General features: G+C 41.5%; 2 protein-coding genes across 3 annotated transcripts; one reads left to right on the forward strand and one right to left on the reverse strand.

The window, feature by feature from the left end:
* Positions 1-1,218: 1,218 nt before the first annotated feature.
* Positions 1,219-8,330, reverse strand: cx23 (connexin 23). 2 transcript variants are annotated; one of them, XM_021312613.2, is made up of 4 exons: positions 8,216-8,330; positions 5,675-5,857; positions 4,657-4,854; positions 1,219-4,201 (listed from the first exon to the last, which is right to left on the reverse strand). In XM_021312613.2, exons 1-4 carry the CDS (start codon positions 8,243-8,245, stop codon positions 4,004-4,006), a joined length of 609 nt encoding a protein of 202 aa, XP_021168288.1. In that variant the 5' UTR covers positions 8,246-8,330; the 3' UTR covers positions 1,219-4,003. The 2 variants fall into 2 exon arrangements, with proteins under 2 accessions (XP_021168288.1, XP_012711526.1); XM_012856072.3 differs by lacking the exon at positions 8,216-8,330 and adding an exon at positions 7,556-7,735.
* A 3,878-nt stretch (positions 8,331-12,208) lies between these two features.
* nmbr (neuromedin B receptor) lies at positions 12,209-88,165 on the forward strand. The gene is made up of 5 exons (XM_012856073.3): positions 12,209-12,956; positions 53,896-54,037; positions 57,919-58,134; positions 78,844-79,082; positions 85,185-88,165. Exons 1-5 carry the CDS (start codon positions 12,529-12,531, stop codon positions 85,345-85,347), a joined length of 1,188 nt encoding a protein of 395 aa, XP_012711527.1. The 5' UTR covers positions 12,209-12,528; the 3' UTR covers positions 85,348-88,165.
* The last annotated feature ends 56,014 nt before the right edge of the window (positions 88,166-144,179 follow it).

Genomic DNA, 144,179 nt, shown 5'->3' on the forward strand with positions numbered 1-144,179 from the left:
TATTTGGGTGGTTTATAAAAAATCAGCTTTTTCAAATAAAGTCTCTTCAATTAGATTACCCGATAGAAATCAGAAGTTTTTAGCTTTTAAATATAAATACATCTACATAAAGCTTCTGGCCTGCATTAAATGTTGCATCAACACATTAATTGGCTGATTTTATGAGTTGAATACAGATAATTAAACTATCGTTCCATTTCATAAATAGCTAAATTACTTTTATGTTCCCACATTGACATCAGAGTAAATGTTTAAACTTCCCCTTCTCCTTTACAGCCTTATTTAAAGCCTCCATACCTATTGGACCCCCTGGAAAATGTGTGAGATTTGCCTGAAAATAAAGTTGTCCTTTGTTGCATACTGAAAATGTTGGAAAGTCTTAACTATGAAGGCATTCAGTCACTGATTAAACACAGGAAAAAGGAAAGGAAACAGGAAAGGAAAAGGAAATTATAATTTTCACACGAAGTTATGCAGTTCCCAGTTGTCAACACTCTGAACCAACACATTTTGCAAATGGGACGGCACTTATTCATCCAGGGTCCCAGGATTTAGGTCTAGGGACTGAGAAGGGCATGAAATAATGTGGATTTTTTATGTCTGAGAAAAATATTTCTGTGTTTTGGATCATTCTCCTGCTAAAAGACTGAAGGGCAACCCATTTTACTTTACAGGAAGAGGCAACCTGATCTATTTATTTACTTATTTTTGACCTTTAGATGAGAAACAACCCCCCCCCAGCATCTCAGATCCTCCTCCTTACTTAAAATTAAACAGGATTTGTTTTGCGTTGCACATTTATCCTGTTTATACGTTTCTTTTTAGACTTGTCTGACCAAAGAACCATGGTTCCAGTTTATATTTGTAGCCTTGGACATTTTTTAATCTCCCTCATTTTTACCGTCTTCCTCACTGTGCATGTTGGCAAGATAAAACTGGGTCCTCATCCGGCCACGTTTGTCCCTCTTCCAGTTGTTTTAAACATTCCAGGCTTGCCCTCATCTCACTATAGATGTCGGCACGTTTAGATCAGTATCTATTTTTTGTGTAAAAAATTTGATCGGATTTGAAAACCAACATCATCAGCACAATTTATCCTCTGAGAAAATGACCTAAAACATGTTATGAACAAAATTTAAACAGACCAGCAAATGTTGCTTTCGAAACTGCCAAACTAAATTATTTAAAATATCATTAAAAACTCAAAGCTAAGTGGAGAACATTTTTGCTTTAATCATCTCAAGACAAAAAAAGATATGAAAATTGCTGGTCATATGCAATGTAGGTCAGCAATCAGACAAACAGTTTGCACATGAAGTGTAACTTTCTGATGTAGCTAAAAGGGTGAAAACAGTTTTGAAGGATGCAGTGATCGCAATACAAATACATGAATGTGAGAACAAGATGTAACAAGAATTTATCACTCTTTTACAGGTAGCGGGTTACAAACAAAGGTATAAATAGGAATTGAAACAGTAGAAGACATGCAGCAGTAAAAATATAATTGTACACACTATCACATGCGTTTTGAATAAATTTAGTAGATGTTTTCAAACCTTTAACTTGTACTATTTAAGAAAAAGAAAACGCCCTGAATCTGGTAGTAGTTTTAAATGTGCCTCAAAACCCGTTGAGTTTCTGTGTTGACACCTTACAGCTGTTTTGTTTAGGACTGTCTACGGAAATAACATTTTAGTGATATGGAGCCTATTTTAGCAGTTAATCCAGCCTCATTGATGGACCTTTGCCACAGGTTTCTGCTTTTATTATAAGTCAGCAATATTAACTCATTAGCCTGCTGACGATGTTAGCCTGCTGACGATATTAGCCTGCTGACGATGTTAGCCTGCTGACGATGTTAGCCTGCTGAGCAGTAGTAGTTGCTACCAGATTAACACGCTTATCCATAGTGGCTCTCCCTGATAAACTATGCACATTTAGTATGCTAACTGGTAGTAGTTCCTACAACTTTCCTAAAGGTTTTCCCGATTAGTATGCTAATCCGTTGTGGTTGCTACTGGTTAGCATGGTTAATCTGTTGTGAACGTAGCTGATTAGCATGCTAGCAACCAACCACAGTTAAAATGCTAATCTGTTGAAAGGCTGGGCTCTCTCCCACTCCAAAGTTTCCTGAAAAATGTTGGGAGGGTGAAAGGAAAACGCACTATTCTCTCCTCAGCCTCTCAGTAGCTACATTTACATGGGCAAAAGTAATCGGAATAAAGGGCTGATCGGAATAAAAGGTTTAAGATTTAGATGTCTCCTGGGTAGCTTCCCCTGCAGGTTTCCAGGCTTGCTCTATGGCCAGGAGATCTCAGGATGGGACATTCTCAGCAAACTTTATATTCGTTCTGACACGAGATCATTTGGGATTCGCCATTTGGGAGAAGGATGTCTAAATTCCCCTCCTGGACCTGTTACACCTGCGTCCCAATCTCAGAGGTGCGAAAAGCAATTGATGCATGGACACTATTCCATTGAAGCTTTTAGCATGCTAGTTTGTAGCAGCGTCAATGGGTTAGCATGGTTATCTATTCTGTTAGCGGTTAGCATGCTGGCCATCAAACACAGTAAGAATAGTATTTGGTAGTTTTGTTAGGCTTAGATCTTTTAAATAGTAGCTTGAGATCAACTGATGAGATTTCAATGTGTGACGCTGACTTTAAAGGTTTAAAAAGGTTCTGAAAAGCGGGCATGATCCACCTTTGTTATACGATCTTGTACCTGAGATGATAAACAGATAGCGGAAAACTTCACAACAAAAGTTGGATGGATGTCTGAGTAAAAAAAGAACAAAACAGAACAGGAGAGGTAATAATTTTTCCAAGGACAGAAGCTAAGTGTAAAGGAAAAAAATGCATGAAATAAGTTAAACGAATTAGAATAATTGCTATTTGAATATGGAGGACACCTCATTCCTTTTGTCCAGAATCAGACATGGACAAAAGCTTTAGGGCATCTGCTCTAAGCAAGCATCGAGGCTCATCAGAGCATTAAGGACTTAAATCAAATTCATCATATTTTCAATCAGATTTTTTTTCCACACCCACTAAATCTATTAATAACTGCTTACTGTAGCAATGTTGTGATATGCAGGGAATAAATAAAACATTTTCAAATAGCATTAATTCTTTTTATAAATATCTCATTAAAAATTATATTTTTTATTTTAAATATCAACACTACCAGGTTTTCTAATGCTCCATTTTTCTTAATTTGTTACACTCAGGATAAACCTAGCTAATATTTTTGAGGAGATTCTTAGTGAAGATGTCGTCATCAAGACATACTGATTTCTTTCCGTTTCTGGGAGGCAAACTCAGGCAGTCGGCCTTTCTGGTGCACTGGATTGGTGGGAGAAGCTCGTTTCAGGACAACTAACTTTTTATTTTAGCTCGATAAAGAAATAACTGGCATACATGACAGCTTGGATTAGAATGCCAATTTTTTTTTACGTAGGAATGACAAAACTGAAATTGAAATGGAAACAAATGGAAAGTTGTACATTGTATCTATGTCTTTTAAGCTTTTATTCTAAATTACTAGATGTGAGGCTCATTTCCAATAGTTTTCAGGGGACGTTGCAATATTATAAATCCTCAAGTTTGTACCGAAATGGGTTTACTATCTCCACTGATCCTAATAATTGTAAGGGACCTTGGTAGGTCTAGGAACCTGACACTCTCTGGCCATCCAGTCCAATCATATGACTCCATTTGACCCAGCCAGTACAGAACCATCTCACTTCTAAAGCACAACAATGGATGGTCACTCTATACTTAAAGGCAACAAACTCCAAAAGAACAGTTAGTTCTGGCCAGCTCTGACGTGATTGCACCTTCTTTGATGTCTCGGTGCTGCTCACTGATGGACTACAGGTGAGGTCTGGCTCCAACACCGACTTTCTGCTCCACGGAGCTCCTGGTGACAAAGAGCCCGACATGAAGAGTCTGAAAATATGTCAGACATTTTCTCTTGCTGTACTTGAGCACGAAGCTGTCTGTCATTGATTGTTGAGATAACCAAGTCGTCGGCTGAGGATCTCAAATATCTCAGCAACGCAGAGGAGGATGGTGATGACAGTGAAGGTGTACATGGCGCTGAGGAAGATGGTTTTCTCAAAGTGCTCCGGTACCATGCACTTGGTCACATTGAAGGCCTTCTCCAAGGAGCTGGCATCACACACGTACACTGGGTGGACCTGAGGAAATCATAGAGAAGTATGAGGAAGAGCTTTTCGTTGGTTTGGTTTCTTCCACCCATGGTCCGGTTCATCACTACCAAACGCCTCCAATTTGGTTGCATCCTTTGACAGGACTTCTGACTCTTTGAGATGCTATTTTGTGAATCTAAACCATGTTGCCTTATTATTCTCAAAGAAAATGTCTTTCATCCTCAACTCTACCAAACAAGTCATACTTGCTGAGTCTTTTTCTAATTATCCTTTCCATTTAATAACCCGACTGAGGCCTGTGGAGTCTGAGACGGAGTGAATTCACTTGTTTCTCTGATCCTTAGTTCAGTGAGCTTGGATTTAAAATGTGAAGTTGCAATTGATTAAAGTAAAAGTGAAGCATCAAAGGGTACTTATAAGTGGACGATGAGAGGTTTGACGGAGCACTGAACAGAGTTAAAGGTTGTGAGTAAGCGACAGACCTGAAAACCAAAGATGTGACTTTGTAACCAGAAGGCGATGATTTCTAGAATGATGCGTAGAAGAACGGAGATGATGTAGAAGACGGTGTAGACGGGTCGTTCAAGAATTTCCTCTTGGTCTATATTCTTACAGGCGGCGTACAGGTGGAACCAAGCCCCAGGAACCAGTACAGTTACCAGTTGTAACGCCCAAAAGACCTGTAGAGGGCAGAAATACCAATGTAAACAGAATAATACAGAGAGGCTGGGTGTTAGGGAGAATGTTTCATTAGTCTGTTCCAACTGTGACAGTTCCTTGTAAAAATCTTGTTTTACAACCCTGGTATACCTATGTCCCCAATTACATCCAACTGGACCATTGCTTCTGGGTCATAACTTGATATTTTTGTGAGGGCATCAAAAGAATATTAGAAATGGGAACAATATTTCAGTGAACAGTACTGATCTTAAAGTACTGAGAAGAGTTTTCCCCAATCCCCCCAGCATCAAAACTATACATTTATTGTCAAACATTTACATACGCCCCATTGAGGTTTGGTAAATTCCATTTAGCAAATTGTAGCTTAATTTCATACTTTTTGTATTTACTTACAAGCTTCTGACATCATCCTGGTTGAATGTTATTCAAGGGACTGGTAGAGTGCCTTTAAACTGTTAGCTTTCCTGGTACAAGTCTAACTTTAAATCATGCTCCACAAATTTACAATCTGGTCGAGGAAGGCAATTTCAGAAGGTTAATGTTAGGAAACTCTGGTCATTTCAAAACCAGTTTGGATCTCCGTTTAGGATCATTTTCCAAGTTGTGATGATTGGTTGCACAATAAATCACAACTTCCTGTTTTTACAAATCTTGGCTGTTTTATAATCGTTCCCTCCTGGAAAAAAACAGTTCAGTGAATGCAACATTAACCCCATGATGGGAGAACTGAAACATCTGACCGGTACTGTAAGTCAGAGATGCATCTTGACATAACCAGAACTTTCTCTGGTTCTGGGTTCTAGTGTAGCTTGGTCCCACCTGAGGCGTTATGGGTCTGAACTGGTTGTAGCAGAACAGGTTGAGCTCTCGTCGATCCGGGTCGCAGCTGAAGTGCAGAGCTTCGTTGCCGTAGACCGCGAAGCCGAGAACACCCAGGAAGAACATCCGGACCGAGCCGAAGAACAGCGTGTGGAACTGGCCTATCACTGTAGGAGGCCTGAGCTGGAACACACCCACAAACAGACAGATAAACTCTGATCACTCACAGAGCCAAATAAAGCGTTACAGCTAGGCGGCACACGGCTTCACACGGCTCTGGTTGAGATACTGCGCAGATATTCTGCCATATGACTTATCATTTCAAGTCATTTCACTGAGATTACAGAAAAAGCACTGCACTGTAGAGTAGTTACCCTCCCCCACCAGTTGCTGAGTACTGCCAGCCAGCTGGCTGAAACTAGGCAAAAATTTTCCAGACGGACGGAAATAATAAATTCAGGTGTGTGGAACTAGTTCCTGTAGCAAAAGAAGACAGAAACTCATGGTGTGGAAACTAAAGGAGAATCACCTTTAAACCATGTTTTATTTAAACTAAAGTTGGTTTGTAAAGACCAAAATGGCAAACGTGTTAATTGTTCTGCAAGCATTGAACTAGTACTGCTTTTATTTGGTATTGATTCAATATTTGTGATTAATGCATGAAAATCCAAAACAAAAAACCAGTAAATAAATGTCATGACTAACATTATTATGCTAATTGTTTATTTTAGCAGAAATAGGAAAAACTCTTTCTTTTCTGTTCAAAAGAGAAAATTTGTTGCTGTACAAAACCGATGAATATTGATAGTCTTCCTTTCAGCTCTTGACTTTTTATGTTTTCCCAAAGCAGATCAGTAATGTTAAAGTACTTTTTGACATTAAAAAAAGCCTTTGTAGCCACACCTGTTTAAATCAGGAAGTAGGTATCATATACGGATCTTGATGTGCAGTTTCAGAGATCTGCGTCGGAAGCAGTTCTTGCCCAGGAGGAGGAGGAGAGTCAACAGCCAGACCATTGAGACGAGCACAGCTGTGAGCATGAGGCTTAACTGCTCATAGTTTTTGCTTGTAGAAAACTTGTGCTGATGTCCAGAGATTACTTTAAAGCAAAGGCTGCACTCTCCAAACACCAGACCTTTAATGTTGAGCTCTGATGATCAGAGGAAGCCGCATCGTTTCTTTCTCAGTGTCTGCTCCAAATAAAGGAGAGAACATGAATACAGCCGCCGTCAGAACATCAGTCCTTTAACTTCCTTCTATCCACCACATCTGTTACAGTCATTTTAGGGAGTTTTTAGGGCCAACTCCTCTCTTGGTAATTAAGGGTATAAATCATCACTTTTTGAATTGCTTCCCTCAGTAAACATTGTTACAGATTAATACCAGAGTTTATCATAACGTCATCCCTCTTTGGCAACTTTCAGTTGAGCTCTTGGCTACCTTCTACTCCTGTTTTTCCCCCCAGACTTTTATAGTACATATTTATCCATTTCAGTCATGGAAATAAAGATAACCGAACACAATTAACAAGTAAAAGTTGCATAAAACTCTTTAAATAGAACCTGTTTGATCACTGCGTGGCTATTTGAAGCCTCTGTGTTTTTACTCAACGTGATTTTTCCGCCAGCATCTCTTACAGGACCAGAACTCGGTCCACACACCGTTAGAAAGAAGGAGAAAGCGGCTTTTGTCTGTCAGATAATCACAGAGGCCCTGAGCTCTGAAGGCTGAAACAAAAAGCCATTCAGAGGAAACGTTTTCTCATCTCTTCATCGGCTCCGCTCTGATACAACCACCCAGTACCTGAAAACAGCTAAAAACGACACAAACGGCCTCTTCGCCCTCAGACCCGCCGCTCGGCTACACCTCTCATCTACTCACACATCCTTCGTAGAAGTTCTTGATGTAGTTTAAAGACATGACGGGCTCTCTGATGCCTGCTGCGTGATGCTCAGGTGGCTCCGGGCCCCCATGGCCAGGACTCCAGAACCCTGCAGCTGAACCCCTCCACCTCTCTCTCTCTCTCTCTCTCTCTCTCTCCCCTGTAGCCTTTTATCTCTCCCTGAATATCAACTGACCCACTCAGGGGAAAAAACACAACAGGGACCAGGGGGGTCAACAATAGGCTGGGGGCGGCCTGCATTATAATCCCAACAGAACCGTGTCAGCGAAAAAAAGCCCACCGTGGTACACAATGCAGAGAAAACACCTGGTTAGGTGAAACCACTTGTGTTTTATTCTTTAGTTCTGCAACATTTAGAGTTCTGTCCCCTGAGAAACTTTCATATTTTTAATAAATCATCTAAAAACCAGACAGGTTAGATTTCTGCCCCACAGCTTCCTTCTCTTAGTTTCATAGACTTGGCTGAAGTAGACACACGGTCACAAAAACACACACCCCTACTGCACAGACGTCTGAGGTCCCAAAGATACACAGCAAGACCAGAACCAGCGCAGAACCAGAGCAGAACCAGAGCAGAACCAGAGCAGAACCAGAGCAGAACCAGGCCAGAAGCAGAAAGAAGAAGTTAGTCCACACACCAACCGGAATCCTGGCGGCGTGCTGTTCATCCCCAGTTTTTTTTAATTATTATCCAAACACAGATCCCAGTCTCATCCCAGCGGTTGGACAAAACGGGTCAGAGGAGCGGTAGAGTTAGTAGATGGAGCTGAGGTGAGATGCTTCCTGCCTGGACTTTCAAAATAAAACTTGCAATAGCTGACCAGAAATCTGCTGCCCCTAAAACGAGGCGTTGCACGACCGCAAAGCTGCATGTTGCTGTATGTAAATGTTCATGTTCACACATATATATAACAGTCTTCTGGTTTCAGCTCTGCTTTGGGCCGGGTTCAGCAGGACCAAAACTGACCTTCAGGTTCTATATACGGCGGGACCATAGGAAATGAAACAAAGGTGATCTACTGGTGATCTGATCTGAGGGTCAAAGTTTCTTCTTTTTTTTTATTTTTACCAAAGTTGTCTCCAAACGATTTTTTTTGAGTGTCAGAAATCAAGTTTCCTGCAGAATCCAGATTGGATCTTTAATATGTAAGAACATTAAGTGCAGATCCAACTCTTCCCACCTCTGACTTCAACCATCTGTGACAGAATCCGACCCATGCGGCCGGTTAAAGTCCGACTTTAAAGACGGTTTGTCTCATTAGAGCAGCAAAACACGGCGCTCACAGATGGTGTTCTTTATCTCCAAGAAAACCTGGAAGATGGAATTAAAAACACCAAGTCTTCTGTGACAGATCAGCTAATGCTTTCCCACTTTCTCCTGCGCAGCATCCAGCCATAAAAAGCATTAAAAAACACAGTTTTCTGTGTGTTCTGTGGATTTTATGAGGCCAGAATGTCATTTCTGAACACCTAACAGATTCCTGGTCGTGCTGCAGACCTTCCCTTCTACATGCAGCGTTGGAAATCTGCACATTCACTCCTGCACAGTGAATTATTGCACAGAGAAAACCTGCTGGCTGTGGAAAACACACTAACAGACTCATCATACAGACTCCCGATGGTGTATTAAATCACATCTGTTGCCTCTTTGCACATTTTTATGTCACAATGTAACAGATTCATCAAAAACATCTCAACATCCACGTTAATGCGGGACTTTGGAGTCAGCAGCAGATCACAGAAAGAAAATGATATTCAGGGGAACAGATTCTTCCACTTTTACATCTGTTTATGTGATGCTTCAGCTTTTGCACGGCTGATTTATTTTTTTGTCGCATGTAAACATTTATCAGATAATTGAATGTGAGAGACGGGAATAGAAAAATTCAGGGCTGGGCTGTGGCAGGAGGACGTGAATAAAGGTTTTTGCCAGATGAAATGCTGAACATAGAAAAGCTCTGAGCCACAGCAGCACGGCGTAAAGACCCAGAGACACCCAAACAATTTTTTCAATTCAATTCAATTTTCATGATACACATCATCTGAAGGTTCTTTCCAAAGTCAGACTCCATCAGATCCTCCAGGTTGGTGAGAAAGTTTCCTCTCTAAGGAAACCCAGCAGGTTGCATCAAGTCTCTCCAAGCAGCATTCACTCCTCCTGAAAGAGCGTAGAGCCACAGTGGACAGTCGTCTGCATTGTTGATGGCTTTGCAGCAATCCCTCATACTGAGCATGCATGAAGCGACAGTGGAGAGGAAAACTCCCCTTTAACAGGGAGGATAACCTCCAGCAGAACCAGGCCAACTCGAAATCACAGAGAACACAAAGCAAAGATGATGGAGAAGGTGCTTTTCTGAGACCAAAATAACTTTTTTGGCAACAATACAAAACACTATAACCCATAATAACACATGGGGGTGGCACAATTATGCTGTTGGGAGCAAAAGGCTAGTCAGAGTTGATGGGAAGATGGATGCAGCACAAAATACAGGAAAACCAGTCAGAGGCTTCAAAAGACTTGATCCCGGGGTAAAAGATCATCTAAACAGAGCCTGAGCTGTGCTGGAGTCAGGGTATTTTGCAAAGAATGGGGACATTTGGTTAATCTAGAAAAATTCTGTTATTGAGGATTTATTAAAAATGACTTGTCTGAAATTATTCATATCTTTTTTAATAAACGATAAACAATAACTGGTATGGCAGCAATCCAAGAGTTCTTATTAGGGCTGGATGATAATTCAATAACAATATATATGGATAGACGTGTGGTTCAATAGAAAAAATGAGTCAATAAAAAGTTAGTTTTGTTAAAAAGTTGGTTGAAGTCAGTAATCTTTATTTAAGAATAAGTCACTAAACAACAGCCTAAAATGGCCAGGGAAACACTTAAATATATGTTTTGAATACTTTGTTAACTATTGATATCAATCACTATGATTTCTATTTTATCAATTTTTTGTCATCCAGCCTTAGTTCTAATAACTGCCGACAAACGTTTGGCATCTTCCCACCGATGACTTGGTCATTAGTTTTTAACTCTGAAGCTCCTCTATCCAATGTGAGAATTTAAACTGGAACCCCTCCATCTGTGATTTACATGCAATTATAAAAGAAATCGAGTAAAGTTGTTTCTACCACCGTCTTTAATTTATAAAAGTACATGCCACCCAATTTACATGATTTAAAAAACACACATGTGAATATTAAAAATAAGAATAAAAAAAAAAAAAGTGTAATACCCTTACCGGAAAATAATCAGGAACCTGTAAACTAACTCTCTTTGTGCTTTATTATTTATAGAAGATATTTTTTTTTCAGCCGGGTCCGCTTTGTTTCTGATGCATCACTGGGACCTTCTGAGGTGGAGAGGGCAGATGGAGCGCCTGAGGCTGCAGAAGTTGTGATATGTGCTGATGGCCCAACGTCTGCAGGAGCTGGACACAAACATCTCAAAAATGTGTCTGAAGAGAGAAGAGGAGGGTTGCTGCTATTATATTAAAATGATTATTCCTAAAAAATAAAAACGGCTAAATATTCATATTAATTAGGCAATGCTTTATATTTCCATTCATCCAGCCATCCATCCATCTTCTAACACGTTTATCCCTGCTGGGGTCGTGAGGGGTGCTGCCATAATCTCCAGCTGCCAATGGACGAGAGGCGGGCTTCACCCTGGACAGGTCTGCTTTACATTTCAATAACCTATGTGTTAACTTTTCCATTTTAAGAGTTAATAGCAATAGTTCTAATATAAGTATCTTAAAAGGAAGTTTGATTTCCCAGTTTTGTAGCAGATCTAATCCTAATCCCTGTCATAATGAGCCAGCCTGCTCTGATTAGAGGTCGTAAAAACTTCCTTGTCAACACCTTCACCTGTGGCTCTCTGGCTTGGCCACTCCAAGATGTTAAAAGCTTCCAGACAGAGAAAACTTGTTGGTAAAGCTTTATGTTTATGTTAAACCATAATCTCCTGGTGATATAAATAATTTGGTGCTAAACTGTTTGGTGACAGAATTATAAAGTTGTATGTCCTCATCATAGATGGCAAGAGTTGTCCCAACACCCACATTACAGCTTATAGATATTGAATAAGAGGCCCAAGATACAAACCCCCCATTTAATAACTTTAAGGGCAGGATGTCCACCTGCTGCAGGTAAGAGCCTGTCCATTAAGAGCTGACGTTTAAACAAGATAATCAAAGCGTTTTATTTCAGTTATGTCATGTGTTTATTAATTCGGGCTTTGCTTTTTTGCATCATTTTGTTTTATTTCTAATGAAAATTGACAATCATAATAACCTTCCATAAAGAAATGGCTTCCTCAGTTCTCTCCAGGATGCTGGTATCCCTGTTGTGCATCTTTTTTCTTTCTTCCACTCAACTTTCCATAAATAAGATGGAATACAGAAATGTTAACAGCAGCTTCTCTCTAGCAGACTTTTTTCCGGTTTACCCTCCATGTGGAGGGAGTCAGTTGTTAAGTCAGCACTGTTCCTCATGATTGTGTTGATCACGGACAAAACATATTTCTGTATTAAAATAATGTCTTATTTGTCTTGTTTAATATTATATAATAGTGTATAATGTGTGTAGAATCTACCATCTCTTACATAATTTTAATGAAATTGCAGAAATGTGAAAATCAATAGGTCTTAAATAATATTTGGCTTTCTTGAGACGTTTCCTCTTTCTGTGGGAACCAAGCGCGCACAGAGCAGAGAGGGAGGCTGCGCTCCAACAGGTGCATCCTCCTCCTGCTGCTCCTCCTCCCGCTGCTCCTCTTTACGCGCTCAGCTCCCCGTTTCTCTTCACTCTGCGCCTCAGACCTGCAACCCTCACACCAAGTGTCTCTCCAAACTTTTTCTCCGCGCTCTCAGACCGATCCGGCAGGAAACCCGCGCCGTTTTTACGCGCAGCAGCTCCTGCGGCTGGAGCTCCCCTTCTCCTCAGCATGGACGACGAGTTCCTCTCCAACCTCTACCCGTCTCCTCCCGGAGACCCCGAGGCTTTGACCCCCAACTCCACCCTGGAGCCCGGCTGGTGGGGGTCCTCCGACGGCGGGGAGACGGTTCACTTCGTGGTGCGCTGCGTCATGACCTCTGCCTACATCCTCATCATCACCGTGGGTCTGCTGGGGAACATCACGCTGGTGAAGATCTTCGTCACCAACAGCGCCATGCGCAGCGTGCCCAACATCTTCATCTCCAGCCTGGCTGCGGGCGACCTGCTGCTGCTGGTCACCTGCGTGCCCGTGGACGCCTTCCGCTACTTCTCCGCGGAGTGGGTGTTCGGCGAGGCGGCGTGCAAGCTCATCCCCGTCATCCAGCTCACCTCTGTCGGGGTGTCGGTGTTCACGCTCACGGCTCTCAGCGCGGACAGGTAGGATGGTTCTGGTCCGACTCCCAAACAAGTTTATGTCTGCTGGGGGGAAAACCGCCAGTGTTCTGATGTTTGACAGAGAAAATCCGCAGACATCACAAGTTTTCTCTTCCTTCTTGCATCCCATACACTCAAAAAGGGTCTAGATGCCGAAGATTTTCTGTTTCACACCAACATATGAAGTGATGCTGCAGTTAGTTAAACATCTCTTCCCTCTGAAATGACCAAAATCATGGAATGAGCCTTTAATTTCCGTTTCACACACCAGAGCCAGAAATGTAGCTCAAGTTTTGGTTTTGTGCTCTTAAAGATTTTCTTTCATTTTTAAAAACTATTTTTTTCATGCAAGTTTGAATTAATGTTGATTTTTTCCATGATCCACACAGGCTCAGAATCAGACATATAAGACTTTACAATGCTGCACTATAACTGCAATAACTAATGTGCAATTACTATTTAATACTCTGGGCTATAATCCTGTTAAATAAGAGACTTCAGCTGTTATAGTTATCTCACCTCACTGTTGTTCGTTACCTGGTACCACTTTAATGTACAACGTCAAATCCACATGTTTATAAGTCACCTTAAATGTACATAAGCCATCTTAAATCTCTGCTTTATACCCTTTTTTTCCCAATCCACTGTATATATGTGGACACACTGTAAATACCTCATGCACCTTTTCCTCCTTTTGGCACCTTCTTTTGATTATTGAGCCGATGTGACATGTGAATTTCTCCACTGTGAGATCAATAAAGTCTATCTTATCTTATCTTATCTTATCTTATCTTATCTTATCTTATCTTATCTTATCTTATCTTATCTTATCTTATCTTATCTTATCTTATTTTATAATCCATAATATAATCCCCCCATCCCCCTTTATGCACTTCAACATGTGAAGTAAATTGGTGCACTTTATATTAACATTTCATTTCCTATTAACATGTCTGTTTTTGGTTAAAAACAATGTAATCTATACTAGGAAAAATAATCTATTTATCTAAAAAGATAAAGAAACGTAAAAGGAAATAAAATGTTAACATAAACTGCCCTGGTTCCCCTTTCTAAGTATATTTTCTGCATTTATGTTGATTTAAGCAAACAGCAACTCAACAATACATTTCTAAGGCCAGCAACAAGCGTGTGGTATAATCCTGTCTGGATATTTGTTTGCTCTCACTGGCAGAATTGCCATAGAGCTTGTTAGGTTACCAGTTCAGTTAAGTGTTGATTTGAGGTGAAGTTGAGGAATAATAACGTATTCCTCTCTTATTCTATACCCCTGGATGTTAAACAGTCCCGCAGCATCATGCTTCCCTCGCTATGCTTGATAGTTGACGCAGTGGTCTTAGGGTTGAAGCTTCACCTTGACTCCTCCAAACATACTTTCTGTGATTGGAACCAAGCAGCTTGTTCCTTGACTCCTCTGGGTTTTAAACCTTTTTTCAAAAGACACTTGGATTGTCCATCTGTGGAGCTGCAGCTGCTGGTTTTGGGCCAGAGACTCCTTTCTTGGAACTCTCAGTTCGTGGCAGGCCTGAGCCTCAGTGGGTCCTGGTCTGATCCCTGAGGATCGTCAATTATGATGGTGGTAACATCGTGCTGTGGGTATTTTTTACTGCTAGTATAGCTACCAGCACATTGCACAAAGTGGTTAGACTGATAAAGCAGGAGGACTGCCTCCATATTCATCAACTTCCTCTCCAACCAGTGATTGGGTGGCTGAGGCTTGCACACTGCGGACAATGATCTCAAACAAAGATCTGCACTGGTTTGGCAATGGATGAAACAAGCTAACATCCATTTTCTGGAACCTTCCCAAAGTGCCGACTTTTTAAAATGTGTCGACGATGCTTAAATGTCAGGAAACCAACCAGTTTAACTAAACTCTACCAGTTCTGCCCAGATGGACGGTCAGATATCCCGTCAGATTCATGCTGAGGCTGAAAAAAGCACGTGGTTGAGGTGCAGCTCCGTGAGGAATATTCAACTTCTTCTTCAGGTACAATGAATTTTAAGTGTGGGAGAGGCTGGTTCTCAGTGCTGCTGTTCTTTTAGCTTGGCTTTATAAATGATGTGTTTTTATGTATGAACCGATGCCAGATGTCAAAGACGAAGCTCCATCTCAGGAAATGTGATGGACAGTCAGGTTTTCCTTATCTTATCCAACACTAGCGGGGTTGTATGCATCATATTTTTAAACGGATCAGTAATAACTGCAGGAAAGAGGCGACTTGCAGACTTTAATGAGCTGTCGCAGCTGCTGAAAGGCAGGAAACAGGGCCTCAGCTACACGGCTGTCAGCCCAATCCATGGAAATATTCTACCTCTAGGTCAAGAGTGGGAATATAGATGGGGTGTTGAGAAAGGTGCTTGTTGTTCCCAGCAGAAGGCTTCAGGTTGAAAGAGAGAATCCTGATAGACAAAGGAAGACTTGGTTTAAAATGCATCAGTCCCCCCAGCGAAGAGCTCTGCAACCATTCTTTAGGAAGTCATGTCCACTCAGTAACCTGGCCGGTAATCTCAGTAGAACTGGAAAAAGTGGCACATGAAAAGGCTCGGTCCTGCAGAACTGGATCTGAAAATTAGAACCTGATCGAAGGACATTGTCTCTAATTTGGATTATTTCGATTATTTTCTTCTCAGTTGGTGAATCGTCACAATTTATGTCATATCTGATTATTTTCCTGCAGACTGAAAAACCCATAACTGGTGGTTCCCCGGCATCATTTCATACATTTCTTTTCTGTGTTGTTTGAATGGCTGCAGCAGGACATTTAGTGCTAAACTGATTTAATGCCTTTATGAAACATCTTTAAAAAAAAAAAAACAGCACAGGAATCAACAAGTAGACGTAGAAATGCCAGTCATCCCGTTTTCTTTTTTCATTGCTGCTTGTTTTCATGTCAGGAGCCTTTTTCCACCAGACATCTGAAAGCATGTTTTTTTCTCATCAACTGCAGGACCGCTGCGTTAAAATATTATTTAGCTCAGAGAGTCTTTTTCTTATGGAGAGTCTTTATTGTGGTACATTTAATGTCCCTGTTCTTTCTGGGCTGCTTTTACTTCTCTGACTTTCAGAGAAAAAATGGGAACTCAAATGGTCTTTATTAATATTTTGCAAATATATTCAGTTTTTGTTTGAATCAAACAGATACAGTGTGGAATTAAATCTCCACTCTACAAACACAGGAAAAAAGTCTAAGCATGAATTTAAAATATTCAAACATGTTTTCCATCATTTTGATGGTGTTTGTGCTTCTCTGGAGCCAGTTGAGGTGGCTCAGGCATCTGGTCAGGATGCCTCCTGGACGCCTCCCTGGTGAGGTGTTCCGGGCACGTCCCACCGGGAGGAGACCCAGGGGGAGACCCAGGGGGAGACCCAGGACACGCTGGAGGGACTATGTCTCTCTGCTGGGAACGCCTTGGGATTCCTCCTGAGGAGCTGGCCCAAGTGGACGGGGAGAGGGACGTCTGGGCCTCCCTACTGAAGCTGCTGCCCCCGCAGAAGAAGATGGATAGATGGATGGATGGATGGATGGATGGATGGATGAAAATAGTGGAAACCTATAGCTACCTATCTTGTTGCTGTAGTTAATCAGATAAGAAAATAAAATGCAACATGACCAGAAAGACAAGGCTGCTGGTGAATATGACTTGCATGGACCAAATCCATGTTTGTTTTGAAACACAGTCTTTTTTAGAACCAATAACTCCAGAATTAATAATAAACCTTTAACAAATGTTGCAACTATATTGACTTTTGTTCCTGTGTGGAGTACAGATAATGTACAATTAATTCAGATGCACTTCAAACTGTAAGTTGTATCATGATTCCACCCTGGATAAAGAAAGTCAGAAATAAAATATTAAAAACTTAAAAATCAGTGGGGTCTTTGTGGCTGTGGTGTGTGGATGGAGCTTTATTCTGGGACTGTCTGTGTGTTCTGGTTCTGACTGATCAGATTCAGCGCTGATGGGAAAAAAAGACATGAAATTAGCCTCAAGAGGCACTTTTAAATACGATTCCACGTGCAGATCTGTTTCTTCTTCCTTACTATACATCTTTTATTTGATTACTGTATCATTTTTTGTTTCTCCCGGTAGATCAATCTTTAGTCCATCATCTGATGCCTTTCTTTCTTTTAAATGGCTTCAGCCTCTGTACCTTTACCTCTGTTGCTGTTTGAGTCTGCGTCGGCCAAAAACAGATTTAACAACTTGAGAATCTGGTCTTCTGATTAATTTAAGTTTTTTTATGAATGAAACAGTTGGAGAAAAGATGAGGAACAAGCAAACCAGCTGTCTCTTGTCTGAACTTCTGCAGATTTCAGCTCTTGATTGTTTCATTCATTCCAAACACCCTCCACAGCTTTGTTCAGCTGCTGGGATCCTTCAGCGGTTAGTGAACAGTGAAATGAAGGAATTTCAGCAGAATAATGAAGGCACCTGAAACTGATTCAGGATCAGCTCAGGCTGCGCCGCTGCTTTTCTCGACGTCATCGAGCTCCTGGTTGTTTCCTGCAACCTTCCTTCTGTTGCTCAGACTCCAAACCCTGATCCATCTGCAGCTGTGACATGTTTTCACCAGGAAACCATTTGTCTGCACGTCGCGATAATTCAGACATTTATAAGAGCCTTGTTTCATAAAGCATGCAGCTCAATCTGCATCTGGAAGAAACACGCTGGCTGATTTTCATGCAGCTGCTGCAGAAGTTACAGCCAGAGCGCCGGTTCAGTGCTGCATCACCAATATGCCTACTGACATATATGCAGCGGCTTTTATTTAACTCTATTAAAGTTTGTAATTTGAGATCCAGCCTTTCTCCTTTAATTCCCTCTCCGTCTGTTCCGATGTTAGGCCAGCCCATTATCTTAAATCTGCACCGGTTACTTTACCCGACTTAATGCAACTAGTGAATTTAATGAATGTCTCTGTTTGCTCTCTTGACATTTTGAATCAATATCTGTTTCAGTTTTCAGTCTATTGGTCACAGTGTGCTCAACAGTCAATGCTTCGCTGGGTCTGGTCAAGTTCCCTGTAACTAACTCGCTTTTAAAAAAAAAAAAGTCCAATCCTTACCCTTGTCTTTTAAGCATCTTTGGGCTTATTTCTAAATGAGTGTTTGTCTTCAGGATCTTGGAGAAAGTTGTTGCCCAACAGGTCGCAGCTGTCCTGGACAAACTCACATCGTCGGTAGTTATCAGCCGGGTTTCATCCTACTGACTTAAAATGATGCTGGAGAACGTTCTGTTCTGGTTTTACTGGGTCTGACAGCAGCTTTTAGTTCCACTGACCATCACATGTTACTTGATAGGCTGCGACACTGGTAGGCGTATCAGGATCTGTGCCGGAGGGATCTTCCTCGACTATCTCAGTGTTTGCTGTCTGCTTAGACCTTCCTCCACTTCTCTAGTCTATTGCATAAAAAGGGTTGCATGCTGTGGCCTCCACTGTTTCTGCTCCCTCTTCAACACATTTTGAGCTCTTTCAAAGACATATAGTACTACCATTATGCAGATGATATTCCGGTGTATTTGTCCTTTAAGCCCCAGAAGACGTTAAAGCTACAGTTGCTGCATGTATGTTCAGACTCTAGTAAAAACTAGAATCTTGATCTTAAAGTCATCGATTTTCTTGGTCAACTTGCTATAGCTTTTGTAATCTGAGGAATATTGCTAAGTTTAGCTCCACTGTGTCTCACTGTGAACTGGAAAAATTTATTCATACCTTCATTTTGTGTCGTCCGGACTGCTGCAGTTTGCTTTTGCCTTGTGTTACCAAAACCTTCTTGGATCGGTTATAGAGGGCTCAAAATGCTTGTGCCAGGCTTTTCAGCTACTTGTCCAGTCATTGATCTTTTGAATTTGTTACTCTGGAGTTTCTTTTTCTTGATTTTATAATATTTTTAGCCGCAAAACAGCACACTCACATTTCTTAACTTTTAAAAGTTAATTTGTTTTATTTCAAGATTTTTTTTATCATGCTTTTAACAGTTTATGTACACCTTTGCATTATGCATTTTATATTATAGTGTGAAGCACTCTGTAATATTATTAATTATACAACAACAACTTATCTACCTGCTTAATTTCTGAAAGACAGTATTTTGATAAAACCTGATGATGATGGATTAAAATCACAGTAATATCTGTTAGTAATAAAAATACAGTGTCAGCAATCAATAGGCATCCAGGGGGAACGTTCGAACTAAGAACTAGTTGGAGTTCTAGAACAGCTGGGTTTTAAACACCAGAACCTCTGCTGTGAGATATGATGAGTGAGGCCAAGAAAAGCAGAATCAGAATCAGAAAGAAAACAGAGAAGGAAATAATGAAACTGAGTGATTCAGCACTGAGAAGAAGGCCTCAGCATTCATTCATTGAGATCTGAAAGGGAACTGTGGCTGGTTTGACCCGCCTCTTTGGGTTTGCTGCAGCTGAACAAATGAAGAACCTTTCAGACCCGGTGCAGACAGAGCTCTGATGCTGCCGGCGATGAATCACTGGGTAGAGCTCTCCGCTTCGACGAAGAGGTGGTGCTGGTGTTTCTCAGCTGGAAGGTGATCAGTCAGAGGGGGAAATTAATCATCTGGGCCGAGCCGTCTCATTGCTTCTCCATTAATCAGATGGTATCCAAGGTGGGACTTCATGATTTTAATGTGTCTGGAGCAAATAAATGCTCCAAATGGAAACGATCTGACTTCATCAGTCTCTCACGTCACTGTAGAAGAAGTTTTGGTTCCACCTTCATTCCAGAGATGCTTCAGTTCTTTGAGGTTTGCAGAAATTTGCAGTCTCTCAATTTCCCATCACAATATTTCTCCTAGGTCGAGATCTGGACTTTGACTAGGCCAGAGGTCAGCAACCTTTACCACCTGCAGAGCGGACCTCGGTCCAGCTAAACAAATTTTGTTTAAAGCCACAAAAGCTACACATCTTTGAAACAAGACCTTGTTTTTATAGTATACAATAGGAAATTTGTTAATTTTTTTTAAATTAAAGATCAACAGTTTTTATTATTTAACCAACAGTATCTTTATGTTTAGGTCTAATATATTTTCTTCAGTTGGACATTGATTTTTTTAGCAAATGGCATCGAAATGATGAAAAAGCAAGTCATTTGCAACCAATTGACAAAAATATTTTTAATTTATCTATAATAAAATATTCCATTCACCATTAGTTTCTTACTTTATGGAAATGTTATGCATATATTGCAGAACTAAATGCACCCTAAAGCTAACAATTTTAAATTACCTTTACATTTAGAAACATTGACCAATTTTTTCTCCCACATTTTTGGTCTAAGTTTTTAAGAGCCAAAACTGAAGGTGTAAAGAACCACGTGTGGCTCTGGAGCCACAGGTTGTAGATCCCTGATCTAGGCCATCGCATCTTAGTGATTATTTTGCTTTGGAGCCAGACGCTCGTTTCAGTCCTGATAACCAAACATAAGCTCAGAGGGAACCGGGCCTTCTCTGGAGCCGGTCCTAAACTCTGGAAAGATTAAACAGGCATCCTTTCTGGACTTTTTTTTTTTTATCAGGAATCAAAAGGCAGACACATTCTATAAGAGAACTGGTGTTATCGTTTTTATTTTTGTGTCTACACTTGTTTCCTGTAATTTTGATGTTGGTGGCGTCCAAGCGCCCCCTGTTGACAAGCCGCCACCGCCCACCACCATGCTTGAGCCTGGTATGAGGTGTTGGGTTTTCTTTACACATGGTGCTGGGTGTTATTGCCAGTTATCTCTATTAGTACAAAAGGCCTTGTTCCCACAGTCTTGTTGTCCATTAAGACACAGTGCTGCAAACTGAAGTCATGCTGCAGCTTCCTTTTAGCGAGAAGAAGCTTTCCAAATTGTTAAAGATAGAGTCTATGATTTTACCTGCCCTTTGGCTCCTCAGTAGGTAAAAAAATCTTGCTAATGGTTTAAGGATGTTTTGGCTAGTCTGAGACCAGACTGTAGCTCCATAAGAGTAGTGTGAGAGGATCATGGAGTTTAAAACAGTCAGTAAAAGCTGCAGGTGTCCTCTCTTTTCTTCCAGTTTATTCGGCTCCTTTCTTTATCACATTTCCAAGGCTGACTGGTTCCTTTCCAAATGTTCCCTTTCGACAATCTAACGGCATCTTACTGCTGATCTCCGATGCGTAACTGTAACCTTTCTGGCTCGTTTTGCCGTTAAAAACCAATTCAAGTCTTGCTGCGTTCATGGACATCAGGGAAAAAGCATAGCACAGCCATTCGACAAGACATCTGAACCGTATAAATAAAGGGATAAAACATAAAGAGATCAGAAGAATATGTTTTAAAACCACAAAATTCATGCAATAAATCAGTAAACACACATCTAGTGACACACACACCTTTATCGTCTCATCACCTCTGCTGACCGAAGCGCTCCTCCCCGCATCAGTGTCGCAGCTCGCTAATGAATGACAGAGAAAATTTGGAATCGAATCATCAGAGGCGGCTAATGAATCATATTATCTGAGTTCACGGCGTGTAAATCACATTCACAGTGACGTGTAGGTCACCGTTGCCAGGCCCGATTATTGTAACAGACTCTGGGCCCGTTCATTTGGAATAATCACTCAGCGATATGTTTGGAGATGCTGTTTATTAAACACATTTTATAAAAGGTCTCGCACAGAACAGACTCTTTAAATGTGTGGGTTTTTGCTCATGAATAGTAAATATTATTAGCAAATTCACCTGGTTACTGGAGATGCTTATAAAAGCTTCATACTATAATCCCCAGATGGAAGATAATATTATAATCATGCACACAAGTAATCAGCCTCATAATCTTTTGTAAATGAATCAAAAATTAGTTGTGGAGGAGGAATCCTGGATCTCAGGAAATGATTCAATCACTCATTTTGAAAATGAGAGAGACTCCGTATTTTTCTCAAAAATATGATTTATTTTGTGAACCAAAACAGATGTGATGGAACCAATATTAGATATTAGTTACACTAAACTCCCTTTTCCCCTGATTTATGCAAGTAAAAAGAAGCTAAACTTAAATCAGCAATAAGTAAGATATTTGCTATAAAATTAACCAAAATCATTCTCGTCACCTGGGAGGGAAGTAACATTCCCTATAGACAATCTGTCCTCTGCATCAACAATATTTTATTCAAGTTTTTCTCCTTTCAAACCTAGAGGTACGGTCCAGAACTACCTCGGTTCAGAGTGTAGCCTGTATCTACTTCCTGGTTCCTCAGCCAATCATATGAGAGCTCCCAGGGTTCCCAGAACAGAGCGCAGCATTTGGTATTTTAATTTTGCAAAACAGCAGCAGCCTGCAGACATGGAAGCCAGTAAGAGACCAAAACTAGAACAGATACAACACCATAGACCCGTCCTGTGGAAGGAACACCTTAGGAAGGATTCACAGCAGAAACAGACTGTTTAGAAATGGCTGTTCTCCTTTAAGGTGTTGTGTATGCGTTGTTCCGACTTGCAACACTAGGTGTCAGTATTACATATTGCTTCTTTAAAGCTATAGTTGGTAATCCTGTTCAGAAACAGTTTTTGTTATATTGGGTAAAATCATCCTTCCATCCTGAAAGTAGTCAATACATTATGTACTTAGAAAGAAGGAGGTTAAAAAATGAGATCTCTGTGGGAGCTGCAGGCCTGTAAAAACTCTGACCAATCCCTGCCGTTTGGCCCGATGGGCAGTGATTGGTCAGAGTTTTGGTCCCGCTGTCACCCCCCTCTGTCCCTGAAGTTCTAGGGTATCTCCTCATCGATTATCCTACATGCCAATCATTCTGACGCGCTCACATAACGCCGGTGTTTGTGCTCGTTTCTAGTTAGTTTCTGCTTGCTGACTGCGTATGCGCACTTCTAGTGTTTACGTAGCCGGTTAGCTTAGCGGTTAGCTTCGATGTTAGCCGTTCATTGTCGCTCAGCTGCTCTCACCGTAAACTTTGAACATGGCTGAGAAGCGAACTGCGTACAAGTTTATGAGAAGAAGAGGAAGGCCTCAGTAAAAAGAAATAAGACCAGAGTGGATTTGGGAGATTTTTTTTAAACGATCCATCTGAGGAACAGAAGAGCAGGTAAGACGGTCTTGCGTGTGCACAGTTATACAAAAATACATTGAGGAAACTTTCTGAAAAATCAGCGACTCTACCTTTAAATAAAAAAGAAGAAGTAGGAAGAGGTTTCTGTCTAAGAAATGAAGGTTCTGGCTTTCCTATGTGACACAGCTCTGTTTTGGATCGCCTTGGAGCTCATCGAGATATGAATGGAACAACAAACGCTCTTTAGAAAGTCGCTGAGTGATGCTTAGTTAAGAGTTGGAGGAGTTCTGAAAAAAACATACCAAGACAAAATCAAAATCAAAAATAACTAAATAATTTATTGTCAGTAGGGGGCGCTGGGGCGTGGCTCCAAAAATTGCAGAAAAAAAGTAGACCGTAAACATAAATTACATGCTAAAAAGTAATTATCACATCGGTTCCACATTAAATGAGTATGGAAACATATCCATCCATCCATCCTTCTGTCTGTTGGTTAAATTATTCAAATAATTGCCTGCAAAGTTTTTGTTATATTTAAAGCTGCACAAATATCTGCATTAAAATACATGGTGAACCTTTGCATTTATATTTTTTAAATTGGTCCAAATTGGAATAGGAAGTTTGAAACTTTGCCTTAGAAAACAGTTGGCAGTCTTGTGAACTAAAGCATTTAAGTCTCAGATCGGGGAAATATAATTGCCAAAAATATTTTTCCATATTTACCAAGCGGTATTTTGTTTCACTGAACCAACACCAGCTGCACTGCTACCCTCCAGCAAACCAACCCTTCTCTTGCACACCCTCGCTTGGCCCACTTTGCCACCTCCTGGGGTGAATCGGTGTGGTTTCCCTCCGAAAACATCTCTCGCTTTTCTTCGCACTGCTGCTTCCCACAGAGAGTTGACCTTGGATTCGAAGCCAGCAGGAACCCTGACTTTGTGCGATTTCACAGCAGCCTGCTGGAACGAGACAAAGGGTATTCGGAGCTAAATATTTCATGGCAGATTAGGACGTTAATTGCTAATCAAGGCGGTGTTGGATGCGTCAGAGTCTGTCATTGGTTATTAATGATCAGGCAGCGCTCAGACAGACTAATCGCTGATCAACAGTAATGACATGACGGTCAGACAGGAGATAACGTCGTTCACGGCGGGCACGGAGCACGCTCAGTGTAAACCTCTGTGCGTCGTAAATGTCTGTCCGGTGAATTGTTGAATCTGCCTAACAGGCGGCTGAGGGCATCAATTAAAAACCCTGACAGCTGAGAGGGACGGAAGACAGACAGGAGAGGATTTACGACCGGCCGGAGGGTCGGGATGGATCAGATCCGACTGGATGATCTGGGCTCGGCAGCGAGCTCTGCTGAAAAAATCATCCAGCGTTGTGTGGAAATAGAATTCCCTCCCACGTTTAACTTTCTTTCCTTCACTTCATTAAGTCAGCTGGACACCTCTGCAGAGCCAGAGAGCAACAGCGGCTAAACTTCCTGCCTCTGGTGAGGCTTTATTCTCCCTCCTGAGAAACTCAGCAACATTTAAGTAAAACCACCCGATTAGGACTAATTTAATCATCCTCTGTCAGCTGCGGCTGTCAGATCAGTGGATCCCGCGGTGTCCTCTTCACACAGCAGCTCCGCTTATTTAATTTGTCCGTCCTCGTCTTCTCGGCCTGTGACCCAAACGCTCAATGTTCTTTCAGACGTCTGCAGACTGAGAGAGAGCTGCAGGAGCCACTAAAGAGGGCCCAGCAGCTTCTCCTTCACTGCGCAGCATCTGATCGATACTTTATGTCCGTATCTGATGCGCCGGGGATAAATCATCGTTTTTCATGGGAGGTTCTTATTGAAAAGGATTTATTCTGAGTAAAAAAAGTCTGTCTGAACAACAGTCTGGAAAAAGGTCACCTTGGGGCCATGAAGCATGCAGGATTACACCAGATTTTACATTTTCCCTCCTTTAACTGCCTTCTTAATGTCTTCACTGGAGCTTTTAGATCAAGCCCCCATTTTGAGCTTTTCTGCAACTCTGATGCACTTTGTACACTGCAACAAGGGAGCTAAAAATAAATTAAAGTTTCTTGAAATTCAATTCAGTTCAATTCAGTTTTATTTATATGGCACTAATTCACACCATATTATCTCAAGGCTCTCTCCAAAGTCAGACTCCATCAGATCCTCCAGGTTGGTGAGAAAGTTTCCTCTCTAAGGAAACCCAGCAGGTTGCATCAAGTCTCTCCAAGCAGCATTCACTCCTCCTGAAAGAGCGTAGAGCCACAGTGGACAGTCGTCTGCATTGTTGATGGCTTTGCAGCAATCCCTCATACTGAGCATGCATGAAGCGACAGTGGAGAGGAAAACTCCCCTTTAACAGGGAGGAGAACCTCCAGCAGAACCAGAACCAGGCTCAGTGTGAACGCTCATCTGCCTCCACCCACTGGGGCTTAGAGAAGACAGAGCAGAGACACAGAAAGCTCAGAAGCTCACATTGACCCAGGAGTACTTTCTATGTTATATAAAGTTTGTGTGTTCTTCCTGGATTTTTGCAGAGAAGTTTAAATCTAGGGTCGGCGATTTATCCAGACGTTTCCTCAAGTCCCTTTCTGAATACCTGTGCGCGTGCAAGACTTATCCCGCTATCATTCTCTTCCTTTTATCTCTTCTTTCTTTCACCTCTTCTCTTTCTTTTTTTTTCTCTTCTTGTTCTTCCTTTACTCTCCCACTTTCCCATTGTAGTGTCCATATAATTTGAAATTCTCCCTGCAGGAATCACAATAAAGCTATTTACATGCACAAATCAAGCGGAACATTATGGCGAAAGCTGTTTGCTCTACTTGTGAAAGTAAAATCTGTCGAGCTCTATTTGGCATTAAGACATCAATTCTTATTGCCACATTGCTAGACAGGACACTGGGAAAGAAGAAAAAAAAAAATACAAAAAAAAAGACTTCTCAAGGGGATCGCGTCCCAAAAATCTCCCGAATCCACTTTGGTCTTGTTTCTTTCTACTGAGGCCTTCCTCTTCTTCTCATAAATATGAACGCAATTTGCTTCTTGTGACTCTCAGCCATGTTCAAAGTCTACGGTGAGAGCAGCGGAGCTACAACGAACAGCTAACCGGATACATAAACACTAGAAGTGCGCATACACAGCCAGCAAGTGGAAACTAAAAAGGAATGAGCACACACACTGGAGTTACATGATCACGTCAGAATGATCGGCATATAGGACAACCGATAGATAAGGAGATACCCCCAGAGGAGGGTGAGAGCAGGAACAACACTCTGACAAATCCCTGTCCATCAGACCAAACAGCATGGATTGGTTAGACTTTTTACAGGCCTGCAACTCCCACCGAAAGCAAACTTTTAAACCTTCTTTTTTGTGATTACATAATTTATTAACTGCTGTCAAGGTGGGTAGGACCATTTTTACCCAGTATGACAAAAAGTGTTTCTGAACAGGATTACCAACTATAGCTGATCTGCCAATGGAATAACATTTTTTCAGGTGAAACAGGAACAACTCATCTCTATCATCTTATTTCAAGTGCAGTATATCTAAGTGGTAAAAATAGTCATTGGCAGAGCATTTAAACTTGCCTGATCAAATCAAGAACAAAAAACCTAATTTCAAGAAAATGTTACTTAGTCTTAGTTCCCTTTTTGCAGTGTAAGAAAAAAAAAAGGCTGACACCTGCATGTTAGTCATTAAACATCGGTCCGTCTTGTTATGGATGATCTAATCTCACTAACATCTGGAATCAGAAACTAATCATACCGTAATTTGCCCTAAACTCTAAGATCCGAATCAGAATCAGAAGGCACATATTGTCTTCACGCAAGTGCACGAAGAATTGGCTGCAGTCAGCTGGATGTCAGGAGAGTAAATAAGAGGAGAAATATGACGGTGTCAGTAGCAGAACTCTTGACCCGGACTGTAAATATGAAGCTGCAGCGACAGAAGCGCTGCTCACGGCGTGTTCCCTCCAGTTTGTCCCAGCAGACTCCGCTCAGCATCAGCTTTAATACGATGAGATGATTAATGCCGAGGGGGAGCGGTGACTCAGTGCCGCTCATATACAATATTTATGTGCATCTCATTGGAAAACATTGAATATGTCAAATCTCTTATGGCTCGTCTGAATTTTAATGCTGTCACAGGAAAAATAAAATAAAAACAGTGGCTCGGGTTTCCAGGTGTGTTAATTATTTAAAGCTCCACCATCAGTTATAAGAATGAAATACTAAGATTTTTAAACTCTGACATTTCCAACTAGGAAGGAATTCAAATGAAGTTATAAAGAATTGTTGGTGGCAAAATAAATCATGTAGAAATGAAGAGCTTTTAAAGTCAGCTGGAAATCCCCCATGTTATTAAAAATACTCAAAATAAATGCAACTAGTTGTCAATTTATGGACGTTTTATGAAAGCTTGATTAGATTTTAGTGAGATAAGTATATTTTCCTCAGCATGCTTTTATTTGATTGGTAATGAGATTTGCACCAAAATTCGATGTAACATTGGACAGAAATTATCATAAATGACTCAAAGTAAATCCAAATTTACCATATTTGTTCTGTTTATTTTCATTATTCTGGCTCACAGCCAATGAAGGCAGGACAGACGAACAAAAAAAGACGATTTAATGTTTGATTGTCTTCATATTTTTTGTAAAATAAGATGAAGATGATCAAAGTCATGTCGACTTGGACTAGTTTCTGTGTCGTTGCAGAATTGCAGGAGATAAGCAGCAGCTGCCGGCCGTTATTACCCATATTCACAGGAAACACAGAGAACAGGCTGTTAGGAGTGGCGTCACACCATGAATGTGGCAGATGTAGCTCATATCCTGGACAGGTCAGTGTGTGTGATCCTTAAAGCATTGACTGTTGTCCTGGTTTCACTTTTTCCTTCCACTTAACTTTCCATTATTATTCTTTGACAGCCAGCCTCTTTAGAAATGCTCCTTTTGTGGCTTAACCTCCTTTTTTTGGGTGTCAGTGACTCTCTGGTCAAATCTGCAGATTTCCCATGATTATGACGACAATAGCTCAACATTTCTGCATTCCTTTAAATATTCTTATGTATTGTTTAGATTTCTCGTTATAAACAACATTTGGGATTTCAATGGCTGTCAGCCAACATGGTTACTATTACTAGAAATGAACACTTGAAATATGTTGCTGTATGAATCTTTTTGACCTGCATTACTGAAATAAATAATCTAATGAAAATGTTATATAATGCTGCATTTTGTAAATAACTGAAATATAATTACATCCGTTGAAGTTGTTGTTTTTGTTTAGCTGCTCTATAACTCCACTTCTTTTTTGCCTTTAGGTTACCTGAATTCATCTCCTTTTAGGGTCCAGCAAGCTTCATAAGTTATTTACAACATGCTTCTACCAACTATAGGAACACATTAAATATTAAAATACAAAATATTCAGATGTAAATTGCCTCAAACAACAAAAAAGCAGAATATAAAGTCAAAGTCAGAAGCAATAATTCAACTAATGGACAAAATAAAGAATTGACACGTTCATTGAGAATTAACAGTTTAATTATACATAAAATAATTTTGTACTTATTTAACTTACTTTTATTTTAATACCAAAGTTTTAATAAAGTTAAATGTAATTTTAATCAACAAAAACTAAATGTTATGTATTCTGGCTTTTAGAAATTAAAATTATTTATTGAACTGATGGGAATTTTATTAACATGCTGCATTTTTAAACTACAAAGTGTGTTACAGTGATGACGTGAAAGCCAAAATATTAAAAAAATACATCTGCATGGAAAACAAGGAAATAGATGTAGAATTTGACTTATTTATTTGTTGCTTCCATGTCTTTCTCCTCCATTTCATTTAAGTTTGAAATAAAATGACAGAATAGGAACCGCTCTGCTGATCAAAGGTTGTTTTTTTTTTGTTTTACCTGAACTGACAGGACCTTTTTATACTTTTATCGTAGTTTTTTTTTTATATATATGGAACCGATGTTGTCGTGTTGTTTCATCAGAGTGAGGTACTTGTACTCTGAAGTGGGTTTGGACCACACGGGTCTCTTGGGACGGAGGAAATGCAGAATCTGGAGAGCATGTCTGCAGTAAAGGTCAGAGCATTATGTGTCAGACTGGAGAGCAGATGAACGCTTCAGACTCTTCATGTACATGCATTCTAGTTAAAATCCACCTCTTGACCTTTACCTGGAAAATCTCTCTGGAACATCTGCAGGTTTTAGTTTATGCAGGAGATGCCTGAAGCGTTCCATCTTTACCCGAACGTCACGTTATTTTTGATTAAGAAGGTCCAAATGGAAAAAAAATAAAAACTGGCCTTGATTCTGCATCTCAAAGAAAGTTGCATTAAAATTCCTGAGAAATGAGTTTTCTTTAATGAGTAATTCTTTAATTTAGCTGGTCAGCGAGATGCATCTTTCTGGATAGACGCGTTCTGAGTGGTTTTAAAAACTTTCTGTGTGGGTTTATTCCAGCAGAATCCATCTAAACTGGTTTATTTTTATTTCCCGGTACATTTAAGCACTCGTGTTTCAGACGTTTTCAGTCAACACAGGCTTGAACAAAGTAGCAACCCATCTGAACGACCACCTAAAACCTGCTCAGGAGATTCTAGATTCACTTAGATTGAATTAGGCTCATTTATAAAGTGGACCAGAATCACAGTGAATGCCATCTGAAGGAACTTTATTCTGTAAACAGGTCCGATTCCTATCCAGGCATAAACAAATCAACCCAATCCAACGTATAATAATAATTTATTTATGCATACATTCCAATATCACTCCAGTTATAACGCAAAACAGCCATATTTAGGTCACAATGCCAGTTGGTTAAAAAGATTATCTAAGAACACCCAGACACTTTTCCCTCAGTGGCAGAAAGGTCAGTAAGAAACTTAAAAGTTAAAAAGATGCTAAAACAAGACAGGATTCGGAGAAAGTACTGATATTTCTTCTCATCCATGAATTGAACTATTCAGGCCAGACTGGATATATATTACCTACTGTAATGATCAGAGGGAAAGGACCCAGAATTCAACCAGACCAGCAGAGGTTTCTTAAAAAAGCTCTTCAATAACCAACTCAAAAAAAACAGGGGAAAAAATCCAAACAGACTGTTGAACAAAAAGATGAGACAAAAAATAAACAAAACGAGCAGGGCAGACAAGGCAGGAACAGACCGGACAGACTGGCTCAGGTTTCTGGAGGGAAAGGGGTCAAAAAATCCAAAAAGCAAACCTAACACAGAATTTGCAGGAGGAGACTCACCCATACTCAACAGGACAACCTGGCACTGATGTCTGGTCTCAGCAGTTTATATGGAGGTGGAATCAGGTGGAACCGGTGAGAGGTGATTGCAGCAGGGGTGGAGTTAGGCAGGTGTGCAGAGTAAGTAATTAGACCAGACATCAGTGCTGAGGCTCAAAACAAGAACAAATAAAAACCCAAACTAAGAAACTTCTGAAGACATAATAGAATAAACTACAACAGTAAACACTAATCTAAACAAGAAACCAGACTAGACAGAACTCAAAACAGCCAGATAACAAAAGACAGGAAAGAGAAGGAAAACTAACACTAACAAACCATAACAGAACTCAGAATATTACAGAGCCCCCCCCTCAAGGGCGGATTCCAGAAGCCCACCATGTGTATGAAAGTCCAAAACAGAACAAAAATAAATAAATAAACCCAGGCGGGAGGAGGGGGTTCCAGGACGGAGGGTCAGGTTCTGAAACAAAAAACGGTTAATAAGGTCCAAAAAAGTCCAAACAGAAAACAACCCACATAGGGCGAATCCAAACTAACTGAAAAACTTCAAAAACAGTTTCCTGAACAGAGAGTCTGGTGGGCGTCCCGGCGGACGACCCAGGCAAATCAGGTTCTCCGGCGGGCGGCCCCGGCGTGACAGGTTCTCCGGCGGGCGGCCCCGGCGTGACAGGTTCTCCGGCGGGCGGCCCCGGCGTGACAGGTTCTCCGGCGGGCGGCCCCGGCGTGACAGGTTCTCCGGCGGGCGGCCCCGGCGTGACAGGTTCTCCGGCGGGCGGCCAGGAGGCCGTCGGCGGGTCAGGATCCTCAGAGGCCGTCGGCGGAGCAGGAACCTCGGAGGCCGGCGGCGCGGTAGGACCCTCAGAGACCATTGGCGGGGCCTGGAGAGGGAGAAAACAGAACCTGGCACCGGACTACAGGCTAAGGGAGGCGACGCCTGGTTACTGGCTACAGGTGCGGGAGCCTGGCTACAGGCGACTAAAGAAGGAGCCTGGCTACAGGCGGCTGAAGGGGAAGCCTGGCTACAGGCGACTACAGAAAGAGCCTGGCTACAGGCGACTACAGAAAGAGCCTGGCTACAGGCGACTACAGAAAGAGCCTGGCTACAGGCGACTACAGAAAGAGCCTGGCTACAGGCGACTACAGAAAGAGCCTGGCTACAGGCGACTACAGAAAGAGCCTGGCTACAGGCGACTACAGAAAGAGCCTGGCTACAGGCGACTACAGAAAGAGCCTGGCTACAGGCGACTACAGAAAGAGCCTGGCTACAGGCGACTACAGAAAGAGCCTGGCTACAGGCGACTACAGAAAGAGCCTGGCTACAGGCGACTACAGAAAGAGCCTGGCTACAGGCGACTACAGAAAGAGCCTGGCTACAGGCGACTACAGAAAGAGCCTGGCTACAGGCTGCTACGGTGGGAGCCTGGCTACAGGCTGCTACGGTGGGAGCCTGGCTACAGGCTGCTATGGTGGGAGCCTGGCTACAGGCTGCTATGGTGGGAGCCTGGCTACAGGCTGCTATGGTGGGAGCCTGGCTACAGGCTGCTATGGTGGGAGCCTGGCTACAGGCTGCTATGGTGGGAGCCTGGCTACAGGCTGCTATGGTGGGAGCCTGGCTACAGGCTGCTATGGTGGGAGCCTGGCTACAGGCTGCTATGGTGGGAGCCTGGCTACAGGCTGCTATGGTGGGAGCCTGGCTACAGGCTGCTATGTGGGAGCCTGGCTACAGGCTGCTATGGTGGGAGCCTGGCTACAGGCTGCTATGGTGGGAGCCTGGCTACAGGCTGCTATGGTGGGAGCCTGGCTACAGGCTGCTATGGTGGGAGCCTGGCTACAGGCTGCTATGGTGGGAGCCTGGCTGCAGGCTGCTGATGAGGCCTGGCTGCAGGCTGCTGATGAGGCCTGGCTGCAGGCTGCTGATGAGGCCTGGCTGCAGGCTGCTGATGAGGCCTGGCTGCAGGCTGCTGATGAGGCCTGGCTGCAGGCTGCTGATGAGGCCTGGCTGCAGGCTGCTGATGAGGCCTGGCTGCAGGCTGCTGTCAGTCCCTTGAACAAAAAGAGTCTTGTGATTAGTCTTTGGAGAGGGTCCGGGAGTGACAGCCAGTAACGCCGCTCGCAGAGCTGGCTGTCAACCAGAGCAACCAGGGACTGAGGCTTCAGAAAGGCGTTGAGAGGATCAAAATCTCTAGGGGGCCCCGGGTGTTGGGCCCTTTCTGAAGGCCCGGGGTACCCGAAGGAAGAAGCGTCCACCTGGGTTTCCTGGACCAGTGGTAACCCCCCCTGGGTTCCCACTTCACAGTTCGGCGACGGACCCCTCTGGGTTCCAACGTCGCAGGACGGCAATGGACCCACCTGGGTTCCAACGTCGCAGGACGGCGACGGACCCACCTGGGTTCCAACGTCGCAGGACGGCGACGGACCCACCTGGGTTCCAACGTCGCAGGACGGCGACGGACCCACCTGGGTTCCAACGTCGCAGGACGGCGACGGACCCACCTGGGTTCCAACGTCGCAGGACGGCGACGGACCCACCTGGGTTCCAACGTCGCAGGACGGCGACGGACCCACCTGGGTTCCAACGTCGCAGGACGGCGACGGACCCACCTGGGTTCCAACGTCGCAGGACGGCGACGGACCCACCTGGGTTCCAGCGTCGCAGGACGGCGACGGACCCTCCTGGGTCTCCGCGTCGCAAGTCTCCAGGACCCCTTCTTGGGGCTCGGACGGAGACGTTTCCTTCTGGGCCCCCCCTCGGGGCTTGAGCAGAGGCAGGTCCTCCTGGACCCCCTCGTTGGGCTTGAGCAGAGGCAGGTCCTCCTGGACCCCCTCGTTGGGCTTGAGCAGAGGCAGGTCCTCCTGGACCCCCTCGTTGGGCTTGAGCAGAGGCAGGTCCTCCTGGACCCCCTCGTTGGGCTTGAGCAGAGGCAGGTCCTCCTGGACCCCCTCGTTGGGCTTGAGCAGAGGCAGGTCCTCCTGGACCCCCTCGTTGGGCTTGAGCAGAGGCAGGTCCTCCTGGACCCCCTCGTTGGGCTTGAGCAGAGGCAGGTCCTCCTGGACCCCCTCGTTGGGCTTGAGCAGAGGCAGGTCCTCCTGGACCCCCTCGTTGGGCTTGAGCAGAGGCAGGTCCTCCTGGACCCCCTCGTTGGGCTTGAGCAGAGGCAGGTCCTCCTGGACCCCCTCGTTGGGCTTGAGCAGAGGCAGGTCCTCCTGGACCCCCTCGTTGGGCTTGTCAGGAGCCGAGGCGTCGACCGGACCCTCGGGGACAGATTCAAGGGCCGAGGCGTCGGCCGGACCCTCGGGGACAGATTCAGGGGCCGAGGCGTCGGCCGGACCCTCGGGGACAGATTCAGGGGCCGAGGCGTCGGCCGGACCCTCGGGGACAGATTCAGCGGCCGAGGCGTCGGCCGGACCCTCGGGGACAGATTCAGCGGCCGAGGCGTCGGCCGGACCCTCAGGGACAGATTCAGGGACCGAGGCGTCGGCCGGACCCACAGGAGCAGATTTCGGTCGGCTGTAGAATGCTTGGAGGGCTGACCTGTAATGCTCCTCCACCTCCTTTAATTTCTGCTCCAGATCCTCCGAATATTGGGCGAATAGGGCCTCCCTGAGACGCTTAATTATGGGGGCAAAAGTTCTTATTTTATTCTCCAGGGCCACATACTCCCCCTGGTCACCCGCTGACCGCGGACCCTCCTGGACCTCCACATCGCCCGCTGGCGGTAAAACCTCTGGGGTCTCCACGTCGCTTGCTGGCGGCGGACCCTCAGGGATAGAGGCTTCAACTGCTCGACGACGTCTGCGGCGGCGGGACGGCTGCGGCAATGCGCTCCACCATAGGAGGTGGCGTCCTGGACCGTACCCGGGGGGGCAGAGCACCAGCCTGGAACCCTCAAAGGATGCCCCCTGGTCTTCAACTCTGGCGGGGACAGAGCTCCGGGGTCGCAGCAGGCTCATGTTGAGAAAAAAAATAAAAAATAGAGGAGGGAAAAAGCAAAAAAATGAAACGTGCTGATCTGGCGATAGGTCCTAAAACGGGCCAGGTTGTTCTGTAATGATCAGAGGGAAAGGACCCAGAATTCAACCAGACCAGCAGAGGTTTCTTAAAAAAAGCTCTTTAATTACCAACTCAAAAAATGGGGAAAAATCCAAACAGATTGTAGAACAAAAAGATGACAAAAAATAAACAAACGAGCAGGGCAGACAAGGCAGGAACAGACCGGACAGACTGGCTCAGGTTTCTGGAGGGAAAGGGGTCAAAAAATCCAAAAAGCAAACCTAACACAGAATTTGCAGGAGGAGACTCACCCATACTCAACAGGACAACCTGGCACTGATGTCTGGTCTCAGCAGTTTATATGGAGGTGGAATCAGGTGGAACCGGTGAGAGGTGATTGCAGCAGGGGTGGAGTTAGGCAGGTGTGCAGAGTAAGTAATTAGACCAGACATCAGTGCTGAGGCTCAAAACAAGAACAAATAAAAACCCAAACTAAGAAACTTCTGAAGACATAATAGAATAAACTACAACAGTAAACACTAATCTAAACAAGAAACCAGACTAGACAGAACTCAAAACAGCCAGATAACAAAAGACAGGAAAGAGAAGGAAAACTAACACTAACAAACCATAACAGAACTCAGAATATTACACCTACAGGAAGTTCTGGGACTGGAATGTATTTTGTAAATCATACTATTTTTCCTTTTTTTATTTCAATCTTTGAAATTCCAGAATTTGCGCATAGCCTTAGCTTTTTGTCTGATTATCTAATTTTTAAGCATTAATTCTGAATCTATGGACAGTTAATAGACCTTTTTTTTAATTTCTCTTGAGTAATTTCTTGAATGACTACTGTTACTTTTACTTGACAGACTATCTTTGGGTATTGCTACTCTTACTTTGCTACTCTACCCACGTTTGGTCATAGCTGTATTTGAAACAAGGTCAAATAACCCCCCGCACCCCCCCCCCCCCCCCCCCCAGCACACAAACCAATCCTCCACTCTTCCTACGACATACACCAGCCTGTAGCATTGTATTGGACATAATGTTGACACATGTATTCTTACAGTAGTTTTATGGAAATATTTATTATTGCATGGCAGTATTTAACCCTTATCATCTACCGTTGCTGCTGTTACAGAGAAAAACACTCCTTTTGGGGTAAATAAAACTTATTTCAATCTGCTAATCCTAACATCTTGGTCTACTTCTTACCAGCTGGTAGGACCTTTTCTGACCTCAGTCTGTCCCCGCTGGATCACGTCTCTCCTCTGAATCCTCCTTCTTCAGTTGCTGCTATTTATCACCAGACATCCTGTTCTCTCAGTCAATCTGCTCCAGCTGCTGCAGTCGCACTTGTTGCACCAAACTTAAGCGTCTTTTTTACACATTTTGCTGCGTCCACCTGGACACTAGCAGCTCCTCTGCTCCCTCCTTGTGCTTTTGGTTTATTTCATTAATTTCCGTTTATTCATCTGGGAGCATTGAAGGAAAGCAAGACTTAAAGAAAAGATGGGGAAGATGTTTATTAACTTGTGTTCAGTTGTTTTCTGGCTTGAAACAACCTTTCTGTGTCATACTGAGACGTTCTAGAGACCAAACGTCCCACTGATGTACATTAAGCTGTGCAGCAGGTCCTACAAAAACAGGTTTGATAATTTCAACATCATTAAACAGTGAAGAGACCGAGGCTCATGGAGACTCCATTGTGTATATATCTTATAATACAACATCTCATTGATGAGCTTTCAGGATGATGTTCTCCTGACAGCTTCAGCATCTTCCCTTCTTTGAATTTTTTACATGGTTATGAATGCAGTGCTGAGATTTCAGACGAACGGATTCCCTAAGAGGAGGTGGAAATACCTATTTCATGCTCTAATTCTTCCTCCCATATTAATGATCAGTGATGTCGGAAAGACTAGTCTTAAAGATTAACTGTGGCTACCTAATTTGTTTAAAGTTTTAGGAAGGATGAAAGTCACTGAATACAGGGACAGGACATTTTTCTACCTCTGCCTCTTAAAAAAGTGAATCCAAAACTTTCACCCTGTCTGTGCGCGACGACCAATCTCACATCTAAAATGGCTTACGCCGCCTCTTCCCGCAGGAAGCCTTTATCAGATGGAATAAAAATAACTGTGAAATTTCCCTGTCAGTCGTTGGGTGTTAGAGCTGCAGGGCCTCCTGTCCCTCCTCCAAGCTGCTGTTGTCCAGCGCCGACACAGCCGTCATCCATCTGAAAGCCCATAACGTCAGCCTAACAGCAAACTCATCTGTGAGTGGTCACCCAGCTGTGCCCGCGACCCTGATGGTCTCCAACGAGATCCTAACGAGGCTAAAGGCCACTAACGAGCTCTTAGCGGCTCCTGATTCGCCTGAAGGTCCTTGATGAGGACAACAAGCTTAATGGATAATTAGCATGGTGATTGGACGGGCTATTTGAAGCTAGATCACTTCAGGGACAGAGATAGCCTGCTGCGTAAAGGTTTTCTCCAAACTCATTACTGCTGGAAGGCCAAAGCTTTTTCTCTGGATTTGCAGCCTTGGTAAAGTATTTATTGATTTGGTTTATTTTTTTCAATAAACGTATTTTTAACACATTGTTTATTAACTTCTTTGTTTTGATTTCTTGACATGTGGGGATGACGGGTTGTAACCAACATCTGGTGCAGAATTTGATGCCGCTGTAGAAAATATTGTGGAGATGTTCAGCCAGAGTCTGGAGCTGCTCCCATAGATCCCTCTTTCCTGATCCCGACCAATCACAGGCGTGGGCGGGGTTTGTATGTTGAGTGATGTGCAGCGCCCGAGAATCCCTCAGCTAAAACAAAACAAGATGGCTGCTGCTACGCCGCACGTTTGCCAGTGCGCTTTCTTCTGTTTTAAAAGAATGTTGAATTATATTGAGAAAAGTTGACCGGTGGAAGTCTGATTGTCCCTTTTTTACGTCACGTCTGCGGTTTCTCTGGTTTACTTTGCGCCTGTTAACCCGGCCCCAGAGAAAGACCAGTTCCAGACTAACTTCAGCTGTGTCGAAGGAAAAAGTTAGTCTGGCGACTTGTCAGCAGGGGGCGTCGGTCAAAATCCTGCAAGAAAAAAAAGTGTAGACACAGTTAACATAGATTATGAAATAAAAAATAATTATAACATCTCTTTGCTCATGAAATTTGTCTGATTTTTGTCTTTCAATTGAAGTCTTCCACGTGACTTCCTGCTGGTCTCTGATTGGTTACGTAAATGTTCTCCTTGGGGTGCAGCTCTCTGCAGCCAATCAGTGCTTTCTGGGTCATTCTTCATCCAAACGGATCGATTCATTTACTTGTCAGTCCAAGTCACAGTCCTGGCAGCTTCTCTGACGTGTTGCAAACAGAAGAGTCAGACAGCAGCAATGAAAAGACAGAAATGAACGGAGCAGCAAACAAAAACTCAGTCATTTATTTACTAAATAATAAATTTATGAGGCTTTAACTGGACCAAGCAGACTTAAAAACCCAGCAGCAGGGAATTGGCTGTGGGCTCCTGTTTTTGGCTCCCCATCCTGTTTGGGATGGATGTTAAAGTCTTTTATTTGTTTCTAGACCTCTTAACCCCCCCGCCTACCCTCCCGTATTTATCCAAGTTATTGAGCTTTTCTCTTTGCTCCAGGTCCTTAAAGGACAAACAGTCAACATTTACTCATGATTCCACAGACAACGTCCGAACGTTGGGGTGACTAAGCTTTTTTTGTGGCAGCACTTCAACTCTGCAATCAACTTAGATCTTCTATGTCAAACTGAACTTGGATTTTTCTTTTTTAAATCAAATAATTTTTTCTAATCAAATCTGTCGACGTTTTTATTCAGGCAGGCTTTTAACACTTCAAACTGTGGCGACACCTCTGGTTCTGTCTGCCTTGTTTTTTAAATTGTATCTTCCTGTTAAATATGGAAGACATTTGGTCACCATAATTGTGGATGTGGAAAGGCTTATACGAATAAATAAGTGATTGAATGCTACTGATTTTTTTTATTATTTAAGTAAAGTTTATTGTTGTATTGTAAACCCATACCTCTTTTGTGCCCCACCCAAAAATATATATATTTTTATCACCAGCCACCAATGATTACAGATCCTAAAATCCCATCATTAAACAAATCCTTATTTTATGAGACAGAAAACAGAGAAACGTCACTGAAAGTCAGAGGTCATACCGTCATGAAACAGATTTAAAAGTTTCAGCTGTCGCTGAACGAAGGAGAACCGACAGGAAAAGGGAATCTAAGACGAGGCCAGAGGAAATAAAAGCTTTTTCTTCCCTCCTTTCTACGTGAAATCCATTTTTCTTTTTTCTCTTGACTTTCTGCTAAAGCGTCAACACAAGGAGTTCTGATAAGAGAACAAAAAAATGCTGTGCTTTTTGGAGTGATGGGTTTTAATGGAAGGAGATGGCTCATTCTGAAGATAAAAGGAGGTCAGGAGGGAAGATGGCAAGGAGAGGATCTGAGGTGGAAAACAAAGCAGCAGAGAAATGGACAGGACAGTAAATAAGGGCTGGACGGGATGGATTTTCAGAGCAGGGAGGATCAGAGGTTGTGACAGTTTCCTCAAATAAACTGTTTCTGCAGAGCCCGTCTGTTTGGTGGAGTTTTATCTGAAGGTGCCATTTTGCTAAATAATAATCCAAGATTTAAAGGTTAGGTGTCTGAAGCCCTGAATGTTGATATACCTCATTCTATGGCTATTTCAGCTCGTCCAGCCACTCTGTTTTGTTTATATAAAATATTTATATAAAATGTCACTTTAGGGTTGATGTTCACCACAGAATGCTTAAAACTGCTACACTCACCGGCCTTTTTTTTAGGTACACCATACACAGGTCTCACATTTCTTTATTTGTTGCTTAAAGGAGCTATAAGTAAGATATTTACTGTAATATCAGGCTAAATAATTCTCATTTGTCACCTGGGATGGAAGTAACATTCCCTTTAAATAATTGGTTCTCTCCATCAACAATGTCTTAGTCATGTTTCTCTCCTTTCAAACCTAAAGGTACGGTCCAGAACTACTTTGGTTCAGAGTGTAGCCCGTGTTTACTTCCTGGTTCCTCAGCCAATCAGATGAGAGTTCTCAGGGTTCCCAAAACAACAGAGCAAAAGAGCAGCATCCTGCAAACATGGAAGCCAGAAAGGAAAGCGGACCAGAAATAGAACAAAATACAACTTTATAGACCCGTTCTGTGTTAGTAAAAATTATTAAAAATTTACAACAGCCACAAACCATTTAAAAATGGCATATTAGATTGTTGTGATTGGTAAGCTTGAGCCACAAGGTGTCAGTATCACCTATAGCTCGTTTAAGTATTTTCTTAAATTACAAAGTTAGTCATAAAATACTAAAATTATTTTAACTATATTACTCACTGAAAATTTTATACCTCCCCTGTTTTAAGTGATTATCCTTCCAGTCTGTATCACATCAGTCTTTTCTCATGAAATCTAAAAGATTATAACTCCTGAATAAGCTAGTACGTACCTCTGAATGACTTCATGGCAGTAGATATAATTTATTGTAGATTTACAATCACATTTCCTAGTAGTAGACTGTGGGGATTATGGAAATTCTCAGTTGTACAAAACGTCCCTTAGGCGGGTGAAAAGTAATGAGAGTCAAGACGACTCTGCTGGCGTTTGATAGACGGAAAATCAGGACGCCTCCAAATAATATCTGAGTTTCTTGCTTAACATGAAGATGCAAAACATGTTGAAGAAACAAGTTGGTTGTAGGTGAAGACCTAGTCAGATAACGTACCTGGTTTTTAAGCCTGATCCTCATTATTTTAATAAGAAATACCTCATGGATGTTTATTTATTTATTTATTTATTTTTTTTTTTTTTCCAGTGTCCTGTCTAGCAATATGGCAATAGGAATTGATATCTCAATGCCAGATAGAGCTCGACAGATTTTGCTTTTACAAGTGGAGCAAACAGCTTTCGCCATAGTGCTCCACTTGATTTATGCTTGTAAATAGCTTTATTATGATTCCTGCAAGGAGAATTTCAAATTATATGGACATGACAATGGGAGAGTAAAGGAAGAACAAAAAGTGAAAGAAAAGAAAAAAAAAAGAGTAGAGGTGAAAGAAAGAGGAGATAAAAGGGAGAGAATGATAAAACCTTCTTTGTCTGCTCCATCACCTGGAAAGAGACACAAAAAGAACAGCACAACCAACAGACATAAAGCAACAGATACACTCGAATAACACCTAGATGCCATTGCTAAATCATATATATTATTATGTAAGCTGACATGTGTAATGTGATATTTGAAAAAAGAAAGTGACACAACATAAATAAATAAATAAATAAATTATAAGATTACTGTATATAAGTGAACACTTAATACCTGGGACCCAGCACCAGTGGGAGATGTGAAAGTGCACTAATTTAGGTGAAGATTATCCAGAAATAGCTTGATAGTGATTGTGGAGAACTGAAGACCCACCTTCCCCGAGCACAGAGGCAGGCGTCAGGGGACCCGTAGCCCCGGACTCCCAAAGGGGTCCCTAAAGCAGGTCGCCCAGGAGGGGCCGACACAGGATATCTGCAACCCCCCCCCCCCCCCCCCCAAGGAAAGAGTAGAGACGACCCCGAGGAAATCCCCCAGCCACCGCAATGCCGACACCCTCAAGAGCCGCGGAGACGAGCCCGTGGGCTCCGCCGGCAGCCAGCCCCGCTGGAGTGGTCCCGGCCATGGGCCCTGAGGGCCAGAGGCCCCAGGGGCGCCCCGCCCCCGCGACGAGGGCCCCGGCCGCCCCCCGGATGGATGTTTAAAACTCCTCATTTATAGGACGTGGTTAGTTAATAATTGTCATGTCATACTTGTAGAAATACTTGTAGACCCTTAGAGCAGGGACTCTTTGGCGCTTTCACGAGGGCTCTTAATAAAATTGGCTAATATAGATAAACAATCAATTTTGTTGATGTTTATTTTAGTACATATAAAAGAGGAAATGCATTTCTAGCATTTCTTCACTTTTTTCATGGACTAATGGCATTGAAGACACTAAAAGCACCAGTAAGATTTATTTCAGTCTATTTTCCTGTCAGTAGGTTGGAAACGGCTTTTTTAAAAACATGATTTTCAACAAATATCACCAGAGATAGCAGAAAATATATCCATCCACTTTTTTTTTTTTTTTTTACAAAGTTTAGTATTTTTCCTTATTTTGAAACCTAAAAATAGAAAGTAAAATACAATAATGACTCTTTTTTTGTTTGTACCTGACGGCCGTTATTGTCGCCTTGTCCATGTTCTCTAACAGCTCTATAAAGTGTGTTCTCCTGATTTCAAGTTCCACGCTGCGGTTCACCTGAATAAGCAGCAAAGCGTCCTTTTCTCTCTCAAAGCCAACCTGTCAAACCTTGAAAATCTGCAGTATTTATTGCATAGAAACCCCTCAGAGAGCGTTTGGCATCTCTCATTGTCTGCGTCCAAGGCTGACGCATTCATCACCGGCCTCTGTGGCTCTGCAAGGTTAAAACCTGTTACACACATTCTCCACATGCCGGGACCGGGCGGCTTAATTCCCAGACGCACACCGGACAAATTGCTTCTTAAAAGGGATCCAAACTGGTATTTTTGGTGCACGGTTGAATTTCAGCTTACAGCTGGACGGCACGGCGTGCTAAGAGGGGCCGCAGGTGATGCTTACGCCCCCCCCCCCCCCCCCCCCGGTATCTTAAACGATTGTGCTTTCAGACTACGCGTCTCATCTGCTGGAGGAGCTCCAGGTTCAGGGACTCACTTCATCTTTCTCTGCGGAGCTTTTTAAAGAATTAAGCAACTGCATAGAAGAGAACATTAAAAAACCTCAGAGTGCTTCAGAAACCTTCAGGTACGCTGCTTCATGATGGGGACAATAAATCTTTAGAAGTGGAAGGAACACAGAGGCCAACGGCAGCCGTGGATGTAAAGTCTAACAAAAGTTTGTGCTTTTCTCAGCCGGTCTGATGCGTTTACACCAGAAAGGTCTGTGGTGTGCAGCGACCCGGGGATCCTAGATGGGAAAAACACAATAAATAAATAAATCTCTTCACAGAAAGTCTGAGATTTGGTATTTTCTTGCTTTACGACCCAACATGTCATGATTTCAGGAAGTAGCAGAAGCTGATCTCAGACCGAAGGGCGTATTAATGAAAATGATTTTCAAAAACAAGATATGGGTGTGCATGTTTGGGGATTTTCTGAACAAGGCCACAATTATTCATACAGGCTCAAATGTATACATACACCTCCCATATGATTTGGTAAAAAATGTCTCTTCTAAAGTTACAGGTCAGCCTCTGGCGTAGTCTGACTGACATTTGATTACCTTTCTTGGCATAATTGTTAAAATCCTCAGCTTTACTGTAAAAAGGGATCTAAAAGTAAGAAATAGGTATTTCCTTGATTTGAGCAGATAAATACCACTACCTGCCAATGGAATAGCATTTTTGCACTTAAAATAGGAACAATTGTTCTCCATCATCTTATTTCAAATTATCTTATTTTAGAGGTAAATTTCATTGACAAATAGTCATATTTATTTGCTGAAATTAAGGAAAATTAATCCATTTCAAGTAAATTTACTTACTTTTTGTTCCCTTTTTGCAGTGTTTTACTCATAGTTCAAAATATTTTCAACAGGGGAGATCGAAGCTGTGGGAATTCCATTCCAGAAACTTAATGTTAGTTTGTTTTACTCAGCCTAAAACCAGCTTCAGTGAAAGTTTGGAACCGTTTTCCTGCTGCAACACTTTGTCAAAGTTGCAATCGCCTCACGCTAAACATTCCCTCCTGCAGACAGAAATCTGCCTGCGGCAGCATCTTTCCTTGGGGCTGTTTTGCTGCCAGGTGTGTGGCTGCATTGCACAAAAGAATGTAATAAAGCAGGAGAACTTCCTTAAACTACCCTAAACAAAGGATGCAGAAGTCCATTCCTGTAGAGCTGCTATCCTGTAACCTCTGGATGCTTTCCTGCTCTAACACACCTGGATCAAATGGCTGATCTCCTTTATTAGCATGCAGGTTATGGTATGTCGCTACACATTGGAAGAATGGATGAAAAAACAATCATAACTCTATCCTGTATGTTAGTTATGGTTTCTACCAACTGGTTTCTGCACTAAAAGTCCCAACAGAGCTGCAGGTTTCAGTGAAACAAAGAGCTACAACTCTAACCCAGATTAATAATGGAGGAACAGGTTGAAAAATGATCTGGTTTCCAGGTTAGGAGGTCTGTCGGTGAGGGATGAATCTCCTGGGACTCTATCACATAGCTCTGGGGTACACCTATGAACCATAATGTTTTTTTTACTTTAAATTAGAGGTTTGGTTTCCCTGTAGGAGTTCAGTGTGGAGGACACCAGCTGTAATCTCATTCATATCGAACATTATGAGCATTTTAAGAATTATCTGCATGTTGCTGGTGAAGATTCTCAGTCATCCAGGTCATGATCATTCTAAAAAAAGGTAAAAAACAAAGCAACTGGACTTGTTTTCCGTAGTTGAAGACGTTTCGGTTCCTCTCCAGGAAGCTTTCCCAATTCAAAAAGTCTGGAGTAATGTGGAGTACCAAGCTTTATACTTTACTTTTACTTAAACTTATACTTTAAGTATAAGTAAAAGTACTTACACTTATACTTTACTTTTTACTTTATACTTTTATACTATACTTTGTTTGGGCAGTAGTATAAAGCTTGGTACTCCACATTACTCCAGACTTTTTGACTTTTTGAAAAAGTCCAGTTGCTTTGTTTTTTACTTTTTTTGGAATTATCTGCATGGAGGATTCCAGCAGCAACGGGTGTCTGCACTAAATACGACAAGAGAAGGGGACTGGGTCAGGGTCATGAGAGGTCAGGTTGGATCAGTGATATCCGGTTGGAAAAGTGTCCCCGGAAAGAATCAGAGTTACATGAACATCCTGAGAGTCCCATACGGTCAGGATGTTCCGTATTTCCCTAAACACAAACGTAGCTGAGCAACAGCAGGAGCCGTTTGGCTAAACTTCACCGTTTTCCACCTCGTTCTGGGTTATGTCTGAGTTTTACGCAGACTAAACACGCCGACGTGAACATTAAACCCGACCGGTGGAACATCCGCAGCTCTCAGCTTTCTCTCTGCGCTTGTTGTAGAAAGCTGAAGAAAAATAATCTGTCATTTTCAGATCAGAGGCCCGCTGAGGCTGAAAGGAGCGGATACATTTCTGCTTCATTTCTGCAGCAACCAGTTTGATCTGAGGGGCGCTGAGTTTGCTTTGTTACGTTACAATGAGTGATAAATTAATATGAACTATTAACTAATAATTATGCTTTACTTCATGTGAGATTCTCCATATTTTTTACTTGTTAATTACGTCATCAGTATTAATTGATCAGTAACAGATCAAATGAACTGAGATAAAATCAACCAAATAAGTGACTCCTTTGATAATTACTCATCGTTCTTATTACTGATTATTCAAAAATTCATTATTTGTTCATTTAATTTGCTCTTGTTTCATATTTAACAGCCTATTAATGAATTATTAGCTGCTGTGAGCGCCGGGTTTCAAAAGCATCTGGGCTAAAGTGGCTTAAATGTTCCCGCTACATTTTACCAGCATAATGACCAATAAGATGCTGAAATAATTATCTAATAACTAATAATAAAAAATATTAAATTAACTGTGTTCAGGATTAAATCAGCAGCTAATGTTAACTAGCAGGTGGATCCTGATTTATTTGGCATTTTGACATCCGTAAAGTTGAAATAAACTATTTTTTTTACTCTTTATATGAAATGATTGTGACAACAGTATTTGTTCTGACAAAGTCTGTGCATTTTTAGTATAGATATAATAAAAACAGGAATGTTTCTGAAAACACATTTCTGGGCAGTAATGTGTCAGCCAACCATTATTTTGTTAATAAAATGATTTAACGTAATGACAGAACAACGATGATGGGCAACTGGGCAGGTGGCCAGTGCAGCCGTTGCCCCAAAAAGCCAACGTTGCATTAACCTGGTTAAAAATCAGAAATATAAGCAATCAGACGCTGCAGAGACTGGGAAAATCCTGGTTGCCATAATTACACTTTTAAAGAGAGTGGAAAGAAGGGAAGGCCGCTGGGCGAGGCGTCGTCTAACAGGCGGACAGAAACAGACGGTAAGAACAGAGAGGAGCAGCTTGATGAGCAGAACCTGATGAAGACGTTGATCTGCTGGTAAAACTGCTTCCTCGGCGTTTTTTGGTGCTGCTGGAGTCTTCAGCTCCAGTTTCTCATAACGGAACATAAAGTTTCCCAGTTCATTTTTATAGGTGTTTATAGGTTTGCAGTGGGAAACGGATCAGTGCCTACTGCCTAGGTCATAGCGGTCCATTCCTGCTACACGGGGTTTTCTAACGCTGTGGGGGGGCGTAGTGAAAATAAAAAGTGTTTCTGTTCTGAGAAATGTAGAAAATTTTGTAATATTCTGAGTTTGGTTCTGGTTTATGTTGTTAGTTTTAGTTTTCCTCCTGTCTTTGATTATCTGGCTGTTTCCAGTTCTGTCTTGTCTGGATCCTCGTTTAGTTGGTGTACTCTTTTGGTTTACCTTGTTATTGTCATCACTTTTAGTCTCAGCCTGTTCTTCTGTCTTCAGGTTGTACTTCAGGGTTGTTTTGGTTTTTATCAGTTCTGGTGTTGCCTCTTTTCCTGTTAGCCTTTTAGTCTCATCCCTCCTTGATTATTCCCCCCTGGTTTTGTTTAATTAGTCCCTCCCTCTTCACCTGTCTGCACGCCTATTTACACCTCCCTCAGTTCTCTGCACCTGGCCAGAATGTCTCTACTCATTCCCTACACACATGCGATCGGTAAGAGCTCCTCCTCTGCTAATTTTTGATGCCCTGTCTGTTTTTTGCTGCCTTTCTGTTCTGAGCCTGCCTGATCCCGTTTGGTTGTGTTGGTTTCTGGAATCCAGCACCTGTTAACCCCGGATTGTGTTCCTGTTTTTCCCCCCAAGTCTGTTAATAAACCTTTTTGTTTGAGAGCAGCTCCGAGTCTGGTTGAATATCTAAACCAACCATAACAGATTTCTTTAGGTTTACCTTTTAATCCCAGACTTCACACGCCTGACTTATTTCCACTGTAAACTCTGTAAACCTTTCTGACGTTTTTCTGGCTATTTTCACCTTTTTTTGGGTTGCTAAAGGCTTCAAAGTTACACTTTCCTAGACGGGTTTAAATTCTTTGCTTTGATTTCCATCTCAGACGTTAAACATTTCTCTCTCTGCTCCTCAGCAGAGCTTCAGACGCACCGCAGGACTTCCATGAAACTGATTTTATGTGATGGAGCAGTTTAAGATTTTAAATCCCAATTATTGATTTGGTTTAAGACTTGGTTGGACTTCCGTTTAAAATGCGGCCTGACTTGTGGAGCCTCCCTGCTGCAGAGCGCTAACAGATGGCCGGCAGTCAGTGGTCTGAATTAATCCGGCTCCGCGCGGCCGTGCCGCTAAATCACGGCTGTGCTTCGTCTCTCAGGAATTTAAAAGGCACAAAGAATGATTAAGATGACAAATATGCAATAGCTTCCTCTCTTTGTCTTTTTTGCAGCCTCAGCCATATTGTCGTTTTTCATTACCTCCTGCGCCGCTGGGAGAAAAATTACACATTTGTGTGATGAGTTGTGTTTGCATCCAGAAAACAAGATGAGCTTCTTTGGTGATTGTTTTGAGCTTTCTGTCAGTCGGGACTGAGACAGTGGCAGGGTTTCGTTTCTCCACGCTGCAAAAACGGAACTAAAAATAAGTAAAATTTTCTTAAAACTAGTGTATCTGTCCTGTATCTGCCTATGGAATAAGATTTTTGCACTTAAAATAGGAACAACTCATCTCCATCATCTTATTTCAAGTGCAGGATGTCTAATTATTTTATTTTAAGGGTCAAAATACTCATTCCATTGGCAGATAATATAATTTACCTGCTAAAATCAAGGACAAAAACCCAAAAAATAAGAACATTTGACTTATTTTAAGGTCTGTTTTTGCAGTGCAGAAAAGAGCCCAAACTTCTGAGCACACTGCAGAATAACGGCTTTCACTGCAAAAACAAAACTAAACATAAGTCAAATATTGTTGAAATTAATGTATTTGTCCTTGATTTGAGCAGATAAATAAGATGGTTTGCCAATGGAATGAGATTTTTTGCACTTAAAATAGGAACAACTCATCTCTATCATGTTATTTCAGGTGCAGTATGTCTAATTATTTTAGTTTAGGGGTCAAAATACTCACTCCATTGGCAAATAATCTTATTTAGCTGCTCAAATCAAGGATAAATGCACTAATTCCAAAGCAATTTGACTTTTTTTTTAGCTCCGTTTTTGCAGTGATTGGAGACGGGCCGTCGTTAAGTCACTCTGCAGCACAGGCGGAAAACAACGAAGCAACAGAGAGCTGCTTGTTTTTCTCGTCACGGCTGCAGGTAGAAGCTGATCGGCGCTGCGGACTGCAGGAGCCGACCTGAAGCGTAGCCTGCAGACCTGCTGCCAGCTGCCTTCTTATCTAAATGTTTGCGTGGCGGAGTCGGAGTTTCATGGAGATATTCTAATATGGGAGAAGTCTTTAAGAAGTGCTGGCTAAGGAGAAGGCTTTTCACGCTCAGAGGAATCTAAGAGCCACAGAGTGAAGGAGAGGCAGATCTGAACGATGCTCTGCTCCCCTAAAAATGTCAGGCCTCAGGGGATTTATGCTACGCTTAATGTTTTCTGCTTCTTGCAACAGTGTAGGTTTTCCTTTTCCATGGGCTGGATCCCAGCCAGCCAGCCTCATCTCACTCCCACGCTTTGCAGTGGAAATAGGCATGATGAACTTTGCACTAAGTGATTTTCCACCCCGCGGTACGTATTTAGCAAAAGGAATGTATTATTTACAGAATTAGAACTTCACTGTTCAATCTATGTGTGCAAATATTCTCTGGCATCTCAAAAATTGGCCTCTGCCAAACCTGAATTCATGCAAACTCCACAGAGACTGTCCTCATATTGGGCTTCAGACTGTACGGTCCAGTTTCCATTAATCTGCTTCTTAACTGAGTAAAGGTCTTTTAAACTGCACGGCTTGGGTCGGATGTTTTGGGGTTCCTTCCAAGAGCGTGTCTTTTGACCCATTTCTTAATTTGCATACGGCAATCTGGCATTTTATGCTGATTTTGGAACAATGGCTTCTTCCTCTTGGCTTGGCCTTTAGCCTGCGATGGTGCACGGCTCATTTTACTGTGAATAATCCCACTTATAGCAGCTTCAGTTAAGATTCTTCTGTCTTTTTCTTTTATTCTGTATCTGATTGACACATTTCAGGCCAAAGCATGCTCCCCCTGCAGAGCACAGAGCCTGCCTCCTTCCTGAAGGTTAAGATGTCCGGACGTACCGTACCTTTGCTGCTCGTGCTTCCGATGTTTGAGCTTCTGGAGATTTTATCTAACTATGAACCTGACCTGTGGAGCTTTCTGACATCTGATTTATTCAATGTTACACAGGTTTGCCTCAATATTACTCCAAGATTGTGAATTCCCAAAAGTTTGCAAAGCCACAACTTCGCCTCAGGCTTTCCCAAATTATTTAAACGCATATTAATCCTAGTTCTTGTAAACTATTCATTCAACCTTCATAATTCAGGCATTTAGCAAAAATAAATCATTTTGGTGATCCATAGCTGACCCAAAGCAAGAAAAGTTGGGGCTCATTTAATGTCTGACTGTATTTAAAAAAGGTTTATTTTCTTTTCTGTGTATAAATATCTGGTGTCAACTAGTTTCTATTTGCATTATTAAACCATCATAGAATCAGAACAAGCTGTAGTGAACACGTACATATCTGACCTTTAACGGTTTTACCAAATCCTTTAAAAAGACTTCAGATCTGGACCTTTTATTCCCAGAATCTTCAAGATTTTCTGTGTCTTTTTTTTTTTTTTTTGGATGCGTGTAAGTAGATGTAAATGTGTCGTTTAAATATCAAAACTGCTATTTTCCAATATTACAAATTCAAGACGTTTCTGAAGGGGTTCATAAATAGTCCTACCTTGAAATAACTATCGGCTTGGACTCTTAGATGCACCGGCCTTTTTGATTTGATAGAATATGAAGTCTCCTGTCCCAGAAGCTTTGGCCGTCTGAGAGCTGCAGAGCTCTCAGACTCACGCTCAGACATTTAAACAAGACAGATGCAGAAAGCGCTGTCCAAACAGCCGCATCCAGGACGGATCCCACTGTGACCATTCTGTTCATAAAATGTCTCGGGTTGCATCATACCCTGCAACCCTGATCAAGCCTTGTGTGAATTCCTGCAAAACTGTTTTCCCTCCATTCAACTGGGAGGAGAAACTCGAGGCTCCTCAGTTCAGCTCTGACTGACTGGATCTGTCCGTCTCTCACGACGCCTGCTGCTGATGATGGCTGGATGGTAGGCGAGGTCAGTTCTGACCCTGGGAAGCATCCCAAAGATAAAAACAAGTGTGTTTCTTTGGAGAAAGACCAAAATACGGACAGGCAGGTAGAAGTGGCTTGTTGAGTTAGAGTTTTTTTTTATATATAAAAAGAAAACTTGTAGCTTGGCAAAGAATACGGCGGACGTGGAAGTGAACAGGGCTGGTATGTTAAACAGTTGTTGACCTTTGCAGACGTAGCATAGCAGCGATATAATCCAGCAAGGAGCAAATGAGAAATGGGAGTTTAGGTAGCAGGGGAGACAGGTGGGAAACATTCAATTAAATTCCCTTTTTATTTATATAGCTCCTAATTCACACCACATCATCTCAAGGCTCTTTCCACAGTCAGACTCCATCAGATCCTCCAGGTTGGTGAGAAAGTTTCCTCTTTAAGGAAACCCAGCAGGTTGCATCAAGTCTCTCCAAGCAGCATTCACTCCTCCTGAAAGAGCGTAGAGCCACAGTGGACAGTCGTCTGCATTGTTGATGGCTTTGCAGCAATCCCTCATACTGAGCATGCATGAAGCGACAGTGGAGAGGAAAACTCCCCTTTAACAGGGAGGAGAACCTCCAGCAGAACCAGAACCAGGCTCAGTGTGAACGCTCATCTGCCTCCACCCACTGGGGCTTAGAGAAGACAGAGCAGAGACACAGAAAGCTCAGAAGCTCACATTGACCCAGGAGTACTTTCTATGGTAGAGAAGACAGAGCAGAGACACAGAAAGCTCAGAAGCACACATTGACCCAGGAGTACTTTCTATGTTAGATGGTAATAGCGGATAAAAAAAACTCAGTTTCACTGAAGATTTGGTTGTATGTGTAGAAAAGGAACATAACCTCAAAGTCGTCCATCTTCATTATGCACCCTTTGGCACAATCTATTGCCTCATCATCATGTTTTTTTCAGATTCAAGCTTTTCAGAAACCTGTAGCAGGGTATCATAATTATTTGCCGCAGTTCTCACAATGCAAGATGGAAAATTCCACCTAGCAGGATTATTTCTGGGCAGTTTTAACATCCTACAGACTCAAGAAATGACCTTCTCTTTGTAGACTTTGAAAGAAAAGTGGCAAACCCAGTAAGAGTTGCAAATGAATACTCTTGACTGAAGCAAGCATTTATGATACAACACCAGGTTCAGCCCAGCTTCTTGGTCTTCAAGGTCTATATTGACTATTGCCAAAAATAAAAAGACAGCTGCCTTTAATCCTACTGGCCAGTTATTTTAATTTATGGTGAACAGAGTTTGAATGTTTAGGAGCTAACTTGTTGTTGCCTATAAATACTGGATCCTAGCAGTCCTTTGTGATGTGGTTATGCACACATAAAAAGATGTAACGTCTGTGTTTCCATGTATTATGCAGCCGATTTCAGAGTATTACGCTGTTTCTGGCTCTAACCCTTATAAGGCCAGACTCGGGAATAGTGAATAACGAGCGTCGTTAATTAAGATGGATTTTCTTTATTAATAAACGCAGTTAGATGAGCTCCAACATTTAAGGGTCAGCTGACGTGATTTCCATTAGTCTGCGTGTTCTAGGAAAGCACATCAGCCCCCATCATGACCACCATCAGTCAGTGGACTGGAAACGCTGGAAAGATTTATGGCCAAATTAGAACTCTGATGTTGACAAATGTGTTTGGGCTAAATAGGCCAAATTATTTTGCATACTCCTGCGTCGTGACCCCGTTAGACTGGTTCTCTGCACCGCGTGATGCACGTCCCTGTTTTCTGTAAATGAAAGCAGTGAGCATCGTTTTTTCCCCCCTAAACAACTTAATAATATCTCACGCTCAGATGTCCCCGGCAGTTTTGCCGCCCTGAAGGATCCTGAAGGATCTCCCCTGCTACCTTGGTTCTGGTAGAGAGGTCAGAGTAGATGTTCTCTGCAGGGTCTTATGGTTACAGACCCAGCCAATCACAGCCTGGACCGGGAAGCAGTCAGAGGCTCATTCATTTAATTTTTTTTCCCCTCAGTGTCCTGTCTAGCTCATTCATTTCCACGTCTAACCACACATCTCTGTTCTGAGGAGTTCTGCCGCTGCTGACAGATTTTCTTCTCCTACCCGTTTTATGGAAAACCGTGAAAGGGGCATTTGTAATGGTTTTCTTTCAGCAATCGCTTTCTTCTCACCACTTTCTCATTAAGAACACATTTATCCTGAACTCAACGACTGAGCGAGTGTCTATGACTTGGTAGCTTTGCATTTCCAACACTGATCAAATACTCGGACGTTTGTGGAACGTTTCATCTCCATCAATTCTTGTTCTCTCTAATTGTGACTCTACAGGTCATCATAAGCTCTGGTCTTTAATAAACTACTGTTTTTTTCCCCCAGTGGAGAATGACGGCTGTAATGCTCATAAGTAAGGAGGGTTTTAAGCAAGAAAAATTTATCATTTGAATTTGTTTTGTAAGAAGAGAAGCAAATGGCTTGGCAGCATGATTCAAAGTCTAAATTGTTTGCTGAGGCTTAGTTTACAAGGCAAGTTTCTTTATGAAGCACTTTTCAGTAATGATATTATTCAAAGTGCTGAACATGAACAGAGGAAAGAAAAGCATCACAGAGACAGAGGACATTCCAGAGGAGCAGTAGCAGGAGGTCTGATACAGAATAATACAATTTGGACTCAAACTTCAACATTAACATTTAAAGGAACTCTAAACAAACAGGTTTTAATCTTAAATTAAAGGAACTCAGGTTTTTAGTCTGTGATGTATTTAGGTGCTAATTCAGGGATTTATAGACTAACAGAAGGATTTTAAAGTCTATTCTCTGAGATCCAGGGAGCCAGTGGAAGGACTTCAGAACCAGGTTCATGTTCTCTACGTTCTTAGTCTTAGTGGGGACTTCAGAACCGGGTCCATGTTCTCTACGTTCTTAGTCTTAGTGGAAGGACTTCAGAACCGGGTCCATGTTCTCTATGTTCTTAGTCTTAGTGGAAGGACTTCAGACGCGGGTCCATGTTCTCTACGTTCTTAGTCTTAGTGAGGACTTCAGAACCGGGTCCATGTTCTCTACGTTCTTAGTCTTAGTGGAAGGACTTCAGAACCGGGTCCATGTTCTCTACGTTCTTAGTCTTAGTGAGGACTTCAGAACCGGGTCCATGTTCTCTACGTTCTTAGTCTTAGTGGAAGGACTTCAGAACCGGGTCCATGTTCTCTACGTTCTTAGTCTTAGTGAGGACTTCAGAACCGGGTTCATGTTCTCTACGTTCTTAGTCTTAGTGGAAGGACTTCAGAACCGGGTCCATGTTCTCTACGTTCTTAGTCTTAGTGAGGACTTCAGAACCGGGTCCATGTTCTCTACGTTCTTAGTCTTAGTGAGGACTTCAGAACCGGGTCCATGTTCTCTACGTTCTTAGTCTTAGTGAGGACTTCAGAACCGGGTCCATGTTCTCTACGTTCTTAGTCTTAGTGAGGACTTCAGAACCGGGTCCATGTTCTCTACGTTCTTAGTCTTAGTGAGGACTTCAGAACCGGGTTCATGTTCTCTACGTTCTTAGTCTTAGTGGAAGGACTTCAGAACCGGGTCCATGTTCTCTACGTTCTTAGTCTTAGTGAGGACTTCAGAACCGGGTCCATGTTCTCTACGTTCTTAGTCTTTATTACTTTGTAATTGTCTTCAGATGGAGGTTCAGGTCTGAGTCCATCACTACTCCCAGGTTTCAGGCCTGATCAGTGGTTCCTAGCTGAAGCAGCTGAAGCTGTGAGATAACTGTTGATCTCTCCTCTATTGGTCCAGAAATTATTATTTCAGTTTTGTTTTTATTCAATTGCAGAAAACTTGAATGGGTTTCTGTGCCTGTAAATTTGTTCATGCATCTCTGCAGGATGATAGACCATTGTCTATTTCTATTCAGTCTATGCTCAGAAAAAAATCAGGTTATTAAAGAACTTCAGCAATGATAAAAAGTTAGTTTATGTGTGCAGGACATCGATGACATCGTTTAGATTTGGTTAAAGTTGAGTCAGATTCACAGTTTCTGGTGCTTTTTCCTCCTCTTTCCTCTGTAATTCTGCAGAGACGTCGCTGACATGTTCCTCTTATCCGAGGCGAAGGAGTCTCTGGTCACAGTCTCTGTTCTTCCTCCTGTTCTCCCTAACATTCTCTCTCCGCCCCGCAGGTACAAGGCCATCGTGAACCCGATGGACATTCAGACGTCCAGCGCCGTCTTCTGGACGTGTCTGAAGGCCGTTTCCATCTGGCTGCTCTCTGTCCTGCTGGCCGTCCCTGAAGCCATTTTCTCCCAAGTTGTTTCCATGCAGGTAAATAAAAATGCATTTATCGTTCTGGGTTTCTTTTCTACAATATAGTTTAATGCTGCTCGTCTTACCACTATTTAGACAGTTTCTTCATGCTAGAAGACACATTCTCCAAATCTAGATTAATCTATATGAGTCTCAGCTTTAGAGGAGGAGTTTAGGTGTCTTGAAGACTTGTTTAAACGTAAAATAGTCTGGACTAGGAGCTGCAGTTGTCTGATCCAGACGGATATCATGAAAAAGAAAGGAAGATGAGCTCTAGATTTAACCAACCTTGTTGTCATAAGACAGGAAGGCTACCGGTATTCAAAATTCTCCAACGCATGTTTCTATGATTTTAATTCCTTAAATGAAACGACACAGAACATACCAGCGTTTTCTCCGACTGTTTGAAATATCGGGTAGTTCGGTGACGCCCCTCCCCCACCTGCTGCTGAGCACTGATTGCTAACCAGTAAGGCACTCTTGCAGTTTTTATTCTGGCAAATAACACTGAAAGATGCAACACGACCTAATCAAGTTTTTTTCAAAATACTGTGTAAATTCTACCATCTGTGGCGTTTTCCCTTAAAGGTATACTATGCTACCGGGGTTGCTCCAGCAAGGCTCCCCCCAGAGGGCAAAAGTAAAAGTGCACTGTTGTAAAGATGCTCAGCTGTTCTTGTTTCTCCATCAAGCCAGGCGCGGTTGTTATAATAATAATAATAATAATAATAAAAACTCAATATGCTTGCATGTTTATTTGACGTTAACACGCGGTTCTTTGTTGTTGCTTTCGCGCGTGCATATAGTGAATGGCAGGGCAAAAACACATGGAGTTCTCACCGTAAAGCAAGACCGACTCTCGCGATGCACCAGACTTCTGAGCCTGTGGGTGCGGGCCGAGGGCTCCTGCAATTGCAAGTGCGGTATTTCCCCCACAGACCACCAGGGCGGCCGAGAAAACCTTTGTTCGACCTGAAATGACTCATTTAATCATCCAAAACGGTATGGAACACATTAATTAACTGAAAAATGTTGCATAGTATGCCTTTAAGTTTCTGATGCTGATGCTGCCCCAGCCTCACTCTACAGGCGGGGCGGGTTCTGCCCCAGCTTAGGTCCACATGTAGGGGGACTCAGAGTGGAGCTGCTTGTCCTCCACATCCTGAGACGTCGCTTCAAGTGGTTCAGGCATCTGACCAGGAATGTCAGGAGGCCTCAGAGCATAACTGCACACACCTTCTGCTCTTGGAGCAACGTTAAGATCTCCTAGAAGAAATGGGAACGTGACGTCGGGGACTGGGTTTTCTGGGTTTGTTATCCGTGACCCAGCCTTGGATAATTGGAACAAAATGAACGGAGGAGGTAGAGGATCCACTGTTGACTTGCCCTGTTAAACGTTGGCGGCAGAAAAAACTTGAGATGTAGGAAACCATGTGTAGATGGGACACCGCATGCGTCGCCTCAATAAATCCCAATCTACACGTGTACCCAGATCCACCATGTCCCCGCCCTGATTACATATCAGTGAAAATACCCTGAAGTCACCCGCCACGCGTCCACATAAGCTCAGCCAGTCAGAGAGACACGTTAAGGAATATTTGTAGTGAATTAGTGACATGAACGACTCATTAAAGAAACCATAACCTTTGTCTGATCGTAGTCAATTTGTTTTAGAATGTTTATCAAATTCAAACGGCGCCGTAGCTGCTGATCTGAGCTGGATTACAGCCTCATCAATGCAATGTAGACCAAATCATCATGATTACATCATTATGCCTCCAACACTATGATGAGGAACGCCTGTCCACACACACACTATGTGGAGGGCTTTAAATCTCTAAGAAGAGCCAGGACGCTGTATTTATGAGCCAGGACATTACATAAAAAAAGTCAGCAATCGTTGTTCCTAAGAAAACTATTACAATAAGAAAAATAATAATTATTATTATGATAATTTCAGCAGTTCAGCAGGATTACAGCAGCATCAGTGCAGTCAGAGCTCTGATTACATTTACAAATTGGCTCCTAGCTGCAGATAAGTTTAGAGGACTTTAATGTATCTGAACAACATGGAGGTCCCAGGGGGCATGCTGGGAGACGTCAACAACCTCACCTGTCAGTCAGCTCCCTCTGAAAAGCTGCGGCTGCAAAGCCTGCAGCAGCTAGGAACCGTCTCCTGGTTTCCCAGTAACTCTGGTGAAAACATTAACTTTCCTGGTCCATCTGAACCGGCTGATAAGCCACTGACCATGACCAGCAGGTCAGCAGGATCTCTGATCTCTGATCTCTGTCTTCCAGCAGCGCCAACGCCGCCACCGTTCCACGATTACAGCAACTTTATGCAGATGTTCATGCACATGTGGGACTGTGTCCACCTTAGAAATCATTGCACCTGTTCTGCTAGGAAAGAATCTGCTGATCTGACCTCGTTTTATTTCTAAACGAGAATGAAAATGCTCGTTAGATGACTCACTGCACACAGAGCGATGCACATTTCCATCTACATGTGACAGGAACAGGGGAAACATGCAGTTTCCATCTGACTGAGGTGCTTTCCATCATTTGGAGGCGTGTTGTGTTATTTTATGAGGCTAAACATGATTCTATTTCTTTGTTATACTATAAAACTTCTAAGTTGTGAAGAAACTTCAACTTTGATGCTCCTTTGGTTAAACAAAACTGAACGGGGCTACATTTCAGTGAGCTTTAGTGCTTTGTGCTTTTTAGTCGTCGTTTAAAGAGGTTTATGATGCTGCCACATGTTTTTCACAGCTGGTTAAGAATTTGCGTGGATTAAAGCCCACTTTCTAGCAACGCTCATTTTTTAAAATGCCAAATAAGGACCCGTATTTTTAAATGCTTTGACCCAGACCGCTGTTGCCTAACATCCAGAAATACCTCTGAAAGTTCTGCATGGTTCACGTTTTTGTGTTGATTGATTGATTGAGTCAGTAACTGTCAGGATTCCCAGGGGTTGGGTGATTTATCGTTCCCTGGGGATCCAGCAAACTGTTTGGTTTTTGCACATTTACTAACGTTTCTCCATCGGTCATCAGTCTTTCTGGTGCGGTCCGTCTGTCGGGTTTTGTGTTCTAGTGGCTGGAACAGTTTGTAGACATGCGCTCAGAGGCAGCATGACGAGATGTTGCATGATTACATAAATAAAAAATCAGGGTAGCATGACAAAGAACCTTACATTTAGTGATGTGTTTTGCACGTTTTGCACAGTTTGCAGGATCCCCATGCGGCTACAAGCAACCAAACCCCTGGGAATCCTGTCAGTAACCAAATTTGGCCGGTTTAAACTTGAAGTAGGGAAAGTGGAGCTCCAGAGTCTTTGTGAATTTCAAATGCCCCATGTCGGGAATTATAATGTAAACTAAAATAGCACTACTCCCATCTCAGTTGCATGTATTGATGGTCTTTTTTTTTTGGCTAGGAATAATAGGAAGGAAGACATTGAACAGAGTCTGTTTGAATGAACACTTTAGCACCGGCGAACACTTTACCATTCCTGCTCTGTCTGATTTCCTTCATGTGGAGAAAACGTTAACCCCCTGACTACACCCATGATAACACGTTAAGGTGTAAGAACGAGACTTTAGTGTAAAAAACATCCAACCGTGAGCTGAAAACCTTTAGGAGGACGATGGAGTCATCAGGAGACATTTTCTCACAAGCCATTGCTTTGATTTGTCCATCATTTCAACACGTTTTGACTTTACTTTGTGACAAAACTCAGTATGTCTTTAAACTGCACATAATTTTCTCAAAGGGGTTTCCCATCAAACACCAACACACCCCTTTACAGCCCAATAATAAACGGCGGCTGTCTTGGTTTTATGATCGTCGTCTGATTGGCTCTCATCCTTTTCTCCTCTCCTCTCCCGTCTTCTCAGAGTCACAGGGACAACATGAACGTCACCTTCGTGAACTGCGTGCCCTACCCGCTGTCCAACCAGATGCATCCCAAGATCCACTCCGTGATGATCTTCCTGGTTTACTTCCTGATCCCTCTGACCATCATCTCCGTGTATTACTACCACATAGCCCGCACGCTGATCAAGAGCGCCCACGACATGCCGGGGGAAGTCAGCGAACACACCAAGAGACAGGTACGGTCCTCAGGGTTGGCTCTGTCCTGCACCCTCCTGCTGTACAACGCACATCTCATTCACCTGGGCGTCCGTTTTAAAGAGTTTTCATCAGCTGTAAGTCAGAGGCATCAGAATTAACAGGAATAAATGTCTCACAGTGTGCTGAATGGACCTGGGTGATACACGTTTCAGCCATCAGTCCTGGATCCAAACAACACCTCTGCTTTAAATGCTAGCCAGCATGAATTATTAGTGTCTGAGTGACTTTAAGGTGCTAAGAGATGTCACGAGTAAAGCTTCCACAGACAATTATCCTGCATCCAAATGGAAACTTTGCCTCTTGGGAGAGAGACGGTAAAAGTAAGTCAAATTTTCTTGAAATTAGTGTATTTGTCCTTGATTTGAACAGTTAAATAATCTTATCTGCCAATGTAATAAGATTGTTGCACTTAAAATAAGAACAACTCGACGGCATCATCTCATTTCAAGTGCAGGATGTCTAATTATCTTATTATAGGGGTCAAAATACTCCAAATTGGCAGATGATTTTATTTACCTGCTGAAATCAATCAATAACCTAATTTTAAGAAAATGTAACTTACTTTCAGTTCCCTTTTTGCGGTGTCTAAATGTTGCTGTCACTCAGAGCCTCAGAGTAACATTTTGTTAGTTTGGGTGCCGCAAAAAGCCTGAATGTAATCACAAGCATCTACGATATCAATAATTTATCCACATGGGCTAGATTTAATGCTTAAGTTATCTGTAAACACACTGGAATGACTTTTCTGTGCGAAGTTAAGACTAACGGGGGCTGACGCAGTCGTCAAGCTCTTTGCACCCACATGGGCTGCAGGGGAGGCTTTAGTGGGGGCACCGTGTCAGTCGCAGTGAGTAATCACTTTTCACCAGCCTGATCTTCACGGATGGAGGACGGCTTGGACAGAAGGAGGAGCTGAATTATTAACAGCCCCACGGCTGCAGAACACATCGGATCTCTCCAGTCAGAGGCGGATCTGAATCGTTGTTGATGGCAAATCTGACAAAACGTTGGACTTAATGGCAGGAATCCAAGCTGCTGATCAGAGAAAACAGTCACTGAGCTGTGGTGGTCTGGGCATCGGGCTGAGAAGCCTTAGCGATGCCTGCGGTGGTGGTGGTGGTGGTGGGGGGGGGGTTTTAGACATGTATGAGTGTGAAGAGGCTGCGGGTGAGTGTGAGCAGACCCAGGACAGAGTTTAAAGATTACATTTCACGGCTGGCAGGGAAATGTCTCCTGGTCCCAACAGGTGAGCTGAGAGAGGTAGTTTGTGAAAGGGTGGTCTGCTGTTTTTAACCACTACCTGGTTAATGATGGACAGATGTTAACATCAGCCAGAAGTTTCCTGATTCAGGATCAGGCATAGAAAGACAACAGAAGCACTTTTGTCTGAGTGTTAATAAAAGAGGCTCAGATTGGGTGGAAGTGATCAGGCTCAATCAGTGTTGAGGTTGAGCAACCCTTCAAATTTAAATTGCTTATCCGACTGGGTCTTGGATTAGTAAACTCTAACCTTTCAGAGGAGAGACACTCTCAGTTTTCAACTTTTCTCTTCCAGGTGTGTTCAGGATGATTACTTGTCCACTGTTTAAAATATAGGGTAGTTCGGTGATACCCCTCCCCCACCTGCTGCTGAGGCACTTTCTGTGTTTTTTTTATGCTGGCAGATAATGCAGTTATGTTCTGAAAGATATAACACAACCTTTTCAGTTGTGTCCTGGCAGATTGCTTGTAATGATCATATTCACAATATCCAGAAAAGAGAGAAAGACAAAAGAGAACAATGTGTGCTTCTGTGCTTTTTTGTCTCTCTTGTTGTGTCTCTGCTCTGTCTTCTGTAACCCCAGTCGGTCGAGGCAGATGACCGTTCATACTGAGCCCGGTTCTGCTGGAGGTTTTCCTTCCCGTTAATGGGGAGTTTTTCTTCCCACTGTCGCTTCATGCTTGCTCAGTATGAGGGATTGCAGCAAAGCCATGTATGACCAATCTGTATAATCTGACCCAATCTGTATAATATGATTGAACTTGATTTTGTAAAGTGCCTTGAGATGACATGTTTCATGATTTGGCGCTATATAAATAAAATTGAATTGAATTGAATTGAACAAAAGGCCACAGAATGCAGCTAAAAAAAGGATGATATTACACTGAATAGTGAACCTGGGTATTATTACAAAACACAATGTCCACCGAAGACCAAAGTAGATGCAAATTTGACTTATAAGTTGAGTCAGAAGAAATATCTGAAAGATCTGTTAAACTTTCTATGTAGAGCCCAGTCAGCTTGCAATCAAACCATCAATAGAAACATCAAATTCTTGCAGCATTAAGATGGATTTTATCCTTTCTGCTCCTTTTCTGACCAGCATCTTTACACTGACGCACACAGCCCTGCATTTGCTTGTTCTTTTAAATAACTGGCAGCATAATAGCCGGCCTAATATTAGCGAGCCATGCTGTGGTTGTCCAAATCTCACTTGTTGTAATATAAATAATCTTTTTTTTTTTAAACCTGTTATGGTTTAACTGCACTACAGTGATGCATCTTTCCAAACATAAATCTGTGGACACCATTTGTCATACTACATAAACTACACCTGTTAGTTTTCTCACCATAAAGAGAATGCTGCATATGTGGTTAGAAGAGGAGTTGTCATGCAGGACTATTCAGTTGGAGTTCACTCTCTCCTTCATTTGGCTCAGACACTGAGAAGAAAAAGTCCTCGATGGAGTTGATTATCATTCATTAGCATACAGGAAGAGCAATTGGAGAGAGCGGTTGTTGATTTAATGGAAAGCAGGTGTTCTGCAGCCTGATCCATTCAGCATCAGCAGCCGTGCTGATCTCTGTGGACGGGTCGCTGACTCTGAGGTTACAGCTGGGGCTAAACGTGTTTACCACAGAAAGACCTGGTCTATGTGGTGGAGAACCGCAGCGGTCCATCAGACGCTGCAGAACCTGGTGATGCATCATTATCCATATATGGCTCTCACTTCCTGTTGTTTTTTAGGATAGGAAGATGTTTTTTGATTGTTGCTTTAAAAAAGAACATTAAGACTGATTATATTGTATTCATGCTTTATATAGTATATATTCAATGGTTTTATGGCTTTTAAATATATTTGCAACCTAATTGACAGCAACAGAACAACATATTTATCCTTTTAATGTCTTCTGAATTTAATTTTCTATTTGTTCCAGAGTAAGTGTGACAACATTAAATAGCAGCATTTTAACTTTATTCTAATAATAAAAGAAAAAAATACCCTGATTGGGGACTCACTAGTTTTAGCTGCTCTTTTTCATGTTTTCAGTTTTTTGTCTCAGTACGAATGGAGAAGGGAAAGTAATTTCAGTGTCACAGAAGGTGAAGCTGCTGGCGCTCTGAGTGGCTCTGCCGGACGCGGCAGGACACTTTGGAGTGACGCTGACCTCGATAGACTTTGGGTTAATGGAGAGTCGCTGACTTACAAACAGTGAGTGGAGCGCTGACGGTGTGATCCCACAGAAGGAGCAGGATGGTGCAGGACTGTGATTTAAAGCTGTGTCCAGAGGTGTCTACAGAGACTGGACCTCATTTCCCAACAACTGGAGCACATCTGGACAGAGAGATGATTGTACGATACAATCACTGTATGAAATAACTTATGAAACTCTATATGCTGTCATTTCAATCATATCTGATTAATCTGGAGGCTGGAAAAAAGTCAGCTTTTAGACTAATTGCAGAGGCTCATTAAGAGCAGAAGCACATAATGTGAGAAACATTGTTCCTCACATAAATACAGCTTCTACAAGTAAACATACTGCCGTTGTTTTTGTCTAATTTTAAAAGTGCTGGATTAGCTCATTGCAGCCCCTAGATCCTTATTGCTACAGGGCATTGATTTAGAACCAACCCTCAACCCTGCTGAGAGTCTGGCTGATCTCTACCTGAACCCAGGCAGACCCATCTTCTGGATGGACGCTGCTCAGATCTCCCTCTGAAACATCCCAGTGTTACAGCTTTGTAAAATCACCTTTCCCTCCTTAAAGGTGTTTCAGAAAACCAGATCACCTTAAAATCCACTGATGCTTCTATTGTAATTGAATCTGTTGGATCCTCCACTCAGACCTCTCTACTCTCTGCAGGCTGGTTCTCAGGATCTTTTGGTGCTTAATGTCGTAACACAGTCAGTCATTTATTTTATACTCTGTCCAGGTTCATGCCTTAATATTATGAAGTATCTTCCTGAGAAATCCTGAGTTCATTCAGAGATGAAAAAAAAAAACATTCCTAATGACAAAGAAGCTATTTTCTTCTCATAATCCTCTGTCCTGTCAAAGAAGTTCTCAATTTTAATACTTTCTAATTTAGATAATTTAGGTTTGCATAGCTTATGGAAACAGATGCAATCAATCTGTGTAATATACAGATTAACCAATGAGGGAGCCCCCACCACTAAATCTAATTAAAACTGCAGAAATGTTCTCTCTTTTGTCCTGTACCAGTCAGAAATTGTTTTGCAGCATTTTCAAATAGCTGCAAAAAAAAAAAAAAAAAAAAAGTGGATGGAACTATTTAAGCCTGCATGGTATGAAAGGATGAGCTACTGTCTCAAGGTTTCTTATAGACAGAATGGTCTTTAATTTAAACACCTAAGTTCACATGAATGGGTGTCTGCTTCAACCTTCTGAAAGGTATATTAGAGAAGACAAAGTTCTGTTGATTAAAGAGGTGGAAGTGTTGCAGAAAGTATCAACAACGGTGGAGTTAAACTTTGACGATGAACGGCTGAGATTTGAGAGTCGGAATAATTTGCTTTTGACCTCTATTATGAATTATTATTTAAAAAGGCTATAATTACCGCTTCCATGCATAATTCAGTGTAATATTACTTTACATCAGGCATCATTTAGACTTTCATGAGGCGACCAAGCTGTCGGATGGATTTCCTCCAGCTCGTTGCTGCTGACGCTCAGGCTGCAGATTCAGTCGGTGATTTTTCTGCAGCAGGAGTTGGGAATAAATCAGCCTCCATCGGCAGCGATGATGATGATGATGAAATATTGCAGGTGAAGATGCAAAGTGATGAGGCTGTTCTACAAATCCGCAGGAGGGAGGAAAAACTGAGTATTGATTTTCAGCCTCATGCACAGCGAGCCGTGAAGCACGGTCAGAGAAGATGTTAGACTCTGAGAGCATCTAAAAACTCTGAAGCTAATAAAAAAATTGACTTTTGTGAACTGAATGTGTTTTTACACTGAAAAGCACCAGAATTAGTTTTTGTTCTTATCAAGAAGCTTCACAATTAACCCTAAAGATTTAATGTGTTTTTTGAGGTTCTCTGACGTTTTCCTTTCCAAATAACTAGTGAGTTTAATTTGATAAAAATTATTTTAGTAATTTTAACAGATGTCCTGATGAGCAGCACTTGTTTTCCTGATAATTTTATACCTACTTGTCTGACAACCCTTAAGGTTCTTTATTACCAGTAGAGAGGAGTCACTATCTTCTGGCCGCTCCTGCATTAAAGGCTCTTTAAAAACTTCCACCTGTTCAGTTTCTGCTCTCAGGTTGCAGACTTTGGTAACACTAACTGCAAGGCGAGACTCCACAGACGGCAAAGTGAGGTGGTACAGTTGGTCGCGCTTTTCTCCTGGTTCTCCTGGTGCATTTGTAGTTTCTCTCCTGGTACTCCAACTTCCTCCCAGAGGCAAAAAATATGCATGTTGGTTTAATGGGACTTTCCCCAGTTGAAGTCAAATTTGTCTGCAGACAAGAAGAGTGCAAACAGCTGCAATAATCATTTTGGTAGATGTCGACGTCCCAGGAGCTTCTTTTCAACCTGCTTTTATCAAGAAACCCAGCATAGAACAGCTGAAACGTTGGTTAAAATGTAGAGGGCTCAAAATGAGCAGAAAGAAAGCAGCATTAGTAGAAAGGTAGGAGAGGCTTTCCTCTCCAGAATCTCCAGAATCCACATAGAATTACAGCTGTTACTAAGAGAAATATATTTTTACAGGCCTGTGCTTTAAATTATCATAGGGCTTATATTATTGCAAAGAAATAGACTGAAAAAGTCCATTATCATCACATTGTAATCACACTCAGATCCCGTTTTACCTTCACACACAAACCAGATCACTGTGAGAGAAACAACCGACTTTCTCCATGAAAAAAGTCTGAAACCCTCCAGGAAAACCACCACAGTGTAATACAGACGCAGCTTTAGTCATCACAAATGCACGTATTTAGCAGGGAGATTCCTGCTTGAAAAAGGCGTTTTGTTGGAAAAAGCTAAGCCAAAAAAGCATCTTCACGTTTCAAGCCCAAAGTCGCTGATAATAAGCGACTAAATGCAACACTGAAGCTCACATGAACAGCCCTCATGGATTGGATGAAGTTTTAAAGCCGGTGAGAAAAAGCCAAATAAACGTGGCCTACCTGCCCAGGTGCTGCAGTCGCTGCTTTCAGGTCTGGACGTTCAGATGCTCCTCACCACCGAGGAAATGTAGAGACCACATTTAGTCTTTGGTCAGACTCCACAGTAAAGTCCTCTCTGTTTCAACCTCGCATTCAACGCTGACATTTCTCTGCAATCGTTTGGGGTTTTAGGAAAATCAGTGGGGGAAAAAACTCCGTATGATCACGATCATCATGTCGCCAGTCACTCCGTCAGATACCAACACAGCAGCCGTGTTTTATTGTTGCCATAATATGTCTGTTGATGTGATATTCAGGACAGATCTGTTCACTATTTGACTCAAACAAGTAAACTATTCAAGCGTTACCGCTCTGCTGGTACGACCACAAGATGGCCGCCATGCATGCTTGCTGCGCTGTTCTAAAGTTAATAAATTTACATAATTTAAGGAATGTCCTGTTGTTTGATGTAAAAGGTATGAATTAGTTTGTGTGTCTCTGTCACCCCCACCTCTGGCTCGTTAAGATTACCCGTTACCCTCCAAGGAGAGGCAGTCCTAGAAGATGGATGAATGGATGAATGATGGATGTCTGCAACCCATCATGCATGTCAGGAGCTTTTAATTGATGCCAAGGTTTAGACGATTGATGGCGGAGCAAAACGCCGCTGATTTCACACCAAAAAAGACGCATTTATTTCAGGTTTTAGGCCATTTTCAAATGTCTCAAACATCCTGATCTCTGAAGGATTCCCGCTCCTGTGTTTTCCTGCCAAACAGCTGGATCTGATCAGTATGCATGTTGTCTGATGGACTCATCATGCTCAGTGTAGGCCTTTAAACACAGGCTTCTTTCCATTTCACTCTCAATCTCTGGGTATTCCCTCGGCTTTGGTGGTTTGGGAGTAGAAACGTGCGTGTGTTGCTCAGACAGCCGGTGCGTCTGATTCCTTGCATTCCCCATCTCGGGGAAGATAATGAATGAGCTCTGCTCTCGGATAAAGAGGGAGCCTCGTTCAGCGGTGAAGCCGCCGTGCGCCGTGAACGCAGCAATTGTTTCGTGACCCTTGTTAGATGTGAAGATTTTGGGCGCCGTGTGACGAGGTTTTCCCGCTCAGGAAGGCAGTGATGGAATGGCTGCCCCCGTGAGAAGTCACAGACGGATTTAACTGTAATGAGATGAATTACACGACACACACAATGGGCCGCGACAGGCGGGGGGGCGTGGAGGAAATGGAAGAGAGGGTGATCTGATTTAACGCAGGAGATTGAATGTCTGACTCTTAGGCTGTATGAAAATCTGTCTGCTGTCACCTGGATTATTATCTTCAGAGTGAAATTCACTGCGGACGGCCTGAACGACACACTCCAAAAAAAGAAAAGCTGAGACTAAAATGATCTAAGTTATTGGATGACTATTGCAGTTTAAACATGTTGCATATCTAGAATCAGGTTAAATTAGTCTGTTTTATAGACGCTAGAGCTCAGACATTAGACCTGACTTTAGTGCTGAGTCAGCAGTATGGGGCTGGTCAGGGAACTCATGCAGCAGCAGCGGTTGTCATCTCCAGAGGCCCTCTGATGGCTCAGCCGTTGATCAGGAAGTCGGGCATCGTGGGTTTTGTAGGTTTGGGCTCAAACCCACTGAGCTATATTATACACTGGAGTGCTAATCGCCGCTGATAGAATGAGTCACTTTGAAGCCACCAGCCGCCATATTGGTACTCCCTATTTTCCCCCAGTAACTAGGGAATATGTGCGCTACAGCATCGAATAACGAGGATTTTCTCATGTTCAGGGGGGGCTTAAAACTTTTAAAATGTCAAATGCCATATACTTTTATGTTATGTTCTAAAAATATCAAGTACTGAGAAAGTCATGTGCTGAAATATTTAGCATTTTATTAATTTAAATATACATATATAACATTTATAAATATATAAATACCAATATACAAAAACATATATTTACACACATGTATAAATATATACATATATACATATACACACATTTATATATACATATATGTATATTTAATATGAATAACATGTAAAATATTTCAGCACCTAATTTTCTAGTAGTTGATAGTGTTAGTACATCCACTGACTGTAGAATTACCTGTGAAACGTTTTCACAGAGTCAGAAAACTGCTTGTTGTTGCAACCAAATCCTATGGGATTCTGTGAGAGTATTTATTTGTTAAGCACATTTCAGTGCAAGGAAAACCGCAGTTAGTCAACTGGAAATGAAAAAAAAAAACAAAAAAACGAGGATTCCTTCATCTCCTCGGAAAACCTCCTTGGGATTTTCTAGTTGCAGACTTCACTTATCTTAGAAATCAGCTGGCTTCACATGGCTGGATTTTAAAGCTGCACAGAGCTTTTCTCTTCAGAATGAGGCGAGTGGAAGGAGAACTCGCCAGCAAGTTTCTTAAAACCCAGTTAGGATCTGCTCTCGCCAGCGACATTACCAGAAAGAAGAGCCTGGTTTGAAATCCGCGCCTTGCCTTTATATTACGTGGCTTTCAAACCAGGACCGCGCATGTGCACAGGATAGAAAGGCAGGTGCAAAGCCTGCTGGGACATGTAGTCACAAATGTTTCGTTGTGCATATAGATTCAACATCTGTTATGTTTTTTAAACAATAATGTAATAGTGTTTCATGCAGAGCTGCTCAACAATTCAATTCAATTCAATTTATTTATATAGCGCCAAATCATGAAACATGTCATCTCAAGGCACTTTACTAAGTCAAGTTCAATCATATTATACAGATTGGGTCAGATTATACACATTGGTCAAAAATGTCCTATATAAGGAAACCAGTTGATTGCATCAAAGTCCCGACAAGCAGCATTCACTCCTGGAGAAGCGTAGAGCTACAGGGAGAGTCGTCTGCATTGTACATGGCTTTGCTGCAATCCCTCATACTGAGCAAGCATGAAGCAACAGTGGGAAGAAAAACTCCCCTTTAACGGGAAGGAAAAACCTCCGGCAGAACCGGGCTCAGTATGAACGGTCATCTGCCTCGACCGACTGGGGTTACAGAAGACAGAGCAGAGACACAACAAGAGAGACAAAAAAGCACAAAGCACACTCAACAAGGTAACAGACTTCCCGCTTACCAGTTTCACAAATTCTCCATTTTTATTTCTCAGCACAATTTGTAGTCCAAGCACATGAATGCCAAAGCTGCAAGGGAATAAGTCAAAATGTTCAGTGAAGTGTATCAACTCACACAATTAATTACACTCCCCCCAAGCAAGCTACAAAAATGGCTGAACAGTGCGGAGTGGGAGCTCTCTGCAGCCTGGAGGGGGCGGCATGTGAAGTGCATTAAAGAGATCAACCACAACGAGTTGCTGTGAGACACACCACACAAAGGGGGCAAAATAGGAGCAAAGCATTGCAGTAGCACTTTATATAGACTACAACTGAATGATTTAAATGTGAAAAGGAAATGTCTCCATCACATCTTGAGTTTTTTGAACTGTAACAAAACAGAATGTAGGAGCTGTGATCTGGTCTCTCTTCATAATTCTTCCCTTAAAATCTCCTTTTCAGGGATGTTCTGATATTGTTTTCTATGCTACAATGAAAAATGAGTTGAGTGTCATGGAGATCTGGCTTCATGTTAATTTAATTTGAAAATAAAAAGATTGTGTGAAATCCCCTAATAATCATTGCCTTCTAGTTGCCCTCCATCCACACATTTCCTTACAAATGTGGCACCATTAAAAGCAATTTGTTTATTTTTGTAGCACATTTCAGTAGAAGGACAACATAAAGTGCTTTACATGATTAAAACATAGGAAAATAAAAACAGAATAATTGCAAGTTGAAATAATAATAAGTTGTGGAAAAAATATAAGCAAAATAAAACACTGGAAAATGGAAACTCTAAACAGTTGGACTACAACGTTGAACTAATGATGTTTCAGTAAAACAGTTTAACTAGAACAGTCAAATCCTAAACAAATGTGTTTTTAATCTTCATTTAAAAGGAAATCAGTCTTTTAGCACTTTTACAGCTTTCTGGAAGTTTGTTCCAGATCAATACCTTGTCGTACTCCTAAAACTTGTCTTCCTTCATCACGTTTATTTTGGTTGAGTAAACTCACTTACTTTTGAGACAACCGCTGCAACTCTCCTCATCATCTGCAGCCCTCATGGGCCTCAGCTATAGATGTTCTATCATCACCATTACCAAATACCTACTGTAGAAAATGTACACAACAAAGGCAAAAAATCAAGGTGTTGCAATGGACCAGTCAAAGTCCAGAGCTCAGCTTTCCTAAAATAACGTAGTAGGACCTTAACGAGTCTTAACGAGTCTTAACGAGCCTTAACGAGCCATGCAGAAACAAATGTCTTAAAACCGAAGCGTCGTATGAAGCAGATGAACTCAGACGGATAATGAGCCGTGAGAGTTTTTGCTGCTAGAGGTGGTTCTGCTGGGCCGTGGGGCTGAATCCGTTATGCTTTTTTAAATATATAAAACTTTTAAACTAAACGAGCGTCTTCTTCCGTTTCATCAAGGCTGCACGAACGTAGCAGCAGACAGAAGATTGATCATGGCGATGAAGAAAAAATCCACTGTATGTCGTCTACGTTTTATCAGCCGGAGCTACGAGCCTCTTCTACGTCTGATCATCTCCTCCTCAGGTCATAAACAACATTTTATGGATGAAGCATTCCGCATTTTTACGATTGGTATTAAAGGGAAAAACCAAAATCAAAGCTGCTGTGATTGAATTTCAGGTCTGAGGAGAGCCGGGGAGCCTGATATTACATCTTCACCCCTCAGGTGTCCTTTAGGACAGAAACACAGTGACAGCTCAGGGAAAATTACACCACAGGCTCCGTGAATCGATGCTGCAGCCTCCGTTAAAAGCTCCTCGGTTTACTGGAGAGGTTTCAGCTCAGAGACCACCGCAGACTGGCAACAGCCCCCCCACTCACCAACGCGTTCTAGCTGAAGAAAACAGCAGCAGCAGCTTTTTTATCTCTGATCATGCTGGTAAATGTTCAAGATGATGGTTACAATTAGGACGTCAAAAGGTTCATTCATTTTATTTCTGCAAAGAGTGAAGCATATCGATTCATTGCACACAGAATGGTGTTTTTTGAATGTTTATTTCTGTTCATTTTGATGAAAAGGGCATTCATCAAATGAAACCCCAAAGTGTTTTTCTCAGAAAACCTGAATATCACATCAGATCCAGAAAATCTGTGGTTTTTAACACAGAATCGTTGCTCTACTGAAAGCTGGACATTAGCTAATTGAAAAAGGCATTTTTTGTACCTGCTGTTTTAAAGAATCTCAAGATTAAGTAATTTATCTGAATATTTTAATATTAATATTTAATATTTCTTAAAGCTGAATTTTAAACGCAGACTATGATGATGCCACAAAGACATTCGATTTTGACCCTTTGAAATATTCTCAAACATTCATATTTAAATCCTTTTCATGTCAACAGTTTCATTTTCACACAGTTCAGTCGTCTTGATGGAGGCTTTCTGGTTCCACCCAACGTGTTTCCCATCGCTGTAGGAGTTACAGTTTACTCCACAGCATCCCAGGCTGCAGGGAATTCACACCTAAACATTAATTCCCTTTTATTATATTTCACTTTGTATTTTCTTAATGTGTGTGACATATTCTATTTCAGGGGTTTCAGGGGAGGGAAGGTGTTTTCTTTCTTCTTTTCAGAAATTATGAGGATAAAGTCATAAAATTGTGAGAGCATTGTAGTAACTCTTACAAAACACTGCAGCCTGTGTTTATTCTCATATTATTCTACACCTCATATTATAACTTTATTCTTTTAACAAAAAAAATATGAGGGCCATTGTTGATTAAAGAAGACACATTACTAGGCACAGAGGACTAAATTTCCACACACACACACACACACACACAAAAAAGTGAGATTAATTTAACATGTTTGAGATTTTTTTTTTCTGCCCTTAAATCTTTTGGGAAAAAATTTTTTTTTCCATGATTAAAGACATGAATTTGATATTTTAAAAAGGATATGTAAGGCCCAAAATTTGGATCATCAGTTGGATCATCTTGCAACCCTGACTTTGGAAACCCCTGTTCTATTTGTTATTTTACATTTTTCTGTAGACAAAAGACAACATCTTTATTTTTCAACACAAATCACATCTTGTTAGTTTAGAAATTGAAAACAATTAGCTTTTGGTTTGGTTAAACAGAGAAATGTATTTAAATGTAACAAGGAAAAGGTAGGGAACCAAAGATTTTATTAATTTCACTGGTTTCTCTGACATAAAATATCAGAGAAACCAGAGGAGAACAATAGAGCTGTGTAACAATCTTTTATAAAATAAAACAGACAAAATACTAAGACATAACTTGCACCTAACACGTGGTTATATTTTATTTTAACATTGATTTTGCAGGAGTTCTCAGTTTGTGTATTATAAACTGGTGAGTAACTGGCAAATATGTCAGTTTGCTCTAACAATGTGTATTTACCGTATTTGTTGGACTATAATGCGCAAGTAAAATCCTTAAATCTTATCAAAAATTGATGCAGCTCCTTATCTATGATCACCATTGTAGTCCAGCTATTCTGTCCTCCCACAGAGACGATAGAGAGCTGTGGATGTAGAGGAGTGATATTAAACACTTAGAATATTTAGTGCGCCTTATGGTCAGAAAAATACGGTACATAGTGTCATGATGTGATGAAGGGAAGACCCAAGCGCAGGACGAGGTGGTGGCAAATAAGTTTAATAATGAACAAAGAAAACTTACAAAAATGCTCTTAAGCAAGAGATCAGGCAGGAAATCTGTATCACATTCCGAAAGATTCTTACCAGAATGTGATAGAAAGAAAGAATCAAGAACTCAATCAACAATAAATTAACTACAATGGTAACTCTGAGAATATAAACAAGGAAATAAACATCTAGAGATCCAAACCTCAGAGACCGGAGGATCGTGACACAGTAAACTCTGGCAGACAGGGACCTCATTTTCTTGGAAACATAACTGCTGCTTGAAATTATTCGGCATAAGTAGGTGGATGGTTTCAAGTGTCTTTGGCTCATTATGACAACCTTTGCGCTCTGAAAACAGGCTCCGCTTTATTGCTTCCTGCTGAAGACAGCTGGCGTTTTATGATTCCACAGATGCTGCGAAGTCTGAGTGTTCCTGAGTGACAGGCAAAAGAAAATAAAGGAATAAAGCGGGTGACTGAGGTGAATGTTTACAAAGGAAGAGGAATGATGGAGATGTAGAGGATGGTGACAGAGGCGCGGCAGAGGGGGAGAGATGAAGGTGTGACACAGGAGGAGAGAGAAAGAGGCAGAGGACTGAATGACATGAAGTTCAGAGAAGAGGAGGCTAGATTTCATGTGAATACTTTATAATCTCACATGTAACGGCTGCTCTAAAAACTTTTAATCTCAGTTTAATGTAAAATTTAACTCCTCACTCACTTTTGCCTTAATATCCCATCAGCTTCTTGGTTTATGTCTGTGTCCAGGAATCTGGGTGGAAGCTGTTTTTACTGTGTGGTTTTAGCCGAAGTAAAACCTTAACGGGACGTGATCCATTATAATCAACATGGAAGTACCCAGCATTAACTTTAACAATGCCTTTTTAAAGTTTTGGTGCTGTAATTCATGCCCAGCTGGTGGGTTTATCCTGGCTGAGGTCTTCCATCACCTCCAGTCTTTTAATAGAAACCTGCCACTCACGTGTTTCCCGCCTCACTGTGTGTCATAAAGCTACACACAGGCTTCATTCAGGCATGGCTTCATGTTTAGTTTATATGTAGCCATGAAATATAGTAAAACTGAACCAATGAAGTTCAGCTCTTAGGACAAAACCTTTCAATGTGAATGTTTGTTTTGTTTTGTTGAGCTAAGAACAAAATAATGTTAAATATGAAAGTCTGTGAAATACTGACGTTTAACCTCCCCAACCCAACCTCAGACAAGGAGAAGAGGGATGGATGGATGGATGGATGGATGATGGATGGATGGATGATGGATGGATGGATTTATGGATGGATGGATGAATGGATGGATGGAAGGATGGATGATGGATGGATGGATGGATGGATGGATTTATGGATGATGGATGATGGATGGATGAATAGATTTATGGATGGATGGATGAATTGTTGGATGGATAGATGGATGAAATTCTGGATGGATGGATGGATGGATGGATTGTTGGATGGATGGAAAAACAGATGGATGGATGGATGGATGGATGGATGGAAAAACAGATGGATGGATGGAGGGAGGGATGGATGGATGAATTGTTGGAAGGAAGGATGGGATGGATGGATGGAGGGGTGGATGAATGGATGGATGAATTGTTTGATGGATGGATGGATGGGTGGATGGATGGATGGAGGGATGGATGAATTGTTGGATTGATGATGGATGGATGGATGGATGGATGAACAGATGGATGGATGGATGGATGGATGGATGGATGGATGGATGGATGGATGGATGCTTCTGGAACAAACTAGAAAAATGAGAGCTTAGGGTTTTTCAGTCCAAAGTTCCTGTGAGTTTTTATTCTAACTTGTATAAACATCGTTTTTAATAAAATCCTCTTTGATGAATCAATTCTATTTTCATGTTGAAGAACCCGGTTCCCCTCAGAGAGACGGTTCCAGTTCTGCTCCTCCAGACATGACGCCTCCATGATTTCCACAGGAAGCAAACATCAAATTCAGTTTACACATCTATACACTTGCCTCCTAATTTACTCCATTTGTTTGGAAGGCATTTTTTATTTAAAAATTTAAACATTAAATAACTTTTTTCCCAGAATCCAACAAAGTTAACCTGAGATTAAACACTGCAGATAATAAATAACCACTAAAAAGTGTTTTATTTCTTTTCTGAGTAAAGCCCTGCTAGATTAAGTGATGGGAATAAATATGAGGCTAAACAAAGCCTCCATCTTCCTTCTCATTCATTTCTCCCACAGACTGAACAAACGTGCCGTTACGTCCTGGCTGAGCCTTCACATTTTTCACTCACTCGTTCCAGGAGGTCTTGTTAACACACTTTCAGAACACATGCTCCTCTTTCATATCTCGCTCTCTCTTTTCTTCTCTCACCTGAAAGGTGGATTTCGTAGAAATCCTCGTGTGCGGTTGAATGAATGCAGGCGATGAAAGGTGGGTGGAAGTCGGCCGTCTGAGTGCAGACTTGATCTGAGACTTCCTAAAAATAAAAGCCGTGTTTCACCTGCATACCCAGACGTTGCCCTACTGCTGTAACAAGTACAAACCTCCGGCCTTTACCTGAATTTCAGTATTTAGGGGATCTTATGAAGAATGTTCTGCAGCCCACCTGCTGTTTCCTGGAGTGACGATCTATCCCCACTGAGCTCCTAATGGGATCAGGCAGCCAGTAATTCCCAGGTGGCTTTCCAGACTTCTGCTCAGACACAACAACGGCTCTCAGCCCAGCCTCTGGGGAAATCTCCTGATAATAACTTTCTTCTTCCTATTATTGCTACAGAGATATGAATCCATTCAAGGGAAGCAGGAACATCGGCTGCTGTGAGTCTAGAAATACCAAGAAGGTGGGGCTGAGATGTTCTCTGGGGAACAAATTAGATGGAAAACGGTTTCTAATTGGATAGTTTGGCCAGACGTGTTCCCAGAGGTGAATGCAGTGGGCCCACATTGATGCTGCTGTTGGTATCGTCATGGTGCTTCACTATACATGTTATTTCACATTTAAGTGTTAGACCATCTCCACATTGTGGAAAGCTGTTTTTTTTTGCAACCAGAAATCTGAGCTGTAGTCCAGCCCTCGTCTGTCAGAACCTACAGAACCACCTGTAGCTGTAATTACAGCTGTCTGCATCAGCTTTAGAGGCCTGGAGGCTGATTCTTCTGTTTTCTTTTGTAAAATACCTCCAGTCCAGTCCGGTGTGACAATCCTTATTCAAAGATTTAGTGTTCTCACTGGGTTTAGATCTGGGCTTGATCTGAAAGCACGCTTTGATCCAAAGCTTCTGTGACTGAATGTTTGTCCTGCTGGAAGCTGAATCTAGACCTGAATCTCGGGTATTTTGCTGCCTCTTTCTGGATCTGTATTCTCTAAATGCACCCCCACAGCTGTCAGCACCATGTTTCACTGCGGGGACGGTATGTTCAGGACCACACCTAATGACTTAGACTTAGACAACTTTATTTGTCATTTTGTATGCACAGAGTGCGTACAGAACAAAATTTTGTTGCATACAGCTTGTAAATTACAGTAACTTACAGTATATTACAGTAAAAGGTGCAGCAGTGATTTAAAGTAAACAATTGAAATGTAAACAGTGCAGGAGAAAGAGACAGTGTGCGATCACAGTGTACAGGTGAGTATTTTTAAAACCATTTGTATTTGCAGAACTGATTGTGCAAGAATGCATTTAGAAACTAAGAGTTTGGCAGCATTTGTAATGCAAGATAGAGATGCAGTGATGCAAATGTGCAAATATGCGAATGTGGTGCAGAGTCCGTTTATAGCTTCAGCAGTTCAACAGTCTGATGGCAGCAGGGAAAAAGCTTCTGCAGAACCTGGTGGACCTGCAGCGGAAGCTGCGGAACCTCTTCCCAGAAGGTAGCAGGGAGAACAGTCCATGGTGGGGGTGTGAGGGGTCCCTGATGATGTTACGGGACACACACCGCTGAGATGAAATGTCCTTAATGGACAGAAGAGGAGCCCTGATGATCCCTTCTGCTGTCCTCACCACTCTCCTCACGTTCTTCCAGTCGGAGGCACTGCAGCCTCCACCCCACACAGTGAGACCGCTGGTCAGCATGCTCTCTATGGTGCTTCTGTAGAAGGTCGTGAGGATGGGCGGGGGCAGGTGGTCTCTCCTCATCCACCACAGGAAGTACAGTCGTTTCGGTGCCCTTTTCACAGTGGCCGTCTCGTTAACAGACCCTTCAACCTGAGCTGTGATTGCCTGCAGCTCCTCCAGAGTTACCATCAGGCTGCTCCTAGGATTATTGCTCTCCTTCAGCCAGTCAGTCTAGGTGGACGTCCTCATCTTTGCAGGTCTGCAGCTGGTCCATCCTCTCTTCATGATCAGCTGATGGCTCAATCAGGTCTGTGGGGAATTGTTTCAGAACCGAACCCTGGCTTAATCTGGACCAGAAATTTCTCCCTGACCTGTCTGCTGGGTTCCTCTGCCTTCACGATGCTGATTGTTCACTGGCGTTTTCTAAAGAACCTCTGAGACCAGAAACAAGCCAGTTGGATTTTATATATGAGTATTTGTTTTGTTTGTTTGTTTGTTTTATTTGGATCCCCATTACCTTCATCATAAGCTAAGAGCTATTCTTCCTGGTGTCCTCCAGTCTTCCATGTGACAATACAGTTTATTACATCATGTTACACACTATATGCACAAGACATTTACACAAAATGGAATACATATTTACATTTAACGCCATTGATCACTGAAATAATAAAAGGGATAAAGGGATCTGAACAGAAATGCAGGTCACACTTTTATAAAAATAATGTGCAACGTTTTATCAGTCGATCAGATGAATCACAGTAGAACAAAGCAATAAAGCTTCCAGCGCTGTGAACTCATCTTCAAGACGTCTTATATGCCGATCTATTATGGTCCATCTATTTAATCTTCCTTTGTACTGAGTGAAAGATGTTAGAATCAACAATCAATAATATTAAGCTCCTCGTGTGACTTTCAGTCCTGTGAGGTTATTGACGAGGACGTAGCGTAAAGATTTACCCCAGGCTGTCTGGGCAGGTTTATGATAATCATTATCCAATCTGATTCTGATTTGTTTGTAGTTTTTGTTGTTTTCTATATAATGATATTACAGAACCCGCTGCGCGTTCTAACCATAATCTAAATTATTTTAAAGACCAGATCATTTGATTTTGTCCTGATGGAACTAACAGTCGACTTTCTTTCTTTCTTTTTACCATGTCTGTAATTTAAAACTAAATTATTCAAGTTAATATGGGAGTGATCAGGTTTTCCTCTTAAAATGACATTTTCATACAGCATGAAATCTTCTGATTTTGAAGGTAATTCACCAAAGCTGCTGTAAAACAAGCAGAACAGAACCAGGGAGTTCCTGCTAATCCAGCCTCCCAGGAGGGTTGTTGCCCCGACCCTGCAGGTCGCTGAGACTTAGCGGGGATCCCGACTTCTTCATCAGCGTTCAGAGTTTTAACTCAACATTTTCCTTCTTAAATTACTGTTTAACTTCTTTAAGAGTTGGCGGAGGAGAGGTGAAACGACGACAGGTGCTGCTGATTACCTGCAGACCTCTTCGTTACTCAGCAGAACATATTTAATTACGGCGTATTTACTGAGAAAAATCCACGTCTGAAAACTGTAATCCTCCGTGCAGCTTCCTCCTGTAATCCTCTTACTGTGTTTAAACGACTTTTCATGGTGGTGTTAGATCAGGTGAGCCCCTCAGAGACTTTGAGAAGGAAACAACATCTGGATCAGAACCAGCATTAACCTGCCGGCAGCCTTCAGGTGAGAACCTGCAGACTTCTGCAGCAGCGCTGATATGGTTAGGACTTAATCGTGTGTGGATAATTAACTTTCCTGCATTTAGAGTCGTTGTTGGTTTCTTATTAGTAGTTTCCTGATTATTTTGGATAGTCTGTTTGGGTTTCCTTTACTACTGTTCCCTGCTGGTTTTCAGTCTTTCTTTTATCTTCCTGTGTTCTTTTTGGGTTCTGCTTGTTAGTTCCGGTTCTGGTGTTCATTCGCTTTGGTTCCCTCTGTCCTCTGATTGAACTGCTGTCTACAGCAAAAGATCTACAGCAACAAATGACAGGAAACCCGACCGCTCTGATTGTTCACTTTGTCCTAAGAAGGTTTTCATTTAGAAGCACAAAATTAATTACTGAAAAAAAAAAAAACAGGAACTGGGAGCCCAGATAGGAATTTACTGTATATTTCCTCTAATCTACGCTTTAAAATTATATGTAGAGGCTGAAATATATACATACACCCCCATGGACACTTGGATCACCTCAACCACAAGCATTTTGCATCCATCAAGGCGAGGTAAGTTTATTTATAAAACACTTGTCAGTAACAAGACGATTCAAAGTGCTGTACATGAACAGAAAAATATTACAGAGGGAAATATAACGTAGGGAAAAAACATTATATTAACAAAGGAATAAGCTAGGTAGATCCTGGACTTCTTTCATACATTAGCAAACATACAAAAAGCATAAAATCACAGTACTTAAAACCCCAGTGTGTAAGACTTTCACACTGGTCCATCATCTAGTGGTGCGCTACATGAATTACAAACGACTTTGCTGTAATAGCTACTATGGAAGCCTCGGAGTATATGTCCGGACAATGTCAACATGTCCTCCATGTAATAACTACTTATAATAGCCAATAGCTAGGGTCAGCGAGAGAAATGTTTTTTGGCTCTGTTGCCAAGTCCGCCTGCTGTTTTCTAAAGTCGCTTGTAAAGTCTGTGAGTCGTGGTTTTTGGCCTCTAGAATAAGCGTCAATAAATACCAGAAAAGAGGTATTTCGGCTGTAGTACAGACAGTGAACGGGTCTGCCGATATCCCTCCACGTACTGTACATAGATACCCTTCGTCTCTCTCTCTCTCTCTCGTTTTGTTGACTCAATTCTGCCAGGAGGACAGAGTAGCTGCTGGACCACACTACCCTGTTTCTAACATTACGCCAAAATAAACTTCACTGTTAAATTAACTTACCTGTCCAGCAGAAAGCTGCAACCTCTGCATCAGTTCTGAGTCCGCGCTTCCTCAGAATCATCTCCACCTGGTAATAATAGCTGTGCCGATATAGACTTGTTTCCCCTGGTTATTACTTTTTCTTTTCTTGGTTACTTTCTCTTCCCTCTTGCTGGGCAAAGAGGGAAGAGAAAGTTACCAAACAGCTCACTCTTTGTCCTTCTGACCATTAAAACATTTTGTCAGAGAACATTTGGGTTGTCCATGTGGACAGGAAGTTTCAGTCCAGCTTGAAGGTGAACTGTAACATTTGCAGGTTGGAGATCTGGTGCGTCTTTGGTTATTCTTCAACACCCTAAACAATTTCCTCTCATCCGAGGGTGAGAATTTGGGTCTGGCAGTTAAAACCGGTTCTAACAGGCTTTCTAACAAAACATTATCAAAATGTGGTTCAAATATTTCAATGAAAAGCCATTGTTTATTTGATTTTAGTCTTCGTTCTTAGTGTAGACAAACCTCTGACCAGATGTGTGTTTCTGCTCTTTCAGATGGAGACGAGGAAGCGCCTGGCCAAGATCGTGCTGGTTTTCGTGGGCCTGTTTGCCTTGTGTTGGTTCCCCAACCACGTTCTCTACATGTACCGCTCCTTCCACTACCACCAGATGGATCTGTCGCTGGGCCACCTCGTCATCACCCTGGTGGCCAGAGTCCTCAGCTTCTCCTCCTCCTGCGTCAACCCATTCGCCCTCTACCTGCTCAGTGAGAGCTTTCGCCGGCACTTCAACAGGTCAGAGGTCACTTTCACAGACTCCACCTGGTGGAGAGTAAGATTACCACTTGTACTTTTACCTCTTGACCCAATTTCAGCATTTACTCCAGAGATGAGGGACCCATATTTGCCTAAGTGTTGGCAGCACTTTATTTTATTAATTTAATTTACTCAAATTAAAGCTAAAGAGTTCTAAATTAAATCAGCTGCCAATCAGGCTTAGTCCCTACCACCGCGTTCACCTGAAAATGACCAGAACCTTATTGCAAAAAACCCCAAAAACAAAAGTCTTTGGTAAAGAAGCTGTCAGATAAGGTGCCCAACAGCGCCCCTAGTGGTGAAATATTGCTCCTTTAAGAGAGAAGGTACACTGTCAAAACAGTTCAACACTTAGGAGGAAAGTTCTGATTTGGATGTAACTTGGTCAACATACAGACCAGTGATTGGGAAGCTAAAATTTCAGTTCCCATCTCACCTTTTTTTTGTGATTAGATAAATGACACCTGTACTCTCACGGGAAGCTTTATTAGCTACACCTTGGACCTCCTTTTGGCTAAATAGCATGCCTTAATTCTGCATGGCATAGATTCAACAAGCTGTTTAGAAGAATTTGGTCCATATTGACATGATAGCACCACACAGTGGCTTTAAGATCTGTTGGCTAAGCATCCATGGTGTAAATATCTTGCTTGGACACATCCCAAAGCTGCTCTGTTGGACTGAGATCTGGTCACCTTGTAGGCCATTGGAGTACGTGAACTTCTTGTCATGTCAAAAATGAAGTTTGAGATAATTTGAAAACTTGTGACATGGTGCGAACCCCTGCTGGAAGCAGTCATCAGAAGATTCATCCGTCCATCGGTCCATCCGTTCATCCAGAGCCGCAGGTCCAGCAGAGAACCCCCGACATCCCATTTTAAAACAGGACACCATGTTAGATTTACCTGTATAAATAAAAAAATAAATATAAAACAAAATAAAGGAACATAATGTGTGCACTGTGGTCCACAATGATACTTCGGAGGGATGTTGAGTTTAGCTGGTCATTAATGGATACTAAGTGGTTTAAACTCACAAAAAACTTAATTACAACTTCATTATACCATCACTGGCAGTGCGGACTGTAGAATCAAAAACATATCTATATAACTGAATTAGCTCAACTCTCCTCTGTAGCAGTTTAAAGCCTCTCAAAGCTATGTGTCTTGATTTCCTGTCACTCTGCAACATTTTCCATTCGAATGGTGCTGAATAACCAGGAGTCTTGTTTACCATTTCAGTACGAGTTAAAGGGTCTGAAAGCTGACAGCAGCTCTGTTGGACATTTAGCGATGCTATTCTGCACACTACGGTTGTAATGAGTGGTTATTTAAGCTTCTGTTAGGTTTTTATCTTCTCAGACCAGTCTGCCAAGGCTCTTTTGTCTAAATTACTTCAGCTTTATGGACATTTTCTTTTTTTTTTGGACCATTTTCCGTAAACCTAAGAGATGGTGGTGCGTGAAAATTCTAGTTTCTGAAATATTTAGTCCAGGATCGCTTGCATTAACAACCACCACACATTCAAATTCATTTCAATCTCCTTTTTTCCCCGTTCAGTTTGAATTTCAGAAAGTCAACTTCACCCCCATTAGCATACCTAAATGCATGATGGGCTAGTAACGTGGCTGATGAGTGCATTTCACCCTCTCTTTTTCCCAGGATCAAAATTTGAAGTCTCTGTCCCAATTTATGCTCCCACACACATTCAGATTGATTCGCTCTTTCGATTTAGGAGTGGAAATATGACATGGTCAGTTAGTTTTCAGATCAGCTCATGCTGAAAGCATAATGTATTAGTTCTCTGAAGTTCTCTGTAAGTCTGCATCAGATGAAAACAGCCTCGGCTTCTTCTCTAACAGGCAGCTGTTCTGTTTGGTCGGAGCATTTCAGGAGTTCTGTACCATGTGCACATACCGTGCCAAAATGCAATTTTTAGACTAATCAAAAGCTTTCACAAGGCTGAACTACTGTGACACACAGAGCATTCAGAAACAGACGCAGGAGAGGACCAGATGTAATGGCCATGAAGTAATCCTGGCCAAGTAATTTTTTTTAAGATTCATTCGAGTGCTCACACTCATTCAGACGTCCTGAAAGTTATTATTTCTTTGCCTTGGAGGAGACTGTTGCAGAAATGCACTGGGACCTGAGGACAGATGCCATGCTTTGTTTAAGGTCTGATTTATAGCTGCGAGAGAAATGATCAATAAAAATAAAGCCTTTCTCCAAGAAAGGAGAGGGATGGAAGTGTACCCTGCAAAGGAGAGGTATGAAGGTTAGACGTAGAAAAACAGAACAAATGTTTGTGAGTGAGAGGGACCCAGGTGGAGGCGTGACGTTGCACGGAGCAGAGATAAAGGAGGAGCAGGACGGGTCAGACGTCTGGAGAGTTTGGGAAAATGGGGAAGAAGCGTGTCCAAGCAGGTGGGAACAGGGGGAGAAAAGTGTCAGGTGTGTCTGATGAAAGTCTCAGCGAAGACAAAAGGAAAGGTGTAGAAGACGGCGGTGAGACCACAGATGTTGATATTTTAGAGACGTTGGTGCTGAATAAGGAAGCAGAGCTGGAGGTAGCAGAGACCAAGATGCTGAAGTTCTCTCTGGGAGGGCTGAGGATGATGGTTGGTGTGAGAGAAGAAGATGCAGAAGATAGGGTTAGATGGAGAGAGATGACTCTCCGTGGCGACCCTTGAAAAGAAAAAGCTGAAAGACAAAGAAGATCCCTAAGAAAAGGAACAAAAGCATTTCTCATGATTCCTACGTTTACGACTTTCTTGGTTCTGGAATATTCTCCGTGGCATTTGAAGACAGACTGGTCAGAGTATTTCAGAACCTGCTGATGTTCTGGGATTTTCACACACATCCGTCCCTCGGGTTTATAGAGCATGGCCCAAAAAGACGAAAATATCCAGTGAGTGGTTTTTAGCTGGACGAACATACATTGCTGGTGTCGGGGGTCACAGGAGGATGGGCAGACTGGTTCCAGATGCTAGAGAGACAACAGCAGCTCAAATAACCAGTGGTTCCAGTGAGAACAGCATCTGTGAGCACACAGCATGGGAACCCTTTGTGCAGATGGGCTACAGCAGTAGAAGACCACAACATGCGCATATTGCACATATACCATCAGACCGTTGAACTGCTGAAGCGAAAAATGGACACTAATTTACTGTAATTTACTGTGCAATTTACCGTGATTTTCCAAGCTGTATGCAAACTAAATTTCGTTCTGTGCGCACTCTGTGCATACAGAATGACAAATAAAGTTGTCTAAGTCTAAGTCTAACAGGAGGTCCTCATGTCAGCTAAGAACAGAAAACTGAGGCTACATTTCACACTGACTAACCAAACCTGGGACAATAAGGAATTAGTAAAACGTTGCCTGCTCCAATGAGTCTTGAGTTCAGCTGCAGCATTCAGATCCGGGTCAGAATTGTGTATAAAAAACATTAAAAGCATGTAGACATCATGGCTAGTTTCAGAGGTACAGGCAGGTGGTGGAGGGATACCAACTTTAAACACCACAGCCTACCAAGGCAAGGCAAGGCAAATTTATTTATATAGCACATTTCAGTACAGAGACAATGCAAAGTGCTTTACATGATTGAAATATAGGAAAAAAACCCCAAAAAAACTGAGAAAAGCAAGTAGGAATAAAATGTAGAAACAAAATAGAACATGGAAAACTAGAAACTAAAAGCAAACATTAAAAACAGTTTTACCAGAGTAATGCTGCAGACTATGTCCCTCCCTTTATTACCACATTGTGCCATCCTCTGATGGATACTTGCAGCAGGGTAATGCACCATGTCACAAAGCTCAGGTAAACCCAAACATTTTCCGATTGGGTCGTTTACATGATGCATTTTCATTCCCATCGGCTCTTTACTCCAATTACTTTTGTCCATGTAAACGTAGCTAATGAGCTACTGAGGAGGAAGACTTCTATTCTGGGTATGTCTGTGTAGAAATAGAGTGCAGGCATAGAAGGAAATGCAGAAAGGTGAAAAGAGTCTGTAGTCAAGTCAAATTCAACATTTCATGATTCTGATTCACAAGCTTGCACAAATCTACACAGGCGAGTAAAATGCACTCGGTCAGTCTGGACATGCCGTATATCAGCTCTGTTGTTCCTCTTAGAAACTTTCATTTTCAGCTGCAGGAGTCAGACTTTGGTCCTGGGAGCATCACAGAACAAGCCTCATAAAACCTGTTCTAAATACTTCTAATGCACTGGTGTAATGATTGTAAGACCACTTTATGCGTTTTATAACTTATCGTCTTATCCTGATGCTTTTGTTTCTGCCATCTTTTTACCTAAAAATGTGTTTGAATATTTTAACTATATGTTGGTACTCTCTGCACATTTTCCCATTTGGTGCTATATCATTCAGTGATTATTGTACTAGTAGATAGTCTTTTGTGTATAATTATATTTTAGTTGCCTTTTGTATATATATCAGCATTTTTATTTTCCTGGGTTTTTCTTTCCTGTCTAGAGACAACGGATGAAAAACACTTTTTGTTAATTTTTCTGCATTAAGAGCGCTGCTATTAATGAAAAATAAAATTCTTGTCAGATAAACCTATTGTATTCTAAATGCAATGCATTACATTGACCATCTTGTCATACCTGTGCAGCTAATGGCTCCATTTTCTCTGGTGCTATGCCAGGATTTGGCATATTACCCATGACAGATGCATGGTCACCTCTGCTGATGGAGCAAGCACACAGCTAGTGCCGGGGACCTCAATGGATTTTATAATCAAGGGTTTATCAACCTGGATGTGTACAACCCACCCAGGAGCAAGTTTAGTCAGAAATGCGAGTGCTTACCAAACATTTCACACACAGACATGAACCACATGGTGTGATCAGAGTTTTCAGGCTTCAAAGCCAAACAGCTGGTAGCAGACAAACGTCTCAAAGAGCATGATCAGTTCAGGGAAGGTTGGACGTTGTAGCAGTTTGAATTTACTAAATATCTACATGCATAATGTTGACTATGGCTAAGTTTATCTGCACCACTGAACACCAAACTATTAGCATGCTTAGACATTGATCTCACCCGCCCAGGAGTCTGCAGCCTGCAGCTTCAGAGCCACTAGTGCCTCTTTAAACCGTCCACTGTGGCCCTAAACAAGAAAGAATTTAGCATTTTTTCGTGTAAAGGTAACTTAAAACACTAGCCTTAGGAATATCTTTTATTTATTTATTTTGATATTTTTCCCCTTATGTTACGAACTACCTGGTTTTAGAAACTATTCTGTAAAATGTGAACATTATATTAAAGAAAATGTATTCATTCCCTTTTAAGGAAAAGGTTGTTTTAAAGCCTAAAAACAAAATAAATCTTTTTTTTCCTTGATTTTGAATATCAAAAGTAAAAATTTGTTGCACATTTTCTTACAAAGGATAATGTAGCTTTTGTGGCTCAAAACAACTTTTGGCCAAAAATGGCTCTTAGGGTTGTAAAGGTCACCGCCCCCTGGTCTAGCCCAAACACCAGCCTGCTGACGTCACAAATGTAACTTTGAAATTATCAGATTTTCTGACTAACCAGAAGTATCAGCAGATACAAACAGAGGTGAGTTATGTAAATCATCTCTCCATCTGGATGGTGATGATGGTCAGTAGGGGATAGATGTCTTCTTTACCTGATTTCTACATCTTACAAAGGCACAAAACATTTTGTATTGTGTGATGACGAAGGAATGTTAGCATCCAGTTAGCACTGACTGGTAAAAAGGGCACACTGTTTCCTCTAATGAGGCTGACATGAAGTCATTCCAGGGGTTTGACCCATAGTTTTCTAGTTAGGATGTGTTAAAATCTGTTTTATCGCACCAGTTTGATTTTGTTGGGGTTTTGCTGATTCTCTTGCTTTTTTTTTTTTGTCAAACTCGTGTTTTATGACTTCACCTGGGGCTTGCAAAATCAACAAATGGAAATTAAAAGTAAAAGTCTTCCATTCACTCTAAAAATAATCATACACAACTTTTAATTAGGTGGTTCAGTTCTTAGACGTTGTTCTTGCCTTTGCTTTGAACATCTGGCTTACCGACTCTTCTTCCTCCCCAGTCAGCTGCGATGCGGTCGAGGGAACCGTCCTGAGCGCCAGCCCAGCTACATGCACAGCACCTCTCACATCCGCCTCACGTCCATCAAGAAGACGACGCCCACCGCCGTCATCGTGGCTCCGGCAGCAAACGGCAACCCCAGCAGGCAGGAAGTGGCTCTGTGAAGAGCAGCGATTCCAGGATGCTCTACAGAAAGACAGCACTCCTGTTTGAGACGCAGTCCGGAGCAAAAACCCGGCGGATGGGTGCGGAAAAAGACAAACTCCTCAAATGTTGCACCAGTGGGATGATTCACACTAACACTATAGATCTTGACCATCACAAAAAACCAAAACAAGAAGTGCCTCTTTGAAGCAAAGAGCAGAAAACCGTGAGAATGTGCTACAATTTTCCACATTACAGAACATCCGTGAACAACTGGAGGCAGTAGACCGGCTTTAGAAACAGCGATTTCATTGACACATCAAGTCTGAGGGTTTGATTCTCTGCTGCTGGAGCTCTGATTTGGAGAAGGTTTGCCTGCTGGTGTTTGAAATAGAAGAGGCAGCATCCATGGACGTCCGCGGACTTTTGGTAGAACGGTAGGAGGTCCAACTCGTGACCTCCTGAAAGTACCTCTGAAGACCTACCTTTACGATAAACAAAAGCCGGTGTGGTTTTGCAACTGAACAGGAAACTTTGTAAACCAAAAACCACGTTTCTTTGAAAAAATAAACTACGTGTCTCTATTATAGATGGGCTTTGTGCACATAAACACCGCTTGAGAACCTGCTGGCAGACGGGCTTTAGACTCAGCGCTGACGGTCTGGTTATAGACGTACCATCGGCCTTTAAAAATGTGTTTGTCCGCCTTTCCCTTCCTTCAAAAACTGGTGCAAAGATCTGCTGCTGTTTTCAGGTCCATCAAGGGTTCACCTTGCCAGATTGTCTTAAAGAATGTCCAAATAGGACTCTTAATTGCTCTCTTTGTAAAGTGTTTTTAAAAATTCTAATAAATTAGCATCTTATTGCAGGAACATCCCTTTACATTAGAGGAAAAACAAAAATCAGACTTAGAATTTGAGTTTCAGTCACACTAAGAACTTGTTGCATCGCCAACAATTCCAATAAATTAAAAGTGATTTTAGCTATGTTTAATGTTTTAGAGTTGATCAAGTCTTATTACCAATCTACAGATTTCTGTTTCCCCGGGTTAGAAACATGATGTGACAGAGAGGCCTAATTCAGCAAAATGGGAAAGACAGGAGAACGTGCTTCTCCTACGAGGAAGCTGTGCGTTGATCTCCATTAAGTCCAGAAACGTCTAAACAAAAACAGATAAACTTGTCTGGATCTACAGGAAGAGCAGCAAATTTTGAACAAGGAGGGGCAAAGAGAAAAGCTTATGGCCACACACAGCGAGGAGACGGTACAGCAGGTAGAAAACTGCAGCAAGTCTGACAGTCACCAAGTGTCCCTGCCAACCAGGTGGTGGTTTGGGAGGCATCATAGGGAAAAGTTTTTTTTCCACCATCACAAGCAGAAACGTGAAGCCTACATGAGCTTTAACTGGACACTCTGGGTTAGTTTAAAGGAAAATAAAGTGTTAATTAAGCCCTTCCTGAGTGAAGTGAAAGATCTGTTATGCTGCGGGTCTGTTTCTTCAGGAATCATGCAAGAGTGCATGGTAATATTTGTGCTTAACACATCGCTAACTCAGCAAAGGAAAGTTCACCAGACAGTAAATCAGCCTTCTGCCACAGTCATCTCATGGCCAGATCGAAATACTTAGACAAACTTTGGGCTGAGCTTAAGACGAGAGAGCATCAGCGAGAACCCAGGATAACAGAGGGAAGGTCAGATATTGTTCTCTTTGTAGCTTACAGCCATGGGAAACATTATAGGAGGAGACTAAGTACTGTGGAACTGGCAAAAAAAGGGGGTTGTGCAAAGTAATTAACAGCAGGGGAGGCAATAATTGTCCCCACGTTGATTTTGTTTTAAAGCTATTTCTTCTTGTGAGATTTTTCACAATTAAAGGCTGTATTGTTTGTTAGAATTTCTCAGTGAGATTTAGTTGCTGCAGTAAAGGAGGTGTGTATTTTCAGGCTTCTTACACGCCTCAGCTGGCCGTCAATAATCGCTTTTTTATGGTGCCAAAATGATCGAGCGTTCTGACGACGTCTTCAGGATCTACAAAAGGACGGAACTATTTTAGGAACAAGAAGATCAGTCTGTGAGAGATTCCTCCGAGGTCCGTAGACAAGATGCTTAATTGCTGCAGAGACAGAGTCAGTTTCCCTAAAACCAGAAAACATCTTTAACGAATGAACCTGTAACGGTGGGCTTCTCTGCAGAAAACTCTTCTGTGTGTAACTTTTAACCTGCTGTGGCGCCTCACTGCAAGCCTCCCAAGGTTCACAAAACGATTATTTGGAATTAATTAACTGCAAGTGATTTGAACACAATCCCCCCGTCTCCCTCTGCGGCCTAAAATTAGCGTCTAACTGAATTACAGGAAGGACTTTTCATTAAAGAGCTGTGAGGTAAACAATTATAAAAATGAGCACTCAATCAAACGGTGTTTAATTAAATGGGATGATATGCTAGTCAAGTTTCACATTTTCAGCTAATCCTGCTGCTAATATTTATTTTCATCTGGCTTACTGCGGGTTTGCTTGGTATTTGCTCAGCACCACGTCCTCGCCGTGGCGTTTTTTTTAAAGATGGCGACGCTGCAGAGTTTATGGAGAGATTCCTGACGGGTGCACGGACCAGCAGAGCCCAGTGATTACTGTCATTGCTTTGTGTCGGTGCTGAACTCAGAGGTGATGACGTTTCTATAAAAACATCGACTCTTTGCTCTTCCTACACCCTGTTCTGATGTTTTTCCCTCTTTCAAAAGCTTGATGTGTTTGTGTGTGTTTTTTTTTCCATGTACCACGCATGCCTCTGCTTTTTCTGCTGCGTTCTGTAATAAACGTTTCTGTGCAGGCAAGTGTTCACACGGCGTCTTGTCTCTGCTTTGATGGAAATCACTGAATGAAGGTGTAGAAACTGCCGGCTGTCACCTACAGCTCCAGGCTCTTTGAATGGAGTCACGTAGGAAGTGGAGCTGAAACTACCGCAAGTTGTGCCCAAAACGCCTGAGCACAGTATTTCTACATGTATTCATTTTTCTGTCAGACGAGCAGAAAAATGTTTCAGTGAAAATCCACTTATTTCCAATCTGCTTACATACCTTTTTACATGCAGTTCAGGTTGTAAATGATGCAGCAAATCAAATCAAACCGTTTGCGACTGAAAAGTCACAGCCTTGATTTCACGTTTCGGCTCTTAGTTTTTGAACCCTTGGTGAAAAGAGCTGTCTTTTTTTATATTTCTTATAACACATAGTGGCTTGACAGCATATTGATTTACTTTGTGAGCTTCTCCTTTTTTTCCCAGAACCTTATCAAAGGACAGAAAGCACATCGCCCTCCGACTATTACAGAAACTCCTGAAGGGAGGGCTGCAGATTTCTGATTCTGACTTATTACTGTGAGATGTGTGTCGGACTTTCGCTGTTATGGGTATCTTTGAACTTTATCCTTTTATCCTGTTCTGTGGGTATGAATCAGTTCTAACAAGGGTAACATTGCAATTTTCTCTTCAATGTGATATATATGTCAGAGTTGTGTGAATGCATCTATAATGGGGAAGATGAGAGCTATAAACAGGGTTAGATTAGCTGAGTTCTTGATGTGAAAAACAGCCTCAATCCTGTATTTGTAAAATAATGCGAATAATTCAAAGAAATCCTTACGTTCCTGCTAAATCTAGTCATTGGATAGCATCGGTTCACTGCAGACTCAATCCTATGCACACTTTAGGATAGTCTATTAGATACATTACAATCCTCCCACTTTGACTTATCCAAAGTTGGTTTACAGACAGAAACCCAGACGTCATCAGCACCTTTCAGGGGATATAAGGAAGTTCTGTGTCTGCTCCAAGTCACGAGAGAAAGGCATCCTAATCAGATAAATGTTAAATGGACTCAACTTATATAGTCATAGCAACCACTCAAGAGCTTTACACTAAACATTCATCCATTCACGCTCACATTCATGCCGATCGGTAGGTGACTGAGCCACAATCACCCCTAGGAATCACCTCAGTCGACTCATTTTGATGTGGATGATGTACCTGCTCTGCCCATCTCTGAGACAGGGCCGGACCACCTACAGGGGAAGCTCATTTCAGATAGTCGTATCTATGATTTATTTATTTTTGTTGGTCATGATCAACATCTCAGGACTGTGGAGGCTGGAACCTGAGCCATTGAGTCATAACAGTATCATCACTGCAGACTCCAAGATCTATCTGTTCATCCTTTGCCTCATCCTGCCATCACTGATTAACTGGAGACCGATCCGCCATCTTTAATTTGATAACCATGGCCTCATACTTCAGGCAGCAGACTGTTGCAGTCAGGCAGCAGACTGTTGCAGGGCCAACACAATCACATCAGCTACAAAAGGCAAATATGAAACCGTGAGGTTCCCAAAACCAGACACAGTCCACTCCACAATGACTCCTTGAGACCCTGTCCAAAAAAAATCTGAAAAAAGAACAAAGATAAGGAGTTTCCATGTTGGAGTTTAATCTACACTGACAAAAAAGAAAGGGAGCTTCTGTAAATTTGAAAGACTCCTAGCCTCCCACATCAGGAACACATCAATGACAGAAATGCTACTTAAGGCACTGTTTTATCCTGGATTTGCATGTGATGTCATCACCTGTTTTTTAACTGTTCACGTGATCAAGTTGGTCATTATCAAACCCCAGTAAATGGTCCTGGCATCCATGGTGAGTAGCAATTTTAAGGCAAGGCAAGATAAGTGTATTTATATAACACTTTTCAGTAGTAAGACGATTTAAAGAGCTGTACATGAACAGGAAAACATTACAGAGGGAAATATTACATTAACAAAGGAATAAGCTAAGTAAAATATATGACTAGACTTCTTTTATACATTAACAAACATACAGAAAGCATAAAATTAAAGTACTTTATTGTTTCTATTCATACAAAATAATCTAAGTATATTCTTGTGGATTTCTGATCTAAAGTAATCTTGTCCAACTTTCTTAAAGCTACAACTAGAATAACTTATTTTGTTTCATTGTTTCACTGGAACAAGTTTCATCACCAACATTTCAAAGCTTAATTATTTGTATTGATACATTAACATAGTCAAGCTACAACTTAAGGTCTCTGATCTGACCTTTCTAAACTCCAACTAAATGACAAGCAGAGAAAAAAGGAAACAAAGTGCATTAGAGGTGGTGTGTGTGTGAGAGTCTGTGAACTGTGGCAAATACATCTCGCAGCCAGAATCTGATAGTGATGGTGATCAGGCAGTTCAGTAGCGCTCTGTTCAGGTGACAGATGTCAGTGTCTGGTTTATATTACATCCAGGAGATAATAAGATTGGCTCCCTTTCAAGACCGACACGGAGAGGCCAGATTCTTATAAGAGCATTTGTTTTGGGCAGGCAGACTCTTGTTTTTCTGAGTCTGCACATGTCCTGTCGGGCAAAGGGGGCTCTCGTTCACCCAGTCTTCTCGTTGAGAAAATTTGATCAATTGTGTTGAGAGTCCAGTTGACCAGATCCATAATTTATAGTTTGGAAGATATGAGAAATAGGGTGAGGAGCTCAGTCATCCGGGGAGGACTCAGAGTAGAGCCGCTGCTCCTTCACGTCGAGAAGAGCCAGTTGAGGTGGCTCGGGCATCTGGTCAGGATGCCTCCTGGACGCCTCCCTGGTGAGGTGTTCCGGGCAAGTCCCACCGGGGAGAGGCCCAGGGGAAGACCCAGGACACGCTGGAGGGACTATGTCTCCCGGCTGGCCTGGGAACGCCTTGGGATTCCTCCTGAGGAGCTGGCCGAAGTGGCTGGGGAGAGGGACGTCTGGGCCTCCCCACAAATAATGCTACCCCTGCGACACGACCCCGGATAAGCGGAAAAAGACGGACGGAAGATATGTAAGAAAAAAGGCTCCAAAAGGATTGATAGAAGTAGAAGATACAACATACAGGAGAGGGGAAAGAGAGAGGAGAAAAGAAAAGCGTCCGCCTTCACCAAGAGCAGGATGGGAAAAAAATGTAGAGGTTATAAAACTGTTTTCAGTTGAAAAAAAACAACAAGATCAAAAGGACAATAATATCGTTTTGTATTATGATTTTGCTAAAGTTAATAGTCTTTGATCCATGGTAATCTATGTAAAAATGTAAATGGTAATTTCTTTCTTCAGGTAAAAATTATTGGAGTAAGATGCACTGTTGCTGGGGAAACGTGTTGCTAATGCTTGTCCATTACAACACTGGAAGTGACCGAAGCGTCACCGCGTTAATGTCTGTTCTTCTTTATTCCCTCTACAGGGGTGTAACACAATTACAAATGTGATGCTATGGTTTTAGACTTTTACAAAAGCATTCAAACCATATTCAGTTTCTGCCACCGAGGAGAAAAGCAGTGAAAATGTACGGCATGAGGGAGCTGCCAGGGTTCAATGATATGAGTCATTACTTTGTCATTGTATTAGGGGAATTGGTTACATAAGTATCTTCACACCCTTGATTTACAATCTGGTGGTAAAATGCATCAATCTCTCCATCCTAAGGGGTCCCCATCTCCCCCTCGCCACTCGTTTAAATCACTGCTGCACCTTATACTGTAATTTAATTTTGCTGCAATTTACAAGCTGTATGCAACAAAATTCCGTTCTGTACGCACTCTGTGCATACAAAATGATAAATAAAGTTGTCTAAGTCTAAGTCTCTAAGTCTAGATTTACCAGATCTGTCCAGCAGCCTCTGGATCCAAGTTTCTACCTGGAGGTGATCAGTTGACAGCTCTGTTTGTCCAAGATATAATGCCGTAGGTCTAATGACATGGTTACTAAAGTGATGGTGAAGGTTTGGCCCAAAGTGGCCTGGCTCCAAGTACACTTATGGACCATCTTGGGCTTGGACATGGTGTATGTCTGAACTAGGGTTTGGTGCATAAGAACAGACGAAACTCACAACCTTGCCTCTTTAAACCTCATGTTGCGAGTCAATAAACGAAAACACAGGTGATAAACTTGCGTGTTATCAGCAAAAGAACACAAAGTGGTGAGAACTCTAATCTTATTTTTTTATTTATGTAAATCTCCACTTCAGAAAAATGTTTCTTTTCACTTAATCACCAAAAGTTCAGAAGTTGCTGATAGTTGTGAAAGAAAGTCTTTCCATTTAAAGGCAGGAAAACGGCCGCCTGCGAACAAGAGCCCAGACTTGCTGATCAACATAAAAGCTGTAATGAAGTGAACTGAAGGGGTAGTTCGAAGTAATCAAGAATCCGAGTGTAAAGACGAAAAATGACATCAATGAGCGGTGAAGAGAAGATGATTACAGTAATCAAGATAAGCAATTACAAAGATTGAAACACTAAAAAAAAACAGACAACAGTAGACGGATCTATTTAGGAAAGCAGATCTCCTCCATTTGGCATTTACACAATGAAGAGGGTGGCTGATGATGTTGCACAGCAATTTAATCTATCTAAATAAGACGAAGCCTGGACTTCTTAAAGCTGTAAAACAATAAAAGACAAGACTAAAGCCTCCCCAGAAGGAGATAAATCCACACTTGATCCTTTGGATTATTTATTTTATAAAAGGAAAGGCAGTAATTGGGGAGAATAAAAAATGAGCTCAGCTGTAATGCAAACTATCACCCACACCGCTCACTTTAACACGGTGCACAGATGGCTGCAGAAGCTCTAAACAACACATACCCTACATTAAATATTTTGACTATCTATTTGTCACAGCCACAGACAATGGCCCACGATGAAAAAGAGCAGTGGGACTATAAAATAACTTTCATAATTTCAGAAGAAAAACACATTTTGTGTGCAGAAACTCTATAGTTTCTTCACACAGATATAGTTTCTATGTTCAAATACAGCCAGGGTAAAAAGAAAGTACATTCTTTCTGTTCTACACTTATATCAGTTTCTAAGCCTACTCTAATCTTAAATACACAAAAACAAATTACATATTCCACATCATCACTTCTTAAACAAAGATGAACCCCGGAATAGAAACATCCTTGGTGCTTCTTCACTAATGAAGTCAGTTTAAACATTTTCTTCTTTTAGAGCGCCTTTCTCAGAGATAATTTTGGTCATAGGTCTGAGATATTCATTATGGGCACTGATCTCTATAATTTGGATGTTTCCTAATAAATTATTTTATCCATAACATAGAAGTACAATGATCTGTCAAAACACAAAGTGCAACAGTTTGGATTTATTGTGGGTTTTCTTCAATTGGAACAGTCAAAATAACAAATATAGGCAAATATAAATATAAATGTTTAAGTGACTTTTTTCCTGTGTCTCTAAGCTACTAGAGGTCTAACTTTGATTGACAGGTGTCATGAGTTCATCTGATTGGATGAGGAATGACACAGAAATCACTCTCAGGCGACGGACGCATAACCTGGAGAGCCAGGTTGATAACGTCTATCAGTCTCCGTTCTGCACGTTATCAATCTGGGACTGCTCCCATCACAATCAGGGACATTCAGCAGGACGCTCCGAGCTGATTGGGCGAAGCGACACCTAGTCCCTGCTTAACAAATGTTTGGTATTAGCTAGTCATGGCATCCAATGAAAATGTCGTAGGCAGCAGGCGCCATGAGAAATCACAACAAGTCATGCTGGTCAAAGGCGCTTCTTGCTGTTCTTTGTTTCAAAGAATAAATAATTTATTCGGACTAAACAGATTTGATAGCAGCAGCTACGCGTGCGTCCTCCTGTTGGTTCTGCTGTGGGCTCGGCTGCTCATGCTTTTGTCACACTGGTATGTCCCGCCTTGAAAGGCAATACTGCAACGTGTTTGGCCCAAATCCTATTTGGGCCCAAACAGTTGATGCGGCAGCGGGACAAGTAGGGTTCTTGTGTGTTTGTGAACATAAATAATTCATCTTGCAGGCGAAGTTAACGGGGACAAAGAGGAGAATCTTTAAAGAGCAATATGAAGTCAAAAGATTGAGAGCATACATACACAGTCATTTGTCCAGCACCCCTCACCACCGAAACATTAAAACTCGGTCTACGTACACATAGAGTTACACACATTTTATGAATGAACAAATGTGATAATTACTTTATATTTCCGAATTTATGCTTACTGGGTCTACATTTTCTTCCTGCAACTTTGATGGGGTTTTGGTCTAGCGTCCTCTGCTAGCAAGCCACCACTGGTCAGATTCTCCACGACTGAGGTCACAGCTCTCCAAAACCTTTAATGTTACAAAGCTTCATCTTTTCAAAAACTAGAACAATGTCTTCTGGGAACCTTTTCCTTTGGAAGACCAAGTTGTTTCTAGCTGATGATTTCAGCAGTAGTTGAAAAACTGTGTGGCAGTCCTCCTTAGAGCCCCAGATCATGATGCTGCTACCCTCGTGCTTGACTCTAGGAACAGTATTTATAGGTTTGAAAGCTTCAGATTGTCACCAAACAGTTTGTTTGTTTATTCCCACTGACCAGAAACATTTTTTATCCAGGCAGCATCTGGCATGTGTACAGCAGGGAGTTTCAGACTAGCTTGCAAACTAGTTCAGATTAGGAACGTATTTCGTGTCCAACAACTTCTCGGTCCATGGTGACATAGAACTGGTTTCACTGTCGTCCATGACACTGGTAATCCAGAAACTACCAGTTCATGGCAGGCTAGTGCCCTGATGGCTCCTGGATTTTACTGAAAATCATTTTCTGCCATCAGAAGGGAACAGTCTGGCTCCGATGGGTTAAACCTGGATACAGTCGGGTGTTTGACGGCAAACACACAATAAAAATGATTTTTCAGTGGATGCAGCTGTCTAACAGGAAACTTCTTGAATAGCCCTCAGAAGTTCCACTCTCCAAAGCAATTCTGCTCAAATATCCAGTCAAATATCCAGCCGGTATTGAGCCAGAAGCTTGTTGATGGTTACTGAATAAGTGTGGTCAGGGTCCAATTCTTTCATTTCCCAAGTTGCTCTTTCTCTATTGAGCTCTCGTTTCTCAACAAACGGTGACCCGATTGACCTCTGCAGACAGCAAATGATTGTTTTGTAAAGCTGGCCTTCCACATCCTGAAATGAATCCATCAGGCTTCAACGACATCACTTTGCAACATAAACCATGGCTCAGATGAATCCTCAGCAGATTAATGTTTGTCCATCTGTAGTTTCCATCCAACGTAGATAAAAGGGAAATAATTCAGAGAGATGGTCAATATTCCTGCTGTGGTACGGTACAAAACATTACATCACTGTTTGTGCAATCCTCCCACGAGAAAACCGGACATGTCAGGTTTTGCCGTAAAGAGTTAGACTTTTTTTTTTTTGTCCAGATAAATGACAAACCTGACTGACCTGAACTGTATAAACAAACACCAGGTTCCATACAGTCATTATTTATTAAAAACATGAAGTGAAAATGAAGATGCTGTGAAAACAAAGACTTCTTTTCTTTCCTAAAGGGCTTCAGTACATTGACCCACTTTCAACCCACTTTGGGACAAGTTTCAGCTGTCAGACAGATGGCTTCACATTTCACTTTAAAATGCTTTCAGATACAGAAGAGTATGACTGTATGGTGCCTGACTGTTGGAATAAAGTGCTTATACTGACATTTTCTTTGCTTTCCTCCAAACACGGTACCGTGTACGTTATTATCAAATAGTTCTACTCATGTCTCACCTGCCCAAATTACATTGCTCCAGGGGTTTCATGATTTATTCAGATACAGCTTTGCAAATCTACGTAATGCTGCTGTCATCTTTTTTTAAAAAGAGGAATGAGTTTCATCTTCAGCCCTTCCCAACAAGCCTAACTTGTCCTTCTTTATCCTAACTGGTGAACTTTAACATTCAACCTGCAGACTGAGGCTTTTAAAGTCCAGGATGGCGCTCTTCAGCATTTTATTTCTGCGAATTGCACGCTCTGATCTTGGGGTGAGTGACAGGATGTCCAGTCTAGTGTAGATTGACAGTCTCCTAAATGTTTTTAGCATGTAAATATTCTTCCTTTTCTGCAGATGCGTTTGATCAGCAACACCTGCCTGCTACTTTCCTCTTAGACTGTTCCCTTGACTTAGTTTTTCCAAAGTTTTCTTTGTTAATAAACATTTGACTGTGTGGAATGTATTTTTTATTACCCTCAAGGTTAGACTTAAACAAATCGAGGGAAAGTGTAGCAATCATTTATTTATTATGAGTTAATTGGAAGGGGGTATTTTCTTTTTTGCTAAACAGACACTGCTAATGAATAAAAAGCAGCTGATTATAACCCAGCTCTGCACAACTAACTGGACTAATGAGATATTTACACATTATCCTTTTGCTTTTATGCTCATAGGAGCTTTAAAAAGCTGCTGCTTAGCAGCAATTACCCCAGATAAAATCAACATAAAGTCCAAGTAAACAACTCATTAAAAGAGCAATAAGCTAAATTTCATTATTTTAGATAGAAAAAAACAAAATAATTGTTTTGTGAACAACTAACACTGTCTTTAGATGGACTGTGTTTAAACATCACACACTATCTGTCTGTGTTGTTCTCCAGTCTTACATAGCCGGGCCGGCCGTGCATGAGCATGTGTGCACGTGAACAGCTGCCCCCTCCCAGCCCATAAAATACCACCGCCAGGCGCAAAAAGGCGGAGAGCACGGCCATCGGATCAAACCTTCTCTTGCTAAGAGCGTTATTAAGTTAAGAGTTACTCACTTCTTCACATGACATGTTCCTCTGAAAGGTGATGCTGTTCTGCTGTGTTTTTATCCAATGGGAGAGAAGGGGAGTGCTGGAGTGGAGGAAGAGAGGCGTGGCTTGATACACCTCTTATTTTGGTCTACAGACAGTGCTAAAGCTCCACCTAGTGGTGAAAAATCACTTATTGCTCCTTTAAATGTAAAACACATAATGATTTATTCATTTAAATGTTTCTTTTCTTTAGATGGTCTTGAAGATTAGACCGAATATATAATTGTGTTAAAATGCAATCTTTACATCTCTTAAAGGACAAAACAGAACATCCAACAGATTCAGAGTCTTCAGGTTTGTGGCGTAACTCAAGGCTCCATGGCGGCCCGGGTCAACAGTATGTAGAGATGTTAACAAGACAAGATAAATAACAATAATTCAACATAAACATCGGACTGGGGCTTGTGGCTCTCCTGGTAGTTGGGCTAGTTGCTTCGTAGGTAAGTTGTTCTTCTGTGGGGCCAAAGGTGCACCAGAGGTAGTGTGGTGACGCTGTTTTGGTTGTTTTGCAGCCTGATGTCTGGATTCACATTTTGGAATGGGGTGACCAGCGTACTGTTCATGACTGTTGGAGGTGGGTGGAGTGTTGGGACTGTTGTGGGGTGAGTTGTGTGTTGGGGCAGTGAATGGGTTCATTTGGCAGCTGTTGCTTTGGGGGGGGGGTGCTATGGTGGTATTTGATGCAGAACAGTGAAGTGATCTATAAACACCCGCTAATAACCAATCATATTTAGTGATTGAGCCCTGATGATGCGGAGGAGAACTGGGGTGGGGGTGGTAGGGGTGGTGGCAAATCTTAATGATTTGTCACCACTCTGATGGGTTACGCATACCACACATGTCTGCCAGTGCTATGGGATTTTACACTCCTGCTACTCAAATATGACACAAATAATAACATTACTTAATCTCCTGTAGAAGTAGATCTATATCTGAGTCTAAGCTGCCGACTAACGGCTGCCATCAGATTTTTTTTACCAGACCCTAAAGACTATTTGCACACTGTAAGCATCTCAGGAAGGTGTTGGTCAGTGCAATCAGCTGAAAAATTATGTGAAAATATTATGTTAAGTTTTTGTCTGCGTGTTATATGTAGTCTGTGTGGAGCCTGAGCCGCTGTCTGTCTCAAAGTATCCAAACTACAGATATACAGAGATACAGTAGATACTTCCAGGGGTTCTTCCTGCATGGAGTCTGCATGTTCTCCCTGTGCGTGTGTGGGTTCTCTCCAGGTACTCCAGCTTCCTCCCACAGTCCAGGAACATCACTGTTAGTTCCAATCTGCCCTAAAGTGTGCATTCTGTGCGTGGTTGTTTGTATTGTGTGTCTCTGTGTTGCCCTGTGATGGACTGGTGACCTATTTCAGGGTCGGTCGTGCCTCTCGCCCAGTGAGTCTCCCGATGGAGAGAGACACCCCTGCATGGATAGGCAGGTATAAACAATAGATTCATGAATGCATAGCTTGGACATCTTAATAATGATCTGTGGTGCCAGAGATACTGGAAGCTTATTTAATGGAAATATCAAAGCTATAAATCTCCTTTGTAATCCATCTGAAGAAGCCCGCTTCACTAACACTTCTCATGCAGCGCTGGCTACTTAACCTCCCTGCTGAGCCTCCAGCTGGACAGAAAAAAGAATACCTCCCACTGACAGAGCGTCCAGCGACGACATTCAGGGAGACCGGCCACTTTCAGAGCACGCAGAATCTAATTCACTGCTTGAAGAGGCTGATTGGATTACAGGAGCCAAATATGCGTAGGGACATTGAAAATGCAAGAAAATAAGATTGAAAATGGAATAAGGAGACTGAAGATAAACAGAAGTGAAGGAAATATGGAGATGAAGTGAGTGAGGAATGGGTTTAATATATTTAAAGCATTTCTGATCCTGAAATATGACAGCTGCCGACCTGTCCAGGGCGCACCCCGCCTCTCGGCCAATGATAAGCGGGCAGAGACGATGGATGATGTCAGGTATCACTGTTAAAACAGTAAAATATTCTCCTCCGCCTCTGCTGTGAATCGGCAGATTGGTTTTATTATCCTTCATCTGAGCGCTTTAACAGCGGATTTTAACCTCTATATTATTGTCTCCGTTCCTGGAAGAAACTCTTTCAGACGTTAACGAAGACAAAAGTGAAAAGAAAATGTGAATCTGGTTAATGAAAAGCTCATCCAACGCTGGGCCCAAGAGACATCAGATGGTTTCCCCGCGTGGATTTAGACTGATAAGACCTGGCTGAGCGTCACCTGAAGGACTCACTGGCTTGAAAACGGTGTTAGAAAAAAACCAAATTGATCCGTCAGATGCCTTTATGGAGCTGAATGAGTTTTAAATCATCTGTTCAGCCGCTCTGCTCGGCCGCCGACCAGATGATCTGTTTCTGTCTTCGAATAAAAAACAGCTTCATGACCGCATTCCTCTTTGCTTTGTCTCCATCATATTAAGTCCTGTCACATTATGCGTCTCATGAAAGCCAAAGGAAAAGGAGATACTAACCAACATTGTCAGGAAATCTCTGAATCTATTATGCTGCAGGCGATAACCTGATAGCGTGAGAGAAAACGCTTCTGGCAGATGTGTGTTTAAAGCTTTCAGCTTCTGCATGAATTTACTGATATGAAACAATACAAAACCCTGTTAAATGCTGAGTTCATGATATGTGTGTATAGATCACACCTAGAATGCATTGGTATAATAAAAAAGGCTTTATCAGAGGAAAAAGTTGTTCCAACCAGAGTCTAGGACTAAATCTGGATCACCTGGGGAGATCTGTGGACACGGGATGCTCTCACAATCTGATGGATTTGGAGAACTTATATGAGGGAGGGAGGGCAATAGTTATCAGCTCTGGATGTGTGATGGATTTAGACTAAAATTAATTCTTTTTTTTTAAGGTTTTATTTTTTTCCAGCTTAGAGAGTACAGTTGAATATGATGTCAGGAACATATCTCCTCTTTACGTTAAGACAATCAGTGTCACTGTTGTATGGGTTCTGCTTTGTACACCACTTTGTTATTATTCTATAATATTTAGTCCATAAACAATTTATCTGTGTTTTTAATGAGCAACATAAGCTTTTTAGTTACCTTCATGTATTTTTCCACTCAATCAGGTCTTCCAGCACATCTTCCTGACTCTTGGCTGCTCAGATGGTTTATTTTGTCTAACCATACAGACAACATCTTATTCACAAAACTGGAGGAGCTAACAGAAGGTCACATATTGTTCTGCAGCAATTGGACATGTCAAAAAACAAAAAAACAAAAAGTAAAGTGATTAGAAGAGGTGCTGTTTTTTGGGGTGCTCAGATTGTTGAGCAGGTGGAACAACTGGATGTTCTGGCCTTGATTATGCTGCAGGTCTTCTGCTCCCACCATCTTCTTTCCTGCCGGTTTGGTTCAATAAAAACATTAACATTAGTCCTAAAAAAGGTACTTTTTGATTAGTTTTCACTGAAACAAACAGGTAGTTGTGTGTATCTGTTATATTTTTTTACCTCAAAAAGTAAAATGAAGTGTTTGACTCCCGCAGGGAAAGAATCGATAGGACATTTTTATTCGTTAGCCGTTGTAAGATTGAAAACAAAATGAAGATAAATGAGAAATCTTTGCAAAAAGTTTGAATGACACTGGCACAAAGATCTGCGACAGCTATGCTTTATAAATGAGTGAGTAACTTTATACTTTAGGTTAGATGTAATATGGACATTAAGTCTCAGCATGTAATCATGCAGTGGACGCACACAGCTTGAAAAGAATGAAGTAGTTTTAGTAATCTACTTTTTTTCCATGACTTAAATATATTGACAACATTTTGACTTTATCCTAAAATCAATACTTGACTTTCTTTTGTTATGGAAAGAAATTTACTACAACGGAAAACGTCCACTTTATAAATAAACCCTGGAAATAAAACTGCCTCAGTACTTTAAGTGATCTTGTCACTGAAAAGTGCTTTATAAATAAACTTCAGCTTTATTTCTAAAGCGCAGTTAAAAAACCACATGGGTGACTAAAGTAGTGTACAAAAAAAAAAACAAGAAAAGGTTAAAAAAACAAGTTAAAAAACAGACACACCATCAAAAGCTAAAAACCAGGTTCACAGGAGGAGTATTTTTAAATGCCAGATACAAAAAGATCACAGTGTATTAAAAGCAAGGAAATAAAAGTGTATTTTTACAGTAAAAGAGATTTAAAAACAAAAAAAAAGAGCATTCTCAGTGATTATCAGTGGTATTAGTTATTCCATAACTTAGGAGCAGCAGCTCTGTCACCTGCTGGGTTCGGTTCTGATGTTAGGTAAGACCCATGTGAGGGCAACAAGTACGGACAACAGAGAAAGGTTTAAACCAGTTTGAGACGAAATGAATGAATTAATGAATGAATGAGTGAATGAATAAGTGTCTCTTCCGGGTTCAGGGATGGAGTCCAGGCACAGCAGTGAGAAAGAGGCTAGTCCTGATAATATTTCATGCGGATGAGAAGGTTTTCTCACTGTTGTGGAGATGTTGGAGTTGTCTACCTGCCGAGGCTGAGGTTGGCAGGTTGTTTAGTCTTTAGTCTTTCCTTCAGGGACAAATGGAGATGATGGTGGAGCATTGGCAGGTGAACAAGCAGGCTAGTGTGAATGACAGAGTCGATGGGAATCCAGAGAATGCTGAGGTGAGTTTTCCAACGCGTTTTGAGAGCAAGGAGTCAGAGGATGGAGCTTGAGGAATGGAGACTGGAAAAAGTCATTCTGGAAAGAGAACATCAAGGAGGTCAGCTTGGGAAATGAGATAAACAGGAGAACAACAAAGCAGTAGAGACTTAATAACTGTGGGATCAGTCTGGCAGGAACCCACCACTCTGAACTCATCCTGATTGGACCGCTCACACCCTGTGATTGGAGACGAGGCACACAGACATCCTTTGTCAGACGAGAGGCGGGGTCCACCCTGGACGGGTCGCCAGGCCGTCACAGCACAACATTGTCATGTTTGAGGCTATTTCCTGACCCACATGCAGAATCACACAACAGACCATTTAAAGTGAAGAAGGTTTATTTACACAAGGGATTTAGTAAAAGCAGTCAGATCCACCAAGGTCAGTCCAGCATTTACAGAAGCCGCTTCGGGTGTTTTTGGACTTTGAGAAGAGGCCAGAGTACCCGGAGAGAACCCACGCATGCACAGGGAGAACATGCAGTTTTAATTTAACCTTTATTCTGGTATTCCTGTTGAGATCCAAGATCTCATATTCATGAGAGACCTGTTGGATAAAATAAAACAACAAAAAAAGAATCAAATTTCATTCAATTAAAGTCGACACTGACAGAACCGAGGCCAGGACTTGAACCCAGGACCGTCTTGGTGCAAGGCAGCAGCCCTGTGGAAATGACAGATCCCCTTTGTTCTGAAACTCATGAATTCTCTCACTTAGAGCGACTTTTCTGCAGCCAAAGCAAATCTAACAAACAGGACGCGCCTCTCTTCTCTCCGGTCCCTAAGCTCTTTACAAGCAGATGGACAGATTTACTCAAGGGTTGGCAGAGCGTGTTTATTTCAGGCTCCTGAATACAGATTGGCCAGTGAGGCGACGGTTATTGTCAGCATCAGAGAAAGCATCAGAGAAAGCATCAGCAGCATCAGCACGACGCCAGAGGAATGAAATGGAGTCAAAGATTCTCGCTAAAGCTGCAGAGGAGGCCGGCTTCAGTTCAGACGTGTTGGAAATGTCCGGCGTGGAGCTCTCCTCCTCCTCCTCCTCCTTCATCATCATCATCCTGGCTGTCTGCCTCCTCCTCCTCCTCCTTTTCCTCTGGCTGCATCTTATCAGAGCTGAACAGGACAGCAGGAAGGGGTCATTTATTAGCAATGACTCCTCTTTTATTGGCAGACGAGGGTTTATATTAAAAATCATTTGTATGTTATTCGCTTGTTTCCATGCGTTTGATTCCATACAGTTTATTTTGATTGCACGGATTCATGTAAAATGTCATGTTGTGTCACTTTATAGGTTCATTTCACATCCAGTTATGTAGTATCCAATTCTGTCCAAATTCACATTAAATTAATCAAAATAATTATATTAATAATTAATCAAAGAATTTAACGATTCAAATTTAGTGATTCAACAAACTTTTTGGATTAATTTCAAGTAAAAAACCAACAGCTGATCTGAGTCCAAGTCATTTTAGCAGCTTTTAAAACCTGTGATATCACTGTAATAATGTCTCTGAATATTAAACTTAAAGTTCAAAAACAGCATCTAGTAAGTTATTAGTCTAACTTAAGATGTAGGTTTAAGCTAGTAGCTATCAAAAGATTCACAGACGTCTGCTTTATTTGACTGGCATGTACGTCACGTCTTTCCAATTTTGAAAAGACAAATTATACATTATTAATTAAAATAGTCTAAAAAACTGAGATTAAGTATATAGCATTAACTAAAAAAGTGATGATGTTACATTTTTACAGCCATTTACAGAAATTATTAGTGTTGTCAATGAGTGCAATGATTTTGGTAAAAAAAAAAAAAAAATTCACATGTATTTGGGATCATTTATTATTTGGAGCTTTTTGCTACATTTTTTAAAATGATTTTCCAATAGGAGATTATGAGATTGCAGTAACAACCTGGTTTATTTTAAAGCTTTTTACACGTCTTTAGCAGAGATAACAAGTTATAAAAAATCGTCCTAATTTCCTGGTTTAAGTTTGTGTTTCTGGTTCCAAGAACAGCTCCTGGAGTCCGTGATAAACATCGGTGCAGAAACCCGGCGGGCCTCCTGCCACGTCTGCATCCTAACGAACCCGGTGTTCTGCATCCCGCCTCCTCATTATGTGCGGCTTCAGTCTGGGAGCCGGACCAACTGCAGAGACTCGGCGGTGATGTTGGAAGACAAACCGTAGAATCGCTGCGGCTTTAAACGAGCCAACAAAGGTCCGTCTCGTTTGTCTGGCCAGTGAGATTCAGCCTGGCCTTTTCAGCCGCCTAATTAAACCGATTAAGAGTCAAGGAGCGCTAATGAGAGTGACAGAGCCTCTGTCCGTGGAGCGTGTAGGGATGTGCATCCGGTAGCGTGGACAGCCTGACTGGTTGGGTTTGACAGGGTGTTACGGGTTAATGCGACACAAGCACTAGCAGCTCTCAGCTCTGCTTTGGCTCAATCCTCTGCATGTTTCACAACCTCGTAAAATTCCTCTCACGTGCACACAGTGTCGGCTGATTGTCTAAATTTCTGGTTTTTAGTTGGTGTGAGTCTTTAGGAAATTGGTGCAAATTTACGTGGAAGAGAGCGTTACATATATTGTTTTATCCGTTTGGGCTACAGGTAGCAGGACTGAGCCTCACTTCTGCTGTTTGCCACAAGATTTACGGACTTCTTCAACTGTACAATGAGAGTTGTTGCTATGGTTTGAAAACACAGCCCTTGAACCCCAGCCATGTTGTGTTCTGCGAAGGTCTTTAATCGTGACACCCCTGCAGGATGTTTACAGGACCAGAATGAGGAAAAACAGAGGAAAGATCCACTCTGACCACTTGCCGACCCCATTTACAGCTTCCACCCTCTGGCAGGTGCTACAAACCACAGAGTGGGAACAACAGCAAACTAATGCTGCCTTCAAGCTGCTATTAACAGTTAACACATCAGACAACAACAAAACTTGCTCAAGGGATGGAGAGATTTGAAGCTGGCAGTCCTGTAAATACACGTTTTTCTGCTAATTGCATTGATTCTAGTTTTTGCTGTGACAAACAGGCAGCACCTGTGGAGCTTTGTGATTTTTCATGGTGGTAAGCAATGGTCAGCTCACAGGAGTACTGGCGTAAAAAGTAAAAAGGAACCATACAAGACTCAAAATTAAGTGTCTAATCATCTCTTGTAATCTACTGAGATAATTTAATGTGATCTATTGCAGGTTTTGGATTTCTGTGCATCGACTACCTCTGATTTGCTTTCTAAACTGTAGTACAGCTGATTTCTGTACTAGATTGGGCCTCTGAGAGCCAGGTGGAATCAGCTTGGTGGCAGCTATGGTCTGGGTACTGATAATAAATGATCTGCTGGTGGTTCCTAGAGTCTCTAAAAGTAGAATTGGAGGCAGATCCTTTAGCTATCAGGCTCCTCTCCTGTGGAACCAAGTCCCAGTGTTGGTCCGTGAGGCAGACACCCCGTCTACTTTTAAGACTAGGACTGAAAAGAATATTTGTTTTCCAGGCACATCCCACTGCATGAAGATCTCAGAAAAAAAACTCTCTCTAAAAAAAAAAAAACGGTAACACTTTATTTGAATGGGTCTACATAAGACTGACATTACACTGTCATAAACATGACATAACATCTGTTATGAACATAAATTACTCTTTATGAATGTTTATGACTGTTGTCATTAATTGTCATTTGGTAAATTATGACGCTATTAAAGAAAAGTTGACATTGTTTAAAATGTCTTTGTTATGACAGGCCCTTAACTTAACAAAACCCCAAGCCCTTAAATTAACCTAATCCCAAGTCAAGCCCTAAACTTAACCTTGTCTCTGTTAATGTCAAGTTGTCATAACAAAGACATTTTAAACAATGTCAACTTTGCTTTAATAGTGTCATAATTTACTGAATGACAATTAATGACAACAGTCCTAAACATTCATAAAGAGTCATCTATGTTAATAACAGGTGTTATGTCATGTTTATGACAGTGTAATGTCAGTCTTATGTACACCCCTTCAAATAAAGTGTAACCAAAAAACCTCTAACATACTTAACGTCTTCTGCAACTGGAAAACCTTCAAGAAGCCCTGGAGAAACTCAGCAAGAAGAAGGATTTCTGGTTTTCCTCGTTTTGGATTTTCTGCCTCTTAGACCACAACCTTAGATTAGTTAAATGGAAATAGATGGTTGGATATTTTTTGTTCAAAAATCTAAATTTATTTTCACCAAAAACTGATTAACAAGTTGCCATGTGCTTTGAAACATCTTAAAAAAAGTTTGAATCGATAATTATTACTATGTTAATTACAGTAAACCTGTAAACATCTGGTTAGGGAGGTGGCAGCAGAAGAACAATTATTGTCACTTTAAGGCAGGTGTGAGCCGTGGCTTGTTTTAGGGAGGGGTTGAAGATGTTACTGAACGCCCTCATAAGATGCTGAGACCTTATCAGTCCAGCTGCCTGGGACCAATCTATGATAAATCTGAACCGGAATTATAGGAATAAAAATATATGTCTTCCTTAATTCTGACCTGGTCCTGATACAGTCCATTACATTCACTTTTCTGCCTTTCCAACACATTAAACGTTAAAACGACCAGTTGCTGTGCTTTACAGCAGCACCAATGAAAATCCCTCTTGGACGGGCACCGTTTCAAGATGACGGCTCATCCCGGCTCTTATCTCCAGTGCCATCTTTCCTCCCTGCTCTGTCGCTCTTGTCGGTTTTTAGTGTCGCCAGGCAATGAGGCAGAAAGTGCATTAAAATCCCCTCTGAGGAAAACAGCGTGACGGGCCAGTCAGAGTTCGGCCATTAGCTGTGGAGCCACTGACACGTACGTGCAAGGCTGAAACCGTATATTTACATGTCTTTATGCACACATGGATACAACTGCTTCTTCATTTTAAATCATTTAGTAAAATTACTTTCATGTTGCATATAATTAGCATAATATCCAGTTTAGTTAATGTTCTGTTGTAGCTGCTTTAACTTCCTGTTCCTCTTCAAGGAAACCTGTTGTTTCGTTTTTAGAGAAGATTCTGGTGAGGTCGGCATATGTTGCTTTGTGCTCTTCATCATTGCTGAGAAAATAAGTAACAGCAAAAATGTATTTAAAAATGATTGGCACAATGTGTTCGATTCAGGGATTTACCTATTTTGCATTTCAGTGAGCTGCTCAGAGGTTTTTGTGTTTCATTTTTGGCCTGTCTACACTGCAAAAACAGAGCTAAAAGTAGGTAAAATCTTATTGAAATTAATGTTTTTGTCCTTGATTTGAGCAGGTAAATAAGATGATCTGCCAATGAAATTAGTATTTTGACCCCTAAAATAAGATAATTAGATAAATTACACGTCAAATAAGATGATGGAGATGAATTGTTCCTATTTAAGTGCAAAAATCGTATTACATTGGCAGATAAGCTTATTTATCTGCTCAAATCATGGACAAACTCACACTCATTTCAAGAAAATTTTACTTATTTTTTGTTCTGTTTTTGGCCTGTCTAGACTTGTTCCAGTACCTTGTTAAAGATGTGCTACCCTTATAAAAAAAAAAAAAAGACATCTGCTGGGCAGGAATTAGACCCTCATGCAGTTTTTAAGTCAATCTAAGAGTCTCAAAAGGTGGTGTCAAGGAGGCATGGTGGCCAGAATCCAGAAGCCATCGACAATCCTCCAATATCTCATTCTGGCTCCATATTTGGCTGAACTGGAAGAGTTTGTCCTGAAAGTTTCTTTTGAGCAGCCCTCAAAGTTTCAGAAAGGTTCAGGATATGGCTGCATTAAGCCCATTAGCTTAATGTTAGCCTGTTTCATCCGTTCAGAAAGTAGTTTAGATATATGCCATCATTAGTGTATTAGAACATCTAATTGTGTCCTAGTTTCAACCATCTGACCCCTCAGATGAAAGATAATATGTGAACATTTTTAGAAACAACAGGAACCCAGTAGGTCATGTTCCACAGTTCATGCCACCAGCTGAAGACAAAGACAGAAGATCCTACCAAAACCAAGACCTTCAACCTGGAATGAAATTTGCAGCTGCCACCATGACAGGCCAAATGGCTTCTGGAGAAAAGTTTCATGGTCAGAACCCAATAGATTGCGGCATCTGGTTGCAATGTCAAGAACTATGCTTGGAGGAGTTAAGGTGAGTCTTTGCCATCCAAAATTAGCTCAAGAACTATTGAGGGTGGTGGTGGCATCATTAGGATGTGTGGGCTGGTTTGTTGCCAGATTTTCTGGTGCATAGCAAAAAGAAGATGAAAACAATTTGCAATGTATTATTAAAGTTCGGGTCTACGCTACTTAATCACATGATTTAAATAAACTCCCTGGTTCTGTCAGGACGAATGGTCAAACATGAAGCCAGTAAGATGTCAGAAGCTTGCTGAAGGCTACAGAAAGCAAATAGTCAAGGTGCAACTTGTTAAGGGGCATTGAAACCAGTATTAGGTTCAGTGTTTGTGTTTATTCAAACTTGCATGTATAATTTTGACCCTTGACCTCCGATTTAGGGGATCTGACTCTCATCCAAGCTCAGGTTTCCAAAGCAGATGGGCTTCTCCGTGACTATACCTTGATGTCTTTTCATTAAACATCATTAAACAACAGGATTAAAGACCACGGGTAACCAACTTGCCACCAGTCAATTACATAATTCTACCCAGAATCTAGAGATCACTCAGGTCAGCTGATTGAGTTGCTGCTGTTTTTTTCCCTGCAACACTGTTTCTCTAAAAGTTTCAAGTTCCTGCTCAAAACCGGACAGAAACAGGAAGCTCACAGTCAGAAGATGTACGGAACAGAAACAGTAATCCATGAACACAAGAAAAACAAGCTTTTAAAAGTCCAGCTGCATTAAAGGTGCATAGCCGTGTTATTTGACTATTTATACGTCAGTAGCTCAATCTGGTTGCATACAAAGTTTTATGAAGATTATCATCAACAAAGAAGCGGCTATTAGCATCACCCAGTGAATCAATGAAGAAAGGTGCAAGATGCAGTGAAAAAAGCACAAAAAATATATGATTCCAAGAGGAAAAAGCCTGGAATGTCTGGGAATCCAGTCTAAACATTGGTGTTCACTGAAGCAGGCGCTAAACCTGCCGAGGCTCAGATGTAGCGCAGAGTTGACTGACATGAGTAAATGTTCTAATATGAGGCTCTTAAAGCTGCCGTAGATCATTTTATTTAATTAATAACGGTTGATCTTGGATCACGTCGAGCCGTAGCTTTATTGCGAGGCATTGCAGAGGGTCAGGCTCCATCTGGCATTATTTAATACTGTTTTATTAATTGAGCAAACTGGAATTATGATAGTTCTGTGATGCTGGCACTAGATGGCGCCTTATCTGTTTTTATCTGCTAATCGCGCGAGCAAATCATTTTTCAGCTCAAAAAGGACCATCAAAACATGATCAAGATGGAGGCTTGGTGTTTATAACTTTATTTTATCATGATAAAACAGTTTTTGGTATTTTTTAATAAGCATATTACGTGGCTATGTGCCTTTAAATATTCAAGGTTTGGACCTCGGTCAAGACATTTCACAAATCCTAACCTTATGGAGAACCATCAGATAATGTTGAATTGGTCCAGATGCTGATCTCCAGCATCTCTGAGAAGTTTACAGAAGCTTGGAGGAAGGAGGAATTACATTAGAAATAGCCTCTCTGCACAAAGACATCATATAGCATTTATTTTTTTAAATAAGAATATTATGTGGGTATATAGCTTTAAGCTGTCCTAGGAGACACATATAGTTGCACCTTTTGTTGAAAGAGTTGCAGCTGACGAAAAGATGATGTCAGGGAGGCAAGTGAGAAAAGCAAACAGAGCAGGGAGTTATTTCTGTAGGAGATGGTTTTCATCCTTCTGGTCACAACAAAAGGAGTTACATAAATCACAAACAAGTCAATGAATGATCCAGAGATCGAGGAGAAGATGCAGCAAATTGCTCTGAATTGATTAATGGCATACAGTCACAGCTTTAACTTTTTACCTATTTTGTTACATTCCAACCTGTTATATCAAATGTTTTTATTTAATTTTATTTTATGTAATAGATAAGCAAAAATAGTCCAAGTCGGTCAAAGTATTTAAAATTACAAGCAATTACATAAAAAAAGTAATATAAAAATTAAAATTGTTGTGTCTATGTCTCCACCCACTGTGCCATAAACTCTCTAAAAAGTTCTGCTACATCGGGTTACCCTCAAAAGTCACATAATCAGTGAAATTAAGTCCAGCTGAGTGTGATCCGTGAATCACTGACCTGTCAGTAAAAACAGACGTTTTCTGAAAGGCCCAGAATCTGCAGCACCGCTAACAAGGAGGACCAAGGAGCTCCAGACGAGTCAGGGACAAAGATTGGGGAAGTCTGAGTGAGGTTAGAAAAAATATGAAAACATTTCATAACGGTAATAATAGTTTTACTCTTTACATTTTTCAATCTCAAAGTGCTTCGATAGAAAAACAATCAAAAAGTATTAAAAGCTGCAAAATTAGAAATACTTTTAAACATTGGGGTTTTGTCCTGGGACGATACAGTCAGCTGTAATCAGTGCAGCGGAGGGACCATGTTGTGGCCGAGCAGGGAGAAGGTCTTTGAGTTCCTGGCATTGCCGTAGATGGATTGGTGCGTGGATAGGGAAAACATTGTGTTGAATGTAGAGAGAGACAGCGGAGGGATTTAAGGACTGGGGTGGTGTGCTCATGTTTTCTGCGCTCCATCAGGGTCTGTGGTGCACTTCTTCTCTTTTGCTTGGATGTAATTCTGTGAAAACGTGTGTTGCAGTAGTTTTCCAGCACCATGAGAGAAATTTACAGAGGTCAGAGATGTTCTTGAGACGAGAAAAGGAGGAGGAGGAAGTCTCACAGAGGTGTTTGGTATGAGTTTCATATGTGAGACGAGGGATGATGGAAAGTTGTCGACTCTGATGAAGCTGATGCTTTGGCACATCTGAAGAAGAAAACAAGAGAGCTAACATGAGTCCTGTGTGGTGCAAATCACGCTGGTCCAGTCCTGAGTGATAACACCAGCCTCCTTTATCCTGGCAAGAGAAGCAGGTTGAGACAATAAATGGATGAATGGATGGGCTAAAAAACACAAAAACTCAGGGTTAGGCTGGATGTGATTCAACTCTAATGACCTTTTTTTTTCCTGAAATCGTCCTAGTGACAGGGTAACTTCTCTGCAACTTGTTAGAAGGAGAGATTTTATACAGAACAGTTCTACGTCTGACATTCTGGTGAGAAATTACAATCAATAAAATGTAGTTTAAAATTAGGCTTTAATAAACAATGATAAATTATGTGATTATGTATTTTACTGGACATAACTGTAGTGAAAAAATGGGTCAGTGCATCTTTTGAATGTCTTAATTTATTTTTTTTTAGTCATGTGATCTGTAATCCTTTCAGCGATTGAAATATGATAAATAAGCGACTATTGTATCATTTGACAAAGAATAATTTCAGAACGCAGGTGGTCATTAAAAACAAACTTTTTAAAGCATCCAATAAATAGAGTAATTTAGAAAATATGTTTTTTCTGAGGATTCATTTCTCATCTTTGGCTTTGAAGGGTTGATGAACTAAAGAGACCAGCCATAAAATTTAGATTCTGATTCATCCATATCAGCGCCGTATCACACTAAGAGCTGGATTAAAATGTTAGACTCGCTGGGATTCTTTTTACTGAACTGAATCTTTCCTGCAGTTTTAGGTGCACGCATTCCTAAAAGCAAATTTAACCGAGGATCCATCCACCTGATTGAGTCCCGGACGTCCTCTGGTGTTAGTGGATCAATCATCCCGAGCGTGTTTGGAGAGCCATGGAGGTCATCAGCGCTGCAGTAAGGCCCTCCCTCAGCCTGCTCTCCAACATCACCTCCTCTCCTTCTGCTTTTATTTCTGCTCCCATTAATCTGAGCGAGTTCCACGCTCGGCTCCCTCCTGCCTCCCGTCACCGTCGTCTGTCATTGTCTGTCTTTGATGGACTCTCCGCTGGCTATGCAGAGGATGTCAAGAAAGCAGCAGATTGACACCAAAGACATTTGGAAGAAACATTCCTGAAGTAAAGTTGGGATTTGTCGATCCAGGTGAATAAAAAATTAACGCATGACAACAGAGGAGTGCTGAAAGAACCAGGATTTAGGTTTGGGAATGTCAGTTCTCCAATAAGGACAGAACAATAAGAAGGACTAAAACCTTAAAATGATGCTGAATATCTCCAAATCTGTTATCTGTCACGTCTAGCTGCAGCATTTTCCCCACTTTAAATGGGCTCATTATTTGGTTCAATCACTGAGATCCAGGGGGACAGATCAAAATGAACACTACAAATGACCACTGAGGGAAAGCTGACAGGGTAATTACCCCTAATTATTCTGTCGATACCATTTATTTACCATGTAGGTGACTAATTTCCCTCAGTAGTTACTCTGAAGGCATCACATAACTCCTGTAGATACCCTGTAAACACAAACATTATGTACATAGCTTTTGTGTACCTTGTAAGTTTTCCTGCTTGTAACCTTTACACTACAAAAAGGGAACTAAAGGTAAGTAGCGATTTGAGCAGCTAAATAAGATTATCTGTCAGGCTCAGAACAGAAGGACCCAGTATTCAAGTTAGACAAACAGGTTTTGACAGATTATTAAGAACTAAAGCAGAGCGGGCGGCGTCGGCGTCTACAGCAGGAACCTCTGCGGGTAGAGACAACAGGTTAGTGACGTCTTTCTGGGAGTGATGTGCAGGTCTCTAACCTGGTCTTAATGTCCAGTTTGGATCGGGTAACAGGAGAAGGTCCTAGCTGGCTGGATGCCAACGTGGCGTGGCGGTAGCCCCTCAGAGAGTCCCAGATGCGTCGGTGGTCGGGGTGCAGGCAGAAGGTGCAGAAGGACAAAGCCACAGTTGAAGTCGGGGACAAGGTCGGTGGTCAGAGCCTGGAGATCAGAAGTCCGGTGAGGTGCCAAAGGATAATTTCAGATGGAGTCGGGTCACAGTTCCAGGTTTGGAACACGATAAATCAGACAGGCTGGACGAAGGCAGGCAGGCTGTCAGGTCAGGCAGAGATCAGGTAGACAGGTCAGGCAAACAGGACAGAAAGGATCAGGTAATCAGAAACAAGGAACGCTGGAATAAATCTCACTGGGTGGCTTGAAATAATCTGGCACTGACGTCTGGTCTGAAGGCTGGTTATATAGCGGCAGATGCAGGTGGATCAGGTGAGTGGTAATGAGAACTGGGCGGAGCTAAGCAGGTGTGTGAAATGAGTGAATCAGACGAGGCACCAGTGCCGAGATGATGACTTTATCTGCCCCATTATCATTAAGATTTTTTTCACCTAAAATCGGAGCAACTCATCTCCATCATCTCCTTTCAACTTGAGTGTATGTAATTATCTTATGTTAGGGGTCAAAATACTCAAAACTACCGGTACCCCAGAGGTACCTGAAAGTACGTCATAACCTACTGGGATACATGTAGACATGCAGGTACCATCAAGTACACCATGGAGATTAAGGAAAGGTAATCTTAAAGAAAATCCTACAGATTAAGTTTTTTTTTTAAATTAAATTAACTGATCTGGCATCAACAACACTTTACACCAGTTTTTTTTTTTATTTAAAAATATAATCCCTGACACTAAAACCCTTTTTTTTAAGTAATTTTCTGGACCAAAGTTCGTCAGTGTATCCAACAAGATAACTGGACAGTCTGTACCCAGTGAGAGGAGACGTGGAGAAATCTGTTAAACGGCAAAAATAAAAACGGCACCCTGTGTGACGATGAGCAGGAGGACATCTGCAGCTAATTAGGTCGCTGTCTGCAGCAGGGAGAGGAAAACAGTGGGAGCTAACAGATCTGAACTCATGATCCACGATGCCATGGGCATGTGTCGTTCGCTTTGTCCTGGAGATGTTTCTAATTAATTCACACTTCTATTTAAGGGTTTTAACTGATATTATGACTCTGGTTTGGGGTGTCGGAGGTCCTTCTGAAGGGAGCCTCCATTCAGGTTTGACCTCATGAAGAAGCTGCACATTTGTCTAGAGAAGAAAAAAACATTTTAAATGCACACCGTTTAAAATATTTTATTCACAGTTTATTTTGACAATTCACATTGCTCTAAGATGATTGTGCTGAGTGATTAAATGTATCCTCATTAGCTGAATAAGTGGACTTTAAAATCAAAAACCGTATTTTACCGTATATTAGCCCAAACAGATCAGCCCTGGCTGGTGTCAGTTATCGTGTCACCAGCAGGTGAAGCTACCAAAGGGTCCATCTGGAATCGGTTAATCAGTCTGATTTGTAGACTCCTGCTGCCACCAGGGCAGAGCTTGCTGAGCATTGGCAGCAGATGGGTCAGAGTGCTTCAGCCTGTAACAGTGTGGTGAACTTATTTAGACAAGTAGGGCAGCGTAGACAACCTGACTCGGCAGATGGATTTAGTTCTGCCACGCTCCACATCTCCATCTGGACTCGCTGCCTCTGGGAGGGATTTCAAAAATGTTTTTTGGTCTTTTTTATAAGCATGTTACGTGGCTATGTACCTTTAAATATTGAAGGTTTGGACCTCGGTCAGGACATTTCACAAATCCTAACCTTATGGAGAACCATGGGATAATGTTGAATTGGTCCAGACGCTGATCTCCAGCATCTCTGAGAAGTTTACAGAAGCTTGGAAGAAGGAGGAATTACATTAGAAATAGCCTCTCTGCACATCATACAGTTTTTGCTCAAAGCCAACTTAGGAGCTGTAATGTCTCCTTTTTCTCTGTCTGCAGGCGTACCTCAATGCTTTCAAAGTAAAATTGCGTCAAATATGAAATAATAAAGGGGAGTAATTTGACAAAATCTGCTAAGAATATTAAATTAATCATAATCACTGGTAAAACCTTTTGTCTAAACATCAGTAGGAGTGAAAACAGTCTTTGTCACTGAATAAAGCAATCTCCTTTAATCAGGAGAATGACTGGGTAAAATGAAAATAGTAATAAAGGAGGTGGACTACTGGATGCTTGGAAAAATCCTTGACTGTAATTATGTATTCATGAAATAATATCTGTTCCTGGTGGAGATGTGAATAAATAAAAGGGCTCATTCAATATGTTGATACAGCACGACGTGACTCAGTCCAAAGACCATTAGCCGGCTTTTAACGGGCCTACGTGTTTAATATCCACCTACACGCTTCCAACAATCAGCAACAATCCTGAAGGTCAGATATTACTGGCAGCTCAGGATGAAAACAGCCTATTCACATTCACAGAACCCCCCTGAGAAAATGAGCAGACCAGTAATCAGAGTCAGTATTTTTTCAGAAACTCAGGGGTTGTTAATGCGAGCCGAAAAGGATGCTTTTATTGAGGTTTTACTGAGAAAATGTGATGATTGTTTGAGCAAAAAGAAAGCCTTAGTGAAAAATATGCAAAACAAATCAATCCTGATTTACAGACAGAAGTGAAAATAAGACATGTAAGCTAGTTTCAATGAGAAAAGTGTAAACGATGAGGTTTTTCAAAAATAATTCATGTTCTCCTGTCTTTTCAAACATTACTGTTAACTGTGGCCTTGAGTAATATGGTGTTCTTCTTCTTTTCATAATTCAAATCATTCAGATGATCTCATCAAGCTTTTATGTTCTGCAGCAACCTGCTAATGATTTGGGTCGTTTAAGTCAGATCTGTTCAAGCAGGTGAAAATTTCAAGTGTACCAAACATTGGACCTCCAGGCCTGCAGTTGCTCACTCCTGGATAAACAGTTTTTTCCGCTCTGAGGTTTTATTCAGCTTTTTCCAAAGTTCCAGGTACAATGAAAGGATCGTTGCAACCCCTATAATAAGGGAGCAGCCGAAACGACGACTGATTTCAGGTGCTAGTAAAGTTAAAGCTATAGTTGGTAATCCTGTTCATGCCAATAATTCAATGAGTTCACGTAACGCCAGTGTTTGTGCTTGTTCTTTGTTAGTTTCCGCTTGCTGGCAGCCCATGTGCAACCATGGTTTGGACTATGTAGCAGCCACGGTCTGTACCCAAGACAAATTTCTTTTGGGACAATGAAGTTCATCATCATTATCATGACATGCAGGGCAGTGGACTGTGAAAGGAAATAAATCCACTGGGCTAGTGTAAAGCCTCAGGTATAGATACGATCAGATCAAATATGCCTGTTTTGAACCACAGGAGCAACATATAGTCCTAATAGGCCAGTCTAACCACACAATTTAGCAGTAAATGTGTTACGTAAAGGTGTTTGTGAGGTGCTGAGGATGAGGATTTTAATGGTTGTTATGAACCAGGAGGCATTGAGGAACAGAGGTGGGATGAACCAATCAGTGCTTCAAGTAGGGACAGACAGCACTAGCACCCCTCGGCCGTAACAACATGCCTTCCTCGCTTCATTTATCAGTAGTTTTTTACTTGGGTTGAAGTTGACGAGTCAACAGGTGAATGTGGGAAACCAGCTATCCTTGTCTTCAGCAGCCAGCCTTGAATTTCCAGAAGCAAACAGCCTCTTTTCTCGACTAAAGCTTGAAATCCTCTCCATAAACACAATAAACCGGATCAGCAACAAGGAGAAGCCCAGGCAGAGTCTGACCTGCACTGGGAACAAGCAGAACTTTATTTTCTTATAATATGGAGACGGCATTAGCATTGGATCCTTAAGCTGCACATCAGCAGCTTCATGAGAGGATGGGACACTTTTTCTTTTATCCAAAAGGAGAACAATCAGAGAAATTTCTACAGCAACATAATAACAACTTCTCAACAGAACCACAATCCAAAAGGTCTGACCCGCATCTAATCTTCCTGTCTTATTACATTTCAAATCAGCTTCCTTCACAGTTATCTGAGGGACTTGTAGCCGAGTCTCATGCAGGCGAGTGTGGAAAGGTCAGTTTGTCAAAGGGCAGGAAGGGTTTGTACGCTTTTGTAAACACAACCTTCAACCAGCAACAGGATGCAGACAGATCATCTGCAGAGTCTTTGCATCTGAAGGTGTGAGGAGAGAAATGGCTAAAGACATGCCAGGCAGGCAGGAAATGGCCCACATGCAGTCAGAGACGGCTTCTGTCGTCCACCTTTGGCTTTCCTCTCACACCAACTCCTAAAAGAAAGCAGGCAAAGGCTCCAGTGATGAGAACTGCTCGTTTAAAATCCAGTTCAATATTTTATTACGTAAATACTGCAATGTTATTTGTAAATGTAATGGCAAATCTTTCCAACAGGTTTCAAGGTTTAATCTGTACCTTATGCAGTCAATAACCAGACATATCAGAATTTTTTTTTAAGCAACATGTCTAAATATATGTCTCCAGTACCTCAGCTGGCTTTCTCAGGACCTGATGGTGGCTCCATCTGTAGCTCCTCTGGAACAGTACAGTCTTACAGCCTGACTAGATGTGCTGGAGGCTTGTTTTATGTGCATGGCAGAGATAACAGCATTCCTCATTCCCAAACCCTGTGTGGACGTCACAGGGAGAAGGAAGTGTGAGTGAAGTTGTGAGACTAAGCCTTGCCTGTGGAATCGTCCACAGGTTTGACCAACTGATGCTCCTGTCGACTATTCCTTCCCAAGATGTCAAGCTTCCTTGTTGCTCCTCAGACATGGCCTTTACTTTGTTCCGCTCCTCTTTTATTCTTGTCACCTCAGCCACAACCATTTCCTTCCTCTCCTTGTTGGCTTTGGAGCAGAAACCATCCTATTTCTACTCTTCCTGCCTGGACTCTGCCAATGAACTGTTGATGTTGTAGCATACCGACATTTTGTTCCACTTCGGTTTGAGCAGTCCACTTTCAGCCAGTAACAACCTAATGGCCAGATCAGTGGATTCTCTTAGCTCAAGAACAAGCTCAAGAAGTTATAGCCAAATATTTCCTGTAAACTTAAAAAAGATTTTTAAAAAATGCCGTGAATAAACAGAAAAATATAACAGTATTGTGAAAATTCCAAAGAAATAGTTTCATTTAGAAGTCAAAATATCTCTATGATGTAATTGTTTAAAAAGTGTTTCACTAAACAAAATAAATTCTCTCTCTCCCCACATATATATATATATATATATATATATATATATATATATATATATATATATATATATATATATATATATATATATATATATATATATATATATATATAAATATATATATACTGTATATATAAATATATATATATATAAATATATATATACTGTATATATAAATATATATATACTGTGTATATATATATATATATATATATATATATATATATAAACATTTGTTACGACAGTTAATAAAATGTGGTAAATAGAGCAGTTTAGATAGCTCTTGGTTAATTAAAGTTTGTTAATAGGTGTACATAAATCTACAAAGTGGGAGGATTCAGCTCGTTTATTGAACTCAGTACCGTTGCCAACATCTGGTGGGGATTTATGTCAATCGTCCCTTTAAAAGATGTCAAATCTGAAAAAAACTTTGACGTGTTCACGACATATTTTACCAAAAAGTCTTTTTATCCAAGGAAATGTGCAGGAATGATATCTTCAGCCTTGAGGGAATCAAAATAACTATTAAAATGACAGTTTGATAGAGAGAAATGACTCTCAGCAGGTTGAAAAGGCCAAATCAAATTAGAACGTGTCACCTGGACCTTCTCAGTCATGATCATGAGGGAAGCACAGAGAGACAGTGGGCGGTCTAATCCTCTCTGCCAAAGGAAAGGGAAATAAAAACCACACATCTTCCTTACAGTCTCTTTTTGTTTTACTGTCACAGAAGATTTGAACCTGTGAGTCCGGTTCTGTTACAGTCTGAGTGGGGCAGGGAGCAGCTGTGTGGATCCGGATGTTCAATAAGTGAAAACGGGATTCCCAGTTTAATCTGGATAAATGGGATCCGTGTCATGAGCAACTTTACAATAAAATTCAGAAAGGATACGTTCAAGAACACAGATGCATATTTGGTTCTGTTTGGTCCACTTATCCAGTGTAACTTGGAATACATCTGTAGAAAAATAAACTGGGTAAAAGATTTGTTTGCCAACCATTTCTCTGTTGCTAATGCTTATTCACGGTCAAAGTTGTAAAAAGTGCCGCAGAGAAACCCATAGACACATAGAGAGTTCTGGTTCTGCCTGGAGATCAGGATGTAATGATCTAAATCTGGGAAGACAAGTCCGAAATAGAGAAATTAAACATCCTGAAACATTATTAAATGAAATGTTTAGGCTTTGTCAATATTCCCAGCAGCATACGTTCCACTTATGTACAAAATGAAATCCAATTTTCTCACATTCATGATCACTTCTGTGTGTCTTCTGCATAACGTGGCATTTAAAACCTTCTGTTTCATATATCAGGTGGAATTAAATTATGTGAATAACACAAAACACTAAGGACTGAAACAATTATGTTTGAAGAGGCTTTTACTGACTTGTGGTTTTCAACACACACCATGTGAAAAGAACATCTTATTATGATGAAGATCATTGTGAAATCCTGCTATTACCTTGAACATTTCCACGTACTGTAGGTGTTTTCAGAATCTGAGGGCAAAGTTAAGCACAATGCAACACAGTTTGAAAAGAGTTTATTTGAATGAAGCTGCAATAGATGTGGAGAAAAGTCTGGTGTCAGAAATCTCAGAGTCTATCGTTTCCTCTGACCTCAACTGTTTCGTCAATATTCAAACTATTCAGGCTCTCTATCCTCTCCTTAAACACCTCTTCACTTTATGGTTTAACCAGCTGCATCTTCATGCTGCACTTCCTCTATGGGACATTTCTCAGATGACGTCACATTTGCCCAGAGACAGCCCTGGTTTGCCAGCTGGTCAGACAAGTAGAGTACAAACTTTAATGGCAACAACTGCAATACTAATCATTTTGGAAGAGGACGACATCTCAGGAGCTTCATTTCAACCTGCTTCACTCAAGAAACCCGGCGTAGAACAGCTTAAACATTGGTTGAAATATAGAGACCTCAAAGTGAGCGAAAAGAAAGCAGTATTAGTGAAAAGGTAGGGGAGGCTGTCCTCAAAAAATGATATTATTACAGGGCTATGATTTAAAATATTATTGGGCTCATTGCAGAAAATAGACTTAAAACATCTAATTTCTAAAGTTGCATAGTCTATCATTCTGCTGTAGTCAGACACTCAGATCATGTCTGAGTGCCGTTGAGGCGTGATAAGTGTCGGGGTTGCTTTTGTGTTCAATCAGCTCGCTGTTTAATTTAAAACATTTGACAAACTCAGTGAGAAAATCTCTGCAGATACTTTCAAAGTTGTCCTTTGTGATCATTCCTTACAAAAGGCTCCACCTTTTACCAATGTTACGTTTTTGTTTGGTATTGTGATTAGGTTGATTTGTATCTCACTGTTTAGGCTGTCGTAGCAGCCAGTCTCCAGCCCTTACGGTCTGCTGGATCACTGGAGAACTGAATTTATGCCTTTTCTAAGGCCTTGTTCCTGTTTGAAGGTTTAAGACTCTACGCTTGCTTTTCCTTTTGTCTTATTGCAAACTAGTTTGTCAAACAAACTGAGCATATCTACATATCTCGTGCATGGAGAAGTTATTTTTCCTACAGTGAATGGTCACATCATATCACTTTCATGAAGATTATGAAGGAACAAAGACTTAAACAGTGGGTCCTCTTCAGGATCTGGAGAATTACATCCCTGGGAATAAATATTCCTCAGGTGGAAGTAATAATATCTGAGTATTTTCCTCTTGCCATTTTCCTCTTGAAAAATGGCAAAAGCGTCAAGAGTTATCGAAGCCTGATCCCTGTATACAGAATATTCTTCTCTTAAAGCTTTGCAAAGAGCTGAATAACCGTCACCAATCTCTGGAGGAAGAGTTTTAAAGAAAACATGGACGCTTCTAGCTGTTGTTTTCCAAATAAACTTTAGTTTCTCGTAAGATGAGGGAGATGGCAGGTCAAAAAGACCCGGTGTAGGATGCGCTTACTCTACGCTTACTCTACGCTTACTCTACGCTTACTCTGCTCTGGTGGTCTCCACTTGGACTGTGAAGGTGGGCTCTCTGCATGTTCTTTTCAGCGTCAGAGACCTCTGCAGGCCTTCGTGGCAGTCGGCTGTGTTTGTTCTCTGGAGGCTGCAGCATACTCAGCTTTCCTGCAACAGCTGAGAAAAATCCCAAGGCTGGCTTTGGTATAGGCTGGTTCCTCCGGCGTCTGATTACTCAGGAGACAGACAACAGATTTAGCTTCTTTCCTGCCTGCATATGTGGCGGTTCTCTGAACTCCAGTTGGATCCTCCAGAGAAGAAGATGAGTCTTCTCCCCAATGCTTCTCCAACTTAGCAGCGGGCAAAAGAGGGGGATTGAAGCGTGGCCGTCCTGCTGTGAGAACAGTCACTATGGAGGGGTGTCTGCAACAGTCCCTTATATTTATTGTGGCCTTAGATCAGCCTTAGAGTCTGATGTTATGTTATTTTCTTGTTGGCTGATTTCACAGCATGCACTCCTGTGTAATCCCCTTTTCTAATTATCAGCCTAAATAGGAAGTCAGGAAACGGTGTAATAGCAGCTGTAGGGTCATAGAGGTCCACCAGGTAGCACCCTGTAAATACCTCATTTTCTACATATGACAAGAGGCTGCACAAAACTGCATGTCAAATAAAATATGTATGCGTGGGGCTTTTGTGGTAAATAAACTATGATAAATATCCATGCAGACACCCAGAAAACCACAGAATGGATGAGCTGTCAGCTGCGGTACCCAACCATCACAACTGTTGACAGATCTCTATACCTTCACCATCCCTCAACCCTGTCCTGCCCTATCCATCATCCTGCACACCAGCGTCTCCTTGTCAAATGCTGCAGATAACACACACACACACACACACACACACACACACACACACACACACACACACACACACACACACACACACACACACACACAGTTAGTCTTGTGTTTTACCCTCGGGACCTGTGTCAAACAGGATGTTTCGATACAATCATCAAGACAGATTCAACCCATAATGCAGTGGGGCGGGCAGATAAGTGCATTAAGAGGTGAACCTCTTCACATTCTGCGAAACTGTGGGTGATTTTTTTCCCCCCTGACTGTTTCAGGAAGTGTGAAAAATACAACAATCCCCCACAAAAGTATCTGTGTTGTGAATTCCTTTACAGGACAAAAGCACACGAGTTCAAATTAATTCAACAGAGGCGCTCACGGTCAGAATTGTATGCTTTTGCTTCCAGAACTGCACTGATCATCCTCTCAAGGTTTTGTCATGTTCTCCGTCCAGGTTCAAACACCGTGCATCAACACATAAACATCTCCACATTACACCTTCTGTAACCTGGACTTCACCCCAGCCGGGTGGTGTGAGCGTTCAACATCTGCTCACGGCTGCTTCAGTGCGTGTTCACACCAGCAAACGTTTCATTTTTTACTGAAGTGCATCAGTCAGGCCCTACTTTTTCATTTCAGAAATTGCTACACAACTGCAGGATTTGCATCTAATCTGTTTACCAACCTCTCTTTGTCACTGATCTGGGAGGGCTGGTGGCTGCTTCTAATTTTGTGGGAAATTAAAGTTTTTTTTGGTGGCAGTACGTCCTTGTTACTAAATATGAGAGAAACAAACTCATTAAACGCTGTGCGCTAAACAGACATGATAAAAGGACATCAGTTATTGCAATATTAATCAGCTATAAATGCTAGTTTCATACCACCTACAGGTTCAGCTAAATCTGTGAGCCGACTTGGGAAATCTTAAATTCTCTTAGAGGATTGTTAAACAGGATGGATGGTTGGTAATACCATAGTCCCCTCTGAATATGTGTTAATAAATGCCTTTTTCAGATCCAAAAACAATCCGACAGACAGAAGTACAGAAGGGTTGGGCAGAGAGGCAGAGTCAGGCGACAGGAAAAAGGTCTTGTTCAGATACAGAGAACCAACTGGAGAGTCTGACACGGGCGAGGCAAAAATCCAAAAAAAACGTGAACAGGGTCACTCACAGGTGGGCAGGCTAGGAACGCTGGATGGTCTACTCACACAAAGGTTTTCAAGAATCTGGCACCAGAGCTCAGGAGCAGGAAGGCTTAAATAGCGTCACAGACAGGTGAAACAGAAACAGTAATCAGACAGAGAACCAGCGGCTGTAATCAGGGGAACTTACCAGAGAGCAGAGGGCGATGCCAGCAGCCAAGAGCAGGAACAGAATCATAGCAATAGCTGTGAACGTCTGACAATCATCTTCCTGCAATGATGATCACATTCTTCTCACCACCTCACTTCTAAAGATGTTCTAACTGCATTTAACTCACCCTCCACCAAACATTATGACAAAGTGTTTAGTCTGGATAAATATTCAGGATGTTAAATGATGAAAAACTCCTTTATTGTCCAATAATGTGGAAATGCAATCATGACAGTGGAGTTATAGACAGTTTATAGAGATGAAAAATACAAGCCAGTCTAATTAAAAGTTAATTTTAAAGCAACAGAGAATGAGTTGATCAGCAAGGCCAAAGTAAAACTAAATAGATTGATTATGGCATAATCATTGATAAAATGGCCTACTCTGGGCAAAAAGAAGACATATTCAAGTTAATTTGTGGAAAATGTCCAGCTTATTTACAGAACAATATATGTTTGGCAGTATGGACGGTTAGAGACAATGCTGCTTGATGTATGCACAAGCTGATATTCTGGGACATAATAATTATACCCATCTGTACACTGATTATGCTGAAACCCACCGTAGCCTGCAATGCTGAAATGAGTTGCTGCTTAGGACGCTAATGCCAGTTTTTAGTTTTAATTTCTCCACCTCTTTTGTTAAATTGTAGAATCTCATGCAGCTGCTGTTGTATTTGTAGATTAAAGAACTCCATAAACAATAGTTGTGCATCAGGCTTCGTTATGTTTAATTAAAAAATGAGGAATAATTTAGCCTGCATGTAAATTTTGGGACTGATTTCTTGTCAAACTTTTTGCTATGATCTTATTTATAACATCAACAAAATACATGCATAAAAAGCTCTTATTCTACCTTCAACAGAAGCATCTTAGAGTTCATATCTGCTCATTTATGATACTGTTTTTATAGTCTGAGCATTCTTCAGTGGCCTCAATACTTCCTGCATTGTACTTTGCATAACAAAGCAAAATGTCGCCTGTACATGCAGACTGCTTTAGCTCCATTACCGCATCAATTGAACCATTTTACTCCTGAAAATGGAAGATGATTGCTTCTCACTTGACCGTGTTGCGTTGAAGGGTTTAGTCTAATTTCATCACCTCAGCCTTGAAACAATTTTCAGGCTGAAGATTTCATCAACAACCTGTTTTTCAGGCCTTTGCTACCCTGAACGTGCTCATGTTGGTGGTCTGGTCGTGAAAAGGGGGCTTAAAGTAAAATCATCTGTAGCGGAGCTGAAGCCTTGAAGAGATGGTGATTGGTGGGGTGATTGCAGCTGATGAGCTCCTTCCTGCATACATCAGGTCAGAGTAGATGTCCAGCAATCAAGCAGGGAAACTAAAGGTTTGTAGAGTAATTCATAGTTTATCAGCTTACAGCTGAACCCGAACATTACATTCAATAATCTTTTATTTCATTTCAGACAAGGAACAGCATGTACTGAGCAGGAAACCAGAAAACACGGCTGAGGATATTATCTTGCTTGCAAAGGATGAAGCCTACTTTCAAAATTTTTTAAATACTTTGAACGCATGGTGTAAAAAATGGAGACTGTCCCTTAACAGTGATAAAACTCAGGTTATTCCCTTTTGAGGGAAGCCCAATCAGAAAAGTTAATATACCTTTATGTATGGAGAGACACCTTCGGTGGTTACATGTTCTCATAAATAATATTGGAGTGTTTTTCATTGAATTTTTGTGCTGCAATGAGGGAATTAAATATCTATCAGAATCATCTGGGAGAGCTTTAGGAGCTATACAGAGTTAAAAAAAGATTTTACCTGACTGGGCTTTTCTGTTTTCCAAACCTTTTTCACTCAGTGGTTGGCCCTACCTTGTGGTGTGCTGCTGGGGTTTAGGAATTTGAGAAAGCTAAATGGATTAGTGCTCTTCAGAAGAGAGCAGATAGTTTTTAGGTGTCCAATGGGTGCCTGCCTTATAAAGCAAAGAGTAGAGATGCTTCGTTTATGGAACCGCCTGATTCAGCTGCCAGATGATTGGCTGACTAAGATTTCTATATGGGATTGCTTAAACACGTATCCTTGGGCTAATAAAACTGCTATACTGTTAGCTACTTCTGATTTAAACTATATATTTTTAAATAACCTTATTACAGCCCTCAGACTCTGACACAAATGTATCTCTTTTTTATCTCTTGCATGCTCTACTAAGAATCAAAAGAAGAAAAAAAAACTGTACACATTGTTTATAGCCTGTTGCTTGTTGTATCTAAGCAGAATGTCTTGAAAGGAATTTTATCATGGTAACACACGGTGACAAATAAAGTTTCTTAATTCTTGTAAAGGTGTTATGTAATTCAAATTCTTTAAACAATATTTTTCTTGATAACTTCAAAAATCAATGGAAACAGGATATCTGTAGGAAAACAAAACTACAAAATTATATTCAGTTTAAGGAAGAGTATCTAATTGAGGCCTATATAAAACATAAGTTATCTGGAAGAAAACGATCTCTTTGTGCCCAGATTAGACCTGGTAGCCTGAATCAATTAATGTAAACTCAAGGAGAAGATCAGATCAAAGGAACTACTGAACATGAACAAACACTAAAGTGACATGGAAATAAATTCAGTAATTGGTGATTTTTTGGGAAAAGAGGAAATAATAGAAAATAGGTTAAAATAGGAACCAGAATCAAAATAAGATAAAAAACCCAAACCACAGAATAAAAAAAACAATAATAAACAGCATAAAATAAGTTAAAATGTAAAAATAAAAAAACAACAAATAGCATCCGCCTCATCATGATGCAACAGGTCAAAAAGTGTAACTTAAACATCTACATCTACTTACACAGCAGCTCACATTTAGTCAGCAAGTTTTACCTCAGCCAGTCTGTAGCAAACTAAAAGCTTCTGTTATCATTCTTGTTGTATATAAGGCAGCTCTTCTTGCTAGGAAGAGTAAAGCCCTGTAAATTGTTTTTTTTTTTCATACCACTGATCTGGCTTTTATGAATAGTTCACAACTTTCAGATCAGGCTGTGATGGGAGTTTTGGAAAAGCCCAACATGAAGGTAAAAATCGTCTTTCCAAAACCTTAATGTGGGTTTGATCATTGTCCCGTTGGAAGGGTAACTTGTTTCTGACTTGTTTTATCCTAACCTGTCCACTGTTCAATCGTTACACTAATACATTGTTATAAATAGCCTCTAAGATGTCCCCAGCTTTGTTTAAGTCAGTTTTCCTTTTTGGATCTGAATCTGAATGTAAAAGTTGCAGGAACACAACCAGCCTTGGTGTAAACTGATGAATTGCAGATGGCCGCTGTGTTCTGTTGAATAATTCACTGCCTCCGTCATACTCAAGGTGTTGACCAAAGAAAAGTGAAGCGTGCTGCCAGCGTGCAGCGACACAGCTGCTTATCAGAAACACCAAAGCGTTAAGCGTCTTACAAGGTTATTAAGATGAAAGTTGTATTTAATGGTTGTTGGTTGTGTTTTCCACACTAACTTCTTCCCTTTCACAGTTTATTTTTTCTTAAGTAGTACTTGACTATTCCTTGCACCGCCTGCTTTGACCTTTTCATTTTCATGGTCCTGATATTTTCTCCTTTGTTCTGAGCAGCTTGCCTTGCCAGTGCCAGTCACATCAGGTGAAGTCATAAATGACGAAGGGTTTGTTTGAGGAGCTGAGGATGGGCCGTGCTTTGATGAGTCCAGAGCTCTTCATCCAAAGCAGCAGCAGGAGTCGCCTCTTCAGCTCCATCTCCTCAGAGTTTGGCTGCAAACGTGAAAAACCCAAAGAGCCCCGATCCCACCTGGTTCCTCCTGTAGGGAAACATTTCATCGCCGGTCTTAAAACGACTACTTTAGGAATGGAAGATGTCTAAGCTTATGGAAAACAATGAAATACTTAAAATATACGCAGTGACAGTAAAAAATGGCAATAGACTTCTTTAAATACTAACCCTTTTGACTGCTTACAACATTTTGGCTTTTATCAACTACCAAAAATACTTCATGTTTAACTTTTTCAGATTTATTTCAATTGCTTTTATATGACAGATCAACATATAGATACTGCCCTGTGGATATAACACCAATGATAAGTGCTTTATAAATAAATCAGTAAATGTTTAATGTGTCATTCGTTTAGAGTCCCTTGGTTGTAACACAAGATTCTTATGTTGCCTTTCTATCATCCAGCCAGTCTCTTTTGATTGTTTGCTGTGAGAGGAACCCTCCACAGTTTCAGGAAGTTCTGAAAAAAATGAGTAACACCTTCACCTTTGCTTTCTGAAAAACTTCTCTAACTCTGAAATGAAAATCCTAGAAGCCGCCCTTCGGTTTCCGGTCGCCGCTCAGCGCCTCCTCTTGGCTTTTCTTCTGCGCTGAGGTTAAACGCGTTGCTCTGTGTGTTTGCCGATGTCGCTGGGATTAATGGGAGCAAGCCAAGCATAAATATGAATCGACTCCGACATCCTGAGAGGTGGTAGCTGCGGTCCGCATGCTGAAACAGAAACACAGCAGCGGAATAAACCTGAGCACGTACGTAGCGTACACGTATTCCCATCAGAGGGGGATCAAAGTTCCCCACCAGCTCCTTTCAACCAGAACCCACAGCAACATATTTACTCAGAAAGGATTAATTTTAATATGTGTTTGAATGAAATGTTATCTGCCTGGTAGCTGCTGCTGTCTGCCTGATGCAGATTGAATTTCAGGGAAACAAATACAGAAAGCAGGAATGAAACTGAGGGAGACGGGAAACAATCCCGTAATTATTCTTCTCCCACAGTTTTGAGAGTTCTGGGTCTTCTAGTGAAGACTTGAGAGGTCCACGAGTAACAGAGGAATAAAATCTACTCCTTACATTATGATCGGACGTGTCTTTCTCTCTTCTTCCTGAGTGATGGCAGGATGAAGCAGGTGGTCCATGTTTCCTCTGCTGTAGTGAGATTGTTTCCCTGGTCTATTGTGATGAAGAAGGAGCACAGCAGAAACGTGAAGCTGTAGTCCATCTACATTCAAGCCCTCACCTATAGTCATGAAATATGGATGAGTAAAAGATCCTGGATACGAGCCGCTGGGACAAAGTTCCTCCTGTAAGGTGGTGTAACTCACTCCCAGGGATGAGGCTTTTCATTCTAGTGGAGACATTCCTCCTCTGCAGTAAAAGGAGTCCATTTAGCTTTCTGCAGGCTGCTCATCAGATAATTAAGGGCACATGAAGGAATAAATCTTAATGCCGTGTTAGCAAACAGTAAGGATTCCCAGCATAATAAGAAACAGATAAATGTCTCAGATGGAGAATGGATCTTATTGATTTCTTTGGAGAGGTGTGAGGAGCAAAAAGCTGAACATCTACAGACACTGTTAGTGTGTAAGGGTCGAAGAGATTAAGGAGGAGGGTGTAAAAACCTGACATGTAGTTACTCTGGCATGAAGAAGTTTCTTACTGTGGTTAGGGACATAGCTGGGAATAGATTGTGTGGCTGATATTTCTCCTGAAGCTGCTTCACTTCTTCAGTTCATTTACAGTTTTCATGGAGAAAGGGAAGTAGAGCCTGAAATCTGGACAATAATAAACACTCAGGTTTGAGTTAGACTTTTTGGTCATGCTAATGACCTATTCAGGTGGGGCTGGGCTACTAGTAAAAACTAAATAAATGTTAAATAAACCAACTAAATGCTTGGCTAATACATCTCTAACCTGAAAATCGATAGAAGGACCACAAAACTCACCTTTTAATCTCCAACTCGCTACGGAGGCACACGATGGAGCTGCTTTCATACCCCACAGTGGCAGAGCTTCTGACACGTCAGTTTCTCCAAGTGACGTCACAAAAACTTTTTAACCAAAAGCAAAACTGATTCAAAATATTCAAAAGACGTTGTCACACTGACGGGTTTAGACATGAAAGCAAGACTAAATATAAATAAATAAATATGCAGCAAATTGTCAAAATAATGACCAGGATATGAAGACAGCACTGCAACAGTTTATTAGCAAAAAAAAGTTGATTTGGGGGTTAGTTACCCTTTTCCCTGGAGACTTCCTCTGAGAACACAGTTTAGTTTCTCTCTGCCCCTCGTCCAATCAGAGAGCAGCATTCTGTTTATGTTACATTTCAGCTGTACTTCAGAGCAGGGACGGAAAAAAGCTCGCTAAGTTGCAGAGCCGCCAAGATGAGCCCATTTAAAAAGGGCTACAGTTTGTTTTTACTACAGTATTCGGTTCTGGACATATTAGAGTGGCTCATGTTACCCTGAGCTACCTCTATAGTTATGCTGCTATAGGCTTAGGCTGCTGGAGGACATCAGGGTCTATTTCTCCTATTGTTCTCCAGTTTTGCATTGCTTGTCGTCATTTCAGCTTTTAACTTTTTGCTCTCTGTTTTTCTCTTCATAGAAGGTACACCTGGTCTGGCGTTCTGTTAACTGGGACATCATCCAGAGAAGACGGCTCACCCGCTACTACCATCTAATGTAGAACAGATTGCTAGATCAATGTGTGCTTCTGTGCTTTTTTGTCTCTCTTGTTGTGTCTCTGCTCTGTCTTCTGTAACACCAGTCAGTCGAGGCAGATGACCGTTCATACTGAGCCTGGTTCTGGTTCTGCTGGAGGTTTTTTCTTCCCGTTAAAGGAGAGTTTTTCTTTCCACTGTCGCCTCATGCTTGCTCAGTATGAGAGATTGCAGCAAAGCCATCAACAATGCAGACGACTGTCCACTGTGGCTCTACGCTCTTTCAGGAGGAGTGAATGCTGCTTGGAGAGACTTGATGCAACCTGCTGGGTTTCCTTAGAGAGGAAACCTTCTCACCAACCTGGAGGATCTGATGGAGTCTGACTTTGGAAAGAGCCTTGAGATTACATGATGTGGATTAGAGCTATATAAATAAAATTGAATTGAATTGAATATTCAACCAGCTGTTAATTATGGGTAGGAGGAGGTGGAAGCAAAAGTGCCGTAAACGTAAACAGAAGAGGGGATAAGAGTTCACTTTAGGCCAAGCTCAAGGCTAAAGTCCCTCAGGGACAACAGTGCCGTCACTCATAATATCTAATATCTGCTCCCTAAACAACAAAATGGTTGGAGAGAATGGAGAGACTGTTGTTTGTATGCTTTTGTGGAAACATATTGGACACAACCATACAGCTTGTAGGTTTGACATTATTCCAGGCGGAAGGAGTGGGACATTCGGTAAGAGTCGAGGTTGGGGGGGCTGTGGGTTTACATGAATAAAAACTGGTGCATTGATAACATATTAGCCAACAAACACAGCTGTTTGATGGTGGAACTCCTTATTGTGAAATGTAGACCATTCTATCGGCCCGATGAGTTGTTTGCATTGCTCCCGGCACTAATGCTAAGGTCAATGCTAATGAGGCACTTGGGGACCTATGGGATGTAATCAACGACATACAAACTAAACACCCAGACAGCTTGGTAGTGACTGCAGGGGATTTTAACCACACATAGGTAAAGACTGTGCTCTCCAAGTTCAAGAAATGTGTGGGCTTCACAACCAGTTGAGTAAACATGACTTGATGTATGCAAACCACCCAACTGGGCACACTGGGGGTAGTTCAGGAACACAAAGGACACAAAATACATACTGAGGAGTTAAGACACAGTAACCTGCTGCGTCGCTGTATGCACAGTAAGGGTCATTGTAATTAAAACCTTCACTGCACGAGGCGATCAGAAACCCTGGATGACCACAGAGGAGTGCTCTCACTGACATCCTGAATACAGCTTTCAGGGCGTTTCTCCACCTGGCCAGGTCTGCACCTTCAAAGGGAACTAAAGCAGAAAAATGCACCTATGCGCCAAAAATACAGGAACCTAGACAAATATGGCAGGCAGTGTGAAAGGAAACATTAAAGCTTGGGGTCCTAAAATCACACCCTGACCCATATCCTTCAGAAATATGTAAGCTGCTGCATTCAGGGAGAGGACAGTTTCACCCAAACCCAGTTAATCAATTTCTACGCTTGTTCATTTTCTATGTGAGACTGAAAATGTTTTGGTTTGAGATGTTTTTATCACGTCTGCTCTGGGCAGCCAACACAGCAGAGTACGAGGATAAGGTAGACAGATTCGGAGGAGACCAGTGCTGGGAGCAGGCAGGGGGCAGGCTGTGGCCCAGGCAGGGGTGTGATTACTTTGTCTTTGCTCTGGTTCTAAATAGAGAGCTGGAACTTGATGGAATCACTGTTTCCTTTTATACAATAAGTAACTGAGGGATCAGTTATCCTCATTTCCCCACACCAGGAGTTCAAACAATAGCAAACTACAAGCCCAGGCAGATGATGTCAGCCATGAAGCTTGTCTTCTAGACAGACTGCTGCCCTCCAGACTACTGGAGGGCACAGAGTGAGCACGCTTCTCTCAGAATCTGGGGATATCCAGTGGAGAGAGTGGAGGACATCCGGTTCCTTGGTTTGCAGTTCTCACAGGACCTAAGCAGAATGTCTCAGTGATCACAAACTGGGGCAGGCAAAGATTACTCTTCCTGAGGTTGAAATAAGCCTGTGTCCCCATCAGGATAATAAGAAACTTTCTACAGAGGCATGGTTGAGATGGTCCTGACATTCTGTTTATCGGCGTGGCAGTCCAGCTACAGCATGTAAGATAAAAAGGGCCCTGAAGATTATTGGAGGCACCCCCTCTGTGTCCAATATATGTTTCAAAACCACTGCAGGACAGTGAGCGTCCCCACACACCCTCTCCATAAATTCTTAGAAATGCTGTCATCAAGCAAACGGTGCTGCAGAATCAAAGGTGGAACCTCCAGACTGGTCAACAGCTTCCTCCCACTTGCTGTCAGAAAGCTGAACTGCTAAATAAGAAGCACTGTACACCCAAGTGTTCCTGGCAGTGTTATAGTTCTAGTTTTTATTATTCATCACCACACGAGCTAATATAAGATTATTTATTCTGGTGATACATCTGGAAAGTAAGCACTCCTACTAATGTTTTTTTTTTTTTTACAGAACCTGCATGTGTGTTTAGATTACTTTTATAAATTTCTCTTGAGTTTTCAACTTTTTGATGTTGAAGCTGTGAGAAAGCTTTTTCATTTTGCTCGACTACGAATGTATGCACAGCAGACTGACAATGAAGCTAGATTTCATTTAATTTATCTGCCACTTTAAGCCAATTACAGCTGCCCACATGAATGAAGGTTTAATGCACAACAGTCTAAAGCTCTGCAGATCCCATCCAATTACAGTGACAGCTCACATCAATGTCTGACAGATTCCCTCTTCTCTTTTAAGCCACTTTAGTTATGATGGGGCTGCAATGGGCTGGGCATGAAGGAAGTAAAGGTTCGGATCAGCATCCACTGGTTCCTTCGAGCCTCTGCAGAGAAAACAGAGACAGAGGAAAAACAACGAAGAGGACTGAAGGTTTGATGTTTAGGACCAGCTGAGAATCTTATTTTCTGCAGAATCAACTCCCTGTTTGTTCTGAAGTAAACCTACGGAAGAGTAGCAACACTGCCGATGCTTTGTTTTCATCAGTTTACTCTGCAGAGTCCACAGCACCCTTAAAGATTCAGATGGAGTACAAATAAAGCTGAGATTTTAAGGATTTGAAGTGCCCAAAAACAACATTATTTTTATTTCTTTTTTTCTATCAGGCACAGACCAGAACGCTAGGTTGTTCAGGCCTGAAGCTTCATCAGCCATCCATTTGGAATAATTACACAGTGGGGGTTTCCATCATCCTGGTGAGAATAACATTGATGTGCCTGGAGAACATGAAGTCTTGATGGCAGCACATTTGGCTTTAAAATCACTACTGAACCTTTTCTGCATTAATGGTGCCATCACAGAAGTGGAAATTAAGTTTACGAAGGGCACTGATGCAAACCCACGTGATCACAGACTGGGGGGGACTGGAGCCGACAACAGCTGGGGGTACTCCTTTTTCCTCTTTGCTCCATTTCTCCAAAGATCTGGAAAACTAAGACATTTTCACATTGAGCCACTTTGAAATTTCAATGCTTGAATCAGTCTCAGCTTGACATTTTAAGGAAGTTGGAAGGTATGATGCCGGGGATGAATAAATAACTCTTGCAATTTCTTCAGACAATCAACATATTGTTTAAAACTCTTAAAAGAAATACAGCTAAATTTAAAAACAAGCTAAAATGCGCATCCCACAGTGAAACAGAAACTCCCCAGAATGTATTAACAATATTAGTATGTGTTTTAATATTTTTTACATTCCTCTTTATTCCTCGCTCTATGATTAGTGGGCCTAGAATTAAGATTTAAGGATTGCAGGTATTTTGCAGTTGCAATCCTAGTTGGGGTTTTGGATACATAAAGGCACAACGGTGTGATGACCAGTTGGTCTTTTCATTTTGGTCGTCACTTGTTTTGGAGGGACTATGTCTCCCGGCTGGCCTGGGAACGCCTTGGGATTCCTCCGGAGGAGCTGGCCCAAGTGGCTGGGGAGAGGAAAGTCTGGGCCTCCCTACTGAAGCTGCTGCCCCTGCGACCCGACCCCGGATAAGCGGAAGAAGACGGACAGACGGACGGAGTTGTTTTGGTGTCTGCGGTTCTTGACACATCAACTGGGCAGAAGGTATTTTGTGTCATGATCTCGGCACTAGTGCTGGTCTGATTCAGCACCTGACACTCCTGTGCAGCTCCGCCTTATCATCACTCATCAGATCCACCTGTTCCTGTCACTATATAACCTGCTCTCAGACCAGACACTAGTGCCAGATTATTTCGAGCCATTGGTGAAACTTATTCCAGCGTTCTTTTCCTGACTTCCTGTCTGCCTGTTTCTCTGAGTCTGCCTGACCCCTGTCTGATCGGAGTGCCCTGACTCTGCCTTGGATTTCCCCATGGGTTTTCTCTGGACCTCAGCTTCCCTGATCAGATCAGGGATCGTTAGCGTACCGACCAACCAGCCGGAGCCAGCACTCACTAACCTTCTCACTGTTCGGGTACTGGTGGGAACAGTGAGTACTGGCTCCGGCTGGTTGGTCGGCCCGTTAATGATCCCCGATCTGATCAGGGAAGCCCTGAGGTCCAGGTCCGGTAACAGGCAGGCAATCTGATCCGACAGGGGTCAGGCAGGCTCAGATATCAGGAGACAGAACAGGTCAGGAAATAGGCAGACAGGCAGGAAGTCAGGTACAGAACACTGGAATAAGTCATACCAATGACTTGAAATAATCTGGCACTACTGTCTGGTCTGAGCAGGTTATATAGTGACAGGAACAGGTGGATCTGATGAGTGATGATCAGAGCGGGGCGGAGCTGCACAGGTGTGTCAGGTGCTGGATCAGACCAGCACTAGTACCGAGATCCTGACATTTTCATTTCATAGAGTTGTGTCCCGGCCAGTATATAAAACCTTATTTTAGTATGGTCAAATATTTTTTGGTCTGTTTTTATAAGCGTATTACTTAGCTATGTACCTTTAAACTTCTTCTAGCTTTCTGTTTGCATTCAGGAGCAGTTGCGTTTGTTTGCATCACCAACCCTGTTTCTCTTTGGCCTGAATATTTTGCCTCCGATACGGAAAAGTCTCTCCACAGGAGTGCTTGAGGGGGGTGCAGTGTTGTAATTAAGGGAGAGCAAAGCTTTCAGTGGGAGGTACATCCATATAACATCTGCTCAGTTTTTTTGAGGTTCGGTGGGCTTTGGTGAAACCTGAAGAAGGAAGCTGCTGTGTCTTTGTCAGTGCCTCCACTGGGAGGGGACTGCTCAGGGTTTTATGCTTCTGAGTCATTTGAGTTAACAGTTAGAAGTTCTCATTTCAACATCACTCTGTAATGCATGTATCACCCTATTTTATGCACAGCAGGAAGTGCAGAAGCTTTCTGGGTCATAACATCAGGACTCACCCACAGAACTGACCCCCAATTAAACTGTCCCAGAACAAGCAATTATAAGCCCACTTGCTGAGACCTGACCTCACGATGCAGAACTATTTCCACAGCTGGGTGTTATATGCAGATATAGGTCTATGCACATGTGAAAATATGCACTCCACAGTGAGATTTTTTGAAGTGAAAGTGTCTGAAGTGCCATGCCGGTGTTATCAGCAGTGACATTATGCTGCGTCCTGCTGTGGCAGGATCAGTAATGGAGACAGATGTAGCTCACAGGATGACTGACACAGTTAGACTTCAGCACATGTGTAAAAGCAGCTAGAGCCAGAGTCAGTGTGATGGAAATCAATGAAGGCAAAGATCACACCTGGGAAACATTGATTCAGCCGACACTACAGATCTTGGTCAACATGGCATAAATGCAGCAGTGAGCTGAACGTTTCTGTATGTTTTTCTAAATAGATTTGCATTCTGGCTGCAGATGTTGGTGTATGTGCCTCATTTGAGTTGTGTGCTTTAAATCACTGTTACTGCAGGCAAAGGACACAACGCCTCGTTGTTTGGTGCTGATCTGCTTTTTCTCTGCTTTATCACGCAGTGCTACTGAAAAATGAATATGATGTCTTTTAAAATGTCATGCTGTTGTTGTTTAATGTCTGTACTGTAGGGGAGTAAACACAGAAGGAATTATTTTTTTACAGCAAGAATGAAGGCAGCGTGTTCTCTGACTATTGCATACTCGACTGGATCCGTAGCTTGTTTGAGGTCCGAGTTGCAGTAGAGATATCAACAGACATTTTTTTCCTCTCACACTAAATCAGACTGAATTTATGCTTTTCATGTCATGGGCGCTGTGTGCGGGTTGGTGCTTGTTTGTGTCTCTCTCTTACTTCCTCTCTGCAGGCTGTGACTGCCAGGTGTTGTCCTGTAGCTGCAGCACATGAGGACCAATCAGGAGGATCTTCAAAGGAGCAGACACCAAATTGTTCGTTCTCCCAGCGTTGCAATCAGGCTGCCATTCTCCAGCACTTGTTACTCTCATTATTCTCATTGTTATGTGAGTCTGTTCTTCCTTCCACCAGGATCCTGCCCAGGCTTATGCTCTAGTTTCTTTGATCCCCCTGGATCCATTCCTAGCTCCATGGATCCAGGGGGAAATTCTCCATGTGAGTCTCTCTGTTAGTCTACTTTCTACTACTGGAAGTTACCTCCTGAGAACAGTCACCTCCTCCACTCAGCTACTTACATCCCCCTCACCTGCCTGTCCACCCACTGAAGCCGAACTCTTCGCTGGAATCAATCTTATGTAGGCATTAGGGTAGGAGTCTTTAGTAGCGCATCCATTCCCTGTGTTATGCACAGCATGACACAGGGACTATAAATGCTGATAAGCCAACATGTATTGGGTGGTAATTAATGTATGGAAGTTGCAACAACATAGTTAGTTTATAACTTTTCTAATCAGCAGTAAAATACCAGCAATATGGGTGTCACGGTGCGTTCACACCAAACGCGTTTTCGGTGACCGCAGCGACTGATTTACTTGGTGCAACACAGGAGCGACGCAACACAAAGTGATGTGACGGGCTGGTTTCTATTCAAGTGATGCGACAGGCGTAATTTTGGTGATTACCGTATTTTTCAGACTATAAGGCGCACTTAAAATCCTTAAATTTTCTAAAACATTGATATAATGCAGTCCATCTTATACATGACTAAAGTTGTGCTTACTGACCTATTTCTTGTGGTACAATGCGCTCAAAATTCTGTTAAAATGTTTAAGTATGACTTTGGTTAGCAATGAAGCCGCTCCACTCAATGGATATTAGGAGCATTACGGTACACTGTGTCACTACCTGAGGACCCCTGAGCTGTCTACAGACTGTAATGTCGAAACTAGAAGTGCATTCATGTAAAGCAGCCTGGAGTACGCGCTAGCAACAATAAACCTAGTAAGTTAATTCAAGATAAAAGTTTATTTTGGTCTGATGTTAGAAACACGGCCGTGTAGTTCAGCTACTCTGTCCTCCTGATAGAGACGGATATTTATCCCTCTCAGGGGAGAGCTGTGTACGTGGCGTAATATCACACACCGAAGAATATTTAATGTAATATTAATTATAATCCGGTGCGCCTTATATGTCCAAAAAATATGGTAGAGCAACGACACAGCAGGACAACACCTGCGATGGATGCAGAGGGACAGCCGCTGGAGTTAAACAATCTGATCTGATTGTTACGAGGTGTGGAGGAACCCAGCGGAGATAAAGGTGTTTTCATTCAACATGGAAGACAAGCTGATAGTGGCAGTCTGCAGTCAGCCTGAGTGGTGTAACGTTTGATCCCCCCCCCCCCTTTTTTCTATTCAATTATCAATTTATTTTGGGTAAATATTTTTGTGTAGCCCTCCAAAGTTTAATGCTTCAGCTGCCAGATGCTGGACAAATGCATGTGTGTGTATGGTTTTAACCTTTTGACTAACCTTTGACTTCATGCTGGTCACTAATTGGTGAGTGAAAGTTCATGTTGATATGTTGAGAGACATATCAAAGGAGGGAGAGAGACTATGATGCTGACAGGAATCATCAATTTTGTAAGTAAACTCAACTGCACGCCTTTTGTATCAATCAGCAAGCATTTTTTTTATACCCAGCTGGATATTTGACCACAATTTAGTTGGTAAATATCAGTTAAATGAGTTTGTTTTAAAGCATCGTCCATCTATTTTTACAGGTTAAACTTCCCAAAGCTAGGAAAGCCAAACTTTTGATCATGTGAATTGAGTTTAAAGTGTTGCATGTTGCCCTCCTTCAGTGCTACCAACAATGAAACATCCCCTCAGCATGATGCTACCTCCACTGTGCTTTATAGTTGATAAATTGCTCCTAGGATTCAAAACACCTTCTTTGCTATTCCGAACATGGTCAAACAACTCAATCTTTGTTTTATAAAAGCATGAAACTTAGTTTCCAGGAAGCATTTGGAGTCACTTGAAAGAAAATTTCAGTCCAACTTGATGGTGCTTAATTTAGAGTTGGACTTTTGCTTAAACCAGACTACTCTGTGCTGCTCAGTATTCCTGTTGCAACACGCTTTCTTGTGTGTCTGTAACATTCATTTTCACATAAAAGAAATCACATTCTTAGCCAAAAAGCAAGAGTCATTTTTCTCATCTTCCTTTCACTTATTACTTCCATTAAAATGCTTGACAAAGACAAAATACTCCTGAGACCTGGAGGACAGCAGGGTTGTCTGTTTTTCACTAAACTTTTTGTTCTCTGACCTTTTGCTGTACAACATAAAGGTGATTTTCAAGAGTTACTAATGAAGACTGACCACATTTCTAGACCAACATGCCTCTTCCTGCCCCCCCCCCACCCCCACACACACTTTAAAAAGTTCTGATTTAATGGATTCTGCCACCAACTGTGATACAGCTGCTGTGACCACAGGAAGCAATGAAGAGAGGCTGTATTTCTGTATAAAATCCATGCTGTTCATGATGGCACTGAAGGAGTTAAAGGGATTGGTGGACTCCTTATGGTGAGCCGTTTTTAGCACCAGCATAGTACTACTGCACACAGCAGGCGGTCACAGTAGAAAAAGCTGACGATGAGATAAAAGCCTGACAAGAGCAAACTGTATCACATCTCCCCTTTAATGTTTAACAGAAACACAAGAGGGTCTAGTTTTAAAAGCTATTTTTAAAGAAAAGTCTGAATTATTAATGATGCAGTTTTATAATGAACCGTAGAGAAACGTCAGCAAAGCCTGAGCTCTAACAAGGAGAACGTTTCTAAAGCAAGGAAGCAATTCGCTTGATGAATGTGTGAAACCAGCAGATGATAAAAAGAGCTTAACAGGTTGTAGGAAAACAGAAGGTGTTGATCACCTTACATTTTAAGAGATGTGAAATATCTGTGCTCAGAGAAAGAGTTCACTGATTGGGTTCTGACATGAGTAAACTCAAATGAACTTCCTATTTAGGTAACAAAATGCATCTTTATCAGTGTTTTTATTGTCATTCCTCACATATAATGCATCAGGACTGTGACACATCTAGACTTTGTGATCACGATTATTTCCTAGAGTGGTGATTGTGTTTAGTACAGATTCAAGACTTTGGTGCTCTTTGGTGATATTACCGTATGTGAATTAATAAAACTATTAACATTGCTGTTAGGGCTGCACATCAAGTAATTATAGGGAATCATGCTATGGTGATATTATCAGAAAATAATGTGATGACAGTACCGTAAATCCTGGTTTCTCAGCCCTGTCTTCCCATGCAGGCCTCCACCCCTCTCTCTGGTCTTTGGCCAATATAATCTGTAATAATCTGTAATTTAATTGGATCAATGTTTCGTTCACTCGCAATATGTGATTTTGCAGTGACAACATATTAATGAAATATATTACACAGCCATAACTGTCAGGAGCTACCAGCCTTAATGCAATTAAAAGGGAAACATTGTATAAATGATGACATCTGCTCTTTAATCAGATGTTTTTATCAGTTTTTAAGTCAGGAGACATGGAGAAGTCCAAGCTTTATTATTATAAACTCTTCAACTCCACACGGACAGCAGAAAGAGACCAACAAAACTCTGCTACACTTACTGCTTTCATGCCTTGACTTTTATTTTTTTGCTTTCATTTACATTTATTAATGCCAATGCTTCACAACCTAATACCCAGTGTCTTTTAAACTGATGTGGCATTTTTTTAATCATATATTGCTGTTGGTATTTTGTCACCTTGCTCTTTATTTAACGAAATTCCAAAGCAAGTTTTTATTAATGTGTTTGTGCAGCCATGCACATAGCTGGGGTGTGTCTTCTTTTTCACTTAATCACAGCTTACCTCTGAAACAAAGATCCATCTCTGGGAGAAATTTACATTTTTACAGAATTAAGAGGCTTATCACAAAATAACTCTTTAATAGATTTTTTATGTGCTTCTTTCAAGTTAACATCCTTATTCTGAGGCTCAAAGACCAAACCTACGCCTCCCACCATTTTAAAAAACTTCAACATCCTTCCTTTCCAGTGTCCTCCCTCCTTTTTGCCAGTATATCTAAAGCCAGGCCTACATTAAAGATATTTTATTTGTTTGCCGTTCCTAGATGGCCTTGCTCGCCGCTGATCCTCAGCTCCTTGGGGAGTTTATTGAAGGACAGGATCTCTATTCTGCAGGTGAAATGAATTCATATAACAAGGCAGCAGTGATTAAACAATGCTTGGCTCCCCTGTGGTTCTGCTGAAGAAGCTGCATTGTGTAGCTGCTGCATCTCAATTCAGATTTCACACCTTTTCATTGCCCTTTGAAGGCTCAGAACCACACTTAGTGTTACCAGAAAGGGGATTTAGTTCTGCTTCAAGTAGAATAATCGTCTGTTTTCTGCAATTGTGTAAAAGAAAGAAGTTAATGAGGATAAAAAAAAATGCAAACAAAGCATCTTTTGTATTAAAAATACTGGCACTGGGCAGTTTGCATTAATGTATGATAATTAATTAGTCTCAAAAGGTCCAAGAATGTGAAAATCCTTTCTCCAAGCAAACATATTTCATCTATTTTTAAAACGGGGTACAGATAAGCTCCCAAACGTAGGGTTATTGTCAAAGTCGATGCAATGAAAAAACTCTCCAACTAATTTAGCAAAATTAAATCATGTCATCCATCAGGCTCTCTGTAGGCCAGTTACAATTCTTTAGATCATATCGAGTTATCTAACCCTTTGAGATTAATTAAATGCCAAAGATTAATGCAGTGTCAACTTTAAGAATCATTATTACAAAATATGTTTCTTATACTTTTATTTTAACCCACCGTGCTGATAGTCCATGAGCAAACCTTAAAACCTTAAATACTGATGCAGTTTTCAGCTTAACCTGTGACTGGCCAGTCATATATTATTTTATTGTTGTCAATAAATATACCATTCGTAAAAAAACAAAAGCATGAGCAGCAACCTATTTCTGGTTATAAATGTCAAGTCGTGTGGAGTAGGACCAAAGGGCAGAGAGTAAAACGCATGGATGAGGCAGTCTGAGTGAATGAGGGATGCAGATTAATAATAAGAATAGTGCTAAACTAATACACAAAGAAACTACTCAACCAAGAGGAAAAGTCAGAGAATTAAGAGACATAAAGTAAAACGTACAAAGAACTGAACGCAAGAACTAACTAAGAAGTAAAACACAACATAAAGAATCAATACAGCTAAACCACAATGGCAAAACTTTATAGAAGATAATAACTATGAAATGATGAAATAACAAAACCAAAACCCACACACCTGCAGATTACTAAAACTAAGTTTTTAACTCGGTGAAGACGTCTTATAACAATAATTCAAATGAAGTCCTAACAAAATTATTATTATTAAACATACAGGGTTTTTCTGTTTGTTTGCACTGCCAATAAAGGCAAGAACCGCCACAGGCAGCAACTCTTACCGAGCAGTAAAAACACAAAACTCAGAAGATCTTTGGTAAATAACAAAAATATTAAATTAAGTCAAGCAGAGCAAGATTATAACAGAAATAAACTGCGGCCCAGTCTAAAGCAAAACAGAGCATTTATACATTTGTAAAACTGTCATTGGTTCAAACCATATACTTTTTCATATTTGTATACTCATCAGTATACAAATATGAAAAGTGCTGCCTAGCACAGATGAGGACAGCACAGGGAATTGTGGGATGCCGTCTGCAAGAACTGGATTCTGCATGAGTCCAGAGAAAGGCCAGACGTAGTTTAAAAAGACTTTTGGAACTCGGTACGAGTCCTGGGAGACCCTAAAGACTGTTTTGGACGTTTGGGCTTCTCAGTAAGTGTGGTTGACCAGCGCGGCCGTCTGACTGACTTAATCCCTATTTAAAAAAAAACACCCTATGTCTGTTGTCTGTTACCTGTGCATATTGTTTGTGTAAATCAACAGTAGTAATAAAATAATCCTGATTCTTGATCAGAATCAGCTTTATTAGTCAGAATTGTGTGAAGAAACAAAGAATTTCACAGCATTAGGATATTAAGTATAAATGTCTAACCTTGTCATATGGTTACATGTTGTTATATTTTGTTAAAACACTATTCACTTTGAACAATATGATATTACAGTAGTAAACTATACATATTCCTCACATTATAACAAAAGCATTTCAGATTCTTACAAAATAATCTTTAAATAACTTGAATGTTATTATACTGTGCAATTATAAAAAAAAAATATTGTGACGTGAAACTTTTTCCTTATAAGAAACAACATTAATCGCTACATCTATAGGTACTGAAAAGGCTTCAGTTAGTCCTTACAGTTGAGATGCAACTTTAATCTGTGGTTATGTTTGTCCAATTATGCCTATACTCATGCCTTTATGGATCCATATATATCTGTAAATGTCTCACGGTACGCTGCGTGACAACATAAGGCGGCTGAATACGATTCAGGTGATGGAGTTTGTATCCATGGAGCTTCCTCTCCACATCCTGTTGTTTGGTTAGATGTGCTACTGAGAAATGTTCGTTCCTTCCTGCTCTACCAGTCCATGTGTTAATAGGTTCGCTCTCAGCGTATGCAGGATTATCACAACACTATCCAAGCTGCTAAATATCAATAAAATGTCTCCCTGGCGCAGTTATAACTAAATCAGTCCCTGCAGACGAGACGTTTTCACTCACCTGCACAGATATTCACTTCATAATATTAGAAGGTAAACATATATTTTAGCCAACAATTAATGTATCATGTTTCAACATGTTTCAACATTTAGATATTTAAGTTTTAGGTTTGTATTCTATCCTATTTTTCATATAACTGTACAGTGTTTGCTCTTCTATTACACGCTCTTTGCCTTACTTGCTGTTGACAATAAAGGATTATTCTATTCTATTCTATTCTATTCTATTCTATTCTATTCTATTCTATTCTATTCTATTCTATTCTATAATGTTACTACAATGCAATAATTTCTTTTGGTTTTATTTTGTTCTTGTGAAAGTTTGACACACTATCTAAACTTAGAATATGTGACTTTTTCTTGTATTTAACTATGAAACATAGTTTGTAAAATGCACTAAAAGTTGATAGGCTTGTCTTTTACAAAGGGTTATGTAGGTTTTACAGTTCAAGACAAATGTTATTCAGAAAGAATGAGAACACAAATGGTAGGATGGGTTGTAAAAGTTGCTCTGCTTTAAAGGCCTTTTTCCCCAGCAGTTATTTTGGTTCTGTGTTCCTGCTTTATCCCATTTGTCAGAATCCTTTCTGTTCATGTTTTATTTTATGCCACATTAGTCAACAAACAACAAGAAGTTTGTTTTTATGCAATTAATCCTCAATGGACGCCTCCTCAGTGCTGATTCGTGCTTGGCTCCAACGTGACGAGATCAATGAGATAAATCCTCGAGCGGTGCTGTAAGCAGCTGCTTTCTTTTCAAACAACTAGAAGATCCGGATTGTTAAAACGAAGAAAAGAACTCTTCAAATCTGAGTGTAGGTCCGTCTCTGTATGAGCAGCCTCCTCCAATCCTTTTTCTAATCTAAAGTGTGTTGGACAACAATCACTCCGGAGTTCCTGAGCTGATTGCTTTCCTTGCCTTTTGCTCTTTGAGCGGATGTGAGAGATGTAAGAAAATGAAGCAGTCCACGATTCTTTGAAGAAAATAAAAAGCTCTTCAGAAATCATTTCCATTTATGAGTGTGTTTTTCCCCCCTGTAAGCATGCTTGATGTAAAACTTTTATTGAGTAATATTTTAAAGCTCAAATAATTCATCAGGTAGGCAAAAAGAATCCACTGAATAATTAAATACAGATTTTTGCTCCTATGATGTAATTACTATTACTGAACTGCCGGATTACATAAAAAACAGAAAGAGGTTTGACAAAAAGACATTTGTTAAAAACGCACACATTATGTCTGTGTGTTACAATTAAACCGCTGTGTCTACCTTGGCTATCTTATCTTATCTATCTATCTATCTATCTATCTATCTATCTATCTATCTATCTATCTATCTATCTATCTATCTATCTATCTATCTATCTATCTATCTATCTATCTATCTATCTATCTATCTATCTATCTATCTATCTATCTATCTATCTATCTATCTATCTATCTATCTATCTATCCATCAATCGATTTACCTGACTGGAAGTGAGTCTAGTCATCATCAATCATCAATGGAGAGAGATTCTGAGTAGCAAATGTATATCTGTAATCCTAAATCTTCACATATAGGTATTAAACTCCATCCCAGATGTGAACCTCAACCCCTCATAGGGTGTGATCTACCAGAGAGGTCCAGAACTTGGGCTTAAAGAGGATAGAAGAGTCTCCCTGCACTCCTGACTTCAACATCATTGAAGACTTCTGGGATTAGTTTGGGCCTGTCGAGTGGTTCTGACTGACTGACACAAACCCATTCCCTGACAGCTGCCATAAATGCT

The sequence above is a fragment of the Fundulus heteroclitus genome, unplaced genomic scaffold (assembly GCF_011125445.2).
Source record: "Fundulus heteroclitus isolate FHET01 unplaced genomic scaffold, MU-UCD_Fhet_4.1 scaffold_36, whole genome shotgun sequence".
Classification (NCBI taxonomy): domain Eukaryota; kingdom Metazoa; phylum Chordata; class Actinopteri; order Cyprinodontiformes; family Fundulidae; genus Fundulus; species Fundulus heteroclitus.

Coding starts and splice junctions, on each gene's coding strand:
- cx23 (XM_012856072.3), bottom strand. CDS start 7,594: ATGTCTTTAAACTACATCAAGAACTTCTACGAAGGATGT. Junction 4,855..5,674: donor TCAGACCCATAACGCCTCAG/GTGGGACCAAGC, acceptor TGCCCTCTACAG/GTCTTTTGGGCGTTACAACT. Junction 4,202..4,656: donor GTCACATCTTTGGTTTTCAG/GTCTGTCGCTTA, acceptor TGATTTCCTCAG/GTCCACCCAGTGTACGTGTG.
- nmbr (XM_012856073.3), top strand. CDS start 12,529: ATGGACGACGAGTTCCTCTCCAACCTCTACCCGTCTCCTCCCGGAGAC. Junction 12,957..53,895: donor ACGGCTCTCAGCGCGGACAG/GTAGGATGGTTC, acceptor TCCGCCCCGCAG/GTACAAGGCCATCGTGAACC. Junction 58,135..78,843: donor GCGAACACACCAAGAGACAG/GTACGGTCCTCA, acceptor CTGCTCTTTCAG/ATGGAGACGAGGAAGCGCCT.